Raw genomic sequence first — 144,179 nt, 5'->3', positions numbered from 1 at the left:
GTATTTGTGGTAGGCGGCAGGGTGTAGAGGAGGCATGTCTATGAAACTAGTGGACTGCAAACAAGCTGCAAGAATGTGCACTTCCTAATCTCAAGGCTTCTCCTGACTGATAAGAAGACAGGGTACAGTAGCATACTGTGTCTCACCTAACCTAACAATGTTATTAAGACTTTCTTCCCATGGGTGAAGGCAACTCTGCCCAACTGAGCAGGAGAATCTGAGCATTTTCTGCACCCTGGAGACTATGTGGCGGTAAAAGACTACAGAAGAAAGAGCTGGAAAGACCCTAGGTGGAGGGGCCCGTCCCAGGTGGTGTTGGCTACCTCAATGACGGTGAAAGTGGCAGAGACAGATACTTAGATCCATGTGTCCCACCGTAGGAGTGTTCCAACCCCAGGAGAGGAAGATGGCCCCGCCATTGGGTAGCATTGTTTTATTTTATAGTGACTCCGAGCTTCCCTTTTGGTAAGCTGCTAGAAGGACACACTCCGCAGACTGATGTCGATGGATTGAGAGGGACTCTGGCTGATCCAGAGACCCTAGTGACGGAAGAAGGTTAAGAGCTAAAGGGACCATACATCGTCATCCAGGCTACACCAACGGCTGTACAGATAGAGGGGAGATTGACCTGGTATCATCTAAACCACTGTACCAGAGTACCATGAGGAAACCGATGACCTAGAGATGAGGGAGCTGAGGATGCTGGAGCTGGCGAGAATCAGGAGATGGGGGAGGATGGCAATGGGAATGCTACTGATGAGCTACGTGCTCTTGTTGATTCCCTCGGCGGAGAACAGACCTTCAAGACCTCCCAGACCTACAAGAACTTCAAGAGATCCCAGACCTCCAAGATATTCCAGACATCCAAGAAGCACCAGATATTCCTTGACTAGTCCCCCTAAGAATAATGGGAATGGCGTACTGACAATAGAGCAAAATAACAAGACAGAGAAGAGAAACAGACAGGATTAAAATGTATATTCCTGCACAAGCAGGAACCATAACTAAAATACAAAAAGGGATCGCTATTAAAGTCCGAGGGTTAAATGGTTATTGATGTGGGAGGAACCAGCACAATGATTATGGGGAAATCACATGGGGTAACTGGGACCTTAAGATAATAAAATAAAAAGACAGGTGGATCATAGACATAATGATAACAACCCAAGACTTAGATAAACAATTTGATGTAGTACTTATAAGTGCTACATTTCCAGGGGGCAGGGTTGTTGAAGTGGTTATTCCTTTGGAAAGTGCACTAAACCCTTTGCATGTTAGAGCCCCACCAAATGCAGAAAAAAGGGAATGGAAGGAGGCGCTAAACAATGACTGGTAGAGATGGGCACAATATACTACTAATATTAAAATTAAAGAAAGAAAACTGTTTAATATGCACCTCATCTCCTTTAAAAGAATGAACAGTAGTTCCAAATCCCCACAATTACTGGGACTGTGCTATGTTCAACTACAACTTCTGTCATCTCAGGAACTCAGAAAGACCATATTGCCCAGCAGAATGTTTGTCATATTTAGGAAATCCTGAATATAAATAATTTTATAATCAACCAGGATGGGGAGAGAAGTGTAAGCAATTAGACGTTAGAATAGAAAAAAGGAAGAGGGAAACGCCAGAGAAATATCAAATAGACTATGAGCAAACATATGAGTGTTACAATAAAACAATCAGGTTATATAATTTGGGAGAATGTGGAACTATATGGTACCTAGATACAGATAGCCTTTAGAATGCAGACGCCCCTTGAAGAAAAATCTATCAGGCAGCAGGGTCAAGTACTGGAGTAATAGTTACCCCGGAGATATGCGAAAATTAGACATTGGTAGTGCCACTTATTGATCCATATGAGGTTCAATCAGTGGCAATTGCAGATTTTTCCTGGGTCTGTCAAGGGAAACTAAGGACATGATTACTAAAAGGATGGAAAGGGATTTGTGCCAGGATACAATTAATACAAAAAGTTGGAATAGTTGACTGGAAGGCTTTAAAGGTTGATATACGAGATACTAAAATATAAAGATCAAAAAGGGCATATGAAACCAATCCGGACCTGCAGATACAGTTGAAGTCGTAAATTTACATACACCTTAGCCAAATACATTTAAACTCAGTTTTTCACAATTCCTGACATTTAATCCTAATACAAATTCCCTGTCTTAGGTCAGTTAGGATCACCACTTTATTTTAAGAATGTGAAATGTCAGAATAATAGTAGAGAGAATGATTTATTTCAGCTTTTATTTATTTAATCACATTCCCAGTGGGTCAGAAGTTTACATACACTCAATTAGTATTTGGTAGCATTGCCTTTAAATTGTTTAACTTGGATCAAATGATTCGGGTAGCCTTCCACAAGCTTCCCACAATAAGTTGGGTGAATTTTGGCCCATTCCTCCTGACAGAGCTGGTGTAACTGAGTCAGATTTGTAGGCCTCCTTGCTCGCACACACTTTTTCAGTTCTGCCCACAAATTTTCTACAGGTTTGAGGTCAGGGCTTTGTGATGGCCACTCCAATACCTTGACTTTGTTGTCCTTAAGCCATTTTGCCACAACTTTGGAAGTATGCTTGGGGTCATTGTCCATTTGGAAGACCCATTTGCGACCCAGCTTTAACTTCCTGACTGATGTCTTGAGATGTTGCTTCAATATATCCACATAATCTTCGTTCCTCATGATGCCATCTATTTTGTGAAGTGCACCAGTCCCTCCTGCAGAAAAGCACCCCCACAGCATGATGCTGCAACCCCCGTGCTTCACAGTTGGGATGGTGTTCTTCGGCTTGCAAGCGTCCCCCTTTTTCCTCCAAACATAACGATGGTCATTATGGTCAAATAGTTCTATTTTTGTTTCATCAGACCAGAGGACATTTCTCCAAAAAAGTATGATGTTTGTCCCCATGTGCAGTTGCAAACCGTAGTCTGGCTTTTTTATGGCGGTTTTGGAGCAGTAACTTCTTCCTTGCTGAGCGGCCTTTCAGGTTATGTCGATATAGGGCTCGTTTTACTGTGGATATAGATACTTTTGTACCTGTTTCCTCCAGCATCTTCACAAGGTCCTTTGCTGTTGTTCTGGGATTTATTTGCACTTTTCGCACACCAAAGTACATTCAACTATAGGAGACAGAGCACGTCTCCTTCCTGAGCGGTATGGCGGCTGCGTGGTCCGATGGTGTTTATACTTGCGTACTATTGTTTGTACAGATGAACGTGGTACCTTCAGGCTTTTAGAAATTGCTCCCAAGGATGAACCAGACTCGTGGAGGTCTACAAATTTTCTTCTGAGGTCTTGGCTGATATCTTTTGATTTTCCCATAATGTCAAGCAAAGAGGCACTGAGTTTGAAGGTATGCCCTTGAAATGCATCCACAGGTACACCTCCAATTGATTCAAATGATGTCAATTAGCCTATCAGAAGCTTCTAAAGCCATGACATCATTTTCTGGAATTTTCCAAGCTGTTTAAAGGCACAGTCAACTTAGTGTATGTAAACTTCTGACCCACTTGAATTATGATACAGTGAATTATAAGTGAAATAATCTGTCTGTAAACAATTGTTGGAAAAATTGCTTGTGTCATGCACAAAGTAAATGTCCTAACGGACTTGCCAAAACTATAGTTTGTTAACAATACACTTGTGGAGTGGTTGAAAAACGAGTGTATGTAAACTTCCGACTTCAACTGTAGATGTTATAGGCCAGAGGAATCCCCAATGAATTGAAAGCTAGGAGTGAAATTAAATCAGGATTTGAATCAATACTTCTTTGGATAACTCCAATTTTTTTGGAATGGATCAATTACATACACAAAAATGTATGCACGCACGACTGTAAGTCGCTTTGGATAAAAGCGTCTGCTAAATGGCATATTATTTATATTATATATTATTATTATATTATTACATATATTACGATATGAATTCTAACAGGAAGCCTTGCAACCACAAAGGAGGACCACTTGACTGTCCTTATGGAAACCCAGAATGTGTATATGGGGTAGTGGCAGGAGGAAGATGGGCTTATCATGACTACAAGGACCAGCAGAAGCTGGAGAAATCTGGAAGTGAAGATATTAATCTCTTAGACTAAAATTGAGATCTAACTTGCTGATCCTGTGATTCTGCGGTGAAGTTGACAGGGTGATAAGGGGAGTATATTAGAAATTGATATTAAGAATAATTGGTGAAACATAATAATTTGTCATATGCTTATAGGTTTTTTTTGGATTGGAAATGAATTTAACTAAACTGTTATGATCTGTCCTTTCTCGAGGTTACTATGGATGGTGTATTGATGCATAGCAGAGATAATTCGGTCAAGGTGTGAACCTCAATAAAACAATAAAATAAAACTCTACCCGGCTGAAGATGAGCAACAAAGGCGTTGAAGACATTCCTGTCCAGCACCACTTCTACCAAGAGACCTCAATCAGAACCAGTATCCAATCGAAGCAATCAACTGCCTTTTCTCTTATGCCTTTTCTCTCAAGAGTGTGACAGGAGTCCATGTGGAGTGGGAATGAAAAGAGATCTGTTCAAATTCAACATATTTCATGGTGCTGGTATACTGGTTGGCAAATGGACAAAACAGAATGGGGTAGAGGTGGGGCGGCTCAGGCATGACATTGGAATTGGGACATTTTCAGGGGCAATCCAAGTTGACCTATGAAGCTATCTGAAGAACATAATGAAGAAATGCCAGAAGATTGAGTGCCGGGGGAGGAAGGGATTGTTATTTGAGGTATTAGGTTTATTAAGGAGGTATTACACAAAGCTAAATTTATAGTAATTTAGACTAAGAATGCATTGAGATACTGATCTGTAGTTATTCTCCTTATGAGGAAGCTAATGCTAGAATTATGGATAATTATACTGTATGTTAATACAAATGTACATTCTGCAAGTGTCAATAGGTGCTAAGGTGAGGGTTTTAACTTTGAGTGATGGAACCAAGGTGAATAACTAAGAATTGTCATTCTAAATTTGTTTATGATTATGAGTTGTAAGCTGAATGATTGATTTGAATAAGTTATTAATATGTTAATAACTAAAGATGTTGACACTGCCATTAATGGATTCGATATTGATATTGATTATTTTGATTGTTATACTACTTGTGATATGGGTAAAGAAGTTATGTGAGCTAAAGATGTTAACACTATTCTCAACATGCCCTAGATACAGTATTATGGTTAAAACAACGCTTTGTTAGTTTTAATGTGTTAGGATACACGTATATGGTTTATTTGAGTAGAAACTTTTGAATCTTACTGTTTGAAAACTATAACCTTAAATGCAAGGATTGTGCCTGAATATCATAAACATAATTATTCTTATGTTAGTTACTATATTAATCATTATATACTTTTGTAAGGATATGGGACCAATGAAGTCTCATAGGGGGAATATGATGAAGAATTTTCAGTAAACTATGAGATAAACAAAGTTAATTACAGACATGACGAACATGGGTACTCTCTGTTGCTGGGCAGGAACTTGATTGGTTCCTTTCACTGGGTTTGTGTGTGTGTGAAATGGGGATCTGACCTCGGGTCGAATTCCTCGCTCTTACCTAATCCATGGCTGTTCTACCTTATCAGACTGTTGCCTTTTGCCTCTCTCCTCAAACAAAGTCCTGGGAGCAGAGCCAGAGTTGTACAGAGTTTAGACTAATCATGAGTAATTACAGCATGACGGGAGGGGAGAGAGGAGTTGGGTTTGGGTATGTTTGAGAGATTGATTGTGGACCTGTCATGTCCAACAATCAATCTTCAGGTCAAGCCAGGGTGAGCCGGGGTTGAACAGAGTTTAAACTGAACATGATTATTTTTGCATGACAAGGGCTTGATTGATTGTACTACTATTGATTCTAAACGGAATAAAAGTCAAATTTAGCCGCTATCATAGATTAAGGGAGTGGGCGGAGCGGTAGAGAGGGGGAAACTGAGGATGGTGGTGGGGGAACCCAAGAGGGAGGGGCTTTAAGCTAAGATGTATGTGAATATGACTATATAAACGGAGAGCTGAGAGGTAGACGGGAGATGCTTTGCAAATCATCTCGGCATTTGTCTATTTGTAATAAAGTCTATCTTAATTCTACAAAAACTCTGAAATACTTTGATTCTTTGATTAGTATAAGGACAAAATTTTCCACATCAAAGAATGGGAGAAACTTCCCAAATGTAGGTTTGTCAAGCTTGTAGCGTCATACCCAAGAAGAGTTGAGGCGGTAATCGCTGCCAATGGTGCTTAAACAAAGTACTGAGTAAATGGTCTGAATAGTTATGTAAATTTGATATTTCAGTTGTTATATTTTTATACATTATCAACAATTTCTAGAAACCTGTTTTTGCTTTGTCATTATGGGGTATTGTGTGTAGATTGATGATACAATAAGGCTGTAACGTAACAAAATGTGGAAAAAGTCAAGGGGTCTGAATACTTTCCGAATGCACTGTATAGACACATCCTATGTGTTTTAATCAAATCAACTATATTCGCTGAGCTTGTCTGATGTTTGATGAAATAATTAAAACACACAAATGACTACAGGGAGTCCGACCGCAATTTATTTGATTGTGCCGGACCGGGCTCAGACTTGCTGCGCTGTGTTAAATAAAATGACAGCGAGTGACTGTGTGACTATCACCCGTTGTCTCTCTCCTCCCTGCTGCAGCGACCACCACAGAACATCAGGGTTTATCGCGCTGTCAGTGTGGCTGAATTTGCAACATAATTACAGCAATTTCTGACTGCAAAGTTCTGTTACAGAAATCCCTCATGCATTTAGGAAAAACATTCCCTATTCCCTCAACCCTTGCTCTCTTTACGTGACACATGTATGCATTGCATGCACTTGACCAATAGGGCCTGACCTATAGCAGCATATCATAATCACATCAATAAATTGGTTAGAACAAACTCCGAACACTGTAACTTGTGACAGCAAAATGGATGCAGATGATGTGACAAATAAGCTTGAAATGGGGGAATGTTTGGTTGCTCAGGTGGTAAAGGGGAAGTCAGATGTTTGGAATAAATTTGACTAGTTGTGGAATATACTGGAGACCAAGAAAAAGAAGGTAAGGAGCAAGCGCTGCGTGCATATTATGTGTGCCAAACAGGTGCTGTTAGATTACAATATACATTTTCTGACCGTTTGGAACAATGTAAACAACATGAAATAAATGTTTATTTATTGTTATTTTTTGGAAAGCCTTTATTACAGCAAAGACTAAAAACAGTCGCATGCATTCGTGAATGCAATTGCCAACATTTTTTGCTTTGTTATTTTATTTTAAAACTAAAATGCTTGATTGCATTTCAAATCATGAATGACTCGTATGTTGTGTGATGAGTCACCCGAGTGGCGCAGTGGTCTAAGGCACTACATCGCAGTGCTAGCTGTGCCACTAGAGATCCTGGTTCGAATCCAGGCTCTGTCGTAGCCGGCCGCGACCGGGAGACCCATGGGGCGACGCACAATTGGACCAGCGTTGTCCAGGGTAGGGGAGGGAATGGCCGGCAGGGATGTAGCTCAGTTGGTAGAGCATGGTGTTTGCAACGCCAGGGTTGTGGGTTCGATTCCAGTATAAACAAATTAAAATGTATGCACTAACTGTAAGTCGCTCTGGATAAGAGCGTAAATGACTAAAATGTAAAATGTAATGTAAATGATGACATGAATGATTGATTGATACAGTAGCCTATATAAGTATTGTTAGCAGTTAATGTTATTCTTCAATAAAACAGACCCCAAAGCAAATCAGTGGGAGGAAAATATATTTATTCAAAGAGAACAAATCATAGTTGTTATGCTGGAAAGTACATTTACATCATTTAGCAGACGCTCTTATCCAGAGCGACTTACAAATTGGTGCATTCAACTTATGATAGCCAGTGGGACAACCACTTTTCTTTTTTTATGGTGGGTGGGGGAAGAAGGATTACTTTATACTATTACAGGTATTCAATAAAGAGGTAGGGTTTGAAGTGTCTCCGGAAGGTGGTCAGTGACTCCGCTGTCCTGGCGTCGTGGGGGAGCTTGTTCCACCATTGGGGTGCCAGAGCAGCGAATAGCTTTGACTGGGCTGAGCGGGAACTGTGCTTCGGTAGCGGTAGGGGAGCTAGCAGGCCAGAGGTGGATGAACGTAGTGCCCTCATTTGGGTGTAGGGTCTGATCAGAGCCTGAAGGTAAGGAGGTGCCGTTCCCCTCACAGCTCCGTAGGCAAGCACCATGGTCTTGTAGTAGATGCGAGCCTCAACTGGAAGCCAGTTAATTCTTCCCTGTCCTCAATGTTTCTCTCCTGAACAAAGAGACAGGTAGTAGTTTATACCCAAGCCTAGCCTGTGGTTAACCAATTAGAGTTACTTGCAATAAAATTGGGCCAACGGCCAAATACCAAGTATCGCGTTTCAGGTTCAATGTATAGACAATTTGGACCAATGAGAACTTGCCACATGTAGCTATGAGTCCTGAATAGATTCTAAACAGATGTTGAACTGAAGAACAACCCGTGTCCCTGACCCATTGATCGTTAATTCCCTATTACAGAAAAACAACTATTTCCATTGATCGTTAATTCCCTGCGTTGTGTATTTATCTTCGAATATTCTTACAGCATTGAAATATAGGCCTAAGTAAGTTAGCTATGGTATTGAGACTAAACAGGATGCGCTCTTTGGCCTACAGCTCGATGGTGGTTATACAAGGCTGCTATACTAAGCCTACCAATGATGATGACATTACTTATTATAATGATGATCATAATAATAATAGTAGTAGTAATAACAATAAGATGGAGATCAAGGAAAAATGAGGGTTATTATTATTATTATTATTATTATGATAATTTGGATCAATGTAAACAACACTAAATAAATTATAAGTACTGTAATACCAGAGAGGCTGTTCTAATAAAAAAAAAGTGTAAAGCCTTTATTACAGCATAGCAAAGATTTAAAACAGCAGAAATTGTGAAATTGTTTATCCGACATGTTGTGGTTGAATGAGGCTTGGTGCTCACAGAATCAGCAGACTATTAAACAAACACTCATAAAGGCAACACAAGCAAGATCTGTCTTATTTCTGTAGATAGATATGGATGATTTATAAAGCCAGGCACATTTAACAGTTAGGCTGTTGATTATAGACCTAATTAAGTTGGGGTTTCCTATCTCCTCACTTGTCTTAGACAATTAAGGCAAGGGCTGTTTTCTCATCTCCGAACTCCTCTGCTGCCTCCGCTGCATTGTTCTGAAAACCAATATGCTGAGTAACTTTGCTATTATGCACATAGCAAAAGCGACCACAATCCAATATGGGAGAAAGCGGACTTGTTATAAAATAATCTAATTGTATTAGTGTTTCACCATTGCTCTTATGTAATATAACCAAATACAATTTCAGTAGCACATTTGAGTGATGGACTGTGCCATCCTGTCATGTCTACACCCGCTCCCCCGCTCCGGCGCTTGACGTCGCTGGTTTACCAACCACCGGTCCTGGCAACCCATCATTATGCACACCTGGCACTACCCTGATTACTCCCCCTTTATCTAGCACTCCCTAGCATCACTCTTCAGGCAGTATTGGTTCTATGTTCATTATTATTATTAAACTCACCACTTGCACCTGCTTCCTGACTCCCAGCGTCATCCTTACAGAATACTGCCTCCACAAATGGAAGCCGTAGGGAATCAGGACATCTCCCAGATGGTCGGCGAACAGGGACACCTACTTCGCCAATACCACGACCAGCTGGCACAACTGGGGACGGCTATGGATGAGGTCCTCCGCGTTCTTCAACATTACCCGAGGGGCGTCACCCCAACTAGCGGAGGATTCTCTACCACAAGTCGACCCAGCGAGCCAGCACCCCAGCTCATCAAGAAGTCCGCCCAAGTCAGTGATGCCCGTTTGTCCCTCCCGGACAAATATGACGGGACTCCATCCAAATGCCATGGCTTCCAACTCCAGTGCTCCCTCAATTTGGCTCATCAGATGGGAGCCCCCACCACCGAGAGGTCCAAGGTTGCCACGGTTATATCTACTGACCAGATGGGCGTTGGAGTGGGCTACTGCCGTATGGGAGAGAGGAAGGGAGGAGCTGGGTTCCTATGAGGGGTTCATTTCTCTGTTCAGAGGAGTCTTCGATCATCCACCGGAGGGCAGAGAGCGGGGTGAGTGCCTACTCCAACTACGGCAGGATGGCCAGACCGCTGCGGAGTATTCCCTCACCTTCCAGACAGTGGCACCCTATTCAGAAGAGGACTGCGCAAAGATGTCCAGACGGAATTGGCATGCCGAGACAGCACCTTCTCCTTGGACGCACTCATCGCGATGGCCATCCGTCTGGAAAACCTACTTCGGGAGCGTCGGCACTCCCATCGCCTCTCTTCCTCCTTCATTGACCATTCTGTATCAGAGCCTGAACCCATGGAGGTAAGGGCCACACGCCTCCCCGCGGCTGAGTGACGCCATCGGAGACAGCTGGGGCTCTGTCCCTATTGTGGTCAAGAGATGCACCAGCTTCAATGGTGTCCGGTACGTTCCAACCCGGGGTTGACGAGAGCAGAGGGACAGCTCCGTGTTCAGCTGTCTCCTGGGTTAGGCGTGAGTATTCCATCATCATCACTTTACGCCAAACCCTTTTTAGTATCGATTTCACTAGCAGGCTGTCCCTCATGTACTGTTTCTACAGCTCTAGTGGATTTTGGTGCCGCTGGGAATTTTATTGACCAGGCCCTTGCCTCCTCTCTGAACATCACCTCATACCCGCTCTCCTCTCCGTTTCCGGTTTTAGCACTTGATAATCGACCACTGGAATTTGGGACTATCACACACATCACAACAAATACATTAAGAAAGCCTTCCCTTCTTCATCATCAGTGCACCCGTACACAAGATCATCCTCGGCCTCCCATGGCTCCAATGCCATAACCCCACCATCTCATGGTCGAAGATGACAATCACGGACTGGGCACCCGAATGCCAGAGGACATGCTTTCCCTTCCCCTGTGGTTCCACGTCGGTTGAGAGTCCTGTGGTTGCCGTTCAGCCCAACATCCCGGAGGTATACCAAGACCTGCGCAAGGTTTTTTCCAAAACACGCGCCACATGTCTCCCTCCTCATCACCCCTTGGACTGTGCCATCGACCTGCTTGCAGGCTCTGTGCCTCCCCGCAGTCGCATCTACCCTCTGTCCATGACTGAAACCAAGGCTATGGAGGAGTACATCCATGAAGCACTACAACAAGTTTTCATCCGCATGTTATCCCCTGCATTGGCAGGCTTCTTCTTCGTGGCAAAGAAGGATGGACGGTTACGCCCGTGCATTGATTACAGAGGTCTGAATGCCATCACCACTAAATACCGTCACCGTTATCTGTGGAGTGCCTACAATCTTATCCGCATCCGGGAGGGAGATGAATGGAAGACAGCTTTCAGCATGGTGTCTGGTCACTACGAGTACCTTATGGATTAGCCAATGCTCCGTCAGTGTTACAGGCATTTGTTAACGAGGTGTTCCGGGACATGCTCGGATGCCAGGTGGTCTTGTATATCGACGACATCCTGGTCTGCTCGGCTATCTTGGATGATCACATCGCTCACGTCCGAGTAGTCCTGGAACGCCTCCTGGCTAACCACCTATATGTCTAAGCGGAGAAGTGCCAATTCCATCAGGAAGCTGTCTCCTTTCTGGGTTACCAGATCGGCCCGCAAGGAGTGATGATGGACGGTAAGAAGGTAGATGCTGTCAGGTCATGGCCTGTCCCAACCACCATAAAGGGGTTACAACGGTTTTTGGGGTTTGCCAACTTCTACTACCGTTTCTTCAAGAACATTAGCTCTATCGCCTCTCCTCTCACCTCTCTCCTCAAGGGTGGTCCCCATAAGTTGGGGTGGAGTCCTGCAGCCAACGAAGCCTTCCACCTACTGAAGGGACATTTCACCTCCGCCCCGTTTCTCAAACACCCAGATCCTACGCTGCCCTTTGTGGTGGAGGTGGACGCTTCAGAAGTGGGCGTGGGGGCTGTCCTGTCCCAATGACAAGGTAATCCACAAAAATTGTATCCATGTGCATATTACTCAAAGAAACTGTCTCCTGCAGAGAGGAACTATGACGTCAGCGATCGAGAGCTCCTGGCATTGAAGTTGGCATCAGAGGAGTGGACACTGGCTGGAAGGCGCCAAGGACCCATTTCTCATCCTCACCGACCATCGCAACCTGGAGTACATACGGACAGCGAGGTGGCTGAAACCGCGTCAAGCAAGGTGGGACCTTTTTTTCACTAGATTTGACTTCACTCTGACATATCGCCCAGGTTCAAAGAACACCAAAGGTTCACAATGCTTTACTAAAATTGCACTGGCCAATACACTAGTGTAATACATAATATATGCCATTTACGTAGCAGACACTTGTATCCAAAGTGACAACAGTCCACACAGTACAGTGAGGGAAATAAAGTATTTGATCCCCTGCTGATTTCGTATGTTTGCAAAGACATGATCAGTCTATAATTTTAATGGTAGGTTTATTTGAACAGTGAGAGACAGAATAACAACAAAAAAATCCAGAAAAACGCATGTCAAAAATATTATAAATTGATTTGCATTTTAATGAGGGAAATAAGTATTTGACCCCCTCTCAATCAGAAAGATTTCTGGCTCCCACACTCTTAAAGGGAGTGCTCCTAATCTCAGCTTGTTACCTGTATAAAAGACACCTGTCCACAGAAGCAATGAAGGTGAAGTTCGCTCCTGAGTGGCGCAGTGGTCTAAGGCACTGCATCGCAGTGCTAACTGTGCCACTAGAGATCCTGGTTCGAATCCAGGCTCTGTCGCAGCTGGCCGCGACCGGGAGACTCATGGGTGGCGCACAATTGGCCCAGCATCGTCCAGGGTAGGGGAGGGAATGGCCGGCAGGGATGTAGCTCAGTTGATAGAGCATGGCGTTTGCAACGCCAGGGTTGTGGGTTCGATTCCCATGGGGGGCCAGTATAAAAAAAGAAAATGTATTCACTAACTGTAAGTCGCTCTGGATAAGAGCGTCTGCTCAATGACTAAAATGTAATGTAAAATGAAGTTGTCCTGTCCCCTAAGCAGAAAAACACCCCCAAAGCATAATGTTTCCACCTCCATGTTTGTCGGTGGGGATGGTGTTCTTGGGAGCCAGATCTCTTTCTGATTGAGAAAATATTGGGGTCAAATACCTATTTCCCTCATTAAAATACAAATCAATTTATAAAATTTTTGACATGCGTTTTCTGGATTTTGTTGTTGTTATTCTCTCTCTCAAAATTATAGACTGATCATTTCTTTGTCAGTGGGCAAACGTCCAAAATCAGCAGGGGATCAAATACTTTTTTCCCCTCACTGTATTTGTAGACATCTTTCACCACACAACCATTGATCCAAAATATAAGTTTACTGTGAAATATAATGAGTACATTGGTTTAATCACAAAAACACAACATAATGATATCTTCTCAATTTAGTTATTTTAACACTAGAACCACTAAAGCTGTTACGGATTCAGCCGAGGCTGCTCCTCCTCCTTGCTCGGGCAGGCTTCGGCGTTCGTCATCACCGGAGTACTAGCTGCTACCAATCTATGTTTCTGTGTTCTACTTGTCTTGTCTTTATTGTTCACACCTGGTTCCCATTAGGTATTGATTACTTCCCTATTTAACCCTCTGGCTCCCACTGTATGTTGTGCGTGTTTGTTCATGTTTGGTTGTCATCTGGTGAGCGGGTTTGTTTCCTCCCTGCGTGGAGGTTATGTTATTTACGTTACCTACGAGTAAAGTACGTTTTCGATTAGCTCTGGTTCCTGCGCCTGACTTCGTCCTACCGCATCACACTGACACCCTGACAAAAGGCGTCATTTTGACAGCTCATTATAATTTTTTACTACTCTGCCATTTTTTAAGTCCCCTCCCCATCCTTGACTTTTCCTAAATAAGTCTATATAACACACTGTCATGTTAGAATCTTAATATAACAAACAGAACTGGAGTTATAACAAGTTTTAGGAGTGCATGTCATTTTTTAAAATGTTTTTCCCCCGTTGCCCCTCCTTCTTCCAACAGTAGGGCCTGCTCCACTCCTTCCGACAGTTGAAAGTGCAGTGCCCAGCTGATAATCACCCCAATAATTGCCTCGAAACTTAACCTAAACTATACCAAAACTAATTTCACACATATAACAACAGATTAAATCAATTCAGTAAAGTATGACTGGGAGAAAGGGGGAGTTGATGGTCAAGGGGAAGCGAACGATGCATACCTATGTTATCACCAATTGAGAATGAAGAACTAATTATAATCTTAAAATGGTATGTACCCTATATCAGTCCACTGAATCAAATCAGTCTTATCAGTCTACTCTGGCCTACTTGGAGTAGGCTAAACACTGAGAGCATGTGTAATTGTACATGCTGAATGGCTTGTACATGCTGAATGCACCTGAGCCCAATTTCGAGTCTCATAGCAAGGGGTCTTAATACTTATGTAAATAAGGTATTTCTGGTTTCGCTTTGTCATTATGGGGTATTGTGTGTAGATTGATGAGGTTTAATCCATTTTAGAATAAGGCTATAACGTAACAAAATGTGGAAAAAGGGAAGGGGTCTGAATACTTTCCATATGCACTGTATGGAAGCTTAAATATCCCGACCTAGTGAGATATACATTGCAGATGCTCAATCAAGCTAGTAGTCTTGACTACTTTCTTATGTCATTCTCACTGGCACCAAAAGTTTAAAAAGTGTTGATAGGGGACAGAATGCCTTCGGACCATCAAATAATAGGCAAATAAAGCCTATTTGATGACAACTTGCTTTTAACTAGGACAGAATAATTCATAACATACTTTTTCTAACAAAACATAGGTACAACAGATCCCCTTATTGTATGGGACACTTTTAAATGTGCCTTTGCTAAAACAAAAGCAATTTAGGTCAAAAGAGTCCATTTTAACAAAGGAAATGGAAGGACTAATAGTACAGATAGATAGCAATAAAAACTGTACCATAGAGGCTCAGAATAAGTTAGAGGAAAAAAGAAAAAAAGAAATGGAGGAACGTATTCAAGAAAGATCAAGTGTAATATATTATCAAAATAAAGCAAACTGGATGGAATATGGGGAAAAATTCACCAAATTATTTTTTAATCTTCAACATTGAAATAATACTCAAAATAATTTGCTGAAACTTGCTACAAATGATGGAGTCACCCATGATTCACCAAACTATATTTTGAAAGAGGAAGCAAAGTACTTTAAGCATATGTTTTTGTTTCAGTCTCCTCCAACTGAAGTTAATTGTAAGGATTTTTGTTCTATTAATAATGTAAAATTAACAGCTGTACAGAAAGACTCATGTGAAGGCCAAATTACAGTGGAGGAACTTCTTGATGCAATTAAAACTTTTTTGATATACTCAGAGGACTGTTACTTGCATGTTTTAACCACTCCTACAAAAATGGTTCATAGATTACTTTAAAAAGGATTTTGATAAAGTACAACTGGAATTTATATATAAATGCCTGGAATATTTCAATTTTGGAGAATCTCTTATAAAATGGGTTAAAGTTATGTATAGTAACCCTAGGTGTAAAATAGTAAATAATGGCTACTTCTCAGAAAGTATTAAACTGTCAAAAGGAGTAAAACGAGGTTGTCCACTATCAGCATATCTATTTATTATGGCCATTCAAAATGTAGAATTTTTCAATTTAAATTATTATCCAAAAATTCTTGCAACCAATATAATGTTATAAATATGGGGGATACAACCATCCCAGCTCTGCAGATTTTGCTGCGAAGAGACCGAGTCATTAGATCATTTGTTTTGGTACTGCCCATATGTATCTTGTTTTTGGTCGCAGGTCCAAGAATGGTTGAAGAAGTGCAACATTTACCTGGAGCTAACTCTACAGATAGCACTACTGGGTGATTTGAAAAGTCATAGTCAATCGATCAATAATATAATAATACTTTTAGCAAAAATGTTTTTCTTTAATTTACAATCTGTAGAAACTATGAGAATAGAAAGGTTCAGAACTTTTGTGAAACATCACAGCACAGTTGAAAATTATATGGCAAATAGAAATCAAAAATTGAGGGTTTGAGTGGAACTGAAGGGTGGAATTAAAAACAACAAGATAACTAATGTAAAATATACAGAGTCCATAAAATGTATATAGGTTCGGAACTTTTGTGAAACAGCACAGTTAAAAATATATGGCAAAATATAAATCATACTAGAGGGTCTTCAAAGATAGATGGGAGGGGTTGATGGTAGCTGAAGGACAGGATTAGGGCCTAATGAATTTATTTCAATTGACTGATTTCCTTATACATTTACATTTTAGTCATTTAGCAGACGCTCTTATTCAGAGCGACTTACAGTTAGTGAGTGCATACATTCTTTTTTTATACTGGCCCCCCGTGGGAATCGAACCCACAACCCTGGCGTTGCAAATGCCATGCTCTACCAACTGAGCTACATCCCTGCCGGCCATTCCCTCCCCTACCCTGGACGTCGCGGGGCCAATTGTGCGCCGCCCCATGGGTCTCCCGGTCGCGGCCGGCTACGACAGAGCCTGGATACGAACCAGGATCTCTAGTGGCACAGCTAGCACTGCGATGCAGTGCCTTAGACCACTGCGCCACTCGGGAGACCTTATATGAACTGTAGCTCAGAAAAATCTTTGAAATTGCTGTGTTTATATTTTTGTTCAGTATAGTTTGCTTGGGGCAATGGAACCAATAGAATAGTCAGAAAAGTGCAAACTCCAAGTGAAATCAAATACAACTCAAATAAGTATTTTGCTAGTCTTACTTATTTGATCAAGGTCTGATACACAGAAAAGTAATGACGATACAGTATGTCTCATTCATAGAGTTCATGTTAAAAACTGTCTGTGAAATCTGCTGAAATCACATACAGTTTGATTTCATTGTTTTCTATGGGTTATTTGGACCTGTTTACCATATCAACTGGTGTCAATATCAAACAATATCAAAGTATCAATGGTATCAATTAATTCTTAGATATCAAACAATTTCAAATAATGAATTGAAAAGCTTAGAGGTGAAATTAATCACACAAGCATTTACCCGGGTAATTCTGATTCAGTCTCTTTTCACTTTGGAGACAAAAAAAGATTTTAGATGAATTAAAAGTACTGACAAACACCCCGTGTGCGTCCGAAATGGCACCCAACCCCTTTTTGGGCCCTGGTCAAAATAGTGCACTTAATAGGGAATATGGTGCCATTTGGGACGCATACCACTGTCTGTTCTGTAAAATGAAGATGTTTGAGCTACATAAAGTAGTGATGGGTCGTTGGCGAATGAACAGCTCTTTTTGAACGGCTCTTTTTGGTGACCGTTGGGAACCGAATTGTTTCGGTGAAACAGCTGTTCATTTGGCTCCCTGATTTGAATACTGCTGCTACTGCTTTTTGAGCTTCAAACAACGATTATCTGCAAAAAAAAGATGAAGATGGTGAATCGTCACCGCAGAAACAATAAATAGTGGGGGGAGAATGTCATTCTGGTCCATGCAAATGTCTGTAGTGTGTAAAAAAGGCAATCTAATGATTTTACCAGGTAATCTTTATTTTTTACGTGCATATCACAATCTGACATAATGGTAGCCTACTTTTGGGGCTTTACATTAGAGATTTGCAATTTGTTCATGGTTGTAGGTCGATTTTCAAACATTTTGAATGAAGAGTCATTTGGAAGTCAAATGATGTAGCTCTTTTACGTAAACAGAGCCAAATGATGCAGCTTCATTTAATATAATCCAGCCAAATCCCCAACACGACCACAGGCTCATTCATTACAGGCCTGTTTAACAAGAGGCATACTAGCCCAAGGTACAAGCTAGAGCATGTAAATATCTGCACAAGGACATGAGCCGATCCTCTGGGTATTCAGTCACACTGTGATTGGGGTGGTGTTAATTAAGTTATTCATCATTAGACTATCTGTGTTACACATACACAAAAGTATGCACACATGCACATGCACACACACACACAAAAGTGCCCACACGCACACATGCATGCAAGCATGCACACACACACTTGTTTTCTAGCTCCAAGTGCCACTTCAAAAGGACAAGTGCTGTGTTCTTAATCATTTTAAATTGCATATTTTTGTCACAGTCTTTCCCTCATAAGCATTCATCTGAAAGGATTCCATGTACTGTTGTTTGAACACTTTAGGCTTTCAGCTACTATAGGGTCACATTTCATCCAGTCACAAAAGACAGGGGACAAAGGAGTAAGCCATGTTTATATAACTTTTTTCATATTTAATTCAGTTAAATTCCATTCTATTCTGACCCTGGTCCTTTTTGTCCTTTGCTATCCTCCCTCTCTCCAGGGATCCCATAAAATATGCGAGCCACCTGAAGAACGTGAAGGGCAAGGCCCGGCTGGAGTGCGCGATGAGCTCTAAGCACCACTGGAGGTTGGTGGCACCTTAATTGGGGAGAATGGGCTCGTGGTAATGGCTGGAGCGGAATTAGTGGAATGATATCAAATACATCAAACCCATGGTTTCAATGTGTTTGATGCCATTCCATTTGCTCCGTTCCAGACATTATTATGAGCCATCCTCCACTCAGCAGCCTCCACTGCATAAAAAAAAAAAAAACATTTTTAGTCATTTAGCAGACGCTCTTATCCAGAGCGACTTACATGAGCAATTAGGGTTAAGTGCCTTGCTCAAGGGCACACGACAGATTTTTCACCTAGTCGGCTCGGGGATTAGAACCAGCGACCTTTCAGTTACTGGCACAACGCTCTTAACCACTAAGCTACCTGCCGCCCCACTGCTAAGTACATGCACGTGTGCTGGCTGAAAGACGGCCGTGACATCACACGGAACCCACGCTACATCTTCATGAGGGAGGGCAAGGGGGCGGAGGCCATCATTGAGGACTGCGACTTGGTGGACGAGGGGGAGTACGTCATCGTTTGTACGCAGGACAGCGACACCCATCAGTACATCAGCTCGACCAACCTCACTGTGGAAATGTTGTGATTATCGTTATGCATATCGTTGTCGTTGTTATTGTTGTCGTCACTATTGTCAATGTAATCATGATAATCGTCATTATCATCATCATCATTGCTGTCATCATCGTCGTGCCACTGCCTCGCCATCGTGTCCCCACTCTCTGACTGACTGGCCAGGTCTACCCTGCAAAAAAGACCCCTCCCTAGTGAAGTCACCTCTCCCCTCACATCTCATCTGCGCCTCCCCCCCCCCATCCCCTCCCCTCCCCCCTTTGGAGAATAAAGGAGCAAGAACGCTTTATGAGGAGCTGGTGGATGCAGCAGTTATCGATCCTGCATCCCAGTGGAGGCACGTCACACACCGTAAGCCCAGCGCAAGGCAGCGGTCTTTGGTGAATGGGGCTGAAATGGCTTTAGGGGATCCCATCCTGCTGACCAAAAGTTTCACCCACCTACTTCCAGAGATTCCTGCTCCTTCATCCTCTACTTTGTCTGCTGAGGGCGCAGCTCAGGGGGTTTCTACCACAGGCCTGTACCCCCCGGGCTCCCTCTCACATCATGCCTCGAGGGTGTCTGAGGCTCCAGCCTCCCGCCCTGCTCCGAGGGCTTCTATTGATGATGTATGTCCTCCGTTCCCCCATCTCCCGTCGGTCCTCAAGGAGACACAAAAAAGGCCGGACATCCACGGCCATTCACCTTCCTCCAGTGGTAGTGCATGTGGGATGAAATTATATCAAAAAGGGTAAATCAGAGCTAATGAAACAGGATTTGATTGAACTGATCAAGGCTCTGAAAAGCAGCCGATTATCTCTGGCCCTGTGCCATCGCAGGGTCGCGACAGGCTCTTAGCACTTCATATCTGTCTTAAAGACTACTGCCACTCTGTTGGCATAACGTTTATTGACAATTTCGACACTTTTTGGAAACAAAAGATACTCTACAGAGATGATGGACTCCACCCAAACCATCTAGGAGCCTGGACCTTCTTTTCATATTTCAAGGCTGCGTTAAGATATTGACTCAGAGACAGACCAAGCCCCGCTCAGGTAATTCCTCCCATCCTTTCTAAGCGCTGTCATCGTACTGTTGTCTACACTTCCAGGGGTGTTGTCAGTTGTAATCCTATGCCCATTCGTTTGAAATCCACTGCTATTGATCTGCTATTGTTAGCTGAAAAGAGAAGCCCACTGTGGTCTGCTCACCCAGTACTATTAGTTCAAATGTGAATTCCATAAACGTGAATACCCCCTTGGTTTTCAAATCAAGTAGAGGGCTTGGGCTATTGCATGATGACAACCAAAGCCCATGTAGGTCAGTTTATAACATTCCATCATTGGTTACTTTGAGAATTCCTCATACTGACATTGGCTGCCGCCTCAGGCCCTATGGTGCCAACCTTGGAAAAGTAATTAAAATGTATACTCTCTCTTCTATTACAAATAGGGATGGACCAAATGGTGCAGTTCTATGCAATCTTATAGCCATACCAACTATGTCAATATCAACCATCAGACAGGGACTGTAACTGCATAATGAACGAAGCTTGTTTGAGTTGGAGACTCCATGTGACTTAAAAAAATCAGGATTAATGCATCAGAACATTAGGAGCTTACTTTCTAAACTGGATTACATCAAGATCTGGGCAATGCAGATGAATCCGGACATTCTGGGATTGACTGAAACTTGGATCTCTGGGGACATTCTGGACTCGGATATTAATATTGAGGGTTATAATGTGTTCAGAGCTGACAGACAGGGTAGAGGTGGTGGAGTGGCCATTATAAAACAATACATTCTCTGTCTCTTTACTGAAATACATTTCCCTTGCCTGGGGAAATAATGTATTCATAATTGTTATACAGTGGTTCCTCATTTAAAAGTTTAATCATACTGCAGCACAGCTTGCAGGATGCCGCGGTATGGTACAGCATGTTACAGTGAATGACGTCATAGTACTTTACTGTCAGCCAATGTTGCCGTTGATGCCCGTTGAAACCACCAGAGGGTATCTTTGAGGGTGTCTTTAGGAAGCTTGTTGGCACTTGGTTACTTTCCCAAATAATCATGTTTTTTTTTCTCCATTTATTTTATAGTTTTTTCCCCTTCCTAAACAAAATATTAATGGATTTCTTTGTGATTGTGTATATTAAATGTATTTATTAGACTGGCGGCTATTGGTAGGCTACTGTCTTAACATAACTTAACTCTAAAGGACTACTTCAATATATATCAATCAATCAATAATTCATGCATTTGTGCATGTCATCCCCACAGACAGCACACATACATCTCGCCGATGTCTGCCCGATGTATACAGTGCATTCGGAAAGTATTCGGACCCCTTCCCTTTTTCCAGATTTTGTTACGTTACAGCCTTATTCTAAAATGGATTAAATTAAATGTTTTCCTTATCAATCTACACAAAATACCCCATAATGACAAAGCAAAAACAGGTTTTGAGAAACATTAGCAAATGTATTAAAAAAAAAAAAAAAAAAAAAATGCATTTACATAAGTATTCAGACCCTTTGTTATGAGACTCGAAATTGAGGTTCAGGTGAATCTTTAGATGTTTTTACAACTTGATTGGAGTCCACCTGTGGTAAATTCAATTGATTGGATATGTTTTGGAAAGGCACACACCTGTCTATATAAGGTCCCACAGTTGACAGTGCATGTCAGAGCAAAAACCAAGCCATGAGGTCGAAGGAATTGTCCTTAGAGCTCCGAGACAGAAATGTGTCGAAGCACAGATCTGGGGAAGGGCACCAAAAAATTGCTGCATCATTGAAAGTCCTCAAGAACACAGCGGCCTCCATCATTCTTAAATGGAAGAAGTTTGGAACCACCAAGACTCTTCCTAGAGCTGGCCGCCACGCCAAACTGAGCAATCGGGGTAGAAGGGCCTTGGTCAGGGAGGTAACCAAGAACCCGATGGTCACTCTGACAGAGCTCCAGAGTTCCTCTGTGGAGATGGGAGAACCTTCCAGAAGGACAACCATCTCTGCAGCACTCCACCAATCAGTCCTTTATGGTAGAGTGGCCAGATGGAAGCCACTGCTCAGTAAAAGGCACATGACAGCCCTCTTGGAGTTTGCCAAAAGGCACCTAAAGGACTCTCAGACCATAAGAAACAAGATTCTGTGGTCTAATGAAACCAAGATTGAACTCTTTGGCCTGAATGCCAAGCGTCACGTCTGGAGGAAAACTGGCACCATCCCTACGGTGAAGCATGGTGGTGGCAGCATCATGCTGTGGGAATGTTTTTCAGTGGCAGGGACTGGGAGACTAGTCAGGATCGAAGGAAAGATGAACGGAGCAAAGTACAGAGAGATCCTTGATGAAAACATGCTCCAGAGCGCTCAGGACCTCAGACTGGGGCGAAGGTTCACCTTCCAACAGGACAATGACCCTAAGCACACAGCCAAGACAATTCAAGTGTGGCTTCGGGACAAGTACTGAATATCCTTGAGTGGCCCAGCCAGAACCCGGACTTCAACACAATCGAACATCTCTGGAGAGATCTGAAAATAGCTGTGTAGGGACGCTCCCCATCCAACCTGACAGAGATTGATCTGCAGAGAATAATGGGAGAAACTCCCCAAATACAGTTGTGCCAAGCTTGTAGCGTCATACCCAAGAAGGCTGTAATCGCTGCCAAAGGTGCTTCAACAAAGTACTGAGTAAAGGGTCTGAATACTTATGTAAATGTAATATATTTCAGTTTTTTATTTTTAATACATTTGCAAACATTTCTACAAACCAGTTTTTGCTTTGTCATTATGGGGTATAAAACAATTTAATCCATTTTAGAATAAGGCTGTAACGTAACAAAATGTGGAAAAAGTAAAGGGGTCTGAATATTTTCCGAATGCACTGTACATGATACATCGGGCCGATGTAGTATGGAGAGCGTTTGCACATTGGCAAGATGTCACCGAGACTTCAGCATTAGATCGCATTTGCCCTTCAGCCGCTGTTTGGATGATACATGTCAAAGCTGCTAAATTATACTGGCAATAATAAAAAACAATATGACTTACATTTTAGTCATTTAGCAGACGCGACTTACAGTAGCGAGTGCATACATTTTAATTTTTTCTCAAATTGTCTCCCATGGGAATTGAAACCACAGTCCTAGCATTGCAAGCGCCATGCTCTACCAACTGAGCTACATGGGACTACTCTTGACTATAAGTGATTTTGTTTGTCGCTAAAATGAAGAGAGAAGATTCAAGTTAATGTCAAGTTTATTCGGCTATTGCTATACCATCGAGTTCTTAAAAGAACTCCAGCACATAGAAGAGAAAGGAGCCTTGAATAATTAAACACTAAATAAACCGCAACATGTCGGCTAAAGCAATTGAATTCAGGAATTAATTCAACTGTTTTTAATCTTGGTTGTAGTAGACTTTACAAAACTTTTTTGTTAGAACAGACTATATGGGATTGATTATAATTTGTTTGTAAATTATTATTGTATTCGTTGTGTTGTTTACACTGTTCAAAATGGTCAGAACAAATATGAATCACACATACTGTAATAAGCACGCAGAGCACGCTCCTCCTACCCTCCTTCTTCATGTCATTATCATTAGTAGGCAAACATCCATTAATACATTTCAAGTCCCTAAAAATTGAAATAAACTTGGCAAGAGTCTATTCCAATGTATTGAATGAATGTATTAATTACAGTAATTTACCATTCTCATTCTCAGATTGGAAATGTTGTTTGGAGAGTTCACAACCTGTTACACTTGTGAAAAACAATGCCTCCAGCTCACATTGTAAAGTGGTGGGTGATGCGCTGATAGCCTGTTGCCTGCACTTGAATGGTGAATCGGAAGCGCGCTTCAATTACCAGTTGAGAAATAAAAATAATGTCAATTATTCTATAGACCGATAAGCATGATGGTCAAATGTATTTACACACAGAAATAAGAGCCAGAAATTGGGGGAATTTTGTAGGGTGAATTATTATGTGAATTAAAATAAATTGACACATTTGTAGGTGTTGCATTTGTCATTGTATACAAATTAGCTTCGATCACCAATTAGCTATTATGAGGGTTTCGGCTGGCCATTGTCCAATTTAATGGCTCATCAATGCGTGAACTGTGACCAATGTCCATCACCACTGTAAGCTGAGAACTGTATTCTAAAAATAAAAACAAAGCATCTGTTTCAAAACGCATATGTTTAATAGGGTACTGTGCAGTGTGCCAAAAACCAACATGACAATGATATGTTTACTGTAGCCTACATATACTGTATGCCTAATTCCTTAGATAAGGGAGAGCAGGCCATGTCCAGACTTTCTCGGCGACCTCAAGTACTCATGAACTCTGTCTTTAATGCTTTTTCGGGTTGCATCACTCATGATGAACACTCAGAGGTTCACTGGTAAGCCAAATTTGCCTCGGGATCCCTCCCAGTTGGTATTTATTCTGTGTCCACCACTGTATCACTCGTGGTGAGCAGTTCGTCAAGTTCTGGTGTCAGAAGAGGAAGAGGAATGGAAATGTCAGGGTGAACCGACGACCCGACGAACCCGCCACAATTGTTGCCTCTGCCTGTCGGAGGTGGAGTTCCAGAGCTCACAGGTGTGCCTGGCATGGATTGTGACTCCATCATCTCGTCCCTCGCCCTCTTCAACATGTCATTCTCCGCCTGGCTCTCCGCCAATGCCTCCTGACTCTCCGTATCGCCCGTATCTCTGGAACGGGTAGCACCATAGAAAGAAGGTGGCTTGCTGAAAACGATGTCCATTCCGTCTGTTATCTTTGATCATTTTTTTAATGGTAACTGTGTTAAGGGCAGAGTTTAGGGTTGGGTGAGGAGTACTGGAAAGATGTAACTCCAGGTTACAATAGGCCATAAGTAAACAGCAGACATCCCACTGTCCTCACTTTGATTATGATGTAGCTCATACTGTAGCTATGACGATGAGCGATCTCTCTCAAATGCAGACAATGACCCAAAACACCAATTTGCATTGCAAATGAGGGCATAAACTGGGTCAAGACGCCAGCAGAGTAGGTAGACCTACAACACTTTTAACAGCACATTACTCAACACTAGTGAGACTCACCTCGCCTACGGTAGACCTACAGTATATCTACAAATATATGTTTAATCTCTACATGTAGGTCTCCTGATTTAAACCCGATCTAACTTGTTTGGCATCAACTGAAAGCATTAATTATAACTCTGCCAAGCCTACAAGCAAAGATTAACTGGTGAAGGCCATCAAGAAACTGGTGAAGGCTTGAGAAACTGACAATACAACAATATTCAGATACAGTTGAAGTCGGAAGTTTACATACTGTATACCTGAGCCAAATACATTTAAGCTCAGTTTTTCCCTACTCCTGACATTTAATCCTAGTAAAAATTCCCTGTCTTAGGTCAGTTAGGAACACCACTTTATTTTAAGAACGGGAAATGTCAGAATAATAGTAGAGAGAATGTTTTATTTCAGCTTTTATTTCTTTCATCACATTCCCAGTGGGTCAGAAGTTTATCATACACTCAATTAGTATTTGGTGGCATTGCCTTTAAATTGTTTAACTTGGGGCAAACATTTCAGGTAGCCTTCCACAAGCTTCCCACAATAAGTTGGGTGAATTTTGGCCCATTCCTCTGACAGAGCTGGTGTAACTGAGTCAGGTTTGCAGGCCTCCTTGCTCGCACATGCTTTTTCAGTTTTGCCCACATATTTTCTATAGGATTGAGGTTAGGGCTTTGTGATGGCCACTCCAATACCTTGACTTTGTTGTCCTTAAGCCATTTTGCCACAACTTTGGAAGTATGCTTGGGGTCATTGTCCATTTGAGATCATGTGACAGATCATGTGACACTTAGATTGCACACAGGTGGACTTTATTTAACTAATTATGTGACTTCTGAAGGTAATTGGTTGCACCAGATCTTATTTAGGGGCTTCATAGCAAAGGGAGTGAATACATATGCACGCACCACTTTTCCGTTATAGATTTTTTTGAAACAATTTTTTATTTTTTTTCCCACTTCACCAATTTGGACTATTTTGTGTGTGTCCATTACATTAAATGCAAATAAAAAATCATTTAAATTACAGGCTGTAATGCAACAAAATAGGAAAAACGCCAAGGGGGATGAATACTTTTGCAAGGCACTGTACTAAACCATAAATTACCTCTAAGTCCCGCACATTATCTCAAAACTTTTAATTGAGGAACCACTGTAGGGGTCTACCGTCTTCCCTCGGCTAACCTTTGTGCACTTAAGGAGTTAACTAGTTTGTTGTCTTCTTTTACTATATCAGAAATTATTATCCTGGGTCACCTAAATTATGATTGGGAAATGCAGGCTTCGGAAAATCAAAAAGACGTGTAATGATCTAAACCTGACCCAGCTGGTGACTAAGCCTACACGTCCCACCCTAAAGATCCTTCAAAGTCAACTCTGATTGATCTTATTCTAACGAATAGACCGGAGAAATATGTTTCTAATGGTGTCTTCGCCCAAGATATTAGTGACCATTGCCCAGTTATTTGTGTAATCTAAGCCTTGTGTCATCACAAAGAGGAACTTTAAAAACTTCAGTGCACAGGCTTTTTACATTCGCTTTATTTTAGTGACCTTGATTGTATTTCAGCTATCCCTGAGACGGATTTAGCTTTCAGTCTTTTTGCAGATGTCTTCGATACTATTGTAGATAATCATGCTCCCTTCAAAAAATGAAGGGTTAAAGGTAAGTCGAATGCCTGGTACAATGCAGAATTATCAGCAGTCATTCATAAAAGAGATGATGCTTGGGTCAAGGCCAGGAACACAGGCTTAGGCCCGGACTGGCAAGCTTTTAAGCAAGTGATGAATCATTGTGTAAGACAAATCAGAAAGGCTAAATCTGATTATCTTTCGGATTGTAATGGGAACTTGCCAAAATTCTGGAAAGCTGTCAAATTCCTGAAGGGTTCTACGTCCTCCTCTTTATGACAACAAATTAATTCAGACACTGGCCTCTTACGGAAAAAAATTCCATCATTGATGCATTTAATCACCATTTTATTTAAACGGGCTATCTCTTTGAAATAACTTCTAAGCCTATTCACAATGATACTGGGCTGGATGCTGATAGGGGAAACTTGCTGAAATTATAGTCAAAGCTTTTCTTTTAGGCTATTTCAGAAAAAGAAGTCCTGGATGCTTTGCTAGCAATAGACAACAAGAAATCCACAGGGGCCGACCAATTGGATCCTGGTCTGCTTAAGTGTGCAGCGCCCATCATTGTTCGCGCAATAACCCCAATTTCTTTTAATTTAACGTTGTTATCAGGAAATATTTAAAAAGTATGAAAATCAGCTCTTCTGCTGCCACTCCATAAAGGCAGGGATAGTAGTGATCTTAATAATTAATCGCCCCATTTCAAGGCTTCCTTGTCTAATCAAGATTCTTGAATCTTTGGTAAAAACGTTGCTCTTTTTTATCTGAGAAATATATTTTAAATATAAACCAAATCAGGGTTTAGGCCTGGGTATAGCACTATTACAGCAACCACTTAAGTTGTTAATGATCTTGTCAGTGCTTTTAGACACTAAAATGAAATGTGCTGCTTTGTTTGTGGACCTGTCAATAGATTTTGATACTGTTGATCATGCTATTTTCTTGAATAAATTGTCCTCGATAGGCCTGAGTTCTGACACCTGTTCATGGTTTCATGATCACCCCAGTGACAGAACTCAGGCCATCGTGATTGATAAGGTTAAGTCTGAATTTCTTGAAGTGCATAAAGGTGTACCACAGGGGTTGATTTTGGGACCTGTTCTCTTCACTGTTTATATAAACACCATTGGTCAGTCTTTTGTTATAGGTGTTATAGGTGATAGTTTTAATACTCATCACTGCATCCTGTATCAAAAGGTTGGCTGGACTTCGCTAAAGACCCATAGATCTCTACATTACTCCCTTTCAAGGCCCTACTTCCTAAACTTCCGTCTTATCTAACTTTGCTGTTGAAGTATAGACACCTGAGTTGCCTAACCCATTCACATGATTGGTTAACTCTTGAGATTCCTAGGCTCTTCACCGAGCTAGGTAAATCTGCTTTTAGTTTTAACGCACAGTATTGCTGGAACAAAATTCTAAATACAGTACCAGTCAAAAGTTTGGACACACCTACTCATTCCAGGGTTTTTCTTAATTTGTACTATTTTCTACATTGTAGAATAATAGTGAAGACATCAAAACTATGAAATAACACATATAGAATCATGTAGTAACCAAAAAAGTTTTAAACAAATCAAAATATATTTTATATTTGAGATTCTTCAAAGTAGCCACCCTTTGCCTTAATGACAGCTTTGCACACTCTTGGCATTCTCTACAATTGTCATTATTGTTATCGCCACTATTGTCACTGTCTTCCTACTCAGATAATCAAGATAATTGTCACTATCATTATTGTTTTTATTATCATTATCAGTCATTATCATGATCATCACTGTCATCATCACCAACATAATCAACATCATCAATAAGATGATGATGAGAGCCATTACAACTGTCATCCTGCCTCTAATTCTTCCTACTCCATATGTAGGAAGAGATAAATAAGGATACGACAGAAATTATGTCATAAAAGACTCACTTTCCAATCCTTCTTTAAGTCATCCTAGCTGTTTTATCACAGATTCTAATGGTAACACCTATCCTTCTTGTCTTTGTTCCCAGAGCTCTTTGCCACAGTGAAGAGTGGCATATCAGACGTTCAGTGCCCCACCGGATCCCCTGCCGAGTTGTGTGTCGTTCTGAACAATGAAAAAGTGGAAGGTGTGTGGTTGAAAGATGGAGTAGAGGCAAGGCCATTTATTTCCATCCTTACCATACTAAAGTGACTGGGTCGTTTTGTCAACCTCTCCCGGCACTATAGGTTGGAGTTACCCAGATCAAGGATCTATGTACAGATCTAGGATAAGCTTACCATCTCCCATTCATGACCTTTAGCATTCGAGATCAGAGTCTATGGATAAACTTGATCAACATTTCTGACCTTCAGCATTAGGGAAACACAAAACATTTTTATGGGTCACCTTGATTGCTCCTCCTGTCTCTCTGCAGGTGTCTCGTCTAACTGGGGTTCAGGTGGTGAAGCAGGGGGTGGTCCACAAGCTCCTGCTTGACGAGGTGACTGACGCACACAAGGGAAAATACACCTTCAGGGCTAAAGGAGCCGAGAGAGAGGCGGTTCTCACCATTGCAAGTCTGTCTGTGTGTGTGTGTGTGTGTGTGTGTGTGTGTGAGCTACATCTAACATTTTCGTCTGCAACTAGCATCAAATGTCAGTAATTAAATACCAGTTGTAGCAAAGGAATAGAAATCCACAAGAGTAAAAAAAAACACCACACTACGCCACTAATTAGCCTTATTCTAAAATGGATTCAATTGTTTTTTTCCCTCATCAATCTACACAAAATACCCCAGAATGACAACATAAACACAAGTTTTTTGTTACAAATAAAAAACGGAAATATTACATTTACATAAGTATTCAGACCCTTTACTCAGTACTTTGTTGAAGCACCTTTGGCAGTGATTACAGCCTCGAATCTTCTTGGGTATGACGCTACAAGCTTGGCACACCTGTATTTGGGGAGTTTCTCCCATTCTTCTCTGCAGATCCTCTCAAGCTCTGTCAGGTTGGATGGGGAGCGTCGCTGCACAGCTATTTTCAGGTCTCTCCAGAGATGTTAGATCGGGTTCAAGTCCGGGCTCTGGCTGGGCCACTCAAGGACATTCAGAGACTTGTCCCGATAATGTATTTGTTGAATAACATATCATTTAAAAGCTTGTTTTCCGGAGTATATCGTTAACTAGTCTATACATGGCTATATATTGTAGACGTAGTGCTTCGTGCTGAAAGATGAGTAATTTCCTGACATCCGATTGGTTACTGGCATTTAAAGGCCCTTTCCGGCAACCTGATTGGTTAAAATGCCTCACGTGCCGCGCAGCACTTCCTTATTTAAAAATATATCCTGTGAAGAATCCCCGTAAAGAGAGAAAAATTTGCAAATCTAGAAGAATAAAAATAGGCGGTCTCAGTTAGCCAATGCGAGAAAAGCAGAAATGTGCCTGATCAGCCGATCGAGGCCGTGGCAGTACAGGAAAAGGAGGTAGCCGGCAGTAGCGCGTCGAGACGCAAATTAGCTGTGATGAAGATGACAGCTAGCAGCGATCATCCACAGCAGCCAGCCAGCCAACAGTGGCTTTAATTCCATATGTCACAAATAAACCAACTTGTACATGATTTGATCTAAGTGTCTAAACACTGGACTGAAAATCACCAGATCCTACCAACCAGGGATTCTGTAATTATGTCATGATACAATGCGCACACTGTGAAGGTGATCGTGATGCATTTAGGAGGAGTGTTTACACTTCCTCCAGGCTGCAGGAGTGCTCCAGGGGAGATGTGGCATTTTATATAAATATGAGGATGGTTCTTCTAGCCCACAAACTTGGACTTGGTTATGCAGCTCTAAAGAAAATAAGCAGTCCTAGGGATTCCTTCCTTGCGTCTCAGCTCATATCAGAGACATGACAGGAGAGTGACAGGTAAATAAAAAGGGAGAGTAGCCCATTATTGTTAGGTGACTTGCTGTGTAAAAATTATATTTATTTCTTTGCTCCAGCAAATGTATTCAAAGTTAATAAACAGAGTGATAGGAAAACAAAACTATACAATGGGACTCTCACATAGGCCTACAGTGTCATAGGGCTGTAGTCTACTGTGATTACTGAGACATTAGCTTTACATAAAGTAAATACATGCTGATATGCTAATATTTACATAGGGTTACATGCTGATATTTCGTCCTGCAGTTATGACTGTAATGTCGACAGACATCATAATAAGTATAAGAAACAGAAATATCACATTTACATAAGTATTCAGACCCTTTACTCAGTACTTTGTTGAAGCACCTCTGGCAGCGATTACAGCCTCGAGTCTTCTTGGGTATGACGCTACAAGCTTGGCACACCTGTATTTGGGGAGTTTCTCCCATTATTTTCTGCAGATCCTCTCAAGCTCTGTCAGGTTGGATGGGGAGCGTTGCTGCACAGCTATTTATAGGTCGCTCCAGAGATGATTGATCGGGTTCAAGTCCGGGCTCTGGCTGGGCCACTCAAGGACATTCAGACACTTGTCCCGAAGCCACTCCTGCATCTTTGCTGTGTACTTAGGGTCGTTGTCCTGTTGGAAGGTGAGCGTTCACCCTAGTCTGAGGTCCTGAGCTCTGGAGCAGGTTTTCATCATGGATCTCTCTGTACTTTGCTCCATTCATCTTTGCCTCAATCCTGTCTAATCTCCCAGTCCCTGCCGCTGAAAAACATCCCAACAGCATGATGCTGCCACCACCATGCTTCACCGTAGGGATGGTGGCAGGTTTCCGCCAGACGTGACGCTTGGCATTCAAACCAAAGAGTTAAATCTTGGTTTCATCAGACCAGAGAATCTTGTTTCTCATGGTCGGAGAGTCTTTAGGTGCCTTTTGGCAAACTCCAAGAGGGCTGTCATGTGCCTTTTACTGAGCAGTGGCTTCCATCTGGCCACTCTACCATAAAGGACTGATTGGTGGAGTGCTGCAGAGATGGTTGTCCTTCTAGAAGGTTCTCCCATCTCCACAGAGGAACTCTAGAGCTCTGACAGAGTGACCATCGGGTTCTTGGTCACCTCCCTGACCAAGGCCCTTCTCCCCCGATTGCTCAGTTTGGCCGGGATGCCAACTCTATGAAGAGTCTTGGTGGTTCCAAACTTCTTCCATTTAAGAATGATGGAGGCCACTGTGTTCTTGGGGACCTTCAATGCAGCAGACATTTTTTGGTACCCTTCCCCAGATCTGTGCCTCGACATAATCCTGTCTCGGAGCTCTACGGACAATTCCTTCAACCTCATGACTCGGTTTTTGCTCTGACATGCACTGTCAACTGTGGGACCTTATATAGACAGGTGTGTACCTTTCCGAATCATGTCCAATCAATTGAATTGACCACAAGTGGACTCCAATGAAGTTGTCGAAACATCTCAAAGATGATCAATGGAAACAGGATGCACCTGAGCTCAATTTAGTGTCTCCTAGCAAAGGGTCTAAATACTTATGTAAATGAGGTATTTATGTTCAGAATTTTAGAATAAGGCTGTAATGTAACAAAATGTGGAAAAAGTGAAGGGTTCTGAATACTTTCCAAAGACACTGTACATTCACATTATTCCACACACAGGTTCTTAGGTCTTATAGTCAGACTTATTCAAAGGCTTTTTAGGATATCTTGTGTGTTTTGATTTTAAGTGTCATTTTATCTCTACATTTATGCAAAATATGCATCCGTCGTGTGAATAGTGTTTTAAAATAATTCCAAGCAAGGGGGAGGCCGATGACATCACAGATTCCCATCAGACCAACTTCTTGAATGCCCTACTCCTTGAAGTTAGCAGTTGAGTCTAAAAACACTATTTCGTTCAAAACATATTTTCTTACTCTGTGAGTACTTTACTGTATTCATAGTTGGGATATCGGTTTTCAACAGTATTTTTTATTTTTTTATCACTGGAGACCAAAAAACTAATTTTTTATTTTATGAATTTTTACGATTTAGCCAATTTGCAGCTGGCCCATCTAGCGGAAGTCCCTCAGTTCTGCCTCCAGGGAAAGATTCATGACAATAAACGTCAACCTGTGTAATTTTAATTACATGTCAAATATATAAAATAATTCAAAATGTATGTTTTCTAAATGAAAAATAGAATGACAAACCTGTGAAATATCCTAAATATAACTTAACAACTTGTTTATTATTAGACTTTCAGCATGGAATATCCTTTTGATTTTTTTAAACACTTATTTATTTGACTATGTCCATATGTCTTTGTTGTAAATGTTTTGGGGCCGAACTGGTGGCAGTTGTGAAGAAAGTCAACAGTTGGAAGAGTTGCAGATTATGTCATTTTTGATTAGATGCTTTTTTCATTAATTAGGCTATTTTCTCAATATGGACACAGATATAAAGATTAAGAATAAATTAATATTTTATATGAATAGATTTTATTAAAAGTTATTCAAGGATAAATGACCATAGATTGCCAAAAATATCCTGTTATTTACAGAAATTACTGAAAATCCCTGTAACTTTGGTAAATTACCGGTAATTTTGCAACCTTAATGTATAGTTCTCAACCAATTGAACAGATGTCTAAATAAATCTCTGTTTCAGATGTGTGAGAGAGGAGAGCGGTGCCATCATTCACCGGCTGAAGAGTGAATGTGGCATGGCATTGCCATCCTCCACCTGTACGTGGTCGGTGAGTAGTTTTGTATGTGTGTTTGTGTGCGCTCACATGCACATGTGTATGTGTGCATATGTGTGTGTGTCTAGAAATACTTAGCAAACAATATGTTCTCTCTCGCTCCCCCAGACCATCCAAACCCCGTACGGTAAGGTAAACTTCCTGGAGTGAACAGGAAACTGCATAGCCATTAAGTGGAAGGCTCCTCGGGACAATGTGGGCAAGCATGTGACCAGCTTTGTAATCAAGCGTTGCGTGGAAGGGAATACATCCTGGATTAATGTGAGGGACAATTAATTTAAAGTTAATCAATTAAAATGTGTCATTTATATTCATTACAAAAGTGGTCTAATGGGGAATTGAGTTCATATTCTCCACAATATCTTGTGTAGATCAAACTATGTACAGTGGGGAGAACAGGTATTTGATACACTGCCGATTTTGCAGGTTTTCCTACTTACAAAGCATGTAGAGGTCTGTAATTTTTATCATAGGTACACTTCAACTGTGAGAGACGAAATCTAAAACAAAAATCCAGAAAATCACACTGTATGATTTTTAAGTAATTAATATGCATTTTATTGCATGACATAAGTATTGTATCACCTACCAACCAGTAAGAATTCCGGCTCTCACAGACCTGTTAGTTTTCTTTAAGAAGCCCTCCTGTTCTCCACTCATTACCTGTATTAACTGCACCTGTTTGAACTTGTTACCTGTATAAAAGACACCTTTCCACACACTCAATCAAACAGACTCCAACCTCTCCACAATGGCCAAGACCAGAGAGCTGTGTAAGGACATCAGGGATAAAATTGTAGACCTGCACAAGGCTGGGATGGGCTACAGGACAATAGGCAAGCAGCTTGGTGAGAAGGCAACAACTGTTGGCGCAATTATTAGAAAATGGAAGAAGTTCAAGATGAAGGTCAATCACCCTCGGTCTGGGGCTCCATGCAAGATCTCACCTCGTGGGGCATCAATGATCATGAGGAAGGTGAGGGATCAGCCCAGAACTACACGGCAGGACCTGGTCAATGACCTGAAGAGAGTTGGGACCACAGTCTCAAAGAAAACCATTAGTAACACACTACGCCGTCATGGATTAAAATCCTGCAGCGCACGCAAGGTCCCCCTGCTCAAGCCAGTGCATGGCCTGGCCCGTCTGAAGTTTTCCAATGACCATCTGGATGATCCAGAGGAGGAATGGGAGAAGGTCATGGGGTCTGATGAGACAAAAATATAGATTTTTGGTCTAAACCCCACTCGCCGTGTTTGGAGGAAGAAGAAGGATGAGTACAACCCCAAGAACACCATCCCAACCGTGAAGCATTGAGGTGGAAACATCATTCTTTGGGGATGCTTTTCTGCAAAGGGGACAGGACGACTGCACCGTATTGAGGGGAGGATGGATGGGGCCATGTATCGCGAGATCTTGGCCAACAACCTCCTTCCCTCAGTAAGAGCATTGAAGATGGGTCGTGGCTGGGTCTTCCAGCATGACAATGACCCGAAACACACAGCCAGGGCAACTAAGGAGTGGCTCCGTAAGAAGCATCTCAAGGTCCTGGAGTGGCCTAGCCAGTCTCCAGACCTGAACCCAATAGAAAATCTTTGGAGGGAGCTGAAAGTCCGTATTGCCCAGCGACAGCGCCGAAACCTGAAGGATCTGGAGAAGGTCTGTATGGAGGAGTGGGCCAAAATCCCTGCTGCAGTGTGTGCAAACCTGGTCAAGACCTACAGGAAACGTATGATCTCTGTAATTGCAAACAAAGGTTTCTGTACCAAATATTAAGTTCTGCTTTTCTGATGTATCAAATACTTATGTCATGCAATAAAATGCAAATTAATTACTTAAAAATCATACAATGTGATTTTCTGGATTTTTGTTTTAGATTCCGTCTCTCACAGTTGAAGTGATAAAAATTACAGACCTCTACATGCTTTGTAAGTAGGATAACTTGCAAAATCGGCAGTGTATCAAATACTTGTTCTCCCCACTGTATATACATTAGAAATCTGCAGACTTCAATTCCAAAAGAATGACAACGATATGCACCATCTAAAAATCTTTCCTATTCATATATCTAAATCATGTTTCTAATAAATAGTACCAATCTTTCCTTTTCATATATCTAATTATGCTTATCTTTCCCATTGATCTAATTCATATTTTTTTCAAGATTATTTTTTCTCCATTTTATTCAGACAGGGACGGTATGAATTTAGTGTGGAGACAGAAAGATAGGGAGATGTGGAATAGCAGTGGTGGAGGTATTCCTACTCATGCTGGGGTGGTGTATATGTGCTGCAGGCGATAAAGTTAAACCTGTGAAACCAGTGTCAGGCACTAACTTTTTAAATGGGGCCTATTTTATTTTCAATTTTCCAAACCAGTTACAAACATACACATATGAACAACAACTTACAGACGCACACAAACAACGACTACATCTCACATCCCCATCCCTAGTGCCTGCATTATTGTTTGCCACATGGACTTAAATTGTACCAATTTGTTTTTCTTGGTCGCCTATGCTTTTTCAATATTTCAATAATAAATCACTCATCTTGAAAAACGGATACTAAAAACCTGGAAATCAATCAATCTGCTCTCATTAACACAATGGAAAAAATCGAATTCATATTTTTAAATGGTGCCTATATTTCCCATTCATATCCCTTCCAGACGGGGGAGGTGGATAGTAACACTACTAAATTCCCCGATAGTAAGGTGGAAGGGGGGCAAGGCTTACCAGTATCGCATCAGAGCCTTCAACTTCCAGGGCATGAGTGACCCAATGGAGACTGATGAGGTGTATGCAGGAGAGTTCATCGGTGAGAGGGTTAACACTGGTTCAGCCTTACCACTGTAATCATCATCATCATCATCATAATTGTCATCATCATCAGTATAGTTGCTGTTATCATGATCATCATCAGCAGCAGCAGCAGCAGTTGCATCCGCAGCATCATCACATCATCATCATCATCAGGTACAGTATGTCTCAGTTCCTGCATAACGTGTCTTTCAACCAGAGTTGCAGTGCCTTCAGAAAGTATTCACACCCCTTGACTTTTTCCACATTTTGTTGTGTTACAGCCTGAATTTAAAATGGATTACATTTATATATTTCATCACTGGCCTACACACAATACCCCATAATGTCAAAGTGGAATCATGTTTTTCAAAATGTTGACAAATTAATTTAAAAAGAAAAGCTGACATTTCTTGAGTCAATAAGTATTCAACCCCTTTTTTATGGCAAGCCTAAATAAGTTCAGGAGTAAAAATGTGCTTATCAAGTCACATAATAAGTTGCATGGACTCACTCTGTGTGTAATAATAGTGTTTTTGAATGACTACCTCATCTCTGTACCCCACACATACAATTATCTGTAAGGCCCCTCAGTCGAGCAGTGCATTTCAAACACAGATTAAATCACAAAGACCAGGGAGGTTTTCCAATTCCTTGTAAAGAAGGGCACCTATTGGCAGACATTAAATATATTTTTGAGACTGATGAAGTTATTAATTACACTTTGGATGGTGTATCAATACACCCAGTCACTACAAAGATACATGCGTCCTTCTTATCTCAGTTGCCGGAGAGGAAGGAAACTGCTCAGGGATTAACACCATGAGGCCAATGCTGTCTTTAAAACAGTTAAGAGTTTAATGGCTGTGATAGGAGAAAACTGAGGATGGATGAATAACATTGTAGTTACTCCACAATACTAACCTAAATGACAGAGTGAAAAGAAGGAAGCCAATAGAGGATACAAATATTCCAAATCATGCATCCTGTTTGCAATAAGGCACTAAAGCAATACTGCCAAAAATTTGGCAAAGCAATTAACTTTTGGTCCAAAATAGAAAGCCATTGAATGTTTCCTGAGTGGCCAAATTACAGTTTTGACTTAAATCTGATTGAAAATCTATGGCAAGACTTTTGAAAAGAATAATGGGCAAATATTGTACAATCCAGGTATGCAAAGCTTTTAGATACTTACCCAGAAAGACTCACAGCTGTAATCGCTGCCAAAGGTGATTTTAACATGTATTAAATCAGGGGTGTGAACACTTACGTAAATGAGATATTCTGTACTTCATTTTCAATACACATTCCACATTTTGTATTAAATATGTATTAAATAGCTTTTGTTTCTCACCAATCTACACACAATACCCCATAATGACAAAGTGAAAACATGTTTTTACATTTTTTGGCAAATGTATTGAAAATTATATGTTTTCACTTTGTCATTATCAGGTATTGCGTGTAGATTGGTGAGAAACAAAAGCTATTTAATACATATTTAATACAAAATGTGGAATGTGTATTGAAAATGAAGTACAGAATATCTCATTTACGTAAGTGTTCACACCCCTGATTAGATTGTTGAGAAAAAAAAGCTATTTAATACATTTTGAATTCAGACTGTAACAACAAAATGTGGAATAAATCAAGGGGTATGAATACTTTCTGAAGGCAGTGTATCTGCTTAGTGATATTGATCATGTCCACTGTTGACATACTATTTACATTTTTTAAAATGGTAATGTAGCAGACGCTCTTATCCAGAGTGACTTACAGTTAGTGCATCCATCTTAAGATACACTACATCACCAAAAGTATGTGGACACTTGCTCATCGAACATATCATTCCAAAATCAGGGGCATTAATATGGAGTTGGTCCCCCTTTTGCTGCTATAACAGCCTCCACTCCTCTGGGAACGCTTTCAACTAAATGTTGGAACATTGCTGCGGGAGCTTGCTTCCATTCAGCCACAAGAGCATTAGTGAGGCCAATCACTGATGTTGGGCTTTAGGCCTGGCTCACAGTCGGCGTTCCAATTTATCCCAAAGGTGTTCGATTGGGTTGAGGTCAGGGCTCTGTGCAGGCCAGTCAAGTTCTTCTACACCGATCTCGACAAACCATTTCTGTATGGACCTCGCTTTCTGTACGGGGGTATTGTCATGCTGAAACAGGAAAGGGTCTTTCCCAAATTGTTGCCACAAAGTTGGAAGCACATAATCGCCTAGAATGTCATTGTATGCTGTAGCGTTAAGATTTCCCTTCACTGGAACTAAGGGGCCTAGCCTGAACCATGAAAAACAGCCCCAGACCATTATTCCTCCTCCACCAAACTTTACAGTTGGCACTATGCATTCGGGCAGGTAGCGTTCTCCTGGCATCCACCAAACCCAGATTCGTCTTGGACTGCCAGATGGTGACGTGTGATTCATAACTCCAGAGAAAGTGTTTCCACTGCTCCAGAGTCCAATGGCGGTGAGCTTTACACCAATCCAGCCGACGCTTGGCATTGCGCATGGTGATCTTAGGCTTGTGTGTGGCTGCTCGGCCATGGAAACCCATTTCATGAAGCTCCCGAAGAACAGTTATTGTGCTGACGTTGCTTCCAGAGGCAGTTTGGAACTCGGTAGTGAGTGTTGCAACCGAGGACAGACGATTTGTACGCAATACGTGCTTCAGCGGTCCCGTTCTGTGAGCTTGTGAGCTTTTGTGGCCTACTGCTTCGCAGGCTGAGCCATTGTTGCTCCTAGACTTTTCCAATTCACAATAACAGCAATTGCAGTTGACCGGGACAGCTTTAGCAGGGCAGAAATTTGCCGAACTGACTTGTTGGAAAGGTGGCATCCTATGACGGTGTCACGTTGAAAGTCACTGAAATCTTCAGTACAGGCTATTCTACTGCCAATGTTTGTCTATGCTTGATTTTTCCCCCTTTCAGCAATGGGTGTGGCTGAAATTGCCAAATCCACTAATTTAAAGGAGTGTCCACATATAAACGCAACATGTGTTGGTCCCATGTTTCATGAGCTGAAATAGAAGATCCCAGAGATGTTGCATACGCACAAAAGGCTTATTTATTTTACATTTTATGCACAAATTTGTTTACATACCTGTTATTGAGCATTTCTCCTTTGAAAAGATAATCCATCCACCTGACATCTGTGGCATATCAAGAAGCTGAATAAACAGCATGATCATTACACAGGTGCACCTTGTGCTGGGGACAATAAAAGGCCACTCTAAAACGTGCAGTTTTGTCACAAAACACAATGCCACAGATGTCGCAAGTTTTGAGGGAGCGTGAAATTGGCATGCTGACTGCAGAGATCCAGTCCACCAGAGCTGCAACCGCAGACCCCGTGTAACCACACCAGCCCAGGACCTCCACATCTGGCTTCATCACCTGCTGGATCGCCTGAAACCAGCCACACAGACAGCTAATAAAACTGAGGAGTATTTCTGTCTGCAATAAAGCCCTTTTGTTGGGAAAAACTCATTCTGATTGGCTGGGCCTGGCTCCCCAGTGGGTGGGCCTGGCTCCCAAGTGGGTGGGCATATGCCCTCCCAGGCCCACCCAGGGCTGCGCCCCTACCCAGTCATGTGATATCCATAGATTAGGGCCTAATTTAAATTGACCGATTTCCTTGTATGAACTGTAACTCTGTAAATTTGTTGAAATTGTTGCATTTATATTTTTGTTCAGTATATATATATATACACACTTAAATTGAAAACATTTGGTTACACTTCATTTGATAGTATCGCTATGTCATGGACATGACATGTCATAAAAATGTCATAAGACCCGTCATATCCATTCATGGCTATTCATGTCAAATTAAATACGCTTGTCAAGACAGAAGTAGCGGCTTGCATTATGAAAGCACAGACATGACAACCCTTCATAGCCACTCCCCATGGTATGGGTGTAACAGAATATAGGCTACAGGACACAAGAAAATTACTATGTCGAAAAGTCTTGTAAGTGCAATGACCAACAGCATGATCAATGCACACGCAAACACAAACACACACCCCTACCTGGCTGAAGGTCCCCGGTTGTGCAGACGCAGCTTCCATCCCTGCTCTCCCTCCAGCTTTGGCAGCAGCTGCCTCAGGACCCAAGGCTCATCGTGGGCGTTGTAGCAGATGAAGGCATCGTACTGATGAGGCACACACCTATTCCTCCACTTGGTGTCATAAAGACAAGCCTGGAAGGGGTAGTAGACGTAGACCACCTGCCATCTCAGACAATGGTAGATAAAGGATACCAGCAAAGTGAGGAGAAGTGGAGGAGAGGAAGTACAAGAAGCCTATGTCTACTGAACATGAGTGGATGTCAAAGTCCAACTGTTTAGAACCCTTCAGATCCTTTAGACATCTGCAGAGATACTGGTAGGGATGAACAACTTGTGTTTGGCTGTTGCGCTCCACCCACTGGATGAACAAAGCATTGCAGGAACATAGGGAGAGAATACAGCATTACCTCATTGGTCTTTGTTAAAATGCCATTCCGCCACTTTTCAAACTCATATTCATTATCTCCGGCACCAAACCAGTTTCTACATATTTGAAAACAGCGCATTTCTATGATCTGTGTGTTAAAAAGAGAAGAAAAGAAAGGTCCCAAAAAAAAAGTGTTTATCAAAACCTGCAACGAGTTTCTAGCCAGAGGGATGGTATTTTCTTGCTCCCCTCATCGCCGCAAATCTCAGTGTTTGAAAATCACTGTTTTTAAAATGTTTAAACTTCTGATGACGTCATCAGGTATAACTTTCTAACTTGTTATTTTTTCTACCAAATGTAGAAATGCTTAGAATATCCCCCTATCCACATAGACGGGACAGCAGTGGAGAAGGGGAAAAGTTTTAAGTTCCTCTGCGTACATATCACTGACACACTGAAATGGTCCACCCACACAGACGGTGTGGTGAAGAAGGCGCAACAGCGTCTCTTCAACCTCAGGAGGCTGAAGAAATTTGCCCTGTCACCTAAAACCCTCACAAACTTTTACAGATGCACAATTGAGAGCACCCTGTCGGGCTGTATCACCGCCTGGTACAGCAACTGCACCGCCCACAACCACAGGGCTCTCCAGAGGGTGGTGCGGTCTGCACAACGCATCACCGGGGGCAAACTACCTGCCCTCCAGGACACCTACAGCACCCGATGTCACAGAAAGGCCAAAAAGATAATCAAGGACAACTACCACCCGAGTCACCGCCTGTTCACCCCGCTATCATCCAGAAGGCGAGGTCAGTACAGGTGCATCAAAGCTGGGACCGAGAAACTGAGTCCATCACCATCTTTCAGTCCCTCCTAAAGCCCCACCTCTTCAAGTTGGCCTACCCCTAAGCCCCCCCCCCCCACACACACATAACACCTGTTCGCTCACTCATACACTGACACATCACACTATTTTCCTTTTCTTTAAGCCCTTCCCTCTTTGTTTTATATTTTGGTTTCTTCCTGCTGTTAATCTGGCATTGTCTTGTTTTGATCTCAGTTTTTTGTTTAGTTTCTACAATTGTAAAGCGACTTTGGGTCATTGAAAAGCACTATATACTGTAAGTCCCAATTAGTATTATTATTATTATTATTATTATTATTATTATTATTATAATATTACCGGTTGACAATTTGATTATAAGATAAATCCAAAAGCTTGGAGTCTTTTACAATGGAATTTTCAGATTTCAGATTCAAGCACCATCCAAGGCCAGGATTAGGTTGTTTCCAAGGGCCAGGGGCTTTAAAGCTCCCAAATCCTGGAAAACACATCCTTCAAAGTTCATGTTTTTATTGAAGTCAAGATAGAGTTCTGTAAATCTTGTGAGATTGGCAAAATCTGAACAGCCTAATTTAATGATCCTATTGCCACTGAGATCCAGGATTTCCAAAGTAGGGAAATTCCTTGTGGCATTTGGCACAGAAGACAGGATGTTTTTACCCAGTAACAGTATTCTCAACTGTTTCATTGACCTGAAAGATAACTCAGACAATTCTATAATATAATTTTGGAGGACACCTGAAATATAACGACTTCACTATTGTCTCTGAGGAACTGCTGCAACCATGCATACAGATGACTGAGTTGGACTTATCAGACAATTATATTATAGAATTGTCAGAGTTACAGTAGTAAAAACACAAGGTGCAGTTTCGAAATTTGGTTGTGCATCAGCAGTTATCCTCTTGTTATCTCGGTCACTGACACTCACTCAATTAGCCCATGTCAGCAAAATTTTTTGAAATTGGTAAGTTAGTTTAGCCAGCTATCTAAACTTGTAGTAAGAATGGCCGAATTACCTGCCCAGAGGCCTTGGCATAAGTCAGGGCAAAATGTGTAGAATTTCAGGAAATTTGCTGTAAAACTGACATTTCTTCTGTCCACCCCATGCCAGAAATAGTAGAATTGCGTGAAAGTTGTTTTATAATTGCACAATGTTCTCTCCACCCCATGGCAAAATGTGTAGAATTGCAAAAAACTTGTTTTAAAACTGAAATATTTTCTCTATGCCCCATGGAATATTTCATAGAATTGCAGGAAATGTACTTAAAAACTTTAAATTGTTCTCTCAGCAGTCAAGAGGGAGGCCACTAAAATGTTTTGCCCGTGAGACCCAGCTGGGTCCACATGTCTGTAGAGATGATAAGTATTGTGCTGCAGAGCCTCAAATCATTAGTGAACCTGAAACATACAGGTTCAGGCTTATATTCACCTGTATGATTCAGTTTCAGGTTTACTAATGAGTTGAGGCTCTGCAGTACCATACTCATCATCTCTATAGACATGTGGATCCAGCTCAAGTCAAGACTGGACACGTTCCTTAGAAAATATCTGTCTGGAACATCCCATTCCATGCTTCCATTTTCATATGGGCCAGAGAAGGATAGGTGTAATGTCTGAAGGTGAGGAAAAACATTGGCGGTGATGCTGAAGATTTTAAAATGATTCCCAGATACATCCAGCTTTCTCAGCCCTGTGGACGTCTTTGATATTTTGATGACTGAAAATAGTTAAATAAGTTGTCACTAATATCCAACTCCTGCTGTTGTGGTAATTGGAAGATGGAAACATATTTGATATGTCTCAGCCTGTTGTTATTTAAGCCTACTACTTTTAAACAGGAGAGGAACTGAATTGGATGATGGGGTGATGGTTGTGATGGATTTTTGTGTTAGCACTAACAGGTTGTCCAGGCTATGAAACGTGTGGTCTGAGAGACAGGTGAGTTTGTTCATACCAAGATTCAGCTCCTCTAGAGCCACCAAGTCTGAAAAAGCCCCATCGTCTACATGAGAGATTTGGTTGCCGAACATATTGAACTTTCAGGATTGATAGAAATGTTAAAAACTATTGTTTGATCTTTGAAATGTCATTTTACGAAATGTCAAAAAATCTCACTTTAGGTGGAAAGTCAGTTGGTATGGCTTTGAGGTTCCTATGATCACAGAGTACTTTCATGTTGATGGTGATATTTTTTGTGCAATCAATTGTGCAGGTTTTCATTATGTAACCCCTCACTGGATTACAAGAACCCAGCAATACAACAACAAGTACATTTACATTTTAGTCATTTAGCAGACGCTCTTATCCAGAGCGATTTACAGGAGCAATTAGGGTTAAGTGCCTTGCTCAAGGGCACATCGACAGATTTTTCACCTAGTCGGCTCAGGGATTAGAACCAGCAACCTTTCGGTTACTGGCACTACGCTCTTAACCACTAAGCTACCTGCCGCTACCTAGAGAGAGAGTCTCAGCTGAGAGTATGTAGACCAACTTCCTATTCTTGGCATGGTTATCATCATTTCAGCAAGTAGAGCTTGGTTTGGCTCAGTTCCTTTTCAGAGTAATAGGTGGCTGGTGATCAACACACATTTTATCCTAACAAGGTTATTTTCAACCTATACTGTAGATCTTAAGTAAATAACAAATAGCTGCTTTGAGAGGGAATTTTTTTTATGCATCACTCAATGAAAAGTCAAGAAACACCAGCCCTTCATCTTTAAGTGCCATCAAAGAGGACAGAGAGCCCACTGGCCACATTTACAATATTTGCTTGATTTTTAAACTATTTCAATGAACATGTTGTTTTTAAAGGGTGACTGTACTTGCCGATTTGGCCTCATTTTTCATCAATGCTCATTAAGAAATACTAGCGGCCACAACTGAAGGCAAATGAGAGTTGTCTTGGGTGTGTCTTTGCCATTCAATCACAACAAAAAAGGACAGTTGCTTATTGAAAGCAAGCTGGCAACATGCTTCAAACATGTTGTCAGGTTTGCTTGATTATGAGCTAGCTAGCAGAGATCAAACCTGTCTTCAGGTGCAACGTTATCTATGTAAATCTTCCTCTCACATTACACGTTAGAGAGAGACTATGTATTTAGCTAGTTACATCACAGTATCATAGGCTAATCCTATATGATACTAGGCTATCAAATAATGACATGTAGCTAGTTAGATAGCTAGCTATGAACAAAACTTAGCTACTTACCAACAACACACCAGTCTCAGGTTTTACGGTTGATAGCCCAAGTGGAAACTAGTCGTATGTAATCCATATCCTGGCCATCTGCCCAAGATTGTTGAAAAACTTGATGGAAGCCCATTTTCACTAGAGTAGCTATTTCCAGAGCAAGGGCAAGTCCTAACCACAAGTCTTGTCTAGGAAACATTCCAGTGAGTGAGTTCTTTGTGCGTGACCCGGGGCCCCAGGTGGGCAGGGGGTTTGCTCATTTTCAACCATTCCATTGGTACTCCTAAGGAGATGTCTCATGCAAAGTGAACTCGCACAGTCTTTTCCCAGAAAGCACAGTGTCACCACATGTTAATAGGCAAAAGAGAGCAGGAATTGTTGACATAAATGTAATTCAAAACAAACCCTCAAGTATGTCATGACGCAGTCACTTACCAAACTCTGTTTTGGACAAGACTGACTTTATGACCAAAATTATCCAATTTACACTTTGTAGTCAATTTTGACACTAGAATAAATGCTTCTGACTCATATTATTTTAGAGGGGGCACGAAGTGCATGAGGATGGAGGGAGGTGGTTAGTTGTAGAATTTAGTCTTTTTCAAACGCCTGAAACAGCTTTTTCCTGCAATCTAGAGCCATAATCATTACACCTAATTCTATTCTATATGTCTATTGTTCTAAATTACAACACAGTACATAACCCACATCATCAATACAGGCACATATCATGGCATCATAATTAATACACAAATATCATGATATTATCATAAGATGCCAGATTACATTTCAGTATTTTTCTGCATATCTAAGCCTACCTCTTGAGCTGTCTGTATCATTTTCATTTACATTTTCGTCATTTAGCAGACGCTCTTATCCAGAGCGACTTACAAATTGGTGCATTCACCTTATGATAGACAGTGGGACAACCACTTTACTTTTTTTTACTTTTTTGGGGTGGGGTAAGGGGGGGTAGAAGGATTACTTTATCCTATCCCAGGTATTCCTTAAAGAGGTGGAGTTTCAAGTGTCTCCGGAAGGTGGTGAGTGACTCAGCTGTCCTGGCGTCGTCAGGGAGCTTGTTCCACCATTGGGGTGCCAGAGCAGTGAACAGTTTTGACTGGGCTGAGCGTGAACTGTGCTTCCGCAGAGGTAGGGGAGCCAGCAGGCCAGAGGTGGATGAACGCAATACCCTCGTTTGGGTGTAGGGACTGATCAGAGCCTGAAGGTACGGAGATGCCGTTCCCCTCACAGCTCCGTAGGCAAGCACCATGGTGTTGTAGCAGATGCAAGCTTCAACTGGAAGCCAGTGGAGTGTGCGGAGGAGCGGGGTGACGTGAGAGAACTTGGGAAGGTTGAACACCAGACGGGCTGCGGCGTTCTGGATGAGTTGTAGGGGTTTAATGGCACAGGCAGGGAGCCCAGCCAACAGCGAGTTGCAGTAATCCAGACGGGAGAGGACAAGTGCCTGGATTAGGACCTGTGCCGCTTCCTGTGTAAGGCAGGGTCGTACTCTGCGAATGTTGTAGAGCATGAACCTACAGGATCGGGTCACCGCCTTGATGTTAGTGGAGAACGACAGGGTGTTGTCCAGGGTCACGCCAAGGCTCTTTGCACTCTGGGAGGAGGACACAACGGAGTTGTCAACCGTGATGGCGAGATCATGGAACGGGCAGTCCTTCCCCGGGAGGAAGAGCAGCTCCGTCTTGCCGAGGTTCAGCTTGAGGTGGTGATCCGACATCCACACTGATATGTCTGCCAGACATGCAGAGATGCGATTCGCCACCTGGTTATCAGAAGGAGGAAAGGAGAAGATTAATTGTGTGTCGTCTGCGTAGCAATGATAGGAGAGGCCATGTGAGGATATGACAGAGCCAAGTGACTTGGTGTATAGCGAGAATAGGAGAGGGCCTAGAACTGAGCCCTGGGGGACACCAGTGGTGAGAGCACGTGGTGCGGAGACAGATTCTCGCCACGCCACCTGGTAGGAGCAACCTGTCAGGTAGGACGCAATCCAAGAGTGAGCCGCGCCGGAGATGCCCAACTCGGAGAGGGTGTAGAGGAGGATCTGATGGTTCACAGTATCAAAGGCAGCAGATAGGTCTAGAAGGACGAGAGCAGAGGAGAGAGAGTTAGCTTTAGCAGTGCGGAGAGCCTCCGTGACACAGAGAAGAGCAGTCTCAGTTGAATGACCAGTCTTGAAACCTGACTGGTTTGGATCAAGAAGGTCATTCTGAGAGAGATAGCAAGAGAGTTGGCTAAAGACGGCACGCTCAAGAGTTTTGGAGAGAGAAGAAAGAAGGGATACTGTTCTGTAGTTGTTGACATCGGAGGGATCGAGTGTAGGTTTTTTGAGAAGGGGTGCAACTCTCGCTCTCTTGAAGACGGAAGGGACATAGCCAGCGGTCAAGGATGAGTTGATGAGCGAGGTGAGGTAAGGGAGAAGGTCTCCGGAAATGGTCTGGAGAAGAGAGGAGGGGATAGGGTCAAGCGGGCAGGTTGTTGGGCGGCCGGCCGTCACAAGATTTCATCTGGAGAGAGAGAGGAGAAAGAAGTCAAAGCATAGGGTCGGGCAGTGTGAGCAGGACCAGCGGTGTCATTTGACTTAACAAACGAGGATCGGATGTCGTCAACCTTCTTTTCAAAATGGTTGACGAAGTCATCCACAGAGAGGGAGGAGGGGGCTGGAGGGGGAGGAGGATTCAGCAGGGAGGAGAAGGTGGCAAAGAGCTTCCTAGGGTTAGAGGCAGATGCTTGGAATTTAGAGTGGTAGAAAGTGGCTTTAGCAGCAGAAACAGAGGAAGAAAATGTAGAGAGGAGGGAGTGAAAAGATGCCAGGTCCGCAGGGAGTCTAGTTTTCCTCCATTTCCGCTCGGCTGCCCGGAGCCCTGTTCTGTGAGCTTGCGAAGGTTGCGACGGCGCATTACCATCTGAGTAGGGGCAGAGTGAGTAGTGTTGGAGGAGAGCGAGAGAGAAAAGGATACAAAGTAGTGGTCGGAGACTTGGAGGAGAGTTGCAGTGAGATTAGTAGAAGAACAGCATCTAGTAAATATGAGGTCAAGCGTGTTGTCTGCCTTGTGAGTAGGGGGGGACGGTGAGAGGGTGAGGTCAAAAGAGGAGAGGAGTGGAAAGAAGGAGGCAGAGAGAAATTAGACAAAGGTAGACGTAGGGAGGTTAAAGCCACCCAGAACTGTGAGGGGTGAGCCATCCTCAGGAAAGGAACTTATCAAGGCGTCAAGCTCATTGATGAACTCTCCAAGGGAACCTGGAGGGCGATAACATTTACATTTTAGTCATTTAGCAGACGCTCTTATCCAGAGCGACTTACAGTTAGTGAATACATATATATTTATTTTCATACTGGTCCCCCGTGGGAATCGAACCCACAACCCTGGCGTTGCAAACGCCATGCTCTATCAACTGAACTACATCCCTGCCGGCCATTCCCTCCCCTACCCTGGACAACGCTAGGCCAATTCTGCGCTGCCCATGAGTCTCCCGGTCGCGGCCGTCTGCGACAGAGCCTGGATTCGAACCAGGATCTCTAGTGGCACAGCTAGCACTGCGATGCAGTGCCTTAGACCACTGCGCCACTCAGGAGACGATAAATGATAAGGATGTTAAGCTTGAATGGACTAGTGACTGTGACAGCATGTAATTCAAATGAGGAGATAGACAGATGGGTCAGGGGAGAAAGAGAGAATGTCCACTTGGGAGAGATGAGGATTCCTGTGCCACCAGCCCGCTGACCAGATGCTCTCGGGTTATGCGAGAACACATGGTCAGACGAGGAGAGAGCAGTAGGAGTAGCAGTGTTTTCTGTGGTAATCCATGTTTCCATCAGCGCCAAGAAGTCGAGGGACTGGAGGGTAACATAGGCTGAGATGAACTCTGCCTTGTTGGCCGCAGAACGGCAGTTCCAGAGGCTGCCGGAGACCTGGAACTCCACGTGGGTCGTGCGTGCAGGGACCACCAGGTTAGAGTGGCAGCAGCCACGCGGTGTGAGGCGTTTGTATAGCCTGTGCGGAGAGGAGAGAACAGGGATAGACAGACACATAGTTGACAGGCTACAGAAAATCACTACAATAATGCAAAGGAGATCGGAATGAAATGAACTAAACATCTGGGAAAGCGAGAGAGCGGGGCCTCCCTCACTTACGTTTCACTGAAACACCCAAATATAACTCTTCCAACTTCCACCTCAGAAACTATCATTGTTGTAAACTACAGCGGTTCAATGTTTTCTAGGAATAGACTAACTTAGTTTATTCAGCTAGCTAACTTGGTACAGTATTCTTCTGTGAAAACAGTCCAGGGCACCGAATCCTATGACGCCACAGCCAATTAGCATGCCAGCCTCCAACAACACGGTTTAGCACCAATACTCGGCCACAACAAACCACCAGTGTGTCAACACGCCAAGCAGATCATTCGTGTCCGTGTCTAACGTTCTAAAGTTCTGGGTTAGTCCCGACAGCTTGAGCGAGTCCGTCGTCAACTTATTCAGCCAGTTAGTTAGCTAGAATAGTTAGCATACTAGCTAGCCATTGCTCTCTGCCAACGGAAAGAAAATAAAAAACTCCTCCCACGGCACGGACACACAGAGAGAGCCAAGCTAACGTTAACTAGTCACCCATGTCCCGAATTCTCTTGAACGACTCTGGTTACCAGTAAGTAAAAACAAAACACAAATGTAGGTTATAACTTACCCCTAGCAGCTACTGTTAGCCAGCCAAGTGCAAAGCTAGCCACTGAATCGACTCAGCCAGTTCGTGTCTGTTCGCTAGGTCGTTCCAGCAATTCGGTGTGAAGGCGGTGCCGCACGTGACTGGTGTTTTTATTTTATTTTTTAAATGAAATATGCTTCTCTGCCTCTCTGCTAAAATCTGGGTAAGAGATTGAAAGGAATGTGAGCCTTATTCAGTACATTTAGTAATTGCTTGCTTTTCTAAAGTCTAGCAACCTTGCCAGCAGGCATGCCAGCTAAGATAGTTAGACAAGCTACTCTAAGTGGATTGATAGCCTGAAATGGCATGGAACCTATTTAGCTGGCTAGCTAAAGCCAACTTCATAAAATTGCTAGGTGGCTAGTAACAACAAAACATTTTCGTGTTATTTATTAATCAAGAAGGAATCATAGCTTGATCAAATTAATTTACAAACATACCTCCCGCGAGTCCTGCCCATCACTGGCAGTTAAAATCTAATTGAGTCACTCTACACAAGGGGTGTCAAACGCATTCCATGGAGGGCCTAATGTCTGCAGGTTTTTGTTTTTAATTAAGACCTAGACAACCAGGTGAGGGGAGTTCTTTACAAGAGAGGAGCGAAAACCCGCAGACACTCGGCCCTCCATGGAATGAGTTTGACACGTGCTGTACACTCTCTTTCCTTCTCCTTCACAGACGATACTGATTGCACGCGCTAGAGCAGTCCTAGCACTACACAGCTGATTCAAATAACCAACTCCTCATCTAGTTTTGATTATTCTAATCAGTTGTGTAGTGCTAGAGCAAAAAACAAAACATGCTCCCGCAGGAGCAGTACTCTTTGCCCGGTCCAGTCAGTGGAAATGAGGCCCTTTGAATCAGAGCTGAATGAGCTACAAGGAGGAAGCTTTACTATAGTAAATAACAAAATAATTGTACAGTCAAAATTAAGTCAAATTAAATAGGAGGAGAACACTTAAGCCTAGATAGACATCAATGCGAGCATAAATACTTTTGGGACAAGACATCTTCTAAACAAAGGAATTGCATAGCACATTAGACTGCCTAGATAAAACCTAGTTATAAAGCAATAAAACAGTCATTATTGTTACTTGCAATCATGAAAAGACGACAGCCAGTGGTGTTGACTGCCTCTCCTTCCAGCAGAGCACTGTGATCATGGTATAGAGAACCTCTTGATCATGTTGGTCAAAGTTAGCGCTTCCTTGTTTCAAAGACCACCAAGGAACCTGGAGTTTCACTTCTCTATTTAACCCCTCAATCATTGATTGCATTTGTCTCTGGACCCTGTACATGACAATTTTTCTGGACAGAATCCAATTATATCTTTAACGTAAAAAATGGTGTTCCACAAGGCTCTGTTCTGGGATCATTATGATCCTGTATGTCTTATTATGTAATATGTAAGTTTGCAATGCTATGGGTTACTTTAATAGCTATATAGATGAGGCACAGAGAAGTGAGTCAGGTTAACAACACAGATAAGAAAAAAATGATATGTTTAATTTAGGTCGCAGAGGTCTGTCCAAGAGCTCCCTGAAGTTTCACTCCTCCACATTACCCCTTTAAGCTCTGACAATGGCCCTGTCCAGAAGCAAGCCCTAGCCTACACACTTGTGTAGATTTTAGGGGACTGGATATGTGTCAGTAAATGGTTAACATTCTACATAACCGTTTAGAGGGCAATGTTAAGCTACTACAATATTGATTATAGCTATCGAATACTTTCTGATATAAACAAGTGCCAAGGGCTAGAGGAAGTGCTTAGGGCAGTGCTTCTTAATCCTGGTCCTGGGAACCCAATGGGGTGGATTAAAATGTTTTCCTTAGCACTACACACTTGATTCAAATCATCAAAGCTTAAATGGATCCTTGGGGAACTCCTTTAGTGACCTCAAGGAATTGCGAATTTACACTGTCAGCAACTATATATTGTGATCTGCCCATACGGTAGTCTCTGTACCAATCGCATGCATTGCAATCAAGTCCAACAGAAGATGGTCTGCACAGCAACAATTAAGGATCAACAGTATCAAAGCCCTTTACCAAATAGCCCAAAAAGTTACATATTGCAGATTTAAGCCAACAAAGTATATACAAATTCAGCTTCCTTAGCACCAAATTTATCACATGATTTACCTAACAAAAGGTGCATTTCAATAGGTGGAGCAGGTTTCCACATGTTCCAAAATAGCTGGAGGCTTTTTTGTTTGTTGCGGGTCTCAGCAAACTAAACTCTCGTGTGATCAACCACCTTACTCCCTGCTTAAATAAAAGTTAAATAAAAATATTTGTATTGCAAAGACAAAGTTCAATATTTAAGTTCACACAATATTGTATTTCTAATTCAACTCACATTGAGTAGAAATTGTTGTGTCAATGGAGTATTCCATGTCAGTTCAACAATTTCCCAATTGTTAATCACATTTTTTATAGGGTAGGTCTACTTCCTCGATCATCCTCGGTTATCCTATATTTAATCTCTCTTCCTTTCTTCATTTTCCATTGTATCGCTCTCTCTCTCTCTCTCTCTCTCTCTCTCTCTCTCTCTCTCTCTCTCTCTCTCTCTCTCTCTCTCTCTCTCTCTCTCTCTCTCTCTCTCTCTCTCTCTCTCTCTCTCTCTCTCTCTCTCTCTCTCTCTCTCTCTCTCTCTCTCTCTCTCTCTCTCTCTCTCTCTCTCTCTCTCTCTCTCTCTCTCTCTCTCTCTCTCTCTCTCTCTCTCTCTCTCTCTCTCTCTCTCTCTCTCTCTCTCTCTCTCTCTCTCTCTCGCTCTCCCCCTTCCTCGCTCTCCCCCTACCTCTCTCTCCTCCCCCCTCCCCCCTCCCTATCTGACATATCCATTTCCTCTCTTAGCAACACCATTCTCTTTTTTAAAAGTCTAATTTGTTCTACACATCAGCCTCCTTCCTCTTACCAGACACCCTACCGGTAATGGAGAGTTCCTTCCCTAACAGAGGACTGCCAGTCTCTCTCTGTGCTGACGTCATTGGGCTGCTGGCTCCAACATGCCGGCTGTGTCCCAATGGCACCCTATTCCCTATATAGTGTAGTACTTTTGACCTGGACCCATAGGGCTCCAGTCAAAAGTAGTGCACTACATAGGAAATAGGGTGCCATTTGGGACGCGGCCGCCGTCTTTATTTCTATACAGCCACCTGTTGACTAAGCAACAAACTCTTTGGCACAACACGTGGACTGCCAGGGTGAAACTAATTAAAGGAGCATTGGACTAAACCCCCACGTCATTTGCTTTCTCTTCTCCTCTATGCTCCTCTCCTTTCCCCCCTCTCTTTTCTCCTCCATCTCTCCTCTCCTTCGTCCTCACTGTCAGGTCACCTGCTGCTTATCATTGAATGGAGGAATTTTGGAGCAAAGGGAGTCTTCGACAGCTGTAGGATTTACTCCTCTCCTTCATCCCCTCTTTCTTCTTTATTCCGTCCCTCTCACATTCCACCAAATCTCTGGAAGTCTTACCATGTAGTGATGGACATAAATATCTCCTGAAGCGACCTCAATCACTTCCAATACAACAACATAGTCAATAGTCATCATCTATTTGATTCATGCAATCACAGACGCTTTATTGAAGGGGAAGAGTGGGGTCCTTTGATGAGGACACTTGGCTGTGTCTGAATGAGCTTCATTGCCAGAGGACTGGCCGAGTTCCAACTGGAGTAAACCCCCTGTGTGTGTGCGTGCGTGTTTCCCACAGCAATAAGCCTGAGAGTGTAACAGACCAGCCACTAGAACAGTGTCATTATTGTTCTCTGCTAGTGGCTGCAGTTATGGCCCTCCAGCAGCTTAGAGGTTTACTAATGAAGATTTGCAATTAGTCAGGATCATTATGAGATAGACATTACAAGGGGGTCATGCATGCACATTACACCTGCAGGCTTTAAGGAAGTGTTAGCAAAATGTTCCCATTTACCAAAACATTATATGGTGACGAACCATTGTCTTCGGACAGGTGGTGTAAGACAATGATGTTGAAGATGACAAAGATGTCACCCTGTGTGAGATACATGTTGTGTTTAATCAGCTAGAGTTCAGTCAGCAAACTACAGGTGCATGGTGCGCTGTGGGATTATTTAAGATACTCTTTGAAGAGGTAGGGTTTCAGATATTTTTAGAAGATGGGCAGGGACTCTCCTGTCCTAGCTTCAGGGGGAAGTTGGTTCCACCATTGGGGTGACAGGACAGAGAAGAGCTTGGAGTGGGCTGAGCAGGAGCTGCACTCATGTAGGAGTGGGAGGGCCAAGAGACCAGAGGTGGAAGAACGGAGTGCTTGAGTTGGGCATAGCCTGAAGGTAGGGAGGGGCAGTTCCTCTTGCTGCTCCGTAGTCAAGTACCATGGTCTTGTAGTGGATGCGAGCTTCGACTGGAAGCAAGTGGAGTGTGCAGATGAGCGGGGTAACATAGGAGAACATGGGAAGGTTGAACACCAGGCGGGCTGCAGCGTTCTGTATCATTTGCAGGGGTTTGATGGCACAAGCGGGGAGAGCAGCCACCAGAGAGTTGCAGTAGTCCAGACAAGGAGATGACAAGTGCCTGGGTTAGGACCTGCGCCACTTCCTGTGTGAGGTAGGGACGTACTCTATGGATGTTGTAGAGTATGAACCTGCAGGAGAAAGTCCCTGCTTTGATGATTGCAGAGAACGACAGGGTGCTGTCCAGGGTCATTTGTGTCTTTTTTTCCCTTGTTTTAAAGAGTGGATATGCCACACTTTACTATTACTCTTTAATATTTTTCGAACCCATGTAGTCACGATCATATGTGTTGAAAGCAGTGGTGCTAACCAGACTAGACCATCCTAGGCCACAGAGCAGTCATTTGATCCTTCTATGTAGTAAAACGCTATATAAATCCAAACAATTACTTATTCGTATTATTTATTATAAAATTTACATTTACATTTTAGTCATTTAGCAGACGCTCTTATCCAGAGCGACTTACAGTTAGTGAATACATATTTTTTTTATACTGGCCCCCCGTGGGAATCGAACCCACAACCCTGGCATTGCAAACGCCATGCTCTATCAACTGAGCTACATCCCTACCGGCCATTCCCTCCCCTACCCTGGGCGACGCTGGGCCAATTGTGCGCCGCCCAAGAGTCTCCCGGTCGCGGCCGGCTGCGACAGAGCCTGGATTCGAACCAGGATCTCTAGTGCCACAGTTAGCACTGCGATAGAGTGCCTTAGACCACTGCGCCACTCAGGAGAAAAATGACCACAAAGAAGAAGAGACTGTTATGAGGTTGCATTGTACTTGCATTTATTTATCCTTTAGATAAAGTCACAGTTCGACTACAGGAAGGAACAATATGGTCCTTTATCTCTACATATCATAAAAATAAATCAATACTCATTATACACAAAATGAAAGTTAATATAGAAATAGAATCGAAAACATCATCAAAGGTGAAAACACAACAACAAACCAACTCTGCATTCATTCACAACACAATGCCAGCTTAAAGGAGAGGTTTACATTTTACAACCAAATCTGTATTTTGGATGTAAATGGCATGTTATAGAAGTGTCCAGACAGTTTTTTTTTATTTAAGCCCTCATACTGCAGAACGAGGATGAGGAAGTTTATCGCTGGTTGAGGTAAGTTTCTCAAAAACAAGTGAAATCCCCCCCAAAAAGTGTCTGGACACTTCTATAATATGCCATTTACATCCAAAAAACTGATTTGGTTGTAAAAAAGTAAACTTATCTTTTAAAGAATATATTACATCATAACTTAAAATGAAAAAAGTGAATTCTCAAAATATAACAGATATCCCAATAAAAGCCTGAATTTACGCATTCCGGGCATTTTTCTCTCGATGAAAGAAGGATAACAATTTCTAGCAACGGCTCTACTATGGGCTAAGTAACACCTTCAGAATCAATGCAATAATGCCATCAAAAGAAACACAAAGACACTTAGTAAATATTTCCATCTCTGAGAATAAGCGCACAGTGGGTATCATAAGTATTCACCCCGCTTGGATTGTTTCAAATTTTGTTGTGTTACAACGTGGGATTGAAATATATTTAATTGTGATTGTTTTGGCCATTGAGCTACACGAAATACTCCATAATGTTAAAGTGAAAAGAAAATTCTACAAATATCTTTTTTATAATTCAAATATAGTCGTTGCATAAGTATTAACCCCCTTAGTTACCCGGACTACAATACCTTCAGGAAATATTCACACGCCTTGACTTTTTCCACATTTTGTTGTGTTACAGCCTGAATTTAAAATGCATTAAATTGAGATTGTTTTGGTTACTGGCCTACACACAATGCCCCATAATAAAAAAAGATGAAATGTCTTGAGTCAATAAGTATTCAACCCCTTTATTATGGCAAGCCTAAATAAGTTCAGGAGTAAAAATGTGCTTACCCCCTAGTCGATGTCCCCCCACCCTCATTAAAATGCAAATCAATTTATAACATTTTTGACATGCGTTTTTCTGTATTTTTTTGTTGTTATTCTGTCTCTCACTGTTCAAATAAACCTACCATTACAAGTATAGACTGATCATGTCTTTGTCAGTGGGCAAACGTACAAAATCAGCAGGGGATCAAATACTTTTTTCCCTCACTGTATATGTACATATCTTCATCAATTACCTCGTACCCCTGCACATTGACTTGGTACTGGTACCCTGTGTATGCAGCCAAGTTATCATTACTCATTGTGTCTTGTCTTGTGTTGTTATTTTTCTGTTATTTCTCTTTTTTTCTCTCTGCATTGTTGGGAAGGACCCCTAAGTAAGAATTACACTGTTAGTCTACACCTATTGTTTACGAAGCATGTGACAGATTGATTGAGTTCTGAACAATGCAACGGACCAAACAAAACTTTAGCAAATATATATTTTTTTTATCACAATTGTAACATCTAAACATTAGACAGGTTCTAGGCGCATTAAATGGAAACAGTACAGAGGCAGATATGAAGAACAAGCTAAGTTTATTAAAGCTTAGAGGGTTAGGCTTGCTTGTTTGACGCAGATAAGTAACACACATTAACAAGAGTGCACTACCGGTCAAAAGTTTTAGAACACCTACTCATTCAAGGGTTTTTCTTTATTTTTACTATTTTCTACATTGTATAATAATAGTCAAGACATCAAAACTATGAAATAACACATATGGAATCATGTAGTAACCAAAAAATCAAATTATATATTTTATATTTCAAATAGCCACCCTTTGCCTTGATGACAACTTTGCACACCTTGGCATTCTCTCAACCAGCTTCATGAGGTAATCACCTGGAATGCATTTCAATTAACAGGTGTGCCTTCTTAAAAGTTAATTTGTGGAATTTCTTTCCTTCTTAATGCGTTTGAGCCAATCAGTTGTGTTGGGACAAGGTAGGGGGGTATACAGAAGATAGCCCTATTTGGTAAAAGACCAAGTCCATATTATGGCAAGAACTGCTCAAATAAGAAAAGAGAAACGACAGTCCATCATTACTTTAAGACATGAAGGTCAAACAATACGGAACATTTTAAGAACTTTAAAAGTTTCTTAAAGTGCAGTCGCAAAAACCATCAAGCGTTATGATGAAACTGGCTCTCATGACGACCGCCACAGGAATGGAAGACCCAGAGTTACCTCTGCTGCAGAGGATACGTTCATTAGAATTACCAGCCTCAGAAATTGCAGCCCAAATAAATGCTTCATAGAGTTCAAGTAACAGACACATCTCAACATCAACTGTTCAGAGGAGACTGTGTGAATCAGGCCTTCATGGTCGAATTGCTGCAAAGAAACCACTACTAAAGGACACCAATATGAAGAAGAGACTTGCTTGGGCCAAGAAACACGAGCAATGGACATTAGACCGGTGGAAATTTGTCCTTTGGTCTGGAGTCCAAATTGGAGATTTCTGGTTCTAACTGCCGTGTCTTTGTGAGACGCGGTGTGGGTGAATGGATGATCTCCACATGTGTATTTCCCACCGTAAAGCATGGAGGAGGAGGTGTTATGGTGTGGGGGTGCTTTGCTGGTGAAATTGTCTGTGATTTATTTAGAATTCAAGTCACACTTAACCAGCATGGCTACCACAGCATTCTGCAGTGATACGCCATCCTATCTGGTTTGGGCTTAGTGGGACTATCATTTGTTTTTCAACAGGACAATGACCCAACACACCTCCAGGCTGTGTAAGGACTATTTTACCAAGAAGGAGAGTGACGGAGTGCTACATCAGATGACCTGGCCTCCACAATCCCCCGACCTCAACCAAATTGAGATGTTTGGGATGAGTCGGACCGCAGAGTGAAGGAAAAGCACCCAACAAATGCTCAGCATATGTGGGAACTCCTTCAAGACTGTTGGAGAAGCATTCCAGGTTAAGCTGGTTGAGAGAATGCCAAGAGTGTTTAAAGGTGTCATCAAGGCAAAGGGTGGCTATTTGAAGAATCTCAAATATAAAATATATTTTCATCTGTTTAACACTTTTTTGGTTAGTACATGATTCCATGTGTTATTTCATAGTTTTGATGTCTTCACTATTATTCTACAATGTAGAAAATAGTAAAAATAAAGAAAAACCCTTGAATGAGCAGGTGTTCTAAAACCTTTGACCGGTAGTGTACACCAAAATTACTTCTTAGATATGTTACTTCCACTAGATAGCTTTCTGAAATAGTGTTTTCACAGAGATTTAGCTGACCAAGTTCACATTTACCTAAATAATAGATATTTTTGAAATACAAATTATTTTGCTTAGACAGTCACCATATGGGAGGGTGCTGCCAATAAACTGCCTGGACCTCAAACCAGCAAAGCCTCTCCAAACAAACCAACTGAAAACAAAAGGACATTATTGAAGTGGCTTTACATAATGAACATATTGAATATTGTCACAAGTGAAAAAACTCACTGATGGTCAAACTCAACACATTCCATTTAGAACAATCGACCACACCCCAAACATTTATTGAAGACAGCTTGGCCACAAAATGGTTGCTCACAGAAATAAACCAACAGCACCAACGCCATACAGCCTGTACACACAAAGTACCTTCCAGGTACAAAGCGCTCACCTGAACATGACCATGGGGTGCCTTTATATATTTCCTGCATGTCTTCTCCTAATCAGGGTGCCCAGGGAAAACTACAGTCATGTCCGCAAAAACACTACAGTAAGAATACAGCAAAAATAATACAGTGAATACTATAGTCTATAAATATACTAACACTACAGTATTTAGACCATAGTATACTATTGTATTTTTTCATGTGGGTAAGCACTGGCAAAATTCTAGAGGAAAATCAGCTTCAGTCTGCTTTACACTAGCCACTGGGAGAAGAATTCATTTTTCAGCAGGACAATAAACACAAGGGCATATCTACACTGGAGTTGATTACCAAGAAGACAGTGACTGTTCCTGAGTGGCCAAGTTACAGCATTGACATAAATCTGCTTGAAAATGTGCGGCAAGACTTGAAAATGTGTTTGTGTGTCACGGGAGGTTGGTGGCACCTTAATTGGGGAGGTCGGGCTGATGGTAATGGCTGGAGCGTAATAGGTGTGGAATGGTTTAAAATACATCAAACACAGTTTCCATGTGTTTGATGCCATTCCATTCCAGCCATTATTATGAGTCGTCTTCCCTTCAGCAGCCTCCACAGGTGTGTGTGTGTGTGTGTGTGTGTGTGTGTGTGTGTGTGTGTGTGTGTGTGTGTGTGTGATCAGATCTCAGTCATCAGATCTCAACCCAACTGAACACTTATGGGAGATTGGAGCAGCGCCTGAGACGGCGTTTTCCACCATCATCAACATAATCTAACGTAGCAGGTGTAAAATAAACACCTGAAACTAGATCCCCTACATACTGTTCTTGGTCCATCGCCCTATTAAGAAACGTTGTGTTTCATTTATTTGGGAAGTTACTTGTACCTATGCATTGTTGAATCATGACAATTGTCCATAGTAGAAAGTATTTGAAGAAGACACATCAAGAAACCCACCGGCACACACTGGCTGAATCAAAGTTGTTTCCAAGTCATTTCAATGAAATTGTGTTAAACAACCTTGGAATAGAAGTCGAATTGACGTCTGTGCCCAGTGGGAAGCCTCTTATCATCCAACATAACACCACTGGTCAGAGTGGTGCATTACTGGCATTGAAGTTGAGTAAGGAGAATAGAAAATTCATTAGGCACCAAATGGAAGAAAACTGACTCAAAGAGGGAGGGACTACCTGGACTTATCCAATAAAAAGTGTTTCTGTTCAACCCAAGATCCTGTTCTGAACATGGGAGGGTGTGGTTCCCTTATAGGTGTCACATTGTGTCAGTGTATAGAGTCAATGAACCTCCAGATACACAACAAGAAATGTGCGTACAGCTGAATGATTTGAGGCAGCCATTGAGAGATCATCAAAACTTTAGTGACACTCTAAATATTATGATCAGGCCAATGTGTATTCCATCTCCACTCACACACACCAAACAAAAATAATGTTAGCTTCAATAGACAACAAGTGATTGAGAAAGTGATAAAGGAACTCTCAAAAAGTGGAAAAGTGCTTCATCTGAACAGGAGTGAACAGCATTTTCGTAGACCTCTACTCTCTCCAACGCCTACTCACTCATTCCACCTCATCACTCACACACCACAGCCCAAACACTGTCTGTCTCTACCACCTCCCAGATGACTCTCACCTCCCTTTGTCTGAGTCTCACATAGGCAGAGAACAACAGGGTTGTTGATGGGGAAGGTAAAGTGATGCTCTACAGCCTGCCATCTGTGGTGCGCTGGGTAGTAGTAGCTAGCTACTGTAGCAGGCAATTTTCCCCATGTGTCATATTTCACCACCTAACCTACTTGGAGCTACTGTATATCTCATGTAGGGTGACCACATATCCCGGATCCCGCGTCCCACAACCAAACAATCATGTCCCGCATTTTATCAATAAATTCAAACACCACTAATTTAAAAAAAAATGTTGATTTGTCAGTCAGACATTCCGACCAGTGAAATTTATTTTTTCTTTCGTGTGAAACATTTTAAAACATTATCCTTTTTAGATAAAACTATACTAAATATATTAATGTCATCAAATAATTGATTAAAATACACTGTTTTGCAATGAAGGTCTATAGTAACTTCAATAGCAATCTCTGGGGAAGCACCATTGTGTAGCCGGAGGACAGCTAGCTTCCGTTTTCCTCTGGCTACATTGACTTCGATACAAAACCTAGGAGGCTCGTTTGCTTCATAGACCTACATGGTAATTATGATCACTTCCGGAAGACGACCTCCAACCAATCAAAGCTTTTGCAGTATGAACTGACATCTTGTCCATCAAATCATAGGATTAGGATCAGAGAATGAACCTAGTGTGTTGTATTGGGATTGTGCCGCAGAGCATTCTGGGGGGTTCTATGTGTTGAGAAGCTTGGTGAGTTGGTGGCATTATTGGATAGTGATTGAGAGTGAAAAGTGATAGATGAGCATTTTTATAACATTATTAAATTCAAATGAATTTTTTCAAATTACAGGAGGAGGAGGTAGATTAAAAATGGTTTTCTTGGTTTTAGAATTTTATTTTTATGTCCAGTTAGTGCAAGTTATTTGAATTTGCCTTGCTAACTTCAGTAGCAAGTAGCAGTAGCTAGCTAGCTACCAGCACAAGCATGCAGTTTTCACCGCCAGAATGGCAGAATGGCCAACGCTACCGAAAATGTTGTGGACTTTTTGTTGAAGAACCCCTTTCATTCTCTGGGGTACACAGAAAAGGTGTGAATTAAAACCGAGGGTCGACCTCTGCCTGAGAACAGTTTCATGAAGAAGGATGAAAAGGTGAGGGCGTTCAATACCAATTGGTATCAACAGTATAGCTGGTTAACAGGGAGCCTTTCATCAAGCTGCCTGTATTGCTGGTTTGCCTGCTTTTTGGAAAGCCTTGGGCAAAAGAGGGGTACAGTGTCCTGAAGAACATTGATCGTTCAGCAAAACGGCATAACAAAAGCAGGGAGCATATACAGTACATGCCCACATCAGATTCAAGCTTCTGGGAAAAAGCCGCATTGATCATGTAATGGACGAAGGTCTGCGTATTCAAACTGTGTAACAACGAGAAAGTAAGAAGAAACAGGGATGTTATCAAGCGGCTTATCGACACCACTGCATTTTTGGGCATGCAAGAATTGGCTTTTAGAGAACACGAAGAGAGGGGAAGTTCCACTAACAAGGGCAACTACAAGGAGCTTGCAGAGGTAAGTGCACGTTATGATGCTTTCCTTGCTTAACATATGGAACTTTCAACTATCTCTTCTGGCATGTCGAAATCAATTCAGAATGTTTACGAGCCTAGTTGGTTTAGCCACGGAAAAAGACAGGAACCTTCCTGCTAGCCATGATTGGCTGAGATAATGGCTGGGCTGGACATGCCGAGTGATGAGTTCGGATTGGACTGCCATGTAGCGCGCTTCTGTCTATAACATGAGCTTGTCAGTGTGTGTAGAAAATCCTTTCTAATGTGGCTTTTTTGAAAGATATCACGTAGTAGAATTGTGTTTCTCTCTAGAAGTGTTTCTCTCCACTTTCTGGAGGACCGAGTTTTGAAATCAGTGGAAAATTCTGATGTTTGATTGCAACTATGTAGAGGCAGTCGAAAAAAGAACACACAGAAGGCTGACAGAGATGGAGAAGCGTCCATTCATGTATACGGGTAAGATAGTCTAGCTAGCTACATTTTCAGATATTATAAGTTTCAAATTTTGTCAGAAAGTCATTTTCATTTCAAGTTGAAGCATACAGTTAGCTAGCTAATGTTACGTGTATGATCTGTGTAGTAATATTATTTGTATCTCAGAGCCATTTGCATTGCTAGTTATAGCCTAATGTTAGCCAGCTAGCTAACATTGAACCTGGTTGGTTAGCTACCTGCAAATTCATGCAGGGTAGTGACGTTATGAGTTGGGACCTAGCTACATGTCTAAACAAAAGACTCCACTATGCAAGTAACCATTTCACTACACATTCTGTATCCTGTGCATGTGACAAATACACTTTGATTTTATTCGATATAGTATGTGTTTACCAGAGACGGTAATGTGAAGAACAACACCTGCACCAAAGTCAAATTAGGACATAACGTTAGGCCAACGAGACAGTGTCCAAGTTCTACAATTCTCCGGTAGAATGCCCTGCTTTTATTTCGTCGCACTCACAACCGTAAGCTATTTTCTGTTATTGGCTCGCCATTAACTTGTAAATAACGACCCTGTTGTTAGTTTATTTTCCTGTAATAATGAAGACAAATGAGTTAAAGTGAAGACATTGTCAGTTATATATATATATATATATGGTCATTATTTAAACTGGCTAGCCAGCTAAATAAACATTAGCTAGCTAGCTAAAAAGCTAGAAACGAACCAAAGCATTGTTTAGAAAGTTGCTTTTAGTTGCCTGGTTTCTAGATAGACATATACTAAATTCATTTTTAAACAGGTGGTTATGCTATTTTGGACCACCAGGCTGCTGATGTCATGCAGCCTGTAGTTTTTGTGTTTATACTTTTTCATAATGACAAATGACAAGTTTGATGTCCGACAACAATAGAATGTTAATGATGTCACTGCGACAACTGTCAATAGACGTAGTATAAACCAGCCTTTAGAATCTTTGGTTGTTTAGTACATGGCCTCATATGTGAATCCTTAAAGAGATGGGTGGGGATAAGGCTTAAGAGGGTGTGAACGATGCTGAATGGGTGTAGACAAAGTGGAGCTCTCCAGTAGGTTTACCAAAACATTCAAGGGCCATTTTCTCAAAAAGGGACGTTACAAGTTTATCAACTTTTAAAGCAGAATTACTTTCCCATTGTTCCTCAACTGTAGTGAATGATATACCATTTTGTAGCTCTGAGTCTCTACTTTTATCCAATGTAAAAAACACAAGTCACATTTTGCTGCATAAGACCGAATCGAGCCGGTCGGCCACATATTTGCTGCTACTTCACTCAATCCTGTTTTGCATTCCCTGAGACCAACCAGAAGTGGCCTTGGCCAAATATTCCCAGATTATCATAAAACAGCCACACGTTGTCTCTCGTTTCTGCATCACCAAATTTTGCATGAGGCAACGGAGTAGGCTAGGTGCGCTTAAATTGCTAATTCGGTGCAGCGGACTGCGGAGCATCGCTCCTCCATTTCTCACAATGGTGCTCGTTTAGTAAAGTTAGATTAAGGCTGAATCAATGTCTTGGAAGATCGCATAATGATTCATTACTATTCTACATAACATGACCAAATATTATAACATATATAATGTTACATAAAAAACACCACCTCATTTCTTATTTTAGGATGGCTAGCTGAAGTCAAAAACTCAACAGCGCGCCACTAGGCAGAATGTGCTTTAATTGAAACAATATACAGGCAGGAAGGCTGTATAGTTTGTTAAAACCATCTGCTCTAATTTGCTCACAAAACAGTAATTCAAGGAGATCTAAATGCATATTCCCATGAAAATGATTGAGATCAAATGATTGGCATGGAGACGCAGTTTGGACATTTCACTGGTAAAACGTGAAGAATTATTGTTCATGATTGACAGTGATGATGCTATGGCTTATTTTGAAATGAGGTATGCCTTACTTGGTGTTTGAGGGTATTAAAAATAGAAAATGTTCTTGAGACAATATGTGTGGGCATAAGCAGATGTTGCAATTGGAGGATACATTTTATGCATTCTCTAGAATGATATTCAATATCTGTCGGTACAAACTTTGAGAAATGATGATGTAATTTACATTGGGTGGCTGCCAAATGTTTTTATTCATGTAGGCTACTGTCCCGCGAATGTCCTGCAAAATCATCCTGTTGTCCCACATCTCATGATTGAATACTTCTTGTGTCTGGCCACCGTGGCCGCATCTGAATTGGCACCCTATTCCCTATATGGTGCACAAAAATAACGGACGCACCCTGTGTAGTGCACTACAACAAAGGGCTGACTATACAAAGAGAGGGTTTCCATAATTCTAGAACTCTAGAGAAGGTTCTACTCATAGACTTAGAACTCCAATTATGTGGTTCCACAGCTCTTTGGTTACTAGTGCATAAAAGAAAGGAGATAGAGACGGGTTATCCTTTTAGATACCTACCAACCCAAATAAAAATGGTGTAATTTTCTTAATTGGCATCAATACCCGTGATTCGTTGACCCAGGATGTGTCCCAAATGGTCCCTATCCCCTATATGGTGCACTATTTTTGACCAGAATCCAATGGGCAAAAGTAGTGCAATAAATAGGGAACAGGGTGCAATTTAGGATGCACAGCTAATCTGGGATTTAGGTTTGTTTATAGTTTGCCTCGCTCCTATCATACAGTCGATACAATGTTGCAAATTTGCTAGCGAAAGCTCAAGACAGACAGAGAGAGAGAGGCAGACAGGTGGAGTAGTATGAATGCGATTGAAAGAACCTGAAGTAACTGTCACTGGTTTAAACAATGACAGAGTAGAGGGGGGTGTTCCTTTAATTTGGAATACACTTTTATTTTAATATTTACAACTGTAACAGTACAAAATTGCATTTTAAACAAATTGGAGAATTGTTTAATTAAAGTTAGACTTTTGTTGCATTTAGGGGAGCTCATGCCCCCCGTAATTTGCACACTGGTCCTGATTTTACACATTCACTACTTGCAAATATTTAATTTCACATCCTCTTAAATATTGCCAATCCATTACACCAAAACTGGGTCCCAAAATATATCCTGTCGACAAAGGAACTGATGCTCTCAATCACACTCGGTGTCTGACTGACTAAGCTGAAATATTTAGCTGAAAATCAAACCGCCAAACCAAAAATAGTATATGAAACAGAGTGGCAAGCATTATTTCGAATTAGATACTTGAGGGAAAATGTGACATGTTTACGTTGATGCTTCTCTGAGTGTTAACACCATGGCCAACCGAACATGGTGGCTGTGTGTGTTGTTGACAGCTCTGGGGTCACTGGACCAGCTGACATCCCGGGTTGTTTCCCCCTCATTTAGAATCTCAGTGATCCCTTCTGCACCTTAGACTGTGGCTAAAAAGACCACACACCCCACTGGGCACCAACGTTAGTTCAACATGATTTACATTTGATTGGTTGTCAATTCTAATGTGAATTCAAAGTGAAATAAACGGAAATGTCAACCATTTGACAACCATTTGATTTAGGTTAAAAGTTGGTTGACAAAAAATCCAGAAATTCCTGTACGTTGATGAGTTTTTGCAAATTCAATTAATCTTCCACATTGATTCAACATTATCAAAAGGAAAAACATTGCATTTCTTTGTGGAAATGTTGTGGAAACAACGTTGATTCAACCAGTTGGTGCCCAGTGGGACAGAACAGTACGATATATTTGGATACTCTGTATCTGTGTATCCACAAGTATTCAAATCCTCCCTATACACATCACAATTAAAACTATTAAAGGTAAAAAAAAAAAATATGTTACAATATACTGTTTGTATGCATCTTTAAGTAGTTCCTCTACTTATTACAGTAAACTGTCAGTTAGTTTCATATACTGTAGCTGAATAGATATCAATAAACAACAATAGCCAATAGATATATGTCTTCAATACCAATAGAACACATCAATATTTAGCATCCTTCTTCATGCTACATTAGACTCTATGGGCGCTATGCAACAACCACTCTCTATAGAAAAGTGTAATCAAAGACACATCCTTTAGTGCGATGCAGGGCCGAAAAAAGTTGGTATAAAAGAAATAGAGCCTGCACACTCATAAGCTCCACCACTGCCTTTATTAATAAACACACAAGGTTTCTGTTTGAGCAGAGACCCCAGCTAGCACATTTGGTTCCTTGGAAGTTGTATGTTTTTGGTTTCACATTGGTTGTGGGAATTGAGTCATACGTTTCCTGACAGGTAAACGTTCTGAGAACAAAAGTGAACATTTCGCCTGTTCTGGGAAGGTTTATTTTTAGGTTGCAGGAGGTTCTGAGAACGTTTTACTCTGGTTCTTTGAAAGCTTTCCTGGGAGGTTTTATTAACGCTTTGAGAACGGAAATATTATAGGTTATTTCTAGTTTTTTTTAATAACTTCCTTAAAACGTTCACTGAATGTGACTTTTCATACTGGGCAGAAACTGGTTGAATCAATGTTGTTTCCTAGTCATTTCAACAAAAAATGTCTATGTGATAACGTTGAATCAATGTGGAAAACTTTTTTTTCACCAAACTTTTAACCTAAATCCAATGACATTGTGAATTGTTTTGTTGATTTCACTTTGAATTCACGTTAGTTGACAACTCAACCAAATTTAAATCAAAACTAGACGTTGAACTGATGTCTGTGCCCAGTGGGATAATAACACTGCTAGTTTATTTTGGGTTAACTTTTTTGAACTCCAAGCACAGATAGGACACATGGAAATGTATTTCCTTAGGCATTAATCATGCAAACACATTTCTTTTTCATTGTGACACGGCATCAGTGAGATTCAAACCTATAATCTATCCATGGAATTAGTCCACCACACCACCAGGATGGAGCTAGCATGTCATATTTTTTTACGCATACAAATCTGTTCATTTTAGTTTATTCAAACAGACCCCATTTCAATGGAAACAAACACTCATTAAGACCAGGTGTTGCCAATTAGTGGGCACAGCCAACACACTTAACAAGATAGAGGATAGAGATAATTTTGTTGATGCTGAGAATGGAATGTATATGTTATTAAATAACATTCCTAGAACATTCTCTGAACATTACAAAAGTTCTTGTGGTTTCTATGAAAAGTTTTCTTAATGTTCTCAGAATAATTTGAGAACATGACTTTAAATATAACCAGGAGGAAACCTGTAGTAAAATGTTATGCGTAAGTACTGAAATTCCCACTGAAGAACGTTGTTTCTTAACGTTCTCTGAACTACTTGAGAACATTCCCAATGTCAAAGCAGTTGGAGAACATTCCTAGAACATAACCAAAATTGAAATGAAATGTAACCATGTTTGAACTTCTAGGAAACATTCTGTTAAAGTAATGAAATACCAAGAAAATAAAGAAATGTTGTCAAGTTCCTTAAAAGTGCTGAGAATGTTCCAAAGCCAAGCAACTATTCCCAGAAAGTTGTGGGAAAGTTGTATGCAAAATAACCATAGGACAACCACCCTCTCAACAAGCTCTAAGAAACATATGGTTCTCAGAACGTTATGTACTAGCTGGGAAAATGCTACATACATAAAAATGGCCTGGCATTAAATCAGTCATCCCTGACTATGGGTGCATAGAAAGGAAAGAGACAGCAAGGGAAAATGTGAAAATAATATAGAAAGTGAAAATATCCGTTATTAGGAAGATAGGTGACTGAAGTGAAGAAGTAAGAGAAAACGGCAAAGGATTTTGAGAGAATATCACAAAATAAGGATATGCCGGTATGATGTACATTTAGCCAATGTACAAGCAAAATGATGGTTCACAGCAATTCTGCCACGGCCCTAAGGGGAGCTCGACACACACACCTACCGTACGCACACACCTACCGTACACACACACCTACCGTACGCACGCACACACTAAAATAACATGCAACAGGTATAATGATTCATCTGTTAGTAATATTTCTTAAAATACACACTGAAATCTTTTCAGTCAATATGCTTGAAACAGACAACACATTAACTCAGCAAAGACGGCCCTATAGCTGGTGCAACAGAGAAAATACTATGACAGATAAGTGTCATAGCTGCATATCTATCTACAGAACTGCTGGGGGGGGGGGGGGGTATAACCAATCGGGGTGGTATAATTGTTCCCTTGTGTTCATGAAACCATTGGCCAATCTTCTCTCTCTTTGTTGGCTGTGTTTGGACCCTAAGGGACCAGGGTGCCCTAGGGCAGCGAGTTCTTCTCTGAAGGCCCAAGCACTGCAGACAAAACAAGCACTGGCTTCAGCCAACATGTCCCTTTCGTGACACTTTTTAGGGCCAAAGGCACACAGTTGGTAGCTGAAAATGTGCCAGCAATAAGGGCACCACCAGCTTCTTCTAATAACCAAACCAGCAGGAGCTGGGGGTATGAAGTGTGACCTGGAGGGAGCGTGTGTATGTGGTGTGTCCTCCCGAGTGGCGCAGTGGTCTAAGGCACTGCATCGCAGTGCTAGCTGTGCCACTAGAGATCCTGGTTCGAATCCAGGCTCTGTCGTAGCCGGCCGCGACCGGGAGACCCATGGGGCGGCGCACAATTGGCCCAGGGTAGGGGAGGGAATGGCCGGCAGGGATGTAGCTCAGTTGGTAGAGCATGGCATTTGCAACGCCAGGGTTGTGGGTTCGATTCCAGTATGAAAAATAAATAAAAATGTATGCACTCGCTAACTGTAAGTCGCTCTGGATAAGAGCGTCTGCTAAATGACGTGAGTGTGTTCAGGGTAACATAAACAGTGAAGGAGGAACCCTGTGAGATGACAGAGGGTACACACACACAGAGAGAGAAACACATACGCACACATACAGATCTAAGAAAAACATTCCCATTAGACCGCAGTAAACGACCAGAATTTTGAGTGATCAGAATGACTGTGGTAAAATACTAGAGCAGGATCTCCCTCACATGCTGACCAAACCGGCCACGTTGCGTGTGCGAGTGTTGCAAAATAAATGTCCACATACATGTTATTCAAATCATTTCATCCAAACTGCTCACGCACGTCATCTGCATAACCAGGCGCTAAAATATAACTTGGTTCTATTTGGCGCTGCAAGTCATGCCTCTCCCATCTACTCATTGGTTTTTAGGAGCATACTAACCCACGTGAGTGATTGAAAGATGAACAAGGTCCACACTCCAGCCAAGTTGGTGGCGGTAATGCGCATTAATGTCGGTTGCCAACCGCCATATAAAATCAGAAGAAGAATGAATGAGGAGAGATTAATCAAAGAAAACTAACTAAAAACTAACTAGGTTTCCCTTTTATCTGTGGATTAATTGTCAGAGTAGAGAACACATGATTTTGTGTGACTCAAAATGGGTAAAAATTCTACAAAGATCCAGCAAAAAAAGGACCATCTGCATTTCAGGTAAAATAGCAACCCAATGTTTAAATTAGTTAGCAACAGCAAGCTAGGTAAATGTCCATGAATTTTTCATGTGTGTTTCGACCTGTCCCCAAATTAATATAGTTGGTTCAGTTGGTTTTGGTATTTTAACCTACGTGTCATGAACGCGTCCGGTGGGGATAGACAAAAATCTACATACGCACAATGGCGGTTTGTCTTTTGACAGCATGTCTTTTCACTTTTTTCAGTCTCTATCAAAAGGCTACTGCTATTGTTTTGAAGTAGTTATCCCTCCCCTGCACTCTCTCCATCTTGCGTTATCTCTCTCTTTCATACTCTCTTGCTCTCTTTCTCTCTTCTTATCACATGGCAGACATTCAGGGCAATTTTCATAGGCTCATAGACAAAGGAGAGAGGATGTATTCTGATAAGAGTGTGGTGTGCAGAAGTACAAAAGGCAGTTTGGCTGTCTTGAGTGAAATGGAAGAGACTAAAATCAGTAAAAAGGGGGGTGGATGTGCTCCTGACTGAGCACCTAAATACATGAGAACAGACAGCAATAGAGTGGACACTACCTCCCCCATAACGAGTCGAGATGTGCAAACTTCTTCACTAAAACAACTACCTTCTCAGAGATAAATAAAAGAATGGTGATAAAATAGTGGCAAAGACAATACTCCACAGGAAAGCACACCCATTTGAATTTGCAATATTGGACCACATTATACTGTAAATGGGGTGGAGGGGGAGGGGGCAGCCAATGACCGGGGGACAGAATGAAGAAGTGCTATTATTGTAGCAGGTCATGACAATTCACACTCATCTGTAGGTTATATAGTATGAATGCTCTAACCTAATACACACGCACGCACACACAAACCTTGACATGGTGATCTGTATGGTCATCTGTACCAAAATCCTAGGCAGTGAGGTGGGAGAGTTGTAGTGCACTACTCTCTAGTAACTAGGATGTATCTACGAGAACTGTAGGGCAGTAGTTGGGGGCTAAAGGTAGTGCACTTGTCTCCATGGTAACTAGGGTCTTTGCCTGTCCCACTAGCCATGGGGCAGGCTGGTGGTAGTACACTAGTTTCCATGGTAACAAGGGTGTGTGAATGCGACGCTACAACCAAAGCAGGGGTTTGGGGGGTAACTGTCTCTGGAATATGTCCATGACAAAAACAAGGGGGATTGGCTGCCCCGTTCACATCTTCTTGATCACATGACGCGACCTCGCTCTCTCCTCTTCATGCCCTCTTCCTCGCCGTCTTCACATCCTGGCACTCGACGGCGGAGAGCGCGATCAGCATCTGCGCGGCGTAGTAGGTGGCCATGATGATGGCGCGTGAGTGCGGCACAGGGAAGCAGAACTTGTTAACGGCAATAGTGAGGTCGGAGACCATGAAGAGCACAGCGCCCAGGCATGCCGACATCTTGGTCCAGGTCCACAGATCATTGGCCAACTGCAGGCCGGCCACGGCCCGCCAGCCCATGAAGCCGATCAGGGCGATGTAGACCCCCACCAGGTAGGTGAAGGGGCCTGAGAGGTAGGGGTAGAGCAGGGCGTAGCTCACGGCCGATATGGCGCCGATCACCAGGCCGGCAAGCGGGTTCAGGGGCTTCATACCGAAGGCCGAGGAGTAGAGGATGTGGGAGATGGCGAACATCAGCAGACCTGTGGGATACAGCAAATAGTATATATATAAAACGTACTGTTATATTGCCTTTTTTGTTATAAAATCTGAGCTTGGAGGTCTGGAGTACTGCTGGTTTCCTGTTATACCTGACAATTAATAGCAGCCACCTGGTGTCCAAGGTCTAAATCAGTCTTTGATTAGAGGGAAATAATGTAGATCAGGCTTTGAGGTCCAGATTAGAATTAGCCTAATATAGTATTTATGCTATATACACACACACACACACACATTTAGGTACACACAGGAGGGAGGGAAATGATAAATAGGGAAGACATTAAGCATGGGGCGCACCTAAATTGTCTAAAGTACCTTCCTCTCCTCCATCTCTTTTCCTTCGTCTGCGCTGATCTAAACAAACTGGATAGCTGAAAGTAGCATGAGGGAAATGAGACCCTATATCTGCTTCCGAATTGGCACCCTTTTCTCTGTATAATGCACTATTACTAGGGAATAGGGTGCCATTTCAGATGCAGCCCAGTAGAGGAAGCCACCTTCAACTGCTGAAAAGGACCGTAGGCATCAGTGGTCGAGTTCCTGCCTGACTACATTGCAGGCAGGGACGGCTCTAGCCTTTCGGGGGCCCTAAGCGTAATTTGGTTGGAGGGCCCCCCACCTTATGGCAAAACATTTTAGTCGCCCCCCTCTTCGCAGCGTACAGCAAAATTAGACGATTTATAGTTAATTTCCTGTAATCCTACCAGGGTTTGGCCTCAATTCTTGAATTTGAATTGAAGTAGTAACATTGCAAAAATCAGAAACCTTTTGTCCAAATTTGATGCAAAAAAGCTAATCGATGCTTTTGTCACTTCAAGATTAGACTACTGCACGCACTCTACTCTACTCTCCGGCTACTCGGATAAGGCACTAAATAAACTTCAGCTAGTGCTAAATAGGGCTGCTAGAATCTTGACTAGAACCAAAACATTTGATCATATCTAATTTACCTAACAAAATAATCCTCATTAAAATCCATCAATTTAAGCTAGAGATATTTTTTTGCATGGGCTGCATCTCATTCCACTGCATCTGCGGTGGAAAGTGGCAGAGCTACAGCGCTGTTTGTCAGACCAGGAGACATCTGGAAAATCGGTCTTCTCACGAAAACGTCTGTAGCGTCCGAAGGGTTTGGCCTACTAACTAATATGACCATTTTCCTCTACAAGCCCCACAGGACTCGGTACCGCCAATGTGCCACCTTCTGTCTGTAGCGTCCAAACCGTTTGGCCTACAAACTAATATGACCCACTATGGAAAGACGAGACTCTATTTTTCTATACGACCCCCACAGGTGTCACGGGACTCGTCTGCAGGTAACCCGGTACCGGTTTATAAAAACAAATGGAAGTATGGAGGTAGTCTTAGCCTACCCAAAAAAAAGGGGTTAAATATGTGTACCAAAAAATAAAATATTTCCTGAGATTTCTTATATCTCCTAGATATAGGACAGACACTTCAAAACCTTATTCCTTATGATTTATTTTTTGTGTGTCTGTTTTGCCATTTATGAATGTGTGTTATTCAAGGCCAAATACAATATTTTATCAAATTATGTTTACATTTTTGGGGGGGATAATTACAGGGGTCCTAAAATTCCAAATCAAATAGCTAAGTGATCAATGGTATGACCATCTTAAAACAATTCTATATATTAGCTTAGTAGAACTCCCCAAGGCTTAGATTTTAGAGGTTAAACAGACAAGGCACACTTAGGCTACCCAGATCACAGTCAACACACATATTTTATTGTAGGCCAAGAATATAATGAAATAGAACAGAGTAAAATACAAATAATATTTTTCCCACACAACTTGCGTCACGTCAACGTGTGGAACCGCTGTCATATAAATAAAAATTAATATTTTGAAACAGAGCCCAAGCCCATGCTTTTGATCCACGTTTCATCTCTTTCCTACCCTCACTCTGGTTTGTTAAGGAGCAGGGGTAGGGTCTTACATTGAGAGTATCTTCATGCTGATACCAATAAAAAATTATAGTAATCTATATTTTCAAAAGCATGCGAGTCTCATGTTCATATTTCACAACCTCCGCAGGCTTTTTGAAGTTGCCTTTAAGCGATCGAGCAAAATCATAGGCCTACACTTGATTTAGGCTACATTATTGCATGCTAAATGTTTCTGATCAGTGATAGATTAGCAAATGAATAGATGAGCTATACCACCTCCACTTAGGCTATTTGTCCAGCCAGATAATTAACCAAATAGACAGAGATTCAGTTAAACAAAATCACATTGATTGAGTTAAGTTAAGTTGCAGGCTTTTGGTCGGGAGTAGGACTAGGCTACTAAGTGACTGCAAGTGAAGAGCAAAAATAATTCACTTGTTAAGCTCCAGTGCCTTCAGAAAGTATTCACACCCCTTGACTTTTTCCACATTTTGTTGCGTTACAGCCTGAAATTAAAATTGATTAAATTGAGATTTTGTGTCACTGGCCTACACACAATACCCCATAACGTCAAAGTGGAATAATGTTTTTTGAAATTTTTACAAATTAATAAAAAATCAAAGCTGAAATGTCAATAAGTATTCCACCCCTTTGTTATGGCAAGCCTAAATAAGTTCAGGAGTAAAAATTTGATTAACAATTCACATAAGTTGCATGGACTCACTGTGCAATAATAGTGTTGAACATGATTTTTTTAATGACTACCTTATCTCTGTACCCCACACATACAATTATCTGTAAGGTCCCTCAGTCGAGCAGTGAATTTCAAACACAGATTCAACCACAAAGACCAGGGAGGTTTTCTAATGCCTCGTAAAGAAGGGCACCTATTGGCAGACATTGAATATACTTTTGAGACTGATGAAGTTATTAATAACACTTTGGATGGTGTATCAACACTCCCAGTCACTACAAACATACAGGCGTCCTTACTAACTCAGCTGCCGGAGAGGAAGGAAACCCCCCGGGATTTCACCATGAGGCCAATGGTGACTTTAAAACAGTTAAGAGTTTAATGGCTGTGATAGGAGAACTGAAGATGGATCAACATTGTAGTTACTCCACAATACTAACCTAAATGACACAGTGAAAAGAAGGAAACCTGTACAGAATACAAATATTCCACAACATGCATCCTGTTTGCAATAAGGTACTAAAGTAAAACTGAAAAATTTGGCAAAGAAATTAAATGTATGTCCTTAATACAAAGTGTTATGTTTGGGGCAAATCCAATACAACACATCAATCATGATGGTAGCCGCATTATGTTATGGGTATGCTTGTCATCGGCAAGGACTAGGGACTTTTTTTAGGATAGAAAAACGGAAGAGAGATAAACACAGGCAAAATCCTAGAGGAAGACTTTCCAACAGACACTGGGAGACAGATTCAACTTTCTGCAAGACAATAACCTAAAACACAAGGCAGAATATACACTGGTGTTGCTTACCAAGACGACATGGAATGTTCCTAAATAGCCTTGTTACAGTTTTGACTTAAACCGGCTTGAAAATCTACGGCAAGACTTGAAAATGGCGGTCTAGCAATGATCAACAACCAACTTGACAGAGCTTGAAGAATTGTTTAAATAATAATGAACAAATGTTGCACAATCCAGGTGTGCAAAGTTCTTATAGACTTAACCAGAAAGACTCACAGCTGTAATCGCTGCCAAAGGTGATTCTAACATGTATTGACTCAGGGGTGTGAATACTTATGTAAATTAGATATTTATGTATTTCATTTCCAATACATTTGCAAAAATGTCTAAAAAAATGTTTTCACTTTGTCATTATGGTGTATTGTGTGTAGATGGGTGAGAAAAAATATTTTGAATTCAGGCTATAACACAACAAAATGTGAAATAAGTCAAGGGGTATGAAAACTTTCTGAAGGCACTGAACATGCTTGCAAAATGTTCTGATCAGTGCTAATAAATTAGCCAACTTGACAAGATGATCATGAGCAGCACTCACCTCAACTTAGCTAACATTTCCACAGCCTAATTGTAGCCTAACAAATATCCAAACGGAGATTCAGTGAAAAGAAAAATCGGACATTGATTGATTTATCAAGACGAGTCCCCACGCTTGTCTCAAAGGAGCGAGAAACAGTGCTGAAATAGTTGACCACATGCAGGTAGGCTATTGCTTCAAATCCTATTATAACAACTGGATGACTTTGGGAGTTTCAGTAAGCAACAATTTGTTGCCTTCAATTACATTAGCCTACTTTATTCCAATATTTCCATCATTCAGTGATATTTATTCCCACAATAATTATTTATGATTCATCCAGTTGTGGTTAAGAAAACAGTGTATGTGGTGGGCTATGCGAAGAGATGGGTGAAGTGACATGTCTAGCAAAGTTTATAACTGGCAAGAGGATAGTAGTAATGGGCACTGCCTAGCAACCATCAAGAACTTAAGCGTAGAGCGTGCCATTCCGCCTCAGCATTTCATACTAAGCCGTAGGCAGAACTTTACCACAATCATGACTAGGTCGGTTGGTGGAAATGTAGAGGCTTTGTCGCCGGGCAATACCTTTCATATATAAAGAAAAGCCTGCAAAAAGTTGGCGGAATGCTAAAGTCGGCGGAAAAACATATTGGTTTGAAAGGTGTACATGGAAGGCCAAAACTTCCCCCCACCAAAACAAGCAGAAATTTCAGGTGGTCTTTTCAAACAGCTGTTACAATAAAAGGGCATTATCATAATTTTCACAATTTCACAGTATTTTTCCAAACTCTTAGTGTGGAAATATATATAAAACATAGGAAAAATCACATTTTTGACTGTACTGGGTCTTTAAATAATTGCATGTGACATATGAAAACTTCACATGCCCCCAAATATTCTAATGAGCCCCTGCCTCTAGCTGGGCTTGGTCTGGGATAGCCTGTGTTGGGCTGGCGTGGGCTTAGTGTGGGCTAGCCTGTGCCCACCTTGCCCCCTGAATACCCACATGGGGCCATGTTTGCTGGGTCTTTACCCTATTTCTGACTTACACCATAACAACATGATTCTGACTGCAGTCCCGCTTAGCACAAACTGGTTGAATCAACGTTGTTGCTTCAGCGTAATTTGTCAACGTATTGTGACGTGGAATCTACGTGTAAAATACATTGGATTTGCAAAAAGTCATCACTGATGTTTGAGGGTGAAATTTCAACCACAGGATTATGTCATCATGTTAACCAATTTTCAACATAGACAAACCTTGTATAAATATGTTGAATACATGTTACATTTGTACCTTTGAAACAATGTCAGATCTTCAACGTTATATCCACCATCAGAAAAGACAATAGGCTGGCCAGCAACTCCCACTGGAAAGTACACTGAACAAAATTATAAACGCAGCATACAACAATTTCAAAGATTTTACTGTTACAGTTCATATATGGAAATCAGTCAATTTAAATACATTCATCAGGCCCTAATCTATGGATTTCACATGACTGGGAATACCTTCATTTTTTAAAGATAGTGGCGTGGATCAGAAAACATGTCAGTATCTGGTGTGACCACCATTTGCCTCATGCAGCGTAACACATCTCCTTCGCATAGAGTTGACGAGGCTGTTGATTGTGGCCTGTGGAATGTTGTCCCACTCCTCTTCAATATCTGTCTTCTAAGCTGACATATGGAATTGTTTTAAGATGGTCATACCATGGATCATTTAGCTATTTGATTTGGAATTTTAGGGCCCCTTCATGTGTCCCAAACGTATTGTATGAAATGTATTTGACAAAATATTGAATTTGGCATTTACTACTATAGCCCTTAAAAACGCATTGAATAACACATTCATAAAATGGTAAAAAATAAAGCACAAAAAAAATTCATAAGGAATAAGGTTTCGAAGTGTCTGTCCTATTTCTAGAAGATACAGTGCATTCGGAAACTATTCAGACCCCTTGACTTTTTCCACATTGTGTTATGTTACAGCCTTATTAAATAAAAATAAATTAAATAAAACATTTTCCTCATCAATCTTCAAACAATACCCCAAAATGACAAAACGAAAACAGGTTTTTAGACATTTTTGCAAATTTAATACCTTTTAGAATAAGGCTGTAATGTAACAAAATGTGGAAAAAAGTGAAGCAGTCTGAATACTTTCCGAATGCACTGTATAAGAAAGCTCATGAAATGTTATATACACTGCTCAAAAAAATAAAGGGAACACTTAAACAACACAATGTAACTCCAAGTCAATCACACTTCTGTGAAATCAAACTGTCCACTTAGGAAGCAACACTGATTGACAATAAATTTCACATGCTGTTGTGCAAATGGAATAGACAACAGGTGGAAATTATAGGCAATTAGCAAGACACCCCCAATAAAAGAAGTGGTTCTGCAGGTGGTGACCACAGACCACTTCTCAGTTCCTATGCTTCCTGGCTGATGTTTTGGTCACTTTTGAATGCTGGCGGTGCTTTCACTCAAGTGGTAGCATGAGACGGAGTCTACAACCCACACAAGTGGCGCAGGTAGTGCAGCTACCTGGTAGGATGGCACATCAATGCGAGCTGTGGCAAGAAGGTTTGCTGTGTCTGTCAGCGTAGTGTCCAGAGCATGGAGGCGTTACCAGGAGACAGGCCAGTACATCAGGAGACGTGGAGGAGGCCGTAGGAGGGCAACAACCCAGCAGCAGGACCACTACCTCCACCTTTGTGCAAGGAGGAGCAGGAGGAGCACTGCCAGAGCCCTGCAAAATGACCTCCAGCAGGCCACAAATGTGCATGTGTCTGCTCAAACGGTCAGAAACAGACTCCATGAGGGTGGTATGAGGGCCCGACGTCCACAGGTGGGGGTTGTGCATACAGCCCAACACCGTGCAGGACGTTTGGCATTTGCCAGAGAACACCAAGATTGGCAAATTCGCCACTGGCGCCCTGTGCTCTTCACAGATGAAAGCAGGTTCACACTGAGCACATGTGACAGACGTGACAGAGTCTGGAGACGCCGTGGAGAACATTCTGCTGCCTGCAACATCCTCCAGCATGACCGGTTTGGCGGTGGGTCAGTCATGGTGTGGGGTGGCATTTCTTTGTGGGGCCGCACAGCCCTCCATGTGCTCACCAGAGGTAGCCTGACTGCCATTAGGTACCGAGATGAGATCCTCAGACCCCTTGTGAGACCATATGCTGGTGCGGTTGGCCCTGGGTTCCTCCTAATACAAGACAATGCTAGACCTCATGTGGCTGGAGTGTGTCAGCAGTTCCTGCAAGAGGAAGGCATTGATGCTATGGACTGGCCCGCCCGTTCCCCAGACCTGAATCCAATTGAGCACATCTGGGACGTTGCACCACAGACTGTCCAGGAGTTGGCGGATGCTTTAGTCCAGGTCTGGGAGGAGATCCCTCAGGAGACCATCCGCCACCTCATCAGGAGCATGCCCAGGCGTTGTAGAGAGGTCATACAGGCACGTGGAGGCCACACACACTACTGAGCCTCATTTTGACTTGTTTTAAGGACATTACATCAAAGTTGGATCAGCCTGTAGTGTGGTTTTCCACTTTAATTTTGAGGGTGACTCCAAATCCAGACCTCCATGGGTTGATACATTTGATTTCCATTGATCATTTTTGTGTGATTTTGTTGTCAGCACATTCAACTATGTAAAGAAAAAAGTATTTAATAAGATTATTTCATTCATTCAGATCTAGGATGTGTTGTTTAAGTGTTCCCTTAATTTTTTTGAGCAGTGTATATATACAGTGGGGAAAAAAAGTATTTAGTCAGCCACCAATTGTGCAAGTTCTCCCACTTAAAAAGATGAGAGAGGCCTGTAATTTTCATCATAGGTGCACGTCAACTATGACAGACAAATTGAGGGAAAAAAATCCAGAAAATCACATTGTAGGATTTTTTATGAATTTATTAGCAAATTATGGTGGAAAATAAGTATTTGGTCACCTACAAACAAGCAAGATTTCTAGCTCTCACAGACCTGTAACTTCTTCTTTAAGAGGCTCCTCTGTCCTCCACTGGTTACCTGTATTAATGGCACCTGTTTGAACTTGTTATCAGTATAAAAGACACCTGTCCACAACCTCAAACAGTCACACTCCAAACTCCACTATGGCCAAGACCAAAGAGCTGTCAAAGGACACCAGAAACAAAATAGTAGACCTGCACCAGGCTGGGAAGACTGAATCTGCAATAGGTAAGCATCTTGGTTTGAAGAAATCAACTGTGGGAGCAATTAGTAGGAAATGGAAGACATACAAGACCACTGATAATCTCCCTTGATCTGGGGCTCCACGCAAGATCTCACCCTGTGGGGTCAAAATGATCACAAGAACGGTGAGCAAAAATCCCAGAACCACACGGGGGGACCTAGTGAATGACCTGCAGAGAGCTGGGACCAAAGTAACAAAGCCTACCATCAGTAACACACTACGCCGCCAGGGACTCAAATCCTGCAGTGCTAGACGTGTCCCCCTGCTTAAGACAGAACATGTCCAGGCCCGTCTGAAGTTTGCTAGAGTGCATTTGGATGATCCAGAAGAGGATTGGGAGAATGTCATATGGTCAGATGAAACCAAAATATAACTTTTTGGTAAAAACTCAACTCGTCGTGTTTGAAGGACAAAGAATGCTGAGTTGCATCCAAAGAACACCATACCTACTATGAAGCATGGGGGTGGAAACATCATGCTTTGGGGCTGTTTTTCTGCAAAGGGACCAGGACGACTGATCAGTGTAAAGGAAAGAATGAATGGGGCCATGTATCGTGAGATTTTGAGTGAAAACCTCCTTCCATCAGTAAGGGCATTGAAGATGAAACGTGGCTGGGTCTTTCAGCATGACAATGATCCCAAACACACCGCCCGGGCAACAAAGGAGTGGCTTCGTAAGAAGCATTTCAAGGTCCTGGAGTGGCCTAGCCAGTCTCCAGATCTCAACCCCATAGAAAATCTTTGGAGGGAGTTGAAAGTCTGTGTTGCCCAGCGACAGCCCCAAAACATCACTGCTCTAGAGGAGATCTGCATGGAGGAATGGGCCAAAATACCAGCAACAGTGTGTGAAAACCTTGTGAAGACTTACAGAAAACGTTTGACCTGTGTCATTGCCAACAAAGGGTATATAACAAAGTATTGAGAAACTTTTGTTATTGACCAAATACTTATTTTCCACCATCATTTGCAAATAAATTCATTAAAAATCCTTCAATGTGATTTTCTGGATTTTTTTTTCTCATTTTGTCTGTCATAGTTGACGTGTACCTATGATGAAAATTACAGGCCTCTCTCATCTTTTTAAGTGGGAGAACTTGCACAATTGGTGGCTGACTAAATACTTTTTTTCCCCACTGTATATATATATATATTTTTTTTTTTTTTACACATATTGAACACCTTTTTTGGGGTAGGCACAGAACTACCGCCATACTTCCATTCATTTTTTGAAACCGGTACCGGCTACCTTCAGATGAGTCCAGTGACACTTGGTGTTCGTGAGAATCTCCCCTTTCCTCAGTGGGGTCACATTAGTTTGTAACCCAAATGGTTCGGATGCTACAAAACACAAGTTGGCACACCGACGGTACCGACTTTAGACGAGTCCCCTGACACTTGTGGGGGTCATAGAGCAAAACGGAGAACACCATCGTGTTCGTGAGAGTGGTCATAGTTGTTTGTAGGCCAAACGGCTCGGATGCTACAGACGTTTTCGTGAGAAGGCCGATTTTCGGGATGTCTCATGGTCTGACAAACACCACTCTAGCTCTGCAACCTTTCACCGCAGATGCAGAAGTGCGTTGGATTGAGACACATTCGATGCAAAAAAAACAACATATCTCTAGCTTAAACTGACTGATTTTGATGGGGATTTCTTTATTGTGTTACTTAGATTGTCGCATCGGTGCGTCAATCAACTCTAGGGGGTTAATAAGCTTCTGATATGCCACACCTGTCAGGTGGATGGATTAATATGGCAAAGCAGAAATGCTCACTAACAGGGATGTAAAGAAATTTGTGCCCAACATTTTAGAGAAATAAGCTTTTTGTGTGTATGGAACATTTCTGGGATCTTTTATTTCATGAAACATGGGACCAACACTTTACATGTTGCGTTTATATTTTTGTTCAGTACAGATTTATCTACAGTAATCCTTTTGGTCTCCCATCCAGGGTTTTAACCAAGCCCTGATTAGCATTTAGATTTGTCACTGACTGGTTGAATCAACGTTGTTTCTACGTCATTTCAACAGCAAAAAATTCAATGTGATAACGTTGAATCAACGTGGAATACTGATTGGATTTGCAAAAACTCATCAACGTAAGGGAATTCCCAATTTTTTTTCACCCAACTTTGAACCTAAATCCAATAACATGGTGAAATTTTTTGTTGGCAACTCAAACTAAACATTGAGGTGTATGTGCCCAGTGAGTAATGTGCCATCTTAAGAATCATTATTGAGGGATCTCCACTTTAAAACTAAATAGGTTCACTGTTGCTATTTGTATTCCAAAGGGTAGGTTTAACAGAGCAAATGTAACCATATGTGTATCAATGTAATTATATTTCATCAATGATGTTATTTAGGCCTATATAGCAGTTCCAAAAAATCCTCAACAGCTATTGTTTCAATTTAACCAAGGATTCAACTAAAAATAGACAATACCTATAGGCTTCGGTTGATTTCAATTTTAATTTAAAGCAATACTTCAGGAATTTGGCCATGATGCCCTTTATCTTCTTCCCTGGGGTCAGATTAACTTGTGGATACAATTTTTATGCCTCTGTGTCCAGTATGAAGGATGTTACAGGTAGTTTCACAAGCCAATGCTAACTAGTATTAGCGCAATGACTGGAATTCTATGGGTATAGACTTCGAGTCATTATGCTAACGCTATTATGCACTAGTTAGCAACTTCCTTCAAACTGCACGCAGAGACATAAAAATGGTATCCACGATTGACAAAATCCCAAAGTATCCCTTTAATAATTGATATGTTGGGTTGACATCTCCATCTCAACCAAAAATCTAACTTAAAGAATAGGACTAAGCCAGTGTCAGACAGAACTATCCAAGCAGTCAATACATCTCCTTCAAATGTTGATTTTTGGTTGTGCTGAAAACGAAACACTTCAGTATAACTTTTTATTACACTAAATAGCCTATTAACTTGTTTACCAATTATATATGTTGGATTCACGTCTCCAACTCAACCAAAAAAAGTTAAAGAATAGGACTAAGCCAGTGGCACAGATGGAACTATTTAAGCAGTAGCAGCATTGATCACTTGCACCATTACTATTTATTGCAACCCCAACTGCAATTCAGGTCATTTGGTTGTGCTATTAGATGAAACACAGCGATAACACATTCAGTTGTATAAATAAACAAAAATCTGACATTGTTTTTCTATTGGAATTTGGTTGTGCTTTCAGATCAAGGGTTCTTTAAACTTTTTCAGCCTGGGACCCAAATGAGAAATTCTGTGTTTTCCTGGGACCCAAGCTTATGAAAACATGCAACTATACGTAAATATTGGTACATTTAATTGCCTTTATGCCTAAAACAAATGCAATATAGACAAAAACAAATAACAATGAAATACCCATATAAATAGCAATTAATGTTTATTTTTACCCATTAAAAACACTCTTACATATCTGTCTAGGTTGTAACTGTTTCTGTTAAAATACAATAAATCATTTTCATTCTGAACTATAACAGAACACACACCAGCTCAGTTTGTGATAGTGCAACCCTAAGTAACAATACAGATGAAAAATTATCAGTCCTATTGTACATCTTACTATAGAAAGTGTTGTTGAAAAAAAAGGTTGGAACCGTTGCTATTAAAATACAATTAATGGATCAGAACAATGACTGCTTTCTCAGGCAGGGGACCGCTTCCTGCTGTAAATGAGCAACCGAGAACTGTGTGAGTGTGTTTGCCCCCCCCCCCCCAAAAAAAAGCATCTTGCTTCAATCAGTTTATTCCAGAAAAAAAGTATTACTTGTATTTTAACAGCAACAGTTTCAACCTAGACTTGTTTTCAACAACAATTTCTACAGTAAGATGTAAAGTAGGCCTGATTATTTTTCATCTTCATCTGTACTGTTACTTAGGGTTGCACTAAGTACAGTAGCTAACTTACTTGCTTTGGCTAACGTTAGCTAGCTATCACCTGTGTACAAGGGGATTGTTTGAAAGAGAAACTCACATCTACTACTATGAGCGATAGTACTCCCTTATTTCTGCTTATCATCACCTGTTAGAAAATGACAACAATACTAGCTGACTTACTTTTCCACTGTCAAAGCAATGTTTCCTGAAGTATTGTGCCCTGACAAAGAAAGTGGAGCCGTATATGTCGTCAGCGATTGTAAATGGAGATTCGTAGTATTCTATACCCTGAAGAAAGGGGAAGTATGAACCCACACCCGTGAACACCTACTTATCACCTTGCACCTTATTCCCATTGATGTGTATTTTTTTATGGATTGTCAGATAAAACTGGGTTAATCACGAACATAGAGTTAGAATTATTTGTTACTGGGCCAGGAATGTAATTGGGTCATTTCACTGTGTGTGTGGTGGTAAAGAGGGAATCTGACCTAGGGTCAGATTGCTTGCTCTTACTTAGATCCATGGTTGTCTTATCATATCAAAGACTGAAACTGGCTTGGGCCTTTTGTTTCTGTCTTCAAACACAGTGAAAAGAGCCAGCGTTGAACAAACATGAATGTTTTTGCAAGATAAGGATTGATTGAATGTAGTACTTTGAACTTAATGAAAGTCGAGTTTAGCCGCTCTCAGAGACAAAAGAAGTGGGCGGAGCAATAAAAGAGCGGGAAAACTGAAGAGGACTATATAAGGTAGAGGGAGACCGGAAGGGGGGGTGCCATTCTGCAGACTGGTATCGGCTTTGTTGAAACTCTAATAAAGTAATCTTAATGCAACAAAAACTCTGTAAGACCTTATTTGTAATATAGTATAGTGGTTATTTTCCACAACATAATTGGCACCCGAGACGGGACTGGTTATAAGAGATCTTTGAGTGCTTTGCCATCGGGGGAGGTTTTGACGAATCACACAATCAGTGGCCACTGTTTAAACAAAGGTAAGCGATGTTCTTAATTAAACTGTGTGTTTCGATCAAGCTGAATCTGAGGGTAGGGTACGGAACGGTTCTCTCCAGAATATAAGGACCAAATTTAGCAGAAGAACAGAGTTTTTATTGGAATAAAGAATAAACATGCATGCAATGTGATTGTTGAAAAGTGTAAATAAGTTAAATCCTGTGGTACCGCTGTGGAGAGCTAAGTTAGCACTCCAGGGGGCTGGACGAGCAGGTGGCTAGCCAAGAGTTGTACATAAGACAGAGGGCCTACGGTACCGCTCTAACGTGGAGTTCATTGTTAGAGGACTGCTCGGGTAGGTGTGCATTATCCTGGAGGAGGGGATGCACAAATTAGACAGCTAATCAGGTAAAAACATAGGTCATCCTGAGTAGGTGACACCATAAATTGGAAGTCGCGCTTTTCATCCCTAGTAGGTGAACAGTTGTGGACGCCACCAGGGCTTCAAAGTATAGAGAAATAATCTGCTCATCTCGTAAGGGTGAATGGTTAGCTTGAGCGGCTGTGAGTCATTCAGTGATTCATTTAAGCACGAGTGGCGGCTTATCTGTGTGGGTGATCGGACAACAAAGCTTCTAAGGCTGGTGGAGAAAGGGCAAGCCCAATCTTGCATTGGGAAGAGGAGAATTGATAGTATGTGGATATTCATTTACTAACGGAGTGTGGAAAATTCACGTTACTGGGAGAAGAAAATTAAAGGTGTCTTTTCCCGGAGGGGTATGAGAAATCCTGTTGGAGGAACAGGTCACGTGTACGGGGGTGATCATATGACGGCAACACATTGAATTTCGGTCAAGCTTATAGGGGATCATTACATTTGGAAAATATAAAAGTAAATGTTGATAGAGTTAACATTCCAAATTTGGGTACTTTTATAGAAGAAAATTCCTGTAGGTTATACGAATATTGATTGTGTGTTTGGGAAGTAGCGTTGTGTGAATGAGGTATGAGTAAATTTCAAGTGTGGAGAATGAGCTGGTTATATAATGATACCTGGGGGGGGTGGTAAAATTAACTTGCGGGAATAAAGAATCATTAGAAATACGAATGCGGTGGTTGATATGAATAATATTAAAATATGATGAATGTTATGTGCGGATAAGTGGTTATTAGAGAGTGGGTAAAAGTGAAATAATATGAGTGCTGGCTTGCGCGCCCAAGCACGTAGACGTACGTGGGGGGTGGGAGACAGTACATAGATCATTTGATAGAGATAAAATTAAGTATTATAATATCTAGTTATCATTTCAGAAGCAGAGGTGATATGGTCAAGGAATTTTAGTATATTAGGGGGAAAATATAATTCATTTGAGTAAAGTCTTTAGATCTGTTTCCAAATCAAGGAACGTAGGTTTGACTTGTTGACTGCTAAGTTATTTGCGTTGAGCTTGTGAGATCTGTGTCCTTTAAAGCTAGTTTGTGATGAATGTGGTATGTGCCAGATACTAAAACTACAGACCATTTTAATTAGGATAAAGGAGGATTTATTTGTCATTTCAATAAAGCATAGTCCTGCATTACTGACTAAAATCTAGGTTTTCTGGTTATATTGGAAGACTGGGATTTAGGAGGTTGCGTGGTTCAGAGTGAACGACTCACTTATTCCATAGTGGCGCCGAATGAGGTGATAATTTTAAAACTACTGAGAATGGTTGTGATTCGGAATATTGAATTGAACATGGGTGTGAATTGAATGTATGCTTGTCAACGAAAGCAAGTATTTGTTTTATTAATTATTGCGTAATCAGAAAGGACAGATACAGAAATTGAATAGTGGACTGGCAATTTCGATAGAGCCGGGGCCAGGATTTGAATTGATAACAAAGGAAAGTAATTTAGTAGGGAAGTTAGAATTGCAACGGTGAATTGTATGGGTAGACAGAGGAGAGTAATGTATTTTAATAATATGAATGCAAAAATACTATTAGTTATTGGTGGTTTGGGAATAGACTTTACTAATGCCATGTTTTAGTTCGCGGGTAAAAGAGAGACAGACTAGCGAGTACGAATCGAGCTGTAAGGGAGATTAATAATAGAAATCTAGATAGGAGTAGCAGTCCAGATATAAACAAGGAAAAGGGAGAGTTGAAAGCCAAGGTTTGGGAATAAATGCAGAAACGAAGATTAGAAAGAGAACCATGGGAAAACAGATACAAAAGTTCAGATACAGGGAAAATAGAGTACGTGAGTACAACGGGAGGGTTTTTGAAAAGTAGAGTAACAAGGATATTGATCGGGGAAAGTAGGGTGTGGTCTAGCGACCTAGAACGAATAGGGTACTGGGAAAATACCTAGGGACAGGAAAAGTCTCCAGGGTTATTTTATAGATTTGGGATAAGATAAGGGAACAAATGAAAATAAGAGTATAGTTCGAAAGCACAGGGGAGTGAGTGTCTTATTTTAATGGGAGATGAGACAATGGAACAAAGGATAAGAAGAATATTAAAAGAAAGGCAAGGGATAATCTCGGGTTTTGGAAAGAAGAAGAGCGAGAAAGAAATCTTGAAAATATTCTGTGAGGAAGGAAAGAGTTGGAGGGACAGCATAGCCAAGGCTAGAGGGATAATGGAGAGTGAACCAAAACAGGCTGGTTTAACTACACCACCACCATACACAGAAGGGGGGCAGTATTCTCAGGTCACAGGTTTAGTCTCAATAAAAGGGAATGTAGAGATAGAAGAAGAGGAAAAAGGAAGCAGCAAGTTCCACACCAAGGAGAGGAGAACAATCACATTTAGGTATAAACTGTTATGAAAAACTGAGGGGGATGTTAACGGAGCTGGGAAATTATGTTTCTGTAGATATAGTTTAACCAACACATTAGATTGTGATTCTAAAGACAGAGGTTAGAGTCCTCTTATCCACCGAGAGAAGTCTGTTCTGTGAAATACTGTTTCCTCAATCGGATCCCTCATCTCCTTAATGATGTACCTATTTATCCTTTGAGAAGCCTTTGCTGCCAAACGGGAGGTCGCATCAATTGAACTGACTTCAACAAATGTAGAGTGACTGCACGGGTGCCCTCTGATGATCATTTAAGTAAGGATAAACTTGCTAAGGCAATAATTAAACTTTGGGCAATTGATGTCGTTCATAACCACTTTGCAGGTGTTCTGAAATAACTCCCTGGGTTTACCATCATGCTGTGGATGTTTGGTCAGGACGTGTCATTTTAATTTGTTCGTTTTGAGAGACTCATAACTAAGCATTTCCCCCACACAAAACACATTGTGTGCGCTGCTCGTTATTTCTCGAAGTTTGTATGAAACCAAGAGAGAGAAACTCATCGCTGTATTTGCGCTGTATGAGCTCAGTCAGAACTTGTGGCTAGCTTGAGTCCATTTGATGACAGCGGTGAGTGATGGAAAGTGAGAATGACAAGTCGGTGGCTGACAGCGCATCATCTGCTGCTGAACGACAGCGCTGCAGCGTATCGGTCGCGGAGTGATCTTCAATAAAACTGCAGAAAGAAGATCTGGTAAACTGCGAAGCACACAGGAATATCCCTCCCACTCGCGCAGCTGCCAAACTGAGCAGAGACACCACTGCTAAGCAGAGAGCGCACTGAATAGAGAGCGCAGTTGCACTTGGCCAAATCAGTTCCAGTAATGTTTTAGATGGTTGAAAGCATAGTGATAACACATTGGGAATTCAACAAACTTTTTGTGTGGGTGAATATAGGTTGTAATCGCATTGATCAATGGCTCAACCAAATATTACCAAATTGCAGATTGCTTTATCATATGATGTGGTTAGCTGGTAGGTTGAACACCTATCCAGGGGTTGTGAGATCTGGCAGGTGTCTGAAATGTAGTCAGGCAGGAATCACTCACCATGGCTAAAGTAGCCCTCCTCCTGCCAGATGAGAAAGGCGTCTCCCAGGCTAGAGAAGATGAGTCCGGCCAGGATCTTGCGGGCACTGGAGTGGGCACCTAAGAAGCTGAAGCCGTGGGCAAGCATGAAGAGCCACAGGCAGAAGATGGGTAGACACTTGATGAGGGCGCTGAACCAAGAAGGGCTAGAGGTTGGTAGCCACAGGACAAAGTAGACACAGGTAGACTTGAAGAAGGGCACCAGCTTAGGGCCCTCACTCTTCACCTGGAACACAACATAAAACCCAAGTGAGTGAGTGAGTGAGTGAGTGAGTGAGTGAGTGAGTGAATTAATGAATGAATGAATGAATGAATGAGTGAATGAATGAATGAATGAATGAGCAGGAGAAGCTCTAGCAGCCCCTCTTGAGTGAGTGATTGGCTACATCCGATTCTCTACCCTTGTCCCGAAGTGTGCATTTGTACTGCACACTCCCCCTCATGGATTTAAAAGGAATGGTGAGATTCTCCCATAGACTGGTGTAAGAAATAAGGTGGAAACTTTTTCCAGTCATGCCTGCACCAATCCAATGCTTTTAAATGCAAGGGGAGTGAACGAGTGCACACTTCTGGAGAAAGGTATTGGAATGCAGCCAATGAGTGAGTGAGTGGGTGGGTGAGTGAGTGGGTGGGTGGGTCGGTGTTGACAGTTTGTTACACAGTAATCATTCAGTTAATCAGTTGTTGTGAAGACAGATTTGGAATTATAGCGTTCAACATTCAACATAATCCCAGCAAAAGAAGACGATTGGGAGTCATTTCAATAAAACGTTATTTATCCCCTCAGGGGGCAATTAAGAAAGGCAAGTCAGGTACAAGTATCATCATGACATTCTACTACAAGGAACTGGGAATGTGGAATTCCTCTAAACAACTGAATTCCTAGAGAAGATCAACAACAAATGTGGGGCCATTCTTTAGCTGAATAATAACGACTCTCCTGAACAATATCATCACATTTGAAGGGATCAGTTTAAGCAAGGCAAAGCGCATAATTGCTAATCTTTATCGCATAATGAGTAGTTATTTGGTACGGAAGGTAATTTGTAGTTCAGTGATTCTGAGCAGTATGACAGCAAAGTAGTCAATCTAGTATAACGTTACAACAGAGCCTGCACTGTGTATGTATAGTCTCCTTGTCTGAAGTGCCCTCTTCTCTCTCTCTGTTATCCTATGGCTCGCTGATCACTGGTAAACACTTCCTACAGGTCAAAGGTCATGTGATCTTGCTTTGATGTGAATCTGGTGTAGCGTATAGTACATCTGCAGTGGTCAAAATCTGTATGGGTGAGGGAAGAGGGGGTGAGGGCAACTGCAGGGTAGGGCTGTTATGGTGACCATATAACTGCCACACCGGCAGTCGCGAGTCATGAAGGCAGTCAAATTCCACATGACCGTTTAGTCACGGTAATTAGACTTCTCCAAGCTCTGATGCTGCTGATGGTCATTAGTAGCCTACCAAACGTTTTTGTTGTTGTTATTTTTTGTTACAAAAAAAAATAAGTATAGGGGGTAGATCAGCTTTAATATTGCAGGTAGATTGTAACTTCCATCAATGTAATTGTCTGCATCACTTCCAATCCCCCATATGTTTTATTTATTTAGCATATATATATATATATATATATATACACATACACACATACATACATACATACATACATACATACATACATACATACAGTGGGGAGAACAAGTATTTGATACACTGCCGATTTTGCAGGTTTTACTACTTACAAAGAATGTAGAGGTCTGTAATTTTTATCATAGGTACACTTCAACTGTAAGAGACGGAATCTAAAACAAAAATCCAGAAAATCACATTCTATGATTTTTAAGTAATTAATTTGCATTTTATTGCATGACATAAGTATTTGATACATCAGAAAAGCAGAACTTAATATTTGGTACAGAAACCTTTGTTTGCAATTACAGAGATCATACGTTTCCTGTAGGTCTTGACCAGGTTTGCACACACTGCAGCAGGGATTTTGGCCCACTCCTCCATATAGACCTTCTCCAGATCCTTCAGGTTTCGGGGCTGTCGCTGGGCAATACAGACTTTCAGCTCCCTCCAAAGATGTTCTATTGGGATCAGGTCTGGAGACTGGCTAGGCCACTCTAGGACCTTGAGATGCTTCTTACGGAGCCACTCCTTAGTTGCCCTGGCTGTGTGAGTCGGGTCGTTGTCATGCTGGAAGACCCAGCCACGACCCATCTTCAATGCTCTTACTGAGGGAAGGAGGTTGTTGGCCAAGATCTCGCGATACATGGCCCCATCCATCCTCCCCTCAATACGGTGCAGTCGTCCTGTCCCCTTTGCAGAAAAGCATCCCCAAAGAATGATGTTTCCACCTCCATGCTTCACGGTTGGGATGGTGTTCTTGGGGTTGTACTCATCCTTCTTCTTCCTCCAAACACGGCGAGTGGAGTTTAGACAAAAAAGCTCTATTTTTGTCTAATCAGACCACATGACCTTCTCCCATTCCTCCTCTGGATCATCGGCAAACTTCAGACGGGCCTGGACATGCGCTGGCTTGAGCAGGGGGACCTTGCGTGCGCTGCAGGATTTTAATCCATGACGGCGTAGTGTGTTACTAATGGTTTTCTTTGAGACTGTGGTCCCAGCTCTCTTCAGGTCATTGACCAGGTCCTGCCGTGTAGTTCTGAGCTGATCCCTCACCTTCCTCATGATCATTGATGCCCCACGAGATGAGATCTTGCATGGAGCCCCAGACCGAGGGTGATTGACCGTCATCTTGAACTTCTTCCATTTTCTAATAATTGCGCCAACAGTTGTTGCCTTCTCACCAAGCTGCTTGCCTATGGTCCTGTAGCCCATCCCAGCCTTGTGCAGGTCTACCATTTTTTCCCTGATGTGCTTACACAGCTCTCTGATCTTGGCCATTGTGGAGAGGTTGGAGTCTGTTTGATTGAGTGTGTGGACAGGTGTCTTTTATACAGGTAACGAGTTCAAACAGGTGCAGTTAATACAGGTAATGAGTGGAGAACAGGAGGACTTCTTAAAGAAAAACTAACAGGTCTGTGAGAGACGGAATTCTTACTGGTTGGTAGGTGATCAAATACTTATGTCATGCAATAAAATGCAAATTAATTACTTAAAAATCATACAATGTGATTTTCTGTTTTTTTGTTTTAGATTCCGTCTCTCACAGTTGAAGTGTACCTATGATAAAGATTATAGACCTCTACATGCTTTGTAAGTAGGAAAACCTGCAAAATCGGCAGTGTATCAAATACTTGTTCTCCCCACTGTACATACACACACACACACACACACACATACATATATATACATATATATATATATATATATATATATAGTGAGGGAAAAAAGTATTTGATCCCCTGCTGATTTTGTACGTTTGCCCACTGACAAAGAAATTATCAGTCTATAATTTTAATGGTAGGTTTATTTGAACAGTGAGAGACAGAATAACAACAACAAAATCCAGAAAAACGCATGTCGAAAATGTTATAAATTGATTTGCATTTTAATGAGGGAAATAAGTATTTGACCCCCTCTCAATCAGAAAGGTTTCTGGCTCCCAGGTGTCTTTTATACAGGTAACGAGCTGAGATTAGGAGCACACTCTTAAAGGGAGTGCTTCTAATCTCAGTTTGTTACCTGTATAAAAGACACCTGTCCACAGAAGCAATCAATCAATCAGATTCCAAACTCTCCACCATGGACAAGACCAAAGAGCTCTCCAAGGATGTCAGGGACAAGATTGTAGACCTACACAAGGCTGGAATGGGCTACAAGACCATCGCCAAGCAGCTTGGTGAGAAGGTGGTGCGATTATTCGCAAGTTGGTGCGATTATGGCAAATGGAAGAAACACAAAATAACTGTCAATCTCCCTCGGCCTGGGGCCCCATGCAAGATCTCACCTCGTGGAGTTGCAATGATCATGAGAACGGTGAGGAATCAGCCCAGAACTACACGGGAGGATCTTGTCAATGATCTCAAGGCTGCTGGGACCATAGTCACCAAGAAAACAATTGGTAACACACTACGCCGTGAAGGACTGAAATCCTGCATTGCCCACAAGGTCCCCCTGCTCAAGAAAGCACATATACAGGCCCGACTGAAGTTTGCCAATGAACATCTGAATGATTCAGAGGAGAACTGGGTGAAAGTGTTGTGGTCAGATGAGACCAAAATCGAGCTCTTTGGCATCAACTCAACTCGCCATGTTTGGAGGAGGAGGAATGCTGCCTATGACCCCAAGAACACCATCCACACCGTCAAACATGGAGGTGGAAACATTATGCTTTGGGGGTGTTTTTCTGCTAAGGGGACAGGACAACTTCACTGCATCAAAGGGACCATGGACGGGGCCATGTACCGTCAAATCTTGGGTGAGAACCTCCTTCCCTCAGCCAGGGTATTGAAAATGGGTCGTGGATGGGTATTCCAGCATGACAATGACCCAAAACACACGGCCAAGGCAACAAAGGAGTGGCTCAAGAAGAAGCACATTAAGGTCCTGGAGTGGCCTAGCCAGTCTCCAGACCTTAATCCCATAGAAAATCTATAGAGGGAGCTGAAGGTTCGAGTTGCCAAACGTCAGCCTCGAAACCTTAATGACTTGGAGAAGATCTGCAAAGAGGAGTGGGACAAAATCCCTCCTGAGATGTGTGCAAACCTGGTGGCCAACTACAAGAAACGTCTAACCTCTGTGATTGCCAACAAGGGTTTTGCAACCAAGTACTAAGTCATGTTTTGCAGAGGGGTCAAATACTTATTTCCCTCATTAAAATGCAAATCAATTGATAACATTTTTGACATGCGTTTTTCTGGATTTTTTTGTTGTTATTCTGTCTCTCACTGTTCAAATAAACCTACCATTAAAATGATAGACTGTTCATGTCTTTGTCAGTGGGAAAACGTACAAAATCAGCAGGGGATCAAATACTTTTTTCCCTCACTGTATATACACACACATATACATACATACATATATATATATATATATATATATATATATATATACACATATACATATACATATACATACATACATACATACATACAGTGGGGGAAGAAAGTATTTAGTCAGCCACCAATTGTGCAAGTTCTTCCACTTAAAAAGATGAGAGAGGCCTGTAATTTTCATCATAGGTACACGTCAACAATGTAGTTGGTCAATAACAAAAGTTTCTCAATACTTTGTTATATACCCTTTGTTGGCAATGACACAGGTCAAACGTTTTCTGTAAGTCTTCACAAGGTTTTCACACACTGTTGCTGGTATTTTGGCCCATTCCTCCATGCAGATCTCCTCTAGAGCAGTGATGTTTTGGGGCTGTCGCTGGGCAACACAGACTTTCAACTCCCTCCAAAGATTTTCTATGGGGTTGAGATCTGGAGACTGGCTAGGCCACTCCAGGACCTTGAAATGCTTCTTACTAAGCCACTCCTTCGTTGCCCGGGCGGTGTGTTTGGGATCATTGTCATGCTGAAAGACCCAGCCACGTTTCATCTTCAATGCCCTTGCTGATGGAAAGTTTTCACTCAAAATCTCACGATACATGGCCCCATTCATTCTTTCCTTTACACGGATCAGTCGTCCTGGTCCCTTTGCAGAAAAACAGCCCCAAAGCATGATGTTTCCACCCCCATGCTTCACAGTAGGTATGGTGTTCTTTGGATGCAACTCAGCATTCTTTGTCCTCCAAACACGACGAGTTGAGTTTTTACCAAAAAGTTCTATTTTGGTTTCATCTGACCATATGACATTCTCCCAATCCTCTTCTGGATCATCGAAATGCACTCTAGCAAACTTCAGACGGGCCTGGACATGTACTGGCTTAAGCAGGGGGACACGTCTGGCACTGCAGGATTTGAGTCCCTGGCGGCGTAGTGTGTTACTGATGGTAGGCTTTGTTACTTTGGTCCCAGCTCTCTGTAGGTCATTCACTAGGTCCCCCTGTGTGGTTCTGGGATTTTTGCTCACCGTTCTTGTGATCATTTTGACCCCACGGAGTGAGATCTTAAGTGGAGCCCCAGATCGAGGGAGATTATCAGTGGTCTTGTATGTCTTCCATTTCCTAATAATTGCTCCCACAGTTGATTTCTTCAAACCAAGCTGCTTACCTATTGCAGATTCAGTCTTCCCAGCCTGGTGCAGGTCTACAATTTTGTTTCTGGTGTCCTTTGACAGCTCTTTGGTCTTGGCCATAGTGGAGTTTGGAGTGTGACTGTTTGAGGTTGTGGACAGGTGTCTTTTATACTGATAACAAGTTCAAACAGGTGCCATTAATACAGGTAACGAGTGGAGGACAGAGTAGCCTCTTAAAGAAGAAGTTACAGGTCTGTGAGAGCCAGAAATCTTGCTTGTTTGTAGGTGACCAAATACTTATTTTCCACCAAATTTGCAAATAAATTCATAAAAAATCCTACAATGTGATTTTCTGGATTTTTTTCCCCAATTTGTCTGTCATAGTTGACGTGTAACTATGATGAATATTACAGGCCTCTCTCATCTTTTTAAGTGGGAGAACTTGCACAATTGGTGGCTGACTAAGTACTTTTTTTCCCCACTTTATAGACTACTGCCTTGTGCGCATTGTTGCGCTTTTAATGTGAAGAAATAGCCTAATAGTTTATCAACATTTTAAGCTAAACGTTCTGATCTGTTGCGTCAGCCTCATTGCGTAAATAATATATTGGGGATGCTAGAGGTTGTATTAATTTGGGATCTATCGCATCCCACAACTGTCCCAGACTATGTAATATTTATTTCTCGCACAGAATAGGTCAAATTTTGTACAATGGGGGAAAGCTATTGCTGTTCGTTAGGCCTACTCATCTTGTTGGCTGACGAAAAGTAAATGTGGACAGTTCTTCCAATATCTTCAATATGCACATCGGAACTGGATAAGGACGCGTGCAGTTGCGTTCCCGATGTGTCTGTCTTCACTTGTAGCCTGTGAGAAAGACCCGATCATGTGATGGAGAGCCATGTGAGTGAGAGGTGCTTCGGAGCATGCAGCACTCAGGGAGAAGGGCACAACGGCCACTGGCCGCAAATGGCATGGATTTTTTTAGGGGGCATTACGGCCACACAAAAGGGATGCCGCCGGGAAATGCGAGGCCTTATCAAGTGCTTGTCAAATTGTGAATGAGAGACTGATGAAGTGTGTACAGACTGGGCAAAAAAAACAAAGCAGAGCTCATGCCTTTCAAGCAATTTTTTTCAAATCATCATTGGCGTCGCATCATGCAGCCTTACAATGTATTAAAAATCAAAACATATAGCCCAACATTTGTAGAACAACTAAAGTTACATTGATAACTCTAAATGAAGCATATAGCAGTACCTATTTATTTGTTAACTGCTCAACACTCCCTCAAATCGTTTGGAGAAAATATCCTTTCTATTTTATTCAGCTTTGTTCAATTGTATTCTTCATACTATAAAATAATATAAAATAATGCCACGGAATTCAAAGCAAATCTTGTCTGCTAAATGAACTAGTGCACCCCACAGCCATATGGCATAGCCAGATCAGGACAACTCAGAGTATGCTATTCTGTTCTTCTGAAATATGATGTTTCTTTAGCCCTGTCTAAAATAAATAATGGATTTATTGTGATGGTATAAGCTATATTACATGGATTTATTATATTTGTTTAATGTAGATGTTGCAATGGTCTGCATCAGTGGCTTGTAGGCTATGTGTGGAAGCAAGGAGATGCTACATGTGTTTATGTTAATTAACGGTCAATTACTGTGAGACCTGCAGTTATTTACTTGACAATCACCAGCTGACAAAATGTTGTGACCGCCACAGCCCTACTGCAAGGATAACGGTAGAGGAGGGTTGAGGAAGAGGGGTTATCTGTGAAGTCAGAACACAGCAGTCTTTTTTCATGTCAAATGTATCTCAAAGTTCTCCTTTTCCTTTGGGGTCTTTTTTAGGTTGCATTGCATTTCTGGTCTTCCGCTAGTCCTGACGAAGCAAAAAAAGCGGAACATTCAGCAGTTTTGGCAGCTGAGGTTATTTGCACATCAATCTATTCAATCTTTCATTAAGAAATGTGCAGTTGAAGTCGGAAGTTTACATACACTAAGTTGACTGTGCCTTTAAACAGCTTGGAAATTTCCAGAAAATGATGTCATGGCTTTAGAAGCTTCTGATAGGCTAATTGACATCATTTGAGTCAATTGGAGGTGTACCTGTGGATGTATTTCAAGGCCTACCTTCCAACTCAGTGCCTCTTTGCTTGACATCAAGGGAAAATCAAAATAAATCAGCCAAGACCTCAGAAAATAAATTGTAGACCTCCACAAGTCTGTTTCATCCTTGGGAGCAATTTCCAAACCCCTGAAAGTACCACGTTCATCTGTACAAACAATAGTACGCAAGTATAAAACGCCATGGGACCACGCAGCCGTCATACAGCTCAGGAAGGAGACGTGTTCCGGCTACTAGAGATGAACGTACTTTGGTGCGAAAAGTGCAAATCAATCCCAGAACAACTGCAAAGGACCTTGTGAAGATGCTGGAGGAAACAGGTACTAAAGTATCTATATCCACTGTAAAACGAGTCCTATATCGAAATAACCTGAAAGGCCGCTCAGCAAGGAAGAAGCCACTGCTCCAAAACTGCCATAAAAAAGCCAGACTATGGTTTGCAACTGCACATGGGGACAAAGATCGTACTTTTTGGAGAAATGTCCTCTGGTCTGATGAAACAAACATAGAACTGTTTGGCCATAATGACCATAGTTATGTTTGGAGGAAAGAGGGGGTTGCTTGCAAGCCGAAGAACACCATCCCAACCGTGAAGCACAGGGGTGGCAGCATCATGCTGTGGGGTGCTTTTCTGCAGGAGGGACTGGTGCACTTCACAAAATAGATGGCATCATGAGGAAGGAAAATTATGTGGATATATTGAAGCAATATCTCAAGACATCAGTCAGGAAGTTAAATATTGGTCGCAAATGGGTCTTCCAAATGGACAATGACTCCAAGCATACTTCCAAAGTTGTGGCAAAATGGCTTAAGGACAACAAAGTCAAGGTATTGGAGTGGCCATCAATGACCTCAATCCTATAGAAAATGTGTGGGCAGAACTGAAAAAGCTTGTGCGAGCAAGGAGGCCTACAAACCTGACTCAGTTGCACAACTCTGTCAGGAGGAATGGGCCAAAATTCACCCAACTTATTGTGGGAAGCTTGTGGAAGGCTACCCGAAACGTTTGACCCAAGTTAAAACAATTTAAAGGCAATGCTACCAAATACTAATTGAGTGTATGTAAATTTCTGACCCACTGGGAATGTGATGAAATAAATAAAAGCTGAAATACACTGCTCAAAAAGATAAAGGGAACACTAAAATAACACATCCTAGATCTGAATGAATGAAATAATCTTATTAAATACTTTTTTCTTTACATAGTTGAATGTGCTGACAACAAAATCACACCAAAATTATCAATTGAAATCAAATTTATCAACCCATGGAGGTCTGGATTTGGAGTCACCCTCAAAATTAAAGTGGAAAACCACACTACAGGCTGATCCAACTTTGATGTAATGTCCTGGCCTCCACGTGCCTGTATGACCTCCCTACAACGCCTGGGCATGCTCCTGATGAGGTGGTGGATGGTCTCCTGAGGGATCTCCTCCCAGACCTGGACTAAAGCATCCGCCAACTCCTGGACAGTCTGTGGTGGAACGTGGCGTTGGTGGATGGAGCGAGACATGATGTCCCAGATGTGCTCAATTGGATTCAGGTCTGGGGAACGGGCGGGCCAGTCCATAGCATCAATGCCTTCCTCTTGCAGGAACTGCTGACACACTCCAGCCACATGAGGTCTAGCATTGTCTTGCATTAGGAGGAACCCAGGGCCAACCGCACCAGCATATGGTCTCACAAGGGGTCTGAGGATCTCATCTCGGTACCTAATGGCAGTCAGGCTACCTCTGGCGAGCACATGGAGGGCTGTGCGGCCCCCCAAAGAAATGCCACCCCACACCATGACTGACCCACCGCCAAACCAGTCATGCTGGAGGATGTTGCAGGCAGCAGAACGTTCTCCACGGCGTCTCCAGACTCTGTCACGTCTGTCACGTGCTCAGTGCTTTCATCTGTGAAGAGCACAGGGCGCCAGTGGCGAATTTGCCAATCTTGGTGTTCTCTGGCAAATGCCAAATGTCCTGCAAGCGCAACCCCCACCTGTGGACGTCGGGCCCTCATACCACCCTCATGGAGTCTGTTTCTGACCGTTTGAGCAGACACATGCACATTTGTGGCCTGCTGGAGGTCATTTTGCAGGGCTCTGGCAGTGCTCCTCCTGCTCCTCCTTGCACAAAGGCAGAGGTAGCAGTCCTGCTGCTGGGTTGTTGCCCTCCTACGGCCTCCTCCACGTCTCCTGATGTACTGGCCTGTCTCCTGGTAGCGCCTCCATGCTCTGGACACTACGCTGACAGACACAGCAAACCTTCTTGCCACAGCTCGCATTGATGTGCCATCCTGGATGAGCTGCACTACCTGAGCCACTTGTGTGGGTTGTAGACTCCGTCTCATGCTACCACTAGAGTGAAAGCACCGCCAGCATTCAAAAGTGATCAAAACATCAGCCAGGAAGCATAGGAACTGAGAAGTGGTCTGTGGTCACCACCTGCAAAACCAGTCTTTTATTGGGGGTGTCTTGCTAATTGCCTATAATTTCCACCTGTTGTCTATTCCATTTGCACAACAGCATGTGAAATGTATTGTCAATCAGTGTTGCTTCCTAAGTGGACAGTTTGATTTCACAGAAGTGTGATTGACTTGGAGTTACATTGTGTTGTGTTACATTGTTCCCTTAATTTTTTTGAGCAGTGTATATCATTCTCTCTACTATTATTCTAACATTTCACATTCTTAAAATAAAGTGGTGATCCTAACTGACCTAAGACAGGGAATTTGTACTAGGATTAAATGTCAGGAATTGTGAAAAACTGAGTTTAAATGTATTTGGCTAAGTTGTATGTAAACTTTTCTCTCTAGATTCTCTCAATTGGCATAAGAATGAGGTGAGTTAAAGTCATGGACAGTTTTGACAGGTGGACCTAAAGACAGTAAAAGAATAGAGAGGAAATGTGCTGTGTATTGTTAACCCAGATGTTCACATGCTCTCTGACCCAAAAAAGTCAGACAGACACAAACCACTTCAGCGTGGACGGAATATGAAAGCAGAAGTGGGGAAGTCTTCCAAACAATGGTGCCTCACGTTGCCTTCTCTCTCACACTTCTCCCCCAACCTACAGTCTGTCACCCCTCTCATAGAAAGAGAACTGAGCAATTCGACCATGAATGCCTGATTTCACACTGTCTTCTCTGAATAGTTGATGTTGAGATGTGTCTGTGACTTGACTTGCACATTTTCCACATTATTTTAATTTTTTTGGGTAGGTACAAAACCAACCTCATACTTCCATTATTTTTTTTTTAACTGATACCGGTTACCTTCAGACGGGCAAAATGGAGAACACCACCACCAACACTACATACATTTTCGTGAGAAGACCGATTTTCGTGATACCTCATGGTCTGACAGACACCGCTCTAGCTCTGCCACCTTTCACCGCAGATGCGGAAGTGCGACACTGGCGGATGCGGTGGATTGAGACGCATCCAACGCCAAAAAACAGATATCTCTAGTTTAAACTGACACATTTTGATGGGGATTTCTTCATGTAACTTATATTGAAGCACAGGTGCATCAATTGACTCTAGGGGGTTACAAACAAACCCAAACAACAAAACCTTGCTTATTCAACCCCTGGCCTGTGCTGCAGCTAGCAAAGATAACCGTGAGAAATAAAAGTTGAGGCGAACATACACTACATGACCAAAAGTATGTGGACATCTGCTCGTCGAACATCTCATTCCAAAATCATGGCATTATTATAGAGTTGGTGCCCCCTTTGCTGCTAGAAAAGCCTCCACTCTTCTGGGAAGACTTTCCACCAGATGTTGGAACATTGCTGCGGGGACTTGCTTCCATTCAGCCACAAGAGGATTAATGAGGTCGGGCACTGATGTTGGGCGATTAGGCCTGGCTCGCAGTCTGCGTTCCAATTAATCCCAAAGGTGTTCCATGGAGTTGAGGTCAGGGCTCTGTGCAGGCCAGTCAAGTTCTTCCACATCGATCTCAACAAACCATTTCTGTATGGACCTCGCTTTGTGCATGGGGGTATTGTCATGCTGAAACAGGAAAGGGCCTTTCCCAAACTGTTGCCACAAAGTTGAAAGCACAGAATCGTCTAGAATGTCATTGTATGCTGTAACCTTAAGATTTCCCTTCACTGGAACTATGGGGCCTAGCCTGAACCATGAAAAACAGCCAGAGAGCATCATTCCTCCACCAAACTTTACAGTTGGCACTATGCATTCGGCCAGGTAGCAATCTCGTGGCATCCACCAAACCCAGATTAGTCCGTCGGACTGCCAGATGGTGAAGCGTGATTCATCACTCCAGAGAACGCGTTTCCACTGCTCCAGAGTCCAATGGCGGCGAGCTTTACACCAGTCCAGCCGAAGCTTTGCGTTGCACATGGTGATCTTAGGCTTGTGTGCGGCTGCTCGGCTATGGAAACCCATTTAATGAAGCTCCCGACAAACAGTTATTGTGCTGACGTTGCTTCCAGATGCAGTTCGTAACTCGGTAGTGAGTGTTGCAACCAAGGACAGACGGTTTGTACGTGCTACGCCCTTCAGCACTCGCCGGTCCCGTTCTGTGAGCTTGTGTGGCCTACCACTTCGTGGCTGAGCCATTGTTGCTCCTAGACATTTCCACGTCACAATAACAGCACTTACAGTTGACCGGAGCAGCTCTAGCAGGGCAGAAATTTTACGAACTGACTTGTTGGAAAGGTGGCATCCTATGACGGTGCCACGTTGAAAGTCACTGAGCTCTTCAGTAAGGCCATTATACTGCCAATGTTTGTCTATGGAGATTGCATGGCGGTGTGCTCAATTTTATACAACTGTCAGCAACTGGTGTGGCTGAAATTGCTGAATCCACTCATTTGAAGGGGTGTCCACATACTTTTGTATATATAGTGTAGATAACAGTACAGCGCCCCATGTTCTCATTGTGCTGATATTATGTTTATACGTGAAGCAACGGAAAGGGAAACTCCCGCCGAACAATTGCTCTGAGAATGATTGCTTAAACACAGCATGAAAAAGGCAGGAGGGTCAACCTTTCAACCTCATGTCCTCTGCTTCACATACACAGATATTTAATTTTCTCATATTTCACTAATCCAACCCTTTTAGGTCTGTAAAATGTTTCTTCAAGGTAACTCCTGTTAAAGACTACAAACAAGGCCCATGTGACATGGCCCTCCATTGCTCTGTCCTTGTATCCCAGTGGTGCTGATTGTTCTCATGCCGTGTTTCCTCTCCTGTGTTGTTCTCTCTCTGTTCCCAAGTGGCTCACCCAGGACTGATAAGCTGACTAATAATACTGGGCACAGGGCCGTAACTACATAGGAGGACATTAAACTATATATTTTTTACACAAAGAAAATCAATTACGGGTGAACATCAGCTCCGAACCCTCATATTCTTGATCTGACTGAGTTCTAATCGCGCCTACCTCTTTGCGAATGAGTGGAATCATGAACAGTGGTTTGTTTGTTATGTTCGCCTGCGTCTCCCAGGTTTGTCTTTTTAGCTGCACATTCACCACTCTCTCAAATGGCTAACTCCGCCCTCTTGCGGCACAGGCTGAGGGCCTGAGGGCCTGAGACGTGAAACTTACTACCTCAGCTCGGAGTCTGCTGAAGTAGGCCTAAGCAACTACAGACGCTGCCGACAGTGTGTTTGCGAGATGCCGGACAAAAGGCGATTTAAAAACCGTTCTGCGACTCCTGCCATGTCTACAGACATCCCCCAAACAAACAAAAAACGACTCTTGGAAAATGAGTGCACAACTGGTAAATAGTCACTTATAGATATGTCAGTCAGTCAGGTGGCTAGCTGCCGGCAGAGACTTCCATTGCAGTAACGTTGAAGGGCTCTGGCTAGTGTTACTAAGCCAGCTAGAAGGATGAAGTAAGAAGCTAACGTTAAACGGAGCCTACCTCATAATAACGTTGCTTTACAGAGAGTAGGCTACTGAAACAGACAGTGATGTGGCACTCAGTGGTGAGGCCGAGGCAGGCTGCAACGCATGCAGGAGGAAGTAGAGGAGACAAAGAGAGAGAGGAAGAGCAAAGACAGAGGTTAGTACAGTGATTCCCAATCTTGGGCTCCCCTGAGAAAATCTGTACAAATCTTATCAAACAAATTAGGAACTTAAAAAATGAAGATATGTTTCAATATGAACATCTCCTCATGGCCTATCTTCCCTAGCGGCCTGCATTAAAATGCAATCAAAATGCAAACAATACAGTTCTAGAAATGTCCTACGTTTTTGTTTATATCTGTGGTTGTTCGTCTTATCGCGATCGCCCACTGGAGTTTATAGTTTACCCATTACCTACCTTTTTTTACTAGTACATTACTGATATTAATACAGAATCGTAAGTAATATTCTAATAATTCATGTGAATGTAATAATATGATCATCTGTGTGCTCCATTGATGTCTGTTTGTGCGGCGCTTGATTAGTAATGCCTAGGAATACAAATGTGAAGGCTATATAATTTGAGAAAAGAGATATCTATGTAAAGAGTTGATGATTTTATGCAATTCATCATTACAACTGACTGAACAGTCACTGATGCTACGTGTCAGTGTGAATAATGTATCATATTTCCCCCCTTTCAGGGGTATAACATTATAATTGTATAGCTAATTGGCTATGTATTTTTAGATCAACTGTATTGAATGAGCCTACAGCAGCCAAGTTGATAATGGCTGGGGTCATTTTTGCTTGTGTTTGCTGTTCTCCAAATAGCATTTAAACGTTTTTTTTTTTTATTGTATAGAAATGCAGTAAGAGAGCTTAAACTCACTCGCAAACATCTTAAATCACTTAAAGTGCTGGGACTTGTGATAAGATCTCGAAGGAACAGGGAAGTAGCTGTATCTTTGTTTATGACACAGGCCCAGAGAAAGAAGCATGCTGCTTCAATTTTCGCAAAAAGTGTATTTTGAGTATGAGTTCAACCTGCTTGTTTTTGGTATACATTTTACATTTTACATTTTAGTAGACGCTCTTATCCAGAGCGACTTACAGGAGCAATTAGGGTTAAGTGCCTTGCTCAAGGGCACATCGACAGATTTTTCACCTAGTCGGCTCGGGGATTAGAACCAGAGACCTTTCGGTTACTGGCACAACGCTCTTAACCACTAAGCTACCTGCCGCCCCATCTACGATACAGTATTTATGGTATCTACAATATGGTATTTACGAGGCTGTGTTTGAGAACAAGTGGGATGTCTTCACTGACATGTTCAAACTCTCCCTGACCGAGTCTGTAATACCTACATGTTTCAAACAGACCACCATAGTCCCTGTGCCCAAGAAAGCGAACATAACCTGCCTAAATGACTACCGCCCTGTAGCACTCACGTCGGTAGCCATGAAGTGCTTTGAAAGGCTGGTCATGGCTCACATCAACACCGTCATCCCAGAAACTCTAGACCCACTCCAATTCGCATACCGCCCCAACAGATCCACAGACAATGCAATCTCAATCGCACTCCACACTGCCCTTTCCCAAGTGGACAAAAGGAACACATTTTACATTTTTGTCATTTAGCAGACGCTCTTATCCAGAGCGACTTACATTTAGTGCATAAATTTTTTCATACTGGTGCCTCGTGGGAATCGAACCCACAACCCTGGCGTTGCAAGCGCCATGCTCTACCAACTGAGCTACACAGGACTACCAATGTGAGAATGCTGTTCATTGACTACAGCTCAGCGTTCAACACCATAGTGCCCTTAAAGCTCATCACTAAGCTAAGGACTCTGGGACTAAACGCCTCCCTCTGCAACTGGATCCTGGACTTCCTGACGGGCCGCCCCCAGGTGGTAAGGATAAGCATCAACACATCTGCCACGCTGATCCTCAACACGGGGGCCCCTCAGGCGTGCGTTCTTAGTCCCTCCTGTACTCCCTGTTCACCCACGACTGTGTGGCCAAGCACGACTCCAACATCATCATTACGTTTGCTGACGACACAACAGTGGTAGGCCTGATCAATGACAAGACAGCCTATAGGGAGGAGGTCAGAGACCTGGCAGTGTGGTGCCAGGACAACAACCTCTCCCTTAACGTGAGCAAGACAAAGGAGATGATCGTGGACTACAGGACAAGGTGGGCTGAACACGCTCCTATTCACATCGACGGGGCTGTAGTGGACCAGGTCGAGAGTTTCAAGTTCCTTGGTGTCCACATCACCAACAACTATCATGTTCCAAACACACCAAGACAGTCGTGAAGAGGACACGACAGCACCTTTTCCCCCTCAGGAGACGGAAAAGATTTGGCATGGGTCCCCAGATCCTCAAAAAGTTCTACAGCTGCACCATCGAGAGCATCCTAACCGGTTGCATCACCGCCTGGTATGGCAACTGCTCGGCATCCGACCATAAGGCGCTACAGAGGGTAGTGCGTACGGCCCAGTACATCACTGGGGCCAAGCTTCCTGCCATCCAGGACCTATATACTAGGCGGTGTCAGAGGAAGGACCAAATAATTGTCCAAGAATCCAGTCACCCAAGTCATTGACTGTTCTTTCTGCTACCACACGGCAAGCGGTACCGGAGCGCCAAGTCTAGGTCCAAAAGGCTCCTTAGCTGCTTCCACCCCCAAGTCATAAGACTGCTGAACAATTAATAAAATGGCCACCCGGACTATTTACATTGACCCCCCCTTTGTTTTTACACTGCTGCTACTCGCTGTTTATTATCTATGCATAGTCACTTTACCCCTACCTACATGTACAAATTACCTCGACTAACCTGTACCCCCGCACATTGACTCGGTACCGGTTACTTTTTATTGTATTTTTTACTTTATTTTATTTAGAAAACATTTTCTTAACTCTATTTCTTGAACTGCATTGTTGGTTAAGGGCTTGTAAGTAAGCATTTCACGGTAAGGTTGTATTCGGCGCATGTGACAAATAAAAACTGATTTGATTTGAATATTTTTTTGTGCTGAGACGGTGTGTCTGTATTCTGTGTTCCATTAAGCACTGATCTAAGGAAAGTTATGCTTTTTAAACCGATAATTGAGGTTAGGATTTGGGTGGGCTATGTCTTCCTCGTGTTCTAACCTTATCCTCAGAACTTACATGAAAAACTAGGAAGAATGAAGAAATGAAATTAGGAAAGAGCGGTAACACTTTATTTGAAATCACTGTTGGAGGCCTCTGTAATCTGTTATGTCACTGTTATGAAGGCCTTTAGATGGAGAGTCTAAGTGAAGTGCTTCTGAATGTTGCATCTATTCAATGCCTGCCCTCTCAATCTGTCTATCTGCCTTAACCTCATACATGTCTCCTTTCAAAGCTCAGTTTCTCAGCCTTTTCTTCCTCAGGGATGACTCGCCAGCCCTGTCAAGTTTATAACATAGGCCTCCTGTAGCTCAGTTGGTAGAGCATGGCGCTTGCAACGCCAGGGTTGTGGGTTCATTTCCCACGGGGGGCCAGTATGAAAAATGTATGCACTCACTAACTAAGTCGTTCTGGATAAGAGCGTCTGCTAAATGACTAAAATGTAAATGTAAATAACGGCATGTTTCAAAATGTATCCGTCTCTTTTTTAGTTCTCACACTTGGTTCTCTCCAGCCTTACTGTATCATTAGAAGCATTATGTGACTGAATGTCTCCTTTTCAAATTGCCTACTTTCAATGTTTCAATATATCTGTCTTTCTCTTCCACTGAGTTTTTCTCTGTCTCATGAAGTTTAAAACAGCAGGTGGCGAGATCTACCCCGACAACACTAACACATTCATCTACCTCCTCTTCTTCCTTCTGGTTGGCTCACTCAGCAGCAACTGTCAAAATGTTTAATTGACTGACTCCTTTCAGTATTCTGTTTATCTGTCTTTCTTTCTCACAGACGGCTACTGAGCCATACTTGAAAGTTTGAAGCGGAATGTGTCAAAACATTGCATTGATTGTATCCTTTCTATCCGTCTTTCTTTCTCACAGACAGCTACCGAGTCATACTGGAGCATGTGTCAAAATGTCGCATGGAATGACTCACTTCTTTTTGGCTTTGCCATCAGTGTGTGTCTGCGGGAGACTGAAATAGATGCAGGAGACCAAATGGCACCCTATTCCCTATATAATGATTACTTTTGCCTAGAGCCCTATGTGCCTTGGTTAAAGGTAGTGCACTATATAGGGAGTAAGGTGCCATTTGGGATGCATACTGAGACTAAGGGAGACTGAAGGTGACATCAGTCAGTGGTGACTAACAGTCCTGTTTGACAGACAGTTGTTGCCCAGCAGAGATGGCAAAACCTATAAAAGTATGCATTTCTTTACATTTACATTTTGGTCATTAAGCAGACACTCTTAGAGTGCCTTCAGAAAGTATTCACACCCCTTGACGTTTTCCACATTTTGTTGTGTTATAGCCTGAATTTAAAATGGATTACATTTAGATTTTTTTTGTCACTGGCCTACACAATACCCCATAATGTCAAAGTGGAATAATGTTTTTGGAAATGTTTACAAATTAATCAATAATGAAAAGCTGAAATGTCTTCAGTCAACCCCTTTGTTATGGCAAGCCTAAATAAGTTCAGGAGCAAAAATTTGCTTGACAAGTCACATAATAAGTTGCATGGACTCTAGGGTTGGGCCGATATGATTAAATCGAATATCGTGATATTTGACTGAAAATGTATTGTGAAATGCAAGACGATCTAAACTATACTGAATTTGAACTTTACAAATCAAAACTGTGCAGCTTTATCAGTTAGGATGTATCAATATGTTAAATGAAGCCTACAGGAATTAACTTAGCATTATTTTTTCGCCATATTAAGATTATTTAATGAGAATATTACTATAATATCGTAAATAAAAACAAAAATGTGAATTATCTAGTCATTAACATTTCAAAACGATTATATCGGATATTGCAGTATTTGGAGTAGCATATCGTAGAAGAGGTCTGCCCAAATGTCGCGCAACCCTAACACTCTGTGTGCAATAATCGTGTTTAACATGATTTTTGAATGACTAACTAATCTCTGTAACCCACACATACAATTATCTGTAAATTCCCGCAGTCGAGCAGTGAATTAAAAACACAGATTCAACCACAAAGACCAGGGTGGTTTTCCAATGCCTCGGAAAGAAGGGCAGCTATTGGTAAAACAAAAAAAAACAGACATTGAATATCCCTTGGAGCATGGTGAAGTTATTAATTACACTTTGGATGGTGTATCAATACACCCAGTCACCACAAAGATACAGGCCTCCTTCCTAACTCAGTTGCCGGAGAGGAAGGAAACCGCTTAGGGATTAACACCATGAGGACAATGGTGACTTTGACAATGGCTGTGATTGGAGAAAACTGAGGATGGATCAACAACATTGCAATTACTCCACAATACTAACCTAATAGACAGAGTGAAAAGAAGGAAGCCTGTCCAGAATACAAATATTCCAAAACATGCATCCTGATTGCATAAAGGCACTAAAGTAATACTGCAAAAAATGTGGCAAAGCAATTCACTTTTTGTCCTGAATACAAAGTGTTATGTTTGGGGAAAATCCAATACAACACATTACTTAGTACCACTCTCCATATTTTCAAGCATAGTGGTGGCTGCATTATGTTATGGGTATGCTTGTAATCGTTAAGGACTGGGGAGTTTAAGATAAAAAAGAAGCAGAATGGCGCTAAGCACAGGCAAAATCCTAGAGAAAAACCTGGTTCAGTCTGCTTTCCACCAGACACTGGGAGATTAATTCACCTGTCATGACTCCCCTGGGTGAGGATCAAAGGCCTCACATCAGCTTGGCAAATGGCCGACAACAACCAGACCCTCTTACCCACAGGGGGCTGTGCCGGTTTTGACACCTTAATACTGCAATAAATTAGAGAGGAGGAGAATCTCTCTGGCATTCTAGTATGGGGAATGGAATGCCTTTGTTTCAGAGACTTTTTGCCGCCCAAAAACTTCAACATCCAACAATGAATATTGGGACAATATATTTCAACATCCGAACGTTGGGAATGATGAGAAATGGAATATGGAAAATGTATGTCTATTTTGTGATGTCATTAAAAATGGTATAAAGGCGTTATAACTAAAACATTGTGACTTGAAAAGCTTTTACACTGTGTATATCAGGCTTACATCCTTTACCTTGTGTAGAAAATATCAAGGAGGAAGACAATGTTTTCGTGAAGATAAGAATGTGATTTTAGCTTTCTAACAAAATCATATGATGATAATACTTTTGCCTCGTAACTAGCCACGCCCGAGAGCGCTCAGAGAGCATGTCAGTATGACGGAAACGCCCCTCTTTACCAGAGTGCATAAAAGATTGAGATAAGAATTATCAGATCAGACTAAACGGACCTCAAGCTGCAGCTTTTGTTCATATTGGTCCCGACCCTGAAAATCAACACGAGGTGAAGACGACAAAGTTGCCTCCACTAACAATCTGTTCTAATTACTGTCTCTTAGGTGAATTTAAGTGGGACCATCCTGTTACTCTCTTCAAGCCACCTTCTACTACACTGCTCTCATCACCCCACAGCGGATCATCGACATGGCTGATTAGCCGTCCTCAGAGGACCACTTCCATAACGAGTGAAAGTAAACAGACAACTAAGAAGAACATTGTGACCTCTTGTGGACAATCTGAGCCTTACATCTAAAAGGCCATCCGAAAGAGAAGGCCCAATCGACCCCTTCCCACGAAGGCCTGGGTCCAACAGAGATACACGACGAAGACCTCCAACACGTAAATACAATCTTCCCAAACGGGCGGCAGTTCGGGGCAAAGTATTAGGATTACTGTGAGCGTAGGTCCATGTGTATCCAAGTGTTCTCTCTCTCCCTCTTTAACTCGCCATCTTTTGTAAGAAGTGTCATATTGTGTTAGTCCGCTAGGGACCAGTTTTCATTGTATTAAGTTTCTAATCCCTACCTATACAGTGTACGTGTTTGTATCTTGTGTTATCATTTTTAATTAGTTAGTAAATAAATCATTAAATCAATGTGTGTTACCGAATGATCAGTAAGACCCGGGTTCGTGCAGACTTAAAGAGCCTACGACTTTCAGAATGAGACTGATATGAGGTAAATTATTAATAAATGACAAGAGATATCTAGATATCTTCAGAGTTAATTCGGGAACGGTAACTCGTTAAAAACTTTTCCTGTGGTGCCCCAAATTCCTAATGAGTTAATTGTTACATGATTCATTTAGTCTAGTAACAATTAAACATAGTAGGTAATTATTAGATAAATAATAGTCATCACAATAATGAGTCACGTCACAACACACCTTTCAGCAGAACAATAACCTAAAACACAAGGCCAAATCTACACTGGAGTTGCTTACCAAGAAGACAGTGAATGTGGCCGAGTTACAGTTTTGACTGAAATCTACTTGGAAATCTATGGCAAGACCTGAAAATGGTTGTCTAGCAATGATCAACAACCAATTTGACAGAGCTTTAAGAATTCTGAAAAGAATAATGGCAAATGTTGCACAATCCAGGTGTGGAAAGTTCTTAGAGACTTACCCAGAAAGACTCACAGCTGTTATCGCTGCCAAAGGTGCTTATACAAAGTATTGACTCTGGCGTGTGAATACTTATGTAAATGAGATATTTCTGTATGTCATTTTCAATACATTTCTAAAAACATGTTTTCACTTGGTCATTATGGGGTATTGTGTGTAGATCAATTGAATCCATTTTGAAGTCAAGGGGTATGAATACTTTCTGAAGGCATTGTGTCCAGAACGACATACAGATATTCAACTAAGGTAGATAAGACAAACACAATTAACGCATTTCTTCTGTTTTGATGATCCCAATGCAAACAAACATTGAAAGTGTGTTATTGCATGGTTGATTGGTAATCTAGACCTGCTCTTGTATCCTATCGAAGAATCATACGGTTAATGGCTGGAGAGAGTGACTAAAAAGAAGGACGTTTTTATGCCGCATGAAAGTATAGTGCTGCATTTGTTGTGCTGAGAGACCCATCTAAAGCTCTTCAAATGTTCTTGTGACCAACCTAATTAACACCACAACCAATGTCTCTTTCTTCAAAGACTTCAACCTAAGAGTAAGCTAGCTGAAACCCACGATTTGGGAAAACACAATACTTTTGTGATGTGAAACCAATGTTTCAAGACTCACAGTTATTGCCAGCTCAGCAAGACAGTACAAACTGATCTGGGACTAGGTTACCACTTTTACACTGCGACCCAAAAAGAATTAGCATTGGCTCCGGATCCACCATTAGGAAACACTACAGCCGCGTGCATGTTGGGGCAGTCGTAATAAAGTCCCATCATGCCATCTATGCATTCTGGATCATCTGGCACTATGGTGATGAGTGTCAGAAATATGACAAACACACACACACACACACACACACACACACACACACACACACTCTCCCCTTCTCTCATCGTACTCATCTTGGCAAAGGGGGTACAACAGGGGTACAAATACGGCCCTGGCATGCACAGCCGGCGAGTGGGTTGTATTACTGCTATGTTTATTGTGATATCCTATACTGCATTAGATCTTTCCATAACACCGTACACACCCAGGGGTCACATTAGGATGAGAGCAGGGGGACAACACTACAATATCAAATGCTCTGCTTTTAGCAACCAAAATACAAAAACTTGGTTCCAAAGTAAACCCCGTAAATGTAATTATAATAAGTTACTTGTATGCATTGTGTAGCCTAACAACACTATTAAATACATGTAATACACTTAATATAACATGTTACCGTGTTAACACTTGACTAGTATTGCACTGTTCATAGGTGCACAGAAAAGAGAGGGATATTCATTGCTGTTACAATAATAAGTTACAGTTATGCATGTGTAACACCACTTTTCACACTTGTAATACACTTCATGTAATATTTTACTGTTTTAACACTTACAGACTAATATAGCACAGTTAATAGGTTCACAGAAAGGAGAGGGGTATTCACTTAAACCACTTAAACCGTTGGACTCGTCAAGACAAATTACATTTGACAAGAGGATGATTTCACCCGTATGCCAAATGGCCACAGGGAAAAGGGGCAGCGCTACACTGCATTCTATCTCTCCTGGTTACTTAAGGCCTAGCAACAGGTTCACAATCAGTGCCAGCTTTGGCGCTTGTCCCATAATTGATAGGGGTTAGGACGGCATGAGGTAAGGGTAGCTGATCCTAGATCATTAATAAAGGGCAAGAGTAGCAGGAGCATTGGGTTCCTTCTTTGACAGAGATTTTTTGTTCAGGGAAAGTATGCAGCCTCGGCCTACCACACAGAGACCAATCAAGGTGCATTAATTGAGGAATAAACTGAATGCGCAAGAAACAGCTGCCATTTGAGGAAAATGGAAGTTCAATAACATCCTTATCCGGGTTCTTCGGGAAGAATGAGTCTGTTAGTCTAGTCATCTTATATACTAAAGCAGATAATGCTATTCTATCTGCCCACCACCCCAAGCTGTCACCTGCTGAGACTGGGAGTGGGGGAGTAGGCCTAACCACACAACACTGCTAATACAATGATACTGTACATGAGAAGTGCATCAGTAGCATGGCAGTATAGCATGTAGCGATTAGATATTTTAGGGAGGTTAGGGGAATATTGTTATTTTCTCAATTCTCTACAATAACAATCATATCAATTATATGAAATCAGCTTGTTCCTGTCAACTGTTTTTATGTGCAGACGATTCAGCTCTTTTGGTCTCTCACAAAGATAAGAGTATGGTTGAGAGCCAGCTTAGTGCAGAACTGATGAGTATCAGTAACTGGCTGTCAGACAACAAGCGGTTTCTTCATTTGGGAAAAACAGAGTCAATTAACTTTGGATCTAAGATTAGGCTAGGTAGATCACCAGGCTTTAGAGTCGCGGTTGGTGACACAGCGGTTACAGCCAAGAACTGTGTGAAATACTTAGGCTGTGAACTAGACAGGTTCCTCACAGGGGAGAGTATGGGGCAGAAAGTGATTGCAAAGGTCAACTACAAAGTTACATTTCTGGCCAGAAAAGCCACATTTGTAGATAAAGGGACTTTGAAAACACTTGCAGCAGTTAGTGCAACCTCACATTGACTATGTGTGCACTACCTTGTACAGTAGCTCCCTTCAGTTCATCAAGAACAAGCTACAGACAGCTCAGAATAAAATGTCAAGGGTCATTCTGAATCTTAGCCCTCGGGGTCATGTTGGCCCTTCTCAGCTCAGTGAACTACAGTGGCTATCAGTTAATAAATGGGTAATTCAGCTGAAGCTGGGATTGGCCCATAAAATATTGTATGGTACAGTCCCCCAGTATCTAAAGAACTATCTTACTACTGTTAGGGACTCTCATTCCTACGCCATAAGAGGCGGTGCCACAGATTTTGTGCCACCTCGATTCAAGAGCGGTACTGGCCAGAACACGTTTTTATATACGGCAGTGGTAGAGTGGAACAAACTCCCGGCTGAGATAAAAAACGATTTTTGCCAGGTGCAAACACTCCTGCAAGGCTTGTTTAATGTTGAGATAGCCTCCTAGCCAAGTATACATCCACTCTGTGCTAGTGAAGTGATTTGTTAGATGTGTATATTCGCTTTTTTGTGTATTATATATTGTATATTTTTGTATACTCCTTAATATTTTATATTATTGAATGTATGGCACAGAGTGCCCATTTCCCTTGTTTTGCCTTGCAGCCACTTGCCTACCAATAGAGGACCACAATGGAAACAAGTCTGACTTTGGTAGATGTATTGGTTGCCTGGTGTGGCTTCTTTATGTGGTCAAATAAAATAAAATGTGCTGATCATAATGAACAGTCAAAGTGTAGTCTTGAGGATACCATATTTTATGGTTAAGACTAGATACCGTCCACTGATAGTTGCCCTGATACATGGCTGCAGACGCAATGCCATATAGGAGTCTACACTCTACAGCCAAGTGTAGAGCAACACTGATGCTGTGATACTCTCACACGTCACACAACCCGCAGGAACAGTGTTGAAGTAAGCCTGCCCTATACAGTTATTTGATTTCTACACAGTTGAATCAAAGCTGAGTGGCGTAGACCACCACAGCCATGATAAAAATGTCATAACACATGGACTCGAGTGTATTATTATACAACGGGTTACCAGCATTAAAAAGCACGATTTCTTTCCCAAACCATACATTTTTCAACAAATTGATTTGGAAGTGCAATGGTCGTCAGCGCTGCTTGATAGTTAAAGAAATGTGCAGGTTGCTATGGCAAACAAAAATGGTTGCTATGGAGGCTTCAGACTGAAGGTGGAAAGACAGCAAACTAACTGCATTTAGTTTCGTTTTACCTGTTTTTTATTGAAATTTCTTTGTAGCTACAGTGCCTTCAGAAAGTATTCATATGCCCCTTGACTCTATGAGCCTCTAAGAGTTTTCCACAACTGGATTGTGCAGCATTTGACAATTATTATTTTCAAATTTCTTCAGCTTTCTCATGATCATTGCTAGACAACCATTTTCAGGTCTTGCCATAGATTTTCAAGCAGATTTAAGTCAAAACTGTAACTCGGCCACTCAGGAACATTCACTGTCTTCTTGGTAAGCAACTCCAGTGTAGATTTGGCCTTGTGTTTTAGGGTATTGACCTGCTGAAAGGTTAAATCATCTCACAGTGTCGGGTGGAAAGCAGACTGAACCAGGTTTTCTGTTAGGATTTTGCCTGTGCTTAGTCCCCATTCCTTAACGTTTACAAGCATACCCATAACATGATGCAGTCACCACTACGCTTGAAAATATGGAGAGTGGTAGTCAGTAATGTGTTGTTTTGGATTTTCCCCAAACATAGAAATTTGTATTCAGGACAAAAAGTGAATTGCTTTGCCACATTTTTTTCTGTATTACTTTAGTGCCTTGTTGCAACCAGGATGCATGTTTTGGATTATTTTTATTCTGCACAGGCTTCCTCCTTTTCACTCTGTCAATTAGGTTAGTATTGTGGAGTAACTACAATGTTGTTGATCCATCCTCAGTTTTCCCCTATCACAGCCATAAAACTCTGCAACTGTTTTAAAGTAACCAAAGAGTACCACAGTGTAAGTAATAATACCCATAAAACCTAGTGGTCAAACAGGGAAATTGTTCCAATTGTTTTTCCACCATTCATTTTTCCCATTGGGGATTTTAGAAACGTTTTATTTATTTATTTATTTAACCTTTATTTAACCAGGTAAGCCAGTTAAGAACAAGTTCTCATTTACAACTGCGACCTGGCCAAGATAAAGCAAAGCAGTGCGATAAAAATAACAACAGAGTTACATATGGGGTAAAACAAAACATAAAGTCAAAAATACAACAGAAAATATATATACAGTGTGTGCAAATGTAGCAAGTTATGGAGGTAAGGCAATAAATAGGCCATAGTGCAAAATAATTACAATTAGTATTAACACTGGATTGATAGATGTGCAAGAGATGATGTGCAAATAGAGATACTGGGGTGCAAAAAAGCAAAATAAATAACAATATGGGGATGAGGTAGTTGGGTGGGCTAATTTCAGATGGGCTGTGTACAGGTGCAGTGATCGGTAAGGTGCTCTGACAACTGATGCTTAAAGTTAGTGAGGGAGATAAGAGTCTCCAGCTTCAGAGATTTTTGCAATTCGTTCCAGTCATTGGCAGCAGAGAACTGGAAGGAATGGCGGCCAAAGGAGGTGTTGGCTTTGGGGATGACCAGTGAGATATACCTGCTGGAGCGCATACTACGGGTGGGTGTTGCTATGGTGACCAATGAGCTAAGATAAGCCTGGAGCCAGTGGGTTTGGCGACGAATATGTAGTGAGGACCAGCCAACAAGAGCATACAGGTCACAGTGGTGGGTAGTATATGAGGCTTTGGTGACAAAACGGATGGCACTGTGATAGACTACATCCAATTTGCTGAGTAGAGTGTTGGAGGCTATTTTGTAAATGACATCGCCGAAGTCAAGGATCGGTAGGATAGTCAGTTTTACGAGGGCATGTTTGGCAGCATGAGTGAAGGAGGCTTTGTTGCGAAATAGGAAGCCGATTCTAGATTTAACTTTGGATTGGAGATGCTTAATGTGAGTCTGGAAGGAGAGTTTACAGTCTAACCAGACACCTAGGTAGTTGTAGTTGTCCACATACTCTAGGTCAGACCCGTCGAGAGTAGTGATTCTAGTCGGGTGGGCGGGTGCCAGCAGCGTACGATTGAAGAGCATGCATTTAGTTTTACTAGTGTTTAAGAGCAGTTGGAGGCTACTGAAGGAGTGTTGTATGGCATTGAAGCTCGTTTGGAGGTTTGTTAACACAGTGTCCAATGAAGGGCCAGATGTATACAAAATGGTGTCGTCTGCATAGAGGTGGATCTGAGAGTCACCAGCAGCAAGAGTGACATCATTGATATACACGGAGAAAAGAGTCGGCCCAAGAATTTAACCCTGTGGTACCCCCATAGAGACTGCCAGACAACAGGCCCTCCGATTTGACACTTAAAATAAGGGCTGTGTTTCGTCTAGGCTTACCCTGGCGTGATGTTTTGATAACCGTGTAAATCTCTCTAGGACAAGGTGACTTTTACCAATATATTCGCCTGTATTTACCCCCCCAAAAATTAAATGCTAATTAGCTGCTAATGTGGATATCATAAAGAACTACAAATGCCATGATGATCTGGACGAGACTGCCAAATCGAGGCAAAGGTAAGAATCTCTGGATTAACTATCTAATGTTAGCTAAATGTAGTAATTAATAAAGGCACAATTTCTTTAAAAATGGACAATTCTGTGAACAGTCTTGTGTAAGTTTTAAATTGACACAATACCTGTTAGCAAAGGTGTCCGCTAGCGATGACGTGCAGGAGCTTGCAGGTATTTGTAGTTCTGCATGATGTCTACTTTGAGGCTAATTAGCATTTTCAAAGTAAATAGAGCCGAATATATTGATAAAAGTCACCTTGTCTGAAACACTATTAAACACTATTATTGCACACAGTCCATGCAACTTCTGTGACACATTTTTACTTCTGAACTTATTTAGGCTTGCCATAACATGGGGGTTGAATACTTGACTCAAGACATTTAAGCTTTTCATTTTTTATTAATTTGTCAAAATGTCGAAGAACATAATTTCATTTTGACATTATTGTGTATAACCCAGTGACAAAAAATCTCAATTTAATCTATTTTAAATTCAGGCTGTAACACAACAAAATGTGGAAAAAGTCAAGGGGTGTGAATACTTTCTGAAGGCACTGTAGACAGTATGTCCATAAAAATTATGCTGATTTATGATTTTGACTGACTGAGAAAAGCTGCCTGTTGGTCTCGTACCGACACGTTCATTATTGTTATTGTTATTGTTATTGTTAGTAGTAGTAGTAGTAGTAGTAGTAGTAGTAGTAGTAGTGCGTTGCTAGGTAATAATATAAACGATGCTTGAGAGGATCTGCAGAGAGGAATGGGAGAAACTCCCCAAATACAGGTGTGTCAAGCTTGTAGTGTCATACCAAAGAAGACTCAAGCCTGTAATCGCTGCCAAAGATACTTTAACAAAGTACTGAGTAAAAGGTCTGAATACTTATGTAAATGTCATATTTCAGTATTTCATTTTTAATACATTTGCTAACATTTCTAAAAACCTGTTTTTGCTTTGTCATTATGGGGTATTGTGTGTAGATTGATGACGGGGAAAAAACAATTTAATCAATTTTAGAATAAAGCTGTAACGTAACAAAATGTGGAAAAAGTCAATGAGTCTGAATACTTTCCGAATGCACTGTAGGTTAATTAAATCATCGAAAGGAAAAATGTGATTCTTTATTAGCCTAGCGGATATAAGTATTTTAGGCATACCATGTGAATTAGGCCTCATGTAAAATCATTGTCAAAAGCGCAAGAGATACTGTTGCATGACAAACAGGTGCTGTTAGATTACAATACAATGTATCTGCCCATTTGGAACAGTGTAAACAATACTAAATAACGTATAAGTAATACCAGAGAGTGTTCTAACAAAAAAGAAATGTAACACCTTTACTAAAGCATAGCACAGTTTAAAAAACAGCCGGCTTTGTGAACTTGCTTTATCCAACATTTTGCGTTGCATGAGGCTTGGTGATCACAGAATCAGTAGGATATTAAACAAACACAACAGAAGCAGGAACAGCATAGGGCTAAGTGACACTCATTCCTGGCTTTCGTTCAAAATAAGTTATATTATAATGCAGGATTAATAGACACATTCGTTCTGATTGTCTTTGGTCACGCTCGCGTCGAATGAGGAGGTCGTCGGGTAAGCTTGGCGTCGGGTAAGCTTGGCTTTATACATAGCTTGGGCTTTGTCGAGTAAGGCTTAAACTATGTATTTAGATTGTAGTTAGGTATTGTAGGTAGGTATCGTGGGTTGTTGTATGTAATTATTGTAGGTTAGTACTGTATTCGGCTGTGCCGGGTGTAGCACGAAGCTAGCTAGCTAACTCACCACCTGGACTAGCTGGCGAGTAGCTATTAGCAACGGTATAGTTGTTTCACGCCTGAGAGTGCCTGTAATTACGCCAGCTGGCTGCCTACAATAATTACATACAATAATTGCCTACCATTCAGCTGTTTTCTAACCTCATTGTCTGAACCGTTAACGTTAGGTAGCAAGTGGCTACTGTGCTTGAAATTTAGCTAGCTTGATCCCCGGGACCACCCATACGTAAAAATGTATGCACACATGACTAAGTCGCTTTGGATAAAAGCGTCTGCTAAATGGCATATTATTATTATATTATTTCGCATGCAGTCTCTCCTCTCGCACAGCTAATTTCGTTTGAATTATTATGTGGATTATAATAAATTAATATATTTGTAGGGGGTGATGCATTTTTCGTTAGGGCAAATCTGGTCTGTGATATTGAGTTAGAAATGTTAAGCCTCGAATACATTGCAAGTTGGCCCTTTTTTGGCCATTAGGCTACACTTTACAATAGGACTCAACTCTGACTGACCGCAGCTTCTATCGGTAGTCTATAATGTGGCACAAATTGGGGGATTTTTCACACCTAGCCGAGCTATTAGACTATCCTTTAGTAAATAATGGAGGTGTGAATGTTTCAGTCAGTCTCTCTCCTATCGCATTAGAGTCCTGCATCAGGCAACAAAAAAAAAAAAAAAAAAAAAAAAAAATCAGCTGACGGGTGGTCCCGGAGTTGAGAGAGAACTACAATAGCGCAATTACACTTGACATGTGGGACTGACGATTTTCGAAAAATAGGCCCGGTGGGCTTTTGATTTCTCTCTCTAAAAACCGAAATAAATAATTCTAAATAACAAACTGGCTTTATTTACCACAGTGTGAAAGAGTGATAGCCCCTCTATATAAAGTGGGTTTCTGAAACACGGAGTCCTTCTTTGCTGATGTGAAGAAGAAACGGAATGAAAGAGAGTCCAGCGAGGACAGGGAGGGGAAAAAGGTTACCCATATTTTCAAGACCTGAGCTACTTCATTTATTTATTAAATGTACTCGTTTATTTAGGCAATTTTAATATATTCATTTAGGCTTGGCCTATTTAGTAGGCTATTTCACAGCATAAAGCTATATTTGTCAGCATAAAGCTGAGTGACTCACTCATTCGTGGCTTTGGATCAAAATAAATAAGTACCAACATTCTTTCTGATGGTCAAAAAATGTCTTTATTAAAAGACAAAGTTAATCTGCTCATGTGTGTTTAATTATTTGTGACATTGTGGTTACAATGAAGAATGTAAATGAACTAAATCAAATAAATCCTATTCATTTTGGTACAATTCTATTTGATATTTTTAGACAATACAAAACATACACAAACAACTACATCACAGCTGCCCAGACCCACCTTACAGACCTTTACATAAACAAAGAGTGAATGTTATCCACCACGGAGTGGGACAGTGCAGCTCAAAACTGCAGATAGCATAAGGCCAGCTATTGTGAAAGAATACTTGTGGATCTTGTTGAGTTTCTCTATTGCTTCAAGAAGCCTACTGTCCACCTGGTAATTGTGTGGTTCCAAAAGATAAAGCATCACCTTCAGATGGATGTGTGGTTTCAGAGAGAAGCCAGCTGCGAGCCTGCAACCAGGCACGGTGGGTGACATCCTTTTCCTGCACAACAATTTGAAGGAATCCAGTGATGAATGGACTGTTTTTGAAGTTATTGTTTTAGTATATTTATTTTTTGTCTAATATTAGAAGGCTCTTTAAAGCGATTTGAATTGGCAATGTGCCGCATTGCATTGTGAAAAAAATAAAAAATAATTATGTTCTTAATTCATGGCATGGTTTCTTTTTAGCCAAATGTTGAATAGACATGCAGACAAATTAATTAAAGCAGGAAAATAGGAATAATAGCCTACTGTCTGTAGTCATAAAAACAATTAGGCCAAATACATTTATATTATTTTGTTGGTTAACGTATCGGCTCTCGGAACTCATTAAGAGGCGGCTTCTATCTTCAATATAATCATTCATTCAGAAGGTTAAACACATAGGTCTTAGGCCTGTAGTAAATTAAATTAGATTACCAGGTTCATTTTTTATTAGGTTATAATAATCCATGCCTTCTGGGAATGTTATAAATTCAAAAAGTTATGGGTAGAGTTAGAAATTTGGCCGTCAGAAGTATTACAATGGAAATTAACTTTTAATCCGTCTGTCATATTTCAACACATGGCATATAAGGGTGCAGTGAGACACCCTATGGGTTGAATGATACTTTTCTCATCAATCATCTTGAAAAAACGTATACTTAAAAACTGAAAATCAACCAATGTCAGCCTTTAAATGCTTTATTATCCACATTTTGAAAGTGTGTGTGGGCGACGGAGAAACAAAATGGGGGAGTTTGAGGCCATGTGGCGGAGAGTGATGCGGGCGCTGGAGATGGGGCTGTGAGCAGGTGAGTCTGGGCAGGGGTGATGTAGTTGTCGTTTGTGTATGTTTTGCGTTGTCTAAAAATATCAAATAAAATCGTACTAAAAATATATATAAAAAGGAAAAATGACAAGCTTGCAACACGCATCTGATTATTCATTACGAATAGGATTTATTTGATTGATTTTGTTTACATTCTTCATTGTAACCACAATGTCACAAATAATTAAACACACACAACATGAGCAGATTAACTTGGTAAAACATGTCTTTATTGAAAGACTATCAGAAAGAATGTTGGTACTTATTTATTTTGACCCAAAGCCACGAATGAGTGAGTCACTCAGCTTTATGCTGACAAATATAGCTTTATGCTGCGAAATAGCCTACTAAATAGGCCAAGCCTAAATTAATATATTAAAATTGCCTAAATAAACGAGTACATTTAATTAAAATATGGGTAACCTTTTTGCCTAAATAAACGAGTACATTTAATTAAAATATGGGTAACCTTTACCCCTCCCTGTCCTCGCTGGACTCTTTCATTCCGTTTCTTCTTCACATCAGCAAAGAAGGACTCCGTGTTTCAGAAACACACTTTATATAGAGGGGCTATCACTCTTTCACACTGTGGTAAATAAAGCCAGTTTGTTATTTAGAATTATTTATTTCGGTTTTTAGAGGGAGAGAAATCAAAAGCCAACCGTGCCTCTTTTTCGAAAATCGTATTTACCCAAGTTCTCTCTCAACTCCGGGACCACCCGCCAGCCATTTTTGTTGGTGTTGCGTGATGCAGGACTCTAGTGCCAAAGAAGAGAAACTCTCGGACTGAAACATTCACACCTCCATTACTTTACGAAAAGATAGTCAATTTGTGCCACTGTTTAGACTACCGATAGATCAGCGTTCTAACTCCCCCTTGTGATAGTGTGGTGCAATGACAGAAGGACGCAATTTACCACAATCTGTCACCATCTACCACAAACGGTCGCGGCATAAGCTCAAAACTTTTAATTGAGGAACCACTGTATGTGTGACACACATCTCACTAACCTAGAAATGCCTCGGACATGATGAAAATAAGCCCATATTCCACTGTATGTCATTATGAATCACATACAAGTAATCATTTGATTGTTTTCTACAATATTACAACCTTAATATGCTTGTATTTAACAGTGTTGATTAAATAACAACGTTAGTTTGTTGTGACCGTTGCTAGTTTAGACTGCCCCGCTCTTGGTTGTGTCTCTTCCATATTTCGGCGTTGGGAGGTGGTAACATTAGGAGGCGTTTCCACGCTTTCCATCAATCAAAATCAAACTTGATACCCTCGTCATTTTCATCTACATATCCGTGGCTTTCTATTCCTCTAACCCCGGTCAATCAATGTTGAGAGTGGACGTTTTTATGGCAATTTAAAAAGGGGAAGACTCAGAAATTCACAATGGTAACAGGAATAAATAAAAAATCGAGGAGGGTAGATATTGAAATTCAGTCTGTTAGCTTTGTTAATAGGCTACATTTTGTTTCGTATTCTGCTGATTTAATTTAGAAAAATCCTATATTATCACACATGAACCTGCAGCCACTAGCTAGCTTGTCAGTTCACATGCCCACGGAGCAGTGAGAGTTTTATTGATCATTCTATTCACTCTAATCATGCTAAATTTCTTAGTAAATTGTGTATAACTTTGACTATATATGGTAGAGACATAGGGTTTGGACTATTGTTTTCCTGATGCAATTCTCTAGAAACTGACATTTTCATGAACATTGAATGAAATAATCATTTTATGGGTGAACAGCCTATAAAAGGGATACTTTGGGATTTTGTCAATGAGGCGCTTTATCTACTTCCCCAGAGTCAGATGAACTTGTGGATACCATTTTTATGTCTCTGTGTCCAGTATGAAGGAAGTCAGAGGTAGTTTCGGGAGCCAATGCTAACTAGCAATAGCGCAATGACTGGAAGTCTATGGGCTCTACTAGCATGCTAGCAGATACCCATAGACTTCCAGTCATTGCGCTAACACTAGTTAGCAACTTCCTTCAAATTGCACGCAGAGTCATTAAAAATGGTATCCATTAATTCATCTGACTATGGGGAAGTAGATAAAGGGCCTTATTGCCAAAATCACAAAGTAATCTGCAGGTCTTCGGTGACCCTACTCAGCCCCATTTCTTGTGTAGTGTTTTCACTTCGAACGAAAACAAGTGGGTTGAGCCCTGAGCTGCCTTGAGCTGGCCTTCTGGGCTAGGTGTGTCTTTGAGCTAATCCCGCTTACTCTAATGACCTTTTGTGCCCAGGAGCTGGAGAGGAAGTGAATGTCACTTGCAACCTAAATGTTACAGCCGCCAGAAACAAACAGAGCAGACGAAGCCAACAAGCATCATTCTCTGTTCTTGGATCTGAATCAACTCGACCCCAAAAGAGAAAAAGAAGCGAGAAAAAGACTGCTCATGACCAATCCTGGAAGAGCGACACTGAACTGGAAACCGGTCTCATGGACTGGTAACATTAGTTAAGTGTTGGGTTGCGTTTTTAGCCTACTAGCCACGTTAGCTGCTAACAGTGTGTTCGGTGTTCAAGCTAGCTAACAAGGCTACTTAGCTAGCTAGCTAACATCTTCTGTATTTGGACTGTTTTGTACTCAAAGGAATCTAACAATAGCATCATGTAGCTACACTGCATAAACCCCGCCAGATGCCCAATTCCTTTATTTCAACTAGCTAAAGTTAGATATGCAGATTGTTGACATGATAGTGCAGCCTGGTCTCAGACTAAAAGTAACATAGTAAATGTGAATCCGGGACACTCAAATTAGTATGATATGTTACGTTTGGTACATAAGTCAGATGGTTACTTAAGGCAAAAAACGATGGTGGTTGGGTGGGCGTATAACGCAAACGCCTAGCATCCCAAAGGTTGTGTGTTTGAATCTCATCACGGACAACTAACCCTTCCCCTAACCTTAACCGAACTCCTAACCTTAACCCTAACCCAGCTAATGTTAGCGTTAGCCACCGAGTGAACGTTAGTAACAAATTGGAAATCGTAATATATCATACATTTTGGAAATTCGTAACATATTGTATGAATTGCAATTTGTAACATATCATACGAAATGGATGATGGACATCCACAAATTAATACAAACCATACAAAACGTAACATATCATACTAAATGGAGTGTCCCGGATTTACGTACAGAATAATAAGATATGCTCTGAGACTAGGTTGGATAATGTGTTTAGTTTGTAGATAATAATGAAAGCTAGCTATGTAGTCGACAGCATTTTCGGGCCAAGGACCAACACAAAAAATGCATCTAGCTATAAACTTCAGTACAGTAACATCACACAAACAGGTATTTCTCAGGGTGATACTGGTGGAGACTGTCTGATTTCGAGGGAACCTGAGGCTGTACAAGTTGTGCAAACCCCAACACTGAGGTAAGAAATGCATTTTCTGTAATGCTTTGTGATTCAATAATTTGTTTGTTGGTAATCAACCAAAAAATAGTTAGCTATGTTTGCCTGTTCAGCACATTGCCTGCCTATTTACAGCATTGCTTCCTACCTAGTGTGAACTACCCACCAGAACGACTGAATGAATACCCAGCATGGTCAGTAAAGTAAACAATGGCTCATCTGCATGACATATTGAACTATGGGCCATCAAGTCATAGGATGGACATTAGCATGTTACATTGATTACAGCAAAACGCCACATATTCCATCCATATTATGTTATCAAAATAAATGTTTATTTGGCATATGCACAGGATACAGTGGTGTGTATAAAGGAATATGACAACACATTTTACAGTGTACTATTGAAGAATAAAAATAAATAAAAAATGTTTTCCCAAAGTGCCAACAACCCCGACAGACTCAGACTTGTCCCCTCCTGTCCCACTACCAAGCAAGCAAGAGTATCTCCAGGAATATCAGTGCTAAGGGCTTGGTAGGAAACGTTTGTTCATACAGAATGGCAGACATTACACTAGTTAGAAGTATTTTACCTTCTCCTGATGAAACATGAGAAATCAATATACAATTACATTGCGATAGAATCAATACTACGAAAACTTGAGTTTGGAAAGGCCAATGACACTTGTGCTAATAAGTGATTTCAACACACTTCAGTGATATGATTTCTTTCTCTTCCATCAGCATTAACATTGTCGGAGTCAGAACCATGGATGACTTGGACTACTTGTTGCATGATAAAAAGACTGACCACAAAAATCTGTTCTGTAAAAAATTTAAAATGGGAAAAAGTGACTTTTCAAACATTAAAATGGTATTTGGCATTTTGGTATTTTATTAGGATCCCCATTAGCTGTTGCAAAAGCAGGGGGGGGTAGAAGGATTACTTTATCCTATCCCAGGTGTTCCTTAAAGAGGTGGGGTTTCAAATGTCTCCGGAAGGTGGTGAGTGACTCCGCTGTCCTGGCGTCGTGAGGGAGCTTGTTCCACCATTGGGGTGCCAGAGCAGCGAACAGTTTTGACTGGGCTGAGCGGGAACTATGCTTCCGCAGAGGAAGGGGAGCCAGCAGGCCAGAGGTGGATGAACGCAATGCCCTCGTTTGGGTGTAGGGACTGATCAGAGCCCGAAGGTACGGAGGTGCCGTTCCCCTCACTGCTCCATAGGCAAGCACCATGGTCTTGTAACGGATGCGAGCTTCAACTGGAAGCCAGTGGAGTGTGCGGAGGAGGGGGGTGACGTGAGAGAACTTGGGAAGGTTGAACACCAGACGGGCTGCGGCATTCTGGATGAGTTGTAGGGGTTTAATGGCACTGTTCTGGGCCAGCTGCTGCTTAACTAGGTATTTCCTTGCACTCGACCACACAACTGGACAATAATGAAGATAAGATAAAACTAGAGCCTGCAGGACTTGCTTTTTGGAGTGTGGTGTCAAAAAGGCAAAGCATCTCTTTATTACGGACATACCTCTCCCCATCTTTACAACCATTGAATCTATATGTTTTGACCATGACAGTTTACAATCAAAGGTAATGCCAAGTAATTTAGTCTCCTCATTGAAAGAAATTGAATCTGGTAATGAACAAACAATCATCAGTCATTTGTTCAGTGCAGTACATGTTGAGTGCTCTTTTCTATAAGCATGCTGAAAGTCTGTTGTTAATTATTTTACAGAGAAATAGCATTGTATTTGGTCAAACAAGTTTTTCCAACAGTTTGCTAAGAGCTGGCAGCAAGCTGATAGGTCTACTGTTAGAACCAGTAAATGTCGCTTTACCACTCTTGGGTAGCGGAATTACTTTGGCTTCCCTTCAGGCCTGAGGACAAAGACTTTCCTCTAAACTCAGATTAAATATATGACAGATAGGAGTGGCTATAGAGTCAGCTACCATCCTCAGTAGCTTTCCATCTAAATTGTCAATGCCAGGAGGTTTATCATTATTGATTGATAACCATTATTTTTCTACCTCTCCCACACTAACTTTACAAAATTCAAACTTACAATGCTTTTCTTTCATTATTTGTTTTTTTATGCATGAATACAATGGCTCACGTTTGTTGTTGGCATTTACTGCCTAAGTTTGCCCACTTTGCCAATGAAGTAATCATTAGAATAGTTGGCAACATCAAATGGTTTTGTGATGAATAAGCCATCTGATTCGATGAAAAAGAATTGAATTAGTCTTTCTGGCCATAATTTCATTTAAAGTACTCCCAATTTTTTTTTTTTCATCATTCTTTATATAATTGATCTTGGCTTCATAATACCGTTTCTTCTTCTTTTTGTTGAGTTTAGTCACATAATTTCTCAATTTACAGTAAGTCAGCCAGTCAGATGTGCAACCAGACTTATTAGCCACTCCTTTTGCCCCATCTCATTCAACCACACAGTTTTTCAATTCCTCATCAATCCATGGAGCCTTAACCATTCTAACAGTCAGTTTCTAAAACAGGTGCATGCTTATCAATAATTGGAAGAAGCAATTTCATAAATTCATCAAGTGCAACCCTAACCCAACAAATATTTTCAACATCATCCACATAAGAGTCACAGCAAAATCTTTTGTATGATCTCTTATACAGTATTTTAGGCCCAGCTTTTGGAACTTTGGCTTTCCTGGATATACAGTGCATTGCAAAAGTATTCATCACCCTTGGCATTTTACCTATTTTGTTGCATTACAACCTGTAATTTAAATGGATTTTTATTTGGATTTCATGTAATGGACACAAAATAGTCCAAATTGGTGAAGTGAAAGGAATTACTTGTTTCACAAAATTTTTAAAAATATATAACGGAAAATATATGTATTCACCCCCTTTGTGATGAAGCCCCTAAACAAGATCTGGTGCAACCAATTACCTTCAGAAGTCACATAATCTCAGTATAATACACTGCTCAAAAAAATAAAGGGAACACTTAAACAACACAATGTAACTCCAAGTCAATCACACTTCTGTGAAATCAAACTGTCCACATAGGAAGCAACATTGATTGACAATACATTTCACATGCTGTTGTGCAAATGGAATAGACAACAGGTGGAAATTATAGGCAATTAACAAGACACCCCCAATAAAGAAGTGGTTCTGCAGGTGGTGACCACAGACCACTTCTCAGTTCCTATGCTTCCTGGCTGATGTTTTGGTCACTTTTGAATGCTGCCGGTGCTTTCACTCTAGTGGTAGCATGAGACGGAGTCTACAACCCACACAAGTGGCTCAGGTAGTGCTGCTCATCCAGGATGGCACATCAATGCGAGCTGTGGCAAGAAGGTTTGCTGTGTCTGTCAGCGTAGTGTCCAGAGCATGGAGGCGCTACCAGGAGACAGGCCAGTACATCAGGAGACGTGGTGGAGGCCGTAGGAGGGCAACAACTCAGCAGCAGGACCGCTACCTCCGCCTTTGTGCAAGGAGGAGCAGGAGGAGCACTGCCAGAGCCCTGCAAAATGACCTCCAGCAGGCCACAAATGTGCATGTGTCTGCTCAAACGGTCAGAAACAGACTCCATGAGGGTGGTATGAGGGCCCGACGTCCACAGGTGGGGGTTGTGCTTACAGCCCAACACCGTGCAGGACGTTTGGCATTTGCCAGAGAACACCAAGATTGGCAAATTCGCCACTGGCGCCCTGTGCTCTTCATAGATGAAAGCAGGTTCACACTGAGCACGTGACAGACGTGACAGAGTCTGGAGACACCGTGGAGAACGTTCTGCTGCCTGCAACATCCTCCAGCATGACCGGTTTGGTCAGTCATGGTGTGGGGTGGCATTTCTTTGGGGGGCCACACAGCCCTCCATGTGCTCGCCAGAGGTAGCCTGACTGCCATTAGGTACCGAGATGAGATCCTCAGACCCCTTGTGAGACCATATGCTGGTGCAGTTGGCGGATTCTTTAGTCCAGGTCTGGGAGGAGATCCCTCAGGAGACCATCCGCCACCTCATCAGGAACATGCCCAGGCGTTGTAGGGAGGTCATACAGGCACGTGGAGGCCACACACACTACTGAGCCTCATTTTGACCTGTTTTAAGGACATTACATCAAAGTTGGATCAGCCTGTAGTGTGGTTTTCCACTTTAATTTTGAGGGTGACTCCAAATTCAGACCTCCATGGGTTGATACATTTGATTTCCATTGATAATTTGTGTGTGATTTTGTTGTCAGCACATTCAACTATGTAAAGAAAAAAGTATTTAATAAGATTATTTCATTCAGATCTAGGATGTGTTGTTTAAGTGTTCCCTTTATTTTTTTGAGCAGTATATATATATATATATATATATATATATATATATATATATATATATATATATATATATATATATATATATATATATATATATATATATATACATATATATATATATATACATACATACACACCTGTTCTGAAAGGCCCCAGAGTCTGCAACACCACTAAGCAAGGGGCACCAGCAAGCAAGCGGCACCATGAAGACAAAGGAGCTCTCCAAACAGGTCAGGTACAAAGTTGTGGAGAAGTACAGATCAGGGTTGGGTTATAAAAAAATATCAGAAACTTTGAACATCCCATGGAGCACCATTAAATCCATTATTTAAAAAATTGAAATAATATGGCACCACAACAAACCTGCCAAGAGAGGGCCGCCCACCAAAACTAATGGACCAGGCAAGGAGTGCATTAATCAGAGAGGCAAAAAAAGATAACCCTGAAGGAGCTGCAAAGCTCCACAGAGATTTAAGTATCTGTCCATAGGACCACTTTAAGCCGTACACTCCACAGAGCTGGGCTTTATGGAAGAGTGGCCAGATAAAAAGCCATTGCTTAAAGAAAAAAATAAGCAAACACGTTTGGTGTTCGCCAAAAGCCATGTGGGAGACTCCCCAAACATATGGAAGAAGGTACTCTGGTCAGATGAGACTAAAATTGAGCTTTTTGGCCATTAAGGAAAATGCTGTGTCTGGCGCAAACCCAACACCTCTCATCACCCCGAGAACACCATTCTCACAGTGAAGCATGGTGGTGGCAGCATCATGCTGTGGGGATGTTTTTCCATCGGCAGGGACTGGGAAACTGGTCAGAATTGAAGGAATGATGGATGGCGCTAAATACAGGGAAATACTTGAGGGAAACAAGTTCTGTTTTTTTGTCTTATTTCTTGTTTGTTTCACAATAAAACATGTTTTGCATCTTCAAAGTGGTTGGCATGTTGTGTAAATCAAATGATATAAACCCCCCAAAAATCTATTTTAATTCCAGGTTGTAAGGCAACAAAATAGGAAAAATGCCAAGGGGGGTGAATACTTTCGCAAGCCACTGTAGCACTATATTGTGATCACTGCATCCAATGGGTACGGATACAGCTTTAGAACAAAGTTCTACAGTATTAGTAAAAATGTGATCGATACATGTGGAGGATCTTGTTCCTGTAGTGTTTGTAATCCCCCTGGTAGGTTGATTAATAACCTGAACCAGATTACAGGTGCTGGTTACAGTGAGAAGCTTCCTCTTGAGTGGACAGCTTGATGAAAACCAGTCAATATTCAGGTCCCCAAGAAAGTAGACCTCTCAGTTTACATCACATACACTATCAAGCATTTCACACATTATTTAGATACTGACTGTTACAATGACAACTGAACACTTGTGAAACTTAAAAACACACATACAAGGCAGGACATACTGTATATAGCTAGCTACCAGCTCCCAGCAAAAAAGCCTACAGCAGAAAAGCCGCAGTTGATCACTGGAGGCCAGTACTCGCCACACACAGCAGCTTGGAATGACGACCCTGTTGCCAGGTCACACAGTGGTTATCCCACTGGCTATAGGGTGAATGCACCAATTTGTGAGTCGCTCTGGATAAGAGCGTCTGCTAAATGACGTAAATGTAAATGTGTTTTAAGTTATTGTCCTGCTGAAAGGTACATTTGTCTCCTAGTGTCTGTTGGAAAGCAGACAACCAGGTTTTCCTCTACGATTTTGCCTGTGCTTAGCAAAAAACACCCTACTCCTTGCTGATAACAAGCATACCCATAATATGATGCAGCCACCACCATGCTTGAAAATATGAACAGTGGTACTCAGTGATATGTTGTGTTGGATTTGCCCCAAACATTATGCATTGTATTCAGGACAGAACGTTAATTTCTTTACCACACTTTTTGCAGTTTTACTTTAGTGCCTTGCATGTTTTAGAATATTTTTATTCTGTACAGGCTCTCTTTTTTTACTCTGTCATTAAGGTTGGTATTATGGAGTAACTAATGTTGTTGATCCATCCTCAGTTTTCTTCGATAGCCATTCAACTCTAACTGTTTTAAAGTCACATGGTGAAATCCCTGAGGGGTTTTCTTCCTCTCCGGCAACTGAGTTAGGAAGGACGCCTCTATATTTGAAGTGACTGGGTGTATTGATACACCATCCAAAGTGTAATTCATAACATCATGCTCAAAAGAGATATTCATGGTCTGCTTTTTAAAATGTTTACCCATCTACCAATAGGTGCCCTTCTTTGCGAGGCATTGGGAAACCTCCTTGGTCTTGGTGGTTTAATCGGATTTGGAAATTCACTGCTCGACTGAGGGACCTCACAGCTAATTGTGTGTGTGGGGTACAGGGATGAGGTATTCATTCAAAAATCATGTTCAACACTATCATTGCACACAGAGTGAGTCCATTAAACTTATCAAGCAAATTTTTACTGCTCAACTTATTTAGGCTTGCCATAAGAAAGGAGTTGAATATCTATGACTGAAGACATTTCAGCTTTTCATTGGTAAGAATTTCGAAAAACATAATTCCACTTTGACATTATGGGGTATTGTGTGTTGGCCAGTGACACAAAATCTTAATGTAATCCATTTTACATTTCAGGCTGTAACACAACAAAATGTGGAAAAAGTCAAGGGGTGTGAATACTTTCTGAAGGCAGTGTTAAGAATCACTACTCTCGGCGGTACTGACTTAGAATATGTGGACAACTACAAATACCTAGGTGTCTGGTTAGACCGTAAACTCTCCTTCCAGACTCACATTAAGCATCTCCAATCCAAAGTTAAATCTAGAATCGGCTTCCTATTTCGCAACAAAGCCTCCTTCACTCATGCTGCCAAACATGCCCTCGTAAAACTGACTATCCTACTGATCCTTGACTTCGGCGATGTCATTTACAAAATAGCCTCCAACACCCTACTCAGCAAATTGGATGTAGTCTATCACAATGCCATCTGTTTTGTCACCAAAACCCCATATACTACCCACCATTGTGACCTGTACGCTCTCATTGGCTGGCCCTCACTACATATTCGTCGCCAAACCCACTGGCTCCAGGTCATCTATAAATCACTGCTAGGCAAATCCCTGCCTTATCTTAGCTCATTGGTCACCATAGCAACACCCACCCGTCGTATGCGCTCCAGCAGGTATATCTCACTGGTCATCCCCAAAGCCAACACCTCCTTTGGCCACCATTCCTTCCAGTTCTCTGCTGCTAATGACTGGAACGAACTGCAAAAATCTGAAGCTGGAGACACTTATCTCCCTCACTAACTTTAAGCATCAGTTGTCAGAGCAGTTTACCGATCACTGCACCTTTACACAGCCCATCTGTAATTAGCCCACCCAACTACCTCATCCCCATATCGTTATTTATTTTGCTCATTTGCACCCCAGTATCTCTATTTGTACATCTTCTTCTGCACATCTATCACTCCAGTGTTTATATTAAATTGTAATTATTTTTGCACTATGGCCTATACAGTGGGGAGAACAAGTATTTGATAACCTGCAAAATCGGCAGTGTTTCCTACTTACAAAGCATGTAGAGGTCTGTAATTTTTATCATAGGTACACTTCAACTGTGAGAGACGGAATCCAAAAAATCCCATTGTATGATTTTTAAGTAATTAATTTGCATTTTATTGCATGACATAAGTATTTGATCACCTACCAACCAGTAAGAATTCCGGCTCTCACAGACCTGTTAGTTTTTCTTTAAGAAGCCCTCCTGTTCTCCACTCATTACCTGTATTAACTGCACCCGTTTGAACTCGTTACCTGTATAAAAGACACCTGTCCACACACTCAAGCAAACAGACTCCAACCTCTCCACAATGGCCAAGACCAGAGAGCTGTGTAAGGACATCAGGGATAAATTGTAGACCTGCACAAGGCTGGGATGGGCTACAGGACAATAGGCAAGCAGCTTGGTGAGAAGGCAACAACTGTTGGCGCAATTATTAGAAAATGGAAGAAGTTCAAGATGACGGTCAATCACCCTTGGTCTGGGGCTCCATGCAAGATCTCACCTCGTGGGGCATCAATGATCATGAGGAAGGTGAGGGATCAGCCCAGAACTACACGGCAGGCCCTGGTCAATGACCTGAAGAGAGCTGGGACCACAGTCTCAAAGAGAACCATTTGTAACACACTACGCCGTCATGGATTAAAATCCTGCAGCGCACGCAAATCAAATCAAATTTTATTGGCCACATGCGCCGAATACAACAGGTGCAGACATTACAGTGAAATGCTTACTTACAGCCCTTAACCAACAGTGCATTTATTTTTAACAAAAAAGTAAAAATAAAACAACAACAAAAAAAGTGTTGAGAAAAAAAGAGCAGAAGTAAAATAAAATAACAGTAGGGAGGCTATATATATATACAGGGGGGTACCGGTGCAGAGTCAATGTGCGGGGGCACCGGCTAGTTGAGGTAGTTGAAGTAATATGTACATGTGGGTAGAGTTAAAGTGACTATGCATAAATAATTAACAGAGTAGCAGCAGCGTAAAAGGATGGGGTGGGGGGGCAGTGCAAATAGTCCGGGTAGCCATGATTAGCTGTTCAGGAGTCTTATGGCTTGGGGATAGAAGCTGTTGAGAAGTCTTTTGGACCTAGACTTGGCACTCCGGTACCGCTTGCCGTGCGGTAGCAGAGAGAACAGTCTATGACTAGGGTGGCTGGAGTCTTTGACAATTTTGAGGGCCTTCCTCTGACACCACCTGGTATAGAGTCCTGGATGGCAGGAAGCTTGGCCCCAGTGATGTACTGGGCCGTACGCACTACCCTCTGTAGTGCCTTGCGGTCGGAGGCCAAGCAGTTGCCATACCAGGCGGTGATGCAACCAGTCAGGATGCTCTCGATGGTGCAGCTGTAGAATTTTTTGAGGATCTGAGGACCCATGCCAAATCTTTTCAGTCTCCAGAGGGGGAATAGGCTTTGTCGTGCCCTCTTCACGACTGTCTTGGTGTGTTTGGACCATGATAGTTCGTTGGTGATGTGGACACCAAGGAACTTGAAGCTCTCCCCCTGCTCAAGCCAGCGCATGTCCAGGCCCATCTGAAGTTTGCCAATGACCATATGGATGATCCAGAGGAGGAATGGGAGAAGGTCATGTGGTCTGATGAGACAAAAATAGAGCTTTTTGGTCTAAACTCCACTCGCCGTGTTTGGAGGAAGAAGAAGGATGAGTACAACCCCAAGAACACCATCCCAACTGTGAAGCATGGAGGTGGAAACATTCTTTGGGGATGCTTTTCTGCAAAGGGGACAGGACGACTGCACCGTATTGAGGGGAGAATGGATGGGGCCATGTATCGCGAGATCTTGGCCAACAACCTCCTTCCCTCAGTAGGAGCATTGAAGATGGGTCGTGGCTGGGTCTTCCAGCATGACAACGACCCGAAACACACAGCCAGGGCAACTAAGGAGTGGCTCCGTAAGAAGCATCTCAAGGTCCTGGAGTGGCCTAGCCAGTCTCCAGACCTGAACCCAATAGAAAATCTTTGGAGGGAGCTGAAAGTCCGTATTGCCCAGCGACAGCCCCGAAACCTGAAGAATCTGGAAAAGGTCTGTATGGAGGAGTGGGCCAAAATCCCTGCTGCAGTGTGTGCAAACCTGGTCAAGACCTACAGGAAACGTATGATCTCTGTAATTGCAAACAAAGGTTTCTGTACCAAATATTAAGTTCTGCTTTTCTGATGTATCAAATACTTATGTCATGCAATAAAATGCAAATTAATTATTTAAATCATAGAATGTGATTTTCTTGATTTTTGTTTTAGATTCCGTCTCTCACAGTTGAAGTGTACCTATGATAAAAATTACAGACCTCTACATGCTTTGTAAGTAGGAAAACCTGCAAAATCGGCAGAGTATCAAATACTTGTTCTCCCCACTGTATATTGCCTTACCTCCATAACGTACTACATTTGCACACACTGTATATAGATTTTCTATTGTGTTATTGACTGTATGTTTTGTTTTATCCCATGTGTAACTCTGTGTTGTTGTTGTTTTTAAATCGCACTCCTTTGCTTTATCTTGGCCAGGTCGCAGTTGTAAATGAGAACTTGTTCTCAACTGGCTTACCTGGTTAAATAAAGGTGAAATAAAAATAAATAAATAAGCAGGCAATGTACTGAGCAGGCAAACATAGCTAACCGTTTTGGTCCATCAGCAACAAAATTATTATTGAACCACAAAGCATAACAGAGAATGCATACAGAAATTCTTACCTCTCTTTTAGTGTTGGGGTTTGCACAACCACAACTTGTACAGCCTCAGGTTCCCTCGAAATCAGATTTTCTCCACCAGTTTCACCCTGAGAAATACATGTTTGTGTGATGTTACTGTATTGAAATGTATAGCTGGATGCATTTTTTAGGGTCCTGGGCCTAAAATTATGTCAACCACCTAGTTAGTTAGCATTATCAGCTACAAACTAAACACATTATCGTGTCAACGATCTGCATATTGAGCTTCAGCTAGCTAACTTTAGCTAGTTTAAATAAAGGCATTGGGCATCTTCTGGGGTTTATGCAGTGTAGCTACATGATGCTATCCTTAGATTCCTTTGAGTACAAAACAGTTTGAATACAGACGATGTTAGCTAGCTAAGTAGCCTTGTTAGCTAACTTGAACATGAACACACTGAGGTTAGCAGCTAACATAGCTAGCAGGATAAACACACATCACCACTTACCTGACGTTACCAGTCCATGAGAACGTCCAGTCCATTTCGGCGTCACTCTTCCACCTTTCAAAATTAATTTAAATGTTTATCCGGTTTATGGATTGGTCATGAGCAGTCTTTTTCCTTGCTTCTTTTTCCTCTTTTGGGGTTGAGTTGATTCAGATCCAAGAACAGAGAATGATGCTTGTTGGCTTCATCTGCTATGTTTGTTTCTGGTGGCTGTAATGTTAGGTTGCAAGTGATTTTCACTTCCTCTCCATCTCTGGGGCAGCAGAGTCATTTAAGTAGGCGGGATTAGCACAAAGACACTCCTAGCCCAGAAGGCCAGCCCAAGGCGGCTCAGGGCTCAACCCCCTTGTTTCCGTTCAAAGTGAAAACACTACACAGGAAGTAGGGCAGCATTTGGTAGCCCACGACCTGCGGATTTCTGCTTTAAAGTGCAGACTTGTCAGCTTTAATTTGAGGGTATTTTCAAATCCAAAGTGTTGCAGTACAAAGCCAAAACAACAACAGAAATTGTCACTGTCCCAATGCTTTTGGAGCATACTGTATGTTACGGGAGCATCATTTCAGTGATACCTGTAGTCATGGTAATAAAACGACACAACACTAAACTTTATTTAATCCTTTTAAATAAATAAACATTCTCATAGCTTCTCAATTTAGCCATTTTACTGTTTTAAGCCATTCCCACTTGTCTATTTGTTGCACCCAGGAAGCGCTTCATGACAGCGTCTGTGGGGGGAAAGCAACAAGTATAACATAAAGAGCACATAGAACAGTTAGAGGTCGGGTTTGGGGTCAATTTAATCAATTCAGGAATTGATTTTAATAAAAATGGAAAAACCTTGGATGTGAAAAGCTTATCAGATTCAGTTTAATAAGAAATCCTTATTAATGCCCTATATGCAATGATTGACTTGTAAATTCAATTAAGGGATAGTTCACTTATAGTCAGATGGTTCCTTACCTTGCAAGTAGTCCATGGGCCAGGATAAACTGTAATCCATGGTTTAAAGTTGTTTAAATAGCCAATACTAACTTCAGCTAATTTTAACCACGGCTAATAACAAGAAAAACGATGAGAGTGTTGGGGCAATTAGACAAATTTCAAAATTGCATGGTCAAATCAACTCAAATGTCGACTCAACTTTCTGACTTGGTAGGTAGTTACTTTGAGTTGATTTGGCCACAAATCTTTAACTGTGTCAAATTTCCCCCATCACTCCCATAGTTTGTTAACCATCTGACGATAAGGTGTAAAACATTGAATTATCCCTTTAACATCTTCAATTTAAATTAACCCCAACCCTGTTCTGGGGTATGCATTGTCTGGAATAATATTCACCCTTCTTTTCGCCAGGAGTAATTTCTAACTCATATTCTTTTTAAAACAATATGACGATACCAGCACACCGTCAAATTCTCATTTACAATTGATGAACAATTACCTACTACATTTTCAGGATGCAATCTGTCTTCCCCCCCCCACCCCGATCTTCTCCCCTATTTAGCTTTGCCAACTAGAAATGTTGAAATGAAATACGTTCAATGTGTTATACATAATTGTCCAAAGTCATAATGACACAGCCAGACATCTTAATTTGAGTTAGGTCTGAAGATAATGACTCTGGCTAAGTTATACAATGCTAGAAATAATACATACCGTACATATACAGTGAATTCGGAAAGTATTCAGACCTTTACTTTTTCCACATTGTTACGTTACAGCCTTATTCTAAAATGGATTAAATTGTTTTTTTCCTCATCAATCTACACACAATACCCCATAATGACAAATCAAAAACAGGTTTTTAGAAATGTCAATGCTGCAGAAATGTTTTGGTACCCTTCCCCAGATCTGTGCCTCCACACAATCCTGTCTCGGCGCTCTACAGACAATTCCTTCAACCTCACGGCTTGGTTTTTGCTCTGACATGCACTGTCAACTGTGGGACCTTATATAGACAGGTGTGTGCCTTTCCAAATCATGCCCAATCAATTGAATTGACCACAGGTGGACTCCAATGAAGTAGAAACATCAAGGATGATCAATGGAAACCGGATGCACCTGAGCTCAATTTAGAGTCTCAAGCAAAGGGTCTGAATACTTATGTAAGTAAGTCTCCTGAGTGGCGCAGTGGTCTAAGGCACTGCATCGCAGTGCTAGCTGTGCCACTAGAGATCCTGGTTCGTATCCAGGCTCTGTCGTAGCCGGCCGTGACCGGGAGACCCATGGGGCGGCGCGCAATTGGCCCAGCGTCGTCCAGGGTAGGGGAGGGAATGGCCGGTAGGGATGTAGCTCAGTTGATAGAGCATGGTGTTTGCAACGCCAGGGTTGTGGGTTCGATTCCCACAGGGGGTATGAAAAAAATATATAATGTAAGTCGCTCTGGATAAGAGCGTCTGCTAAATGACGTAAATGTAAATGTATCTTTTTTTATTTATTTTTTTTATTTGCAAAAATGTCTAAAAACCTGTTTTAATTATGTCATAATGGGGTATTGGGTGTAGATTGATGAGGGAAAAAATTAATTTAATCAATTTTAGAATAAGGCTGTAATGTAACAAAATGTGGAAAGGGGGAATGGGTCTGAATACTTTCCGAATGCACTGTATGATCTTTACCTATGATAGAAATAATTTGAAACAAATGTATGTAATTAATTTCATTATTCTTTTGGCCAAATTTAATATTCACAAACGTAAATTTGTGTGTAAACCCCTTAAGGTCTTTGTGTGATGTGTTATTGTACCCCCTAGACCTGCCCCTAGCCCAACTGTCCTTTGTATATTCTTTATGTATACTTGTGTTCCCCATGTACCTTTGTATGGATTTATTATTGTTAATAAAAAAATGTACAAGCAACATAAAACATGCCTCTTCGGCACCTCCAGCTGTTGTAGACCTTTTTTGGAAGTACATACCGGCCGTAACGGGAGTAAATTAAGATAGTTGCTCAGCTAAACTCCATATTTGGTGAGTAACAAACTTAATTTTGACATTATAACACTTGCAGTGCAGTCTAATGGGCGTTTGAATCGGAGCTTCCTGGGAGTTAGAGGAAACACATGATACTCGTCGTCGACATCTCTAACGCGGAGACTGGTTCACAGTACAACCATCTCAATACTGACGGCCCGTTTACATTGTGAAGTATTTCATTACGCCGTACGTCATCTTCAGGGAGTCTCCGCTACTGAACAGACAAGTGTAGTGTTTGTAAAGCAAGATGGAGGAGAGCCCGTCTCTAGTCAGCTATCTCATTTATTTTCAAAGACTGCAAAATATGACCTTTTCATTCAAGACAAGAAAAATATATTGTTGTTTCAGGTGATAATAAAACATGTTTTGTTCAGTTACTTTATCCTCAACTTGTTTCTCTAACTTTATAGTAAGTCAAGCTAGTTTGCACTGCAGAGAAGTCCTAGGCTAGGTTGAAGATACCATTGTAGCTGGCGACCTCCACCTAATAAAAGCATTTTAGCCTTTGTCAAAATAATCCATTCACCTGACAGGTGTGGCATATCAAGAAGCTGATTAAACCGCATGATCATTACACAGGTTCACCTTGTGCTGGGGACAATAAAATGCCACTAAAATGTGCAGTTTTGTCACACAGCAGAATGCCACAGCAATTGTCATGATTACAGCAGGAATGTCCACCAGAGCTGTTACCAGATAATTCAATGTTCATTTCTCTACCATAAGCCATCTCCAATGTCGTTTTATAGAATTTGGCAGTACGTCCAACCGGCCTGACAACCGCAGACCACGTGTAACCACACCAGCCCAGGACCTCCACATCTGGCTTCTTCACCTGCGGGATTGTCCAAGGGGAGGGATGTGGGGTGCTGAGGAGTATTTCTGTCTGTAATAAAGCCCTTTTGTGGGGAAAACTCATTCTGATTGGCTGGGCCTGGCTCCCAATTGGGTGGGCCTATGCCCTCCCAGGCCCACCCATGGCTGCGTCCCTGCCCAGTCCTGTGAAATCCATAGATTAGGGCCTAATGAATTTATTTCAATTGACTGATTTCCTTATATGAACTGTTACTCAGCAAAATCTTTCAAATTGTTGCGTTTAGATTTTTGTTCAGTATAATATAGTTGGCTTAACAGCCAATGTGTATTATTTAACATTACTATTAAAATAGTACTCACTTATAGGCATAGCCTCGGGAAGTAGTTTGGGGGTGGGGGTGCTGCGATGTTTTGCAGAAGAAGAAAATAAATGGCCTGCGCTGAAGATATTTATATTGGTCTGCTAACAAAAGACTAGTAAAGGCCTAGTGCACTACTTTTGTGAATATATTTGAACTAAATGTACTGTATTTGAGTGTACTGTACCAGCATTTGTAACTTGAGTCTGATAATTATCTGTACAAAACAGTTAATCTGATAATACTTGTGGAATATAAAGATCCTTATTTTCCAGTTTCTTTAATACTTTGCAAATGCAACTTGAATCTGTGAAAACTGAAATGGTCTATTCATTCCTTTTCCATTTTAGTAGACGCTCTTATCCAGAGCAACTTAGTAGTGAGTGCATACATTTTCATACTTTCTCGCACTGGTCCCCTGTGGGAATCGAACCCACAACTCTAGCATTTCAAACGCCATTCTCTACCAACTGAGCCACATCATCAAAAACCACTTGAAGTCTAAATATACTAATTTACTGTATTGTGCATTGTTTTTCTTCACGGTGATGGGAAGTGTACAGGTAGAAACCTAGATAACCAGCCTATTTACAAGTAGTTTGTAAGGATGGTACATTAATACTGCACAAAAAGTGGTTGTTTTCCATGTTATTTGATCAAGAGAAACATTTAATTTGATGTGGATGTTTTAGGTCTTTGCCCATAACTTTGCACCTTTTGATGCAAATATTTGAGAACAGGGTTTTGTTCTTTCCAATTGCAGAGAAAGGGACAGGGCAACTATTGAATCCTTTAAGATACTGTTCTTAATTATACAACTACCTTTTTTGCCAAAGCAGAGATGCTGCAAAAAAAAATGTGCCCGCGCTACAGAGGTCTACAGTATATCAGTCCGCTAATACTAGTAAAAGGTCCAGCACACTACTTTTGAGAATTTTTGTATTTTACATTTAATAAAAAAAATGTATATACACTACCAGTCAAAAGTTTTACAACACCTACTCATTCATGGGGTTTTCTTTATTTGTACCATTTTCTACATTGTAGAATAATAGTGAAGACATCAAAACTATGAATTAACACATATGAAATCATGTAGTAACCAAAAAAGTGTTAAACAAATCAAAATATATTTTGTATTTGAGATTCTTCAAAAAGCCAACCTTTGCCTTGATGACAGCTTTGCACACTCTTGGCATTCTCTCAACCAGCTTCATGAGGTAGTCACCTGGAATGCATTTCAATTAACAGGTGTGTCTTCTTAAAGGTTAATTTGTGGAATTTATTTCCTTCTTAATGCGTTTGAGCCAATCAGTTGTGTTGTGACAGGGTAGGGGGGTATACAGAAGATAGCCCTATTTGGTAAAAGACCAAGTCCATATTATGGAAAGAACAGCTCAAATAAGCAAAGAGAAACTACAGTTCATCATTACTTTAAGACCTGAAGGTCAGTGAATCTGGAAAATTAAGAACTTTGAAAGTTTCTTCAAGTGCAGTCGCAAAAACCATCAACAGCTATGATGAAACTGGCTCTCATGTGGACCGCCACAGGAATGGAAGAAACAGTTACATTTGCTGCAGAGGATAAGTTAATTAGAGTTACCAGCATCAGAAATTGCAGCCCAAATAAATGCGTCACACAGTTCAAGTGACAGACACATCTCAACATCAACTGTTCAGAGGAGACTGTGTGAATCAGTCCTTCATGGTCAAATTGCTGCAAAGAAACCACTACTAAAAGGACACCAATAAGAAGAAGAGACTTGCTTGGGCCAAGAAACACGAGCAATGGACATTAGACCGGTGAACATTTGTTCTCTGGAGTCCAAATTTTAGATTTTTGGTTCCAACTGCTGTGTCTTTGTGAGACGTGGTGTGGGTGTACGGATGATCTCCGCATGTTTATTTCCACCGTAAAGCATAGAGTAGGATGTGTTATGGTGTGGGGGTGCTTTGCTGGTGACGCTGTCTGTGATTTATTTAGATTTCAAGGCACACTTAACCAGCATGGCTACCACAGCATTCTGCAGCGATACGCCATCCCATTTAGTTTGGGCTTAGTGGGACTATCATTTGTTTTTCAACAGGACAATGACCCAACACACCTCCAGGCTGTGTAATGGCTATTTGACCAAGAAGGAGAGTGATGGAGTGCTGCATCAGATGACCTGGCCGCCACAATCCCCTGACCTCAACCCAATTGAGATGGTTTGGGATGAGTCGGACCACAGAGTGAAGGAAAAGCACCCAACATGTGCTCAGCATATGTGGGAACTCCTTCAAGACTGTTGGAAAAGCATTCCAGGATAAGCTGGTTGAGAGAATGCCAAGATTGTGCAAAGCTGTCATCAAGGCAAAGGGTGGCTATTTGAAGAATCTCAAATATATTTTGATTTGTTTAACACTTTTTTGGTTACTACATGATTTCATTTGTGTTATTTCATAGTTTTGATGTCTTCACTATTATTCTACAATGTAGAAAATAGTAAAAATAAAGAAAAACCCTTGAATGAGTAGGTGTTCTAAAACTTTTGACCGGTATTGTATATTTTATTCTGATTTTTTAGGGGGTGCTGCAGCACCCTCAGCACCCTTACTTCCCGCGGCTATGCTTATAGGAATGGGTAATTGATTACAAGTTGCTAGCTATGCCATAAAGCCATCACCAAAAACCATGTATTTTCATCCTCTTCTGTGGTTTGGTAACTTCCTGTTCTTTGACGGACTCTGGCTGGACTGAAGATGACGCAAAGTTTTAAAAAAGTATGTGGCGTCTGTCTCGCAATGAAGCCTTGAACCGCAAGGGGACATTGCGTTTCCACTCCATTGTGGATGTCCCCATTGAAATGCATGACATAATTTTCAATGGAGCAGTCCACAACTCTACGTTGGGGGTGCAGCACTAGGCTGCAGTGCATTCTCTTTACCACATGTGTTCAATATTTTCAAATCGTGCATTGCTTTACCATGCGGTGGTACAAAAGGAAGTACACACACAGACTCCAACTAGCTAGCTTTTAGAGAGTTGAAAAGTGAAGCACATGTGCGTCAAATACGGAAAACGCAGGCTAGACATTCGGCAAAACAAAACACATATTCATCTGGTGGACATCGGGCATAATGTGAACGAGCCAGCTAATGGTAGCCGCTAAACTAATAGCGAGCCATATAGGCTTGATGGGCTAGCGATTGTAGTTAGCTTAGCGTATACTGTTTTACTCTAAAAATACAACTCTGTAATATATAACACTTGGGTGGGGAGATGTCAGGGCCTAGACCATATAAACGGAGTAGAAAATAAACCACATTATTACCTTAGAGGAGATATAAATCAATCAACTCAAACCAGAATCTTAGCTGGCACCATTTTGTCTTATGTTATTCCATGGGCTATCCTATATAAGCAGCAAACCCAGGCATATCCAAATATCATAAACGTGTTAGATCAACGTATGGTTTTTAAATTACATTTTAGTGTTTGAGCAGACGCTAATTTCCAGAGCGACTTACATTAGTGTATTCATCTTGAAATAGCTAGGTCAGACAACATGTCACACTCGTAGAAGGCACATTTTACCTCAACAAAGTAGTCAGTAATAGTAGGAAAAAAGACAAGCCATATATATATATATATATATATATATATATATATATATATATATATATATATATATATATATATATATATATATATATATATATATATATATATATATATATATATGCCATGCAAAACAAATAATATGTTCAGAGTACATTTTGCATGTTGAAAATACATAGGCCTATCCATAATATAATTTTTGGTATGGAGGGTGTGACATTTATATCTGTATTTAAAATATATGACAGTATATTTTAAAATGTATGTCTTTACATATGAGTTTTAAATATATGATCATAGTTTTAAAAATATGTAACGTTCTTTTCCGTATGGGCGCACAAGCCTTGTCTACAGAATGTGTTTATGTCTCTATTTTAAATACATTTACAGTAATTATAATGTTTACTGAAATGGGGCTTTAGATGGAAAGTTGAGAGGCTCGGTAGAGTGGTGGAAAGGAAATCTATAGCAAAGCCACAACGTGACAGCTCTTCGGCGCATCCGGAGGGTACAGGAAAAAAACACAAAAAGCTCGGTCACATGATAGGTTTCGGTTTCATACTTTTGGAACAGTGTAGAAAGGACCAAGACAAAGAGAAATTCGAGACGAAGTCATGGACTTATTAGGCTATTTAAGTTTATGGTTAGAAAAATTATAATTTGCCTCCACAATCAAGGCAGGTTTGTTTTGAAGTGGTAGCTACTACAACTGATCATCACATCGTCAAAGAAATACCGCATAGCATCAATAGACCACCGCCAATGAATTGCATGGGCGTCTATCTGGTCTAGTATTAACGAAGCCCTTTAATGCATGCCGAGTTCTCTCAGCTCGTTGTATGGATCATTATCAACCTCTCTATTCCATAGAGTGAATAAGGAACATTTTGTGGGTGACAATCGCGAAATAAACACAGACATGCTTTCATGATCACGTGCTTTACTGTAGGCCTACTTACGGTAAACTCGGTCCTATGTCAGCCTGTGGTATTATAATGCTCGTCATTGGAGAGAAAAACGAAATAGACAGACAGGCCTATAGCCTACCCCTGTCACATTGACAAGCAAGACATCTAAAATCCCTATAGAGTTAACGAGCCTTCCTTTATCTCTAGTAGCCTAGGCATTCAAATCACCAATCAAACGCTGTGACACTGATAACAACGGAATATGTTCTTAACGGCACATTTTGATTTCAATGTCCATATTTCTACGTGACGTCAAAGAGCCAAACTCACCACTGTCACTGGCGAAACCATCTCTCAATCGATCACTGTAGTTAATATTCGCAAAGGAACTGGAGAGTGCTACACTGCGCTGCAGCCGTTTTCCGCACTGTACAGTTCACTAAAATTTCTGTAGTCTTTGTGATGCGTATTGTTTTGGTCCCTTTTCAGGGCAGACTGACGTAAGGGGAGGAGGCAAACCGACCATAATTGTGGGTGGAGAAAGAATCTTTAGGCACGGATAGGGTGTAGTTAAAATATCCGACCAATTAACAGACAGGAACAATGAAAGGGGCAAGGTTAAGAGAATAGAACGCCCCTTTTAATAAAGGTCTTTTGACTGCTGTTTACCTATCGAAGCAGATGGCCTGTATTTACATTTTGTCTAATGACACATTTCACTTTGTTACACTGTATCTCTGTACATTTACATTGTGGCAACATTGTTGCATTGTAGTCAATGATGTTGCATTGTAGACAATGTTGAACAACACACTAGTCATTCTGTCTCGTGCTGTGCATCCATTTATTTTTATTTTTTATACA

The 144,179-nt window shown here is 41.5% G+C and overlaps 1 protein-coding gene across 1 annotated transcript; it reads right to left on the bottom strand.

Annotated features, from left to right (window-relative positions):
* Positions 1-68,885: 68,885 nt before the first annotated feature.
* Positions 68,886-143,747, bottom strand: tmem86a (transmembrane protein 86A). Its single transcript, XM_084168395.1, has 3 exons — positions 143,646-143,747; positions 88,078-88,342; positions 68,886-71,147 (listed from the first exon to the last, which is right to left on the bottom strand). The coding sequence occupies exons 1-3, from the start codon at positions 143,664-143,666 to the stop codon at positions 70,720-70,722; spliced, it is 714 nt and encodes a 237-aa protein (XP_084024521.1). The 5' UTR covers positions 143,667-143,747; the 3' UTR covers positions 68,886-70,719.
* Positions 143,748-144,179: the final 432 nt, after the last annotated feature.

Source organism: Coregonus lavaretus (genome assembly GCF_964263955.1).
Source record: "Coregonus lavaretus genome assembly, chromosome: 9".
In the NCBI taxonomy this organism is placed as follows: Eukaryota; Metazoa; Chordata; class Actinopteri; order Salmoniformes; family Salmonidae; genus Coregonus; species Coregonus lavaretus.
Note: the sequence above shows the minus strand (reverse complement) of the source record. Positions and strands in the feature narration are given on the sequence as shown.

What these genes read in the sequence shown, in the direction of transcription:
- tmem86a (XM_084168395.1), bottom strand. Translation starts at nt 143,666, where the DNA reads ATGGTTTCGCCAGTGACAGTG. An exon ending in TGGTTTCGCCAGTGACAGTG is followed by an intron (nt 88,343 to 143,645) that starts GTGAGTTTGGCT and finishes GTTGTGTTCCAG; the next exon opens with GTGAAGAGTGAGGGCCCTAA. An exon ending in GGAGGGCTACTTTAGCCATG is followed by an intron (nt 71,148 to 88,077) that starts GTGAGTGATTCC and finishes TGTATCCCACAG; the next exon opens with GTCTGCTGATGTTCGCCATC.